This window comes from Parasteatoda tepidariorum, chromosome 7 (genome assembly GCF_043381705.1).
Source record: "Parasteatoda tepidariorum isolate YZ-2023 chromosome 7, CAS_Ptep_4.0, whole genome shotgun sequence".
In the NCBI taxonomy this organism is placed as follows: domain Eukaryota; kingdom Metazoa; phylum Arthropoda; class Arachnida; order Araneae; family Theridiidae; genus Parasteatoda; species Parasteatoda tepidariorum.
In genome coordinates, this window is record NC_092210.1 from 38,866,042 (window position 1) to 39,010,220 (window position 144,179).

Here is a 144,179-nt window from a genome sequence, read left to right on the forward strand (position 1 = left end):
GTTCACGGGCCACAAAAAAAAAAAGGCTTTCGCGGGCCGGATGCGGCCTCCGCTCCGCCAATTGGAAACCCCTGTTATAGAACAAGAGGCGACACCAGCCTTCCTGTTATCCCTGAAAAAATGGCGAAACATTGCTGCTGAAAAGAGCCGAAGTAATTTTAAACAAAAAACTATTAAGGAGTTTTTTAAAGTTAAATCTCCTCAATTCTCGTAAAGTATGCTTTTAAAGTGTTTTTAAGTAAGCTTTTTAATTTGAATTGTATGTGGTGTACTCGTATAAATTTTATATTTGTCAAATATATTACATTTATACCTACTCTTTATCTTTCCTTTTTAATTCTCTTCGCTTTAAACGAGTTTTTCGATTATCGAAGTTAGTCGTGGTCGACATTAACTCGGATAATCGGAGAACATTTAAAAAGACCCCACAAAATGTTTAACTAAGAATTGCACAAATTCTAGAAATGATGTAGGAGTAAAATGGATTAAATTGCAAAAACTACAAAATGCATTCTTTGGTTCAGAATCCTGTACTTTATTTACAAAATTTTCACTTATATTCTGACTTTAGATACACAGCACTTTTTAAACTTAAGTTTTCAAAAGGAATAATAGGTATAATACAGAGATTTAGATAGGAGTACAATTTAAATAACAAAATTTTACAGAAATGTCTATCATTGATACAAAGTAAAATTAGTCAATAAATTATTATAATTTTAAGCAATGTTTGAATGCATATAGAAATTAAGAAGAAAATACTTTTCATTATAGATATAAAAAAAAAAATCCAGTCAATAGATATTTATTATTACATCAATGGTATATTACAAAGTGATTGACAACTTTTAGAGTTATATAAAAAGTAGAATACAATATTTAATTATTTATTATAAAAAAATTCTACAATAATGGATTCCTTTTTTTGTGTATTTAGAATCAATAAAAAAAATAATAAAACTTAAAAGATAAATTGCAAATAAAATTTTGACTTTGTACATAACTAACTTAAAATTTTGATTACAAATATCAAAGCACTAATTATTAAAAAAAAAATTATACAGTCGACTAACTAAATTTAATAGAAATACTGTTTATGATAAATAAAATTAAAGTGAAATAAAATAACAGGTGAAATGCATTTAAAAAAAAAAAAGAACTTTTCTAAATATTTGTGCTACAAATAATTTATGATTCGTTATATAGTTAACAAATATAAAGTGGGTAGGAGTACTATAAAAATTTCCAAATCAACACAAAATGCTCGAATGCTAACACTTAAAAGGATGTTTCTAAAATATATTAAAAATTTTTTTTGTGAATTTTTAAATGTAATAGTTTTTTCTTATATCATGCTTTGTTTCACAATAAATTCAAATATAATCCCTCTTTTTTACAATTAAATACAATTGCTTTAAGTGGATTGAAGTTTTGCATGACAAAAATAATAAAACAACTTTCAATTCATTTGTTCTCCGAAATGAGTGATTTGTGTACTTTTTCCAAAGATTCATACACAACTGAAATAATAACAAAAATAAATTGCTTGTTATTTTTATAAACTAAGTTGTTCTAATAAAATTGATCTTACTTGTTTCTTCATTCAGCATTTTTAAAGCCCCACAAAAATAAATAAAACAGATTAAAAAAATCTACAGCTTGCTGCCATACTACAAGTGTTTCCAATACCAGAAATAAAACAAGAGGGCTTCATCAATCAGTCAATCACATTTTTATACATTCCACAGCATACGAAGATTCTGTTTTAAAACTAAAACAATATGTGATTATATGTATTATGTAATTTCCTTTACTAAAAATTACACTGAAATTTTAGAACGCCAATATATTTAATACTCAAAAGTTGCTATTTTAAAAAATACTTTGATAAATTATTTAAAACATGCCAAAAATGAAATGACTTTTAAATTAAGTGGATTTTAAATCAATAAATTTTAAATTAAATTATTATTTCAGAGTTAGAGTAAACTTTACTAAAAAACTAGGAAAATTTTCAATTAATTTATCATAAAAGTAATTCTATAACACAGAGAACATCAATAAAAAATGATAAAAGTGATTGATACCTAATATAAATGGCGCATTCCAATTTTTATCAAGTTAACATTTATTGATTAAGATTATTTAAGAATATTGGAACTATGTAATTTTCTTAACATACTTGGGAGAAAAAGAATTTGACTTTTTCATTAATTACCACATAGTTTTTTTTATTAATTTACAAGATACAAAAACCTTTAATTATAAATCAGCCCAAATTTAAACACCCAGCAGCAACATGATTGATATATTTTCATATAATGGGTGAGTTCTGCAATACAGAGCTTTTGAAGTTTACTCCAAATTCCTTCAACTTTTTAAAAGTGAAAAATCATTCGACGGGCGACTTACGAACTATCCAGTTTGTAGTTTATGACATTATTCTTTATTTAATAATTCTTTTGTCCATATTTTAAATAATTCTACCAAAAAAAAACCCTAAGAAAAGTTAAAATATTACAAAATAATGAAATATAAGTCAATATTTTTAAAAATTTAGGGAACATTCTTCCAGAATCTGGTTTGATAGTTTTGCTTAAAATGCACCAATCAATTTCTCAAAGCATATTTCATTTAAATTTTTATTTTGATGAAAACGTTACAATAAGAAATAAAGTCAGTACAGCATTGGAAAATATTTTGTATTAAAATAAAAAGTTTATTTTCTAAACATTTATTTTAACTGAAGACAATCTATAACAAATAGAGAAGGATGGAATATCGCCACTCTTCTTTTAAGATTAAACTTCTTGGCGTGTTTTCGAACAGCAGTGTCAAATCTTGGGCTGAGCTCCAAATGAGAGAACTTACCCCAAAAATGCACCCGAATCATACATTAACATAACATGGTGTGCATTTGAACTTAACCCTTTCGCGCCCAACGGGACACATACGTCCCAAGGAAATTTCAAAATAATCTTTTGGGACAGAAGCATTTCTCTGTCTAATGGGAGACTTTCCCACCAGTCCTGCCAATATCTTTGAAGGTATTTTCATTCACAGAACATAGATGGCACTACCGTACATAATTCTGCCCTACTTATAGTTTATGCTATCAAAATTGTTCTGCTGTAAAAAAAAAAACTCGTCGCGATAGGGTTAAAATTAAGTTGCGCACACTAATGAGTACAAGAACTAATTTGTTTTCAGTTATGATTTCAGATAACTAATAGATATTATTGGATTTACATTTAAACTAAAATAGACTTAAAATTTCTTATGGTGTTCGAGGACGATAAAAGTTTCCAAAAAATCACTTTATGATTTATGGAATTGGTTTTGACTATACTCAGTTGTAAGTTAAGAAAAAAACCATTATCACTATGGAGAGAGCCTGTTTGCATCTAAGTGCACACCACATGGATGTTAAGCTCTGCATAAACATGAACTTATGTCAATGCAAGATGCATGAGCTTATATCAACAGCGTCAACTCTTTTGCACAGCTTTGTTTTTTAAATAATGAGGAAAACAAAACTTATTGAATAAACACTATTTTTTTTCTACACGATAACAAACTAGTAAGTTATTAACAATAATAATCAATTAACAAGCAAAAAGAATTACTAAAAGTGATATCTAAAACTCATAACAAATATAAGTCCTTCTCTTCCCATTTAAAGAAGCCGATGGAAGAATAATAATTATTTATTGCAGATGAATTTTCTTCTACAGCGAAATAAAAGTAAAAAATTATTTATCTCGCATTTGATTTTTTAGGGCATGTCAGTGTAAAATGCACCAATTTTAACGATCCAACCAAATCTAATACTCTTACAACATCATTTTTTTTTCCCTCCAAGGACAAATGTTCTCCCTATTTATTGAAATATGTCACCAAGCCTAAGATTCCAGTAAGACAACAAAACTATAACCTTTTCTTAATAATTCTATGTATATCATAAGATTTATCTCAAATTAAATCTTTGTCTAAAGAGTTTAACTTTTAAAAACGTTCATAATGTTTAGTAAGCATTATGTATAATTTGATAACAAAAATAAAACGGAACTATATGCAGTCAAGGATAATTACTTAAATCCCATAGAGCAATGGTTTTTTCTTAACTAGCAACGGAGTATAAAAGGAAAGTTAGAATCTCATATTACATGGAAAATCCTAATTAGATTTCTAGCATTAAGTAAGATTTCAAACCAAGTAAATTACACACAATAAGAATTTTTATTTTAAAATTTAAAACCTTATTTGAAATGACATATAAAATTTTTAAAATATCAATTAATCATAACTGAGCCAATTATGAAACTTATTAAAATCAACTTAGTTGTTGAACAGTTAAAAAATTTTTTCAGTATATTAACCACCAATTTTTTAAGAACACAGACATACATAAACCCCGCTGTTCTAAATCAAATCTTACTACATTAAAGGGACATGACATTTCAGATTGTAAAAAAATAGCAATACTTCCTAATTTCTAAGTTTTTTTTTAAAAAAAAGAAACAAAAAAAGAAAAAATTAAAAATGTATTTTGGGTACACATTTTAGTTAAAAACTAATACCTTATTACTAATAGAAACTTCAAGGTTTTGAGTTTTTGTGTAAAAACTTTAAATTAATTATAATATTTAAAATTTTTCACTTATCAGTTCAGTCTCCCAATAAAATAGACAACTCTAGGCTAATGAATGCAATTCTTCCTCTTCAAAATAGACTTTTCTAGAATAAAATGTCAAAAGAATTTGAAAGAAAAGAAAATGTCAAAGAAAAAGAGAAAACCATAATATATATATTTCTAAATAGTAGTAAAAAAAAAAGTTTATTTTTGTTAGAAGCAGAATGCAATTTCTGGTTATTATATAGGTGGTTCACAAAGGGTGGAGCTTTTTAACTGTATAAATATTAACCATAAATTTAGGCCTTTTATGTTTAAGTTATGTTCTTATAGAAGGAAAAAAGATTAAGTTTCAGAATAGCCTTTTTTATTCATTTTTTTTTTTTAAATAATTTCGTTTTTGCTCTTATTTAGTGGTTTTAGAAATTGTTTAAAGAGTTGAAAAAAATTAATTAGAGTAGATGCAAACAACAAAATTTCACAACTCTTGTTAGTTTAGGAAGAAAAAAGAAATATTCTATACAAATAGCTCCAGAAACTCTCAAAAACCGTAATTTTTATTATTAAATCGCAAGACGAATCTAGACTTGGAAATCATTATAATTATAAATAAATTGTAATAGTTGAAGATCAGGCAAAATCTAAAGATTAAATAAATTAAAAATATTTTTTAGAGATTTATAGTGCAGTGGTTTCCAAATGGTGTTCTGCAGAACACCACCCAGGAAGGGACACAGGAGTTAGGACTCTTTTTAAAAAAAATACAGTTATGACTTTTGAGACCTGTAATTATTTTGGTATCGAATTTATAATATTTAATTAATATTTTTGTTATTTTTATGAAATTAAATATTCTTAATGCTTGTAAAGAAAGAAAATATAAAACTGTTTTTTATTATAACAATATAATGAATGAATTATAAAAAGGATATGTATTTATGAAAAATTACCTGAGTATTTTGCATTTAATAAAAATAATCAAATTCCTGATAACCAATCTTGACGTTCATTTTCGTTTTTATTTTAACGAAAGTCATACCAAGGCTAATTCAGTTTTAGTTTATCCACATAGTAAAGTCAAATTAAGAACTATAGTAGATGCTGCTCTAGACCTGTGAATTAAAGTCTAGACATTAACAAAACCCAATTTTAAAACTCATCTAAAAATGATATATGATGAAAACATTTCATTCTCCATCAATTCACTATTTTGTAACCAAAATAATAAATAAAAATTTAAATCATTACATATTTTCAAAAGATTTAATATTCTTTTGTTAATTATTATGTCACAACCGCTAATGAAATTTATTCATAAAGTCTCTGGGTTCCATCAAAAGAAGGTTGATCATGAATGGTTTCGCAGCCTAAAACAATTGGGAGCCGCTGCTATAGTGGATCAGAGAATAAATTAAAAAATTATAAAGAGTGATGTTTGAGTAACAACGTACATAACACAGATCTGAGCACTATTTAATGTCAAAAATGCACTAATATAAATGTGAGATTCATAATCCACATAAATTGCAGTAAAGCATATCACGAAAAGTATGGCTCACATGTGTCTTTACACCTTTGTTTATCACCTTAATTAAATTTGCAATATAATAGACTTTGATCACTGATTAACACAATTTGCTATCAGTTGCATAATGATATAGCATTGGAGAAAAGTAATCAAATGCACTGTTACTGCACATCGAAATGTCAATGCATCACAATATAACACAGTTGAAAGCCACAGTCAGGATTGTAGCGAATAAAATTTGCATACATGAAGGATAATCAGAACTTCGAACATTCGATTTTTTGTAATCTTTAAGCAATGGTCCAAATTAAATTCATTCAGATTAACAAAGCCCTACAGTATTTATATTGGTTAACCTCTTAAATTCAAAACTTGGTTCAGAATAAGCTCCGATTGTTATTTTTTTTAAAATAAGAAAAAAAATTAGTAGAGAAACATATATTGCAAAAGATTTTGTCTCAATAGTTTAATCCAGTGGCACATCTGCATGTAGAAAGTTGCACTTTTCTTTATCTTCCCAAATGACAGTGCAGGTAATAAAACCACACTCCATTTTTTGCCTACAAATGGTGCTTTACGTAGAAAGTGCCCTCAGATTTTCTTTTTTTTGCACCAAAACACCCAACTATCTAGAATTTGATAGGGGACTAGATGGGGGGGATGCTCTTTCATAGCAATGTTTTTAATTGGAGAAGAGGAGAATTAGCCTGAACCATAGTTGTATAAAGAAAAAAGAGCTTGAACAATTGGAAGCAGTAAAAATGAAAATATCAAAGTCACCAGTCAGCTAAAGATTTAAAAATAAATTCAATTAAGTATAATTTTAATTTTTTTAAAAGTAACTATAAAAGATTTATAAATTAGTGAAACACTTTTTTTTAACTTGTTACCACAAAATCTAAACAATATACCACTAAAATTTTATCAACCAGTTACCACTAAAATTTTATCAACCAGAAATTTTCTGTGAAAAATTATTGATAAGCTTCCACTAAAATAAAGACTTCCAACTTTAAATTTTTGTTGTTCCTTTACATTACTGATTGCACTTCAAATTATTAGCAAAATGTACATTAATGTTGTAGAATGTTTTCTTTCTTTAAAAAAAAAAAAAAAAACACTTATACATGAATCTAAAAAACCAATTTAAAGGTGTACATGCAAAACATATTTTGAAGTTGTTGTTTTTTTTCCCACAAGAAAATTAACACTTCACATAAGTAGAAAATATTAATATGTAATATAACCTAAAAAGATACCCAAAATGAAATGTAAACAATGGTATTTATACATTCATATACAGCATGTGAAGTCAATGTTGATGAATACAGATGCACTTTTCAGAAATACATAAATGAAATGAGTTTTGAGAATGTTCAATAAATAGCACAATTCATTTACTTTTAATTAAAAAGTTTCAAATTTTATAGTCTTTCACATAAAAATTACAAGAATTGCAATTTTTGTTTACACATCTAGTGTTTATATGGAAAGAGTTCTCATTGAATTTTCTCCAAAATAATTTCTTCAAAATCATATAACACTGTTAAAACAAAAATTCAATCCATGCTTTATCTAAGCCAAGACCTACACGAGACACAAAATACACAAACATGGTCATTTTGCTACACAACGTTAGTAGCAAATCTGTAGATTTAGTAGTGTACAGTCATAAAAAGCATAACATGATTTGCACATGTAATGGAGATGTTGAATGCTAGTTTACATGTATGACTCATTCTACAAGTCACTGATGACATGTAATACTGAATTCATACAATGGAATGATGTGCTTTTTCTATCTACATAACTACGGCAAGTTGAACCCTATTTCTCATACATTTTTATTGGCACCTATTAAGATGATCAGGAGATCGCTTCTGAAAAAGAGTGTGAAAACATTAATAACCATCATTCTCAAGAAGATAATTTACATTTAAAACTGCTCGAATAACTTCAAAATAATACAATACATACTAAACTTTAAAATGTTCAGCCTGTCAAAAAAAAAAAAAAAAAACTGAAAAAAAAATTCTACATACTTTTCTAACAGACTTTTAGTGAAACAAGCTAACAATAGTAAAAAAATGTAGTAAAACATGCCTATCGTGGAGCCTACCTACTTTTCTCATTGACTGAAACTATCGTTAAAAATTTAAAAATAAACAACTTTTTTTCACAACCAACATATTTCTTTTATGGCACTATTACTGACAGTGGGTCTTAACTCCAAATTTGTATTTGAAGAAAATGAACATGTAGACATACAAAAATCAGAAATATAAAGACAACTATGAACTCTGAAATCTTCATATTAAAAATATGTATGTTGCATTACTCAATATTAGGTGAAAAGTTAAGAATTTTTTATACCTGGTGTTTAGGGCATAGCAATGAGAAGTTTTCAATATCCATCTGACAACCTATATTTGAATAAAATGCAACAGTTAATGTCTGATTAAAAAGAAAATGTCTAAAAATAAAACTTATAGCAGGGGTTCTCCAACTTATGCAATTTGCAGCATTCCCCAGTAATATAATATTCGATTGCCGCAATATATTTATATAATGTTTGTTTCGTACATAACGAAAAACATGGATGATGAGAATGCAAATAGATTGAATTAAATGAAGAATTTGTTAATTTGCTTAGTGCATTTGACTGAACTTGTGGCTCCTTAAAAACTTTTCAAATTGTAGAATTAACATATTTTAGCTACTTGGGACATTTAAAAAAAAAAATTTACTTTCAGGTGATATTTATTCTTATAACAGCAATAGCTAAAAACCAGCTTTACACAGATATGAGGTATGAAGTAGCAAAGCAAATGAAAAAAAGGATCAAAAGGATCTCCAATGTAATTAAACTAAAATATGCCTTACATATTCAAAAGAGACAATTTTATATCAAATCCTACTTACTGAATGCATAAGATGGTTGTGGGCACACTTTTACAGTTACTTAGAGTTTAATTTAATTAGACTGCAAGATTTGACTGCCAAAGATAAATTTGAAATGTATTGACATTTAGCTTTGACATTTGAAGTAGCATTAAAATGTTTTCTTTAACAAAATGTCAATGCATTAAGTAATTTTGCAAATCAGCGTGCTTGTGAAGTTTAACTTTGAAATCCTTTTTTGCCCCAAGTAAAGACATGCCAGTTTATAAACTCAAATGTACTCAAAATTAATGTGACTTTAAAACAAGCACTTCTTTTTATTATCCCTATAAGAAAGGTTTTTTCCCCTTTTTGAAGGAATCAAATCAGGGTATCTGCTACATTTCAGATTTTCAAATTCATAATTTTCCATGACTAATTCCAAGAATTTTTCATGACTTAACAAAGTTACTATTTTCTCCACAAAAACACAACAATAAATTTAAAAAAGCATTATAACAACACTAATTGAAATGATAGGAATAACCAAAACTGATATACTATGCATCTTCATATTTATAGAATTTAAATTTAAAAAACAGAGTAAAGAAACAATGAAATAGCTGAAAAAATACGAAAGCAAATAAACATTTCTTCTTTTTTTCTGCAGAATTTTATTCTAAAGATACTTTTCTTGTTCATCGGAAAGGAAAGAAATACTCCTGATTTTTCTGTTTTCATTTCGGAATTTTAAAAAAATGACTGGTTTGCTTTAGCTAGAATTTTAAATTAATAAAATAATAAAAATTCTTAAATCACAGAAGTTTAAAAGATAATTTGCTCTAGAAGTGATGTTTATTCTTTCATTTTTTGAAAGAATGCCATAATTTTTAAAGAACATGATAAAAACATTTTATATTCTAATAAAATATGACTGTGAGTAATGACTTTGTTATGAATTCAGATATTCGGAACAAGATGAAAGGTTGGGGGATTCCATTTTAAAAATTAAATTTTTCGACAATCTAAATCCATGACTTTCCATGATTTTTTTTAAAAAATAGTTAAAATCATGACAAATTTTGTTCAATACCGAAATTTATGGCTTTCCAGGTGCTTGGATACCTGTCAAATTTATGATGTAAACAGGGAGACATGAATATTTTTTAAGAAATTGAGAAATGGCATAGCTATTCCATACTAAATAAGTGTTAAAATAAGAAAACATATTTTGAACAAATATAAAATTTAATAATATTAATGATTAAGATTATGGTGTTTACCCATTTCTTTGGCACAACTATAGTGAAATAGTTCTTTACATCCTTTCCCCCAGCAACCCAGAGTTGCTCCATTTAGAGAACATTTACAGCATGTCTGAAAACAAATTAAAAGTGGTTTATAATACAGCAAACACAATTAAATAAAATTATTATCACACTCTCAAAGGTCTTTTCTGTTATTTATTTTTTAACATTACAGTTATTCATATTAGAAGGTAAGTTAATTTTTAAGTTCTAGTTTTTTTTTCTTAATTAAAGGACGAAACATATTTAGTTTCCTTTAAAAAATTAAGTCAGAATTGTTATTTTTAAAATAATATAAATGGCTTTAGCTCTAAATATTAAAATTACAAAATTTAAATTAAAACTTTCTATATTGTTAGCTTAAAAGTAAGTTTCAAATTTGGCACAATTTAAAAACTCTTATAACAATATAATAGCAAAATTTTAATAATAGCACAATTTCTGGTATGATATTGCTCGTGTTTAAAACATAAGTGACAAAAACTTATTTAAAACTCAAATTGTGTTCATTTTTTCATTATGTACAGTCCGCAAAAAAAAAGAAGATATCATCCTGAATAACTTTTGTTCTAATGATCGGATTTTCACGAACTAAGTGTCAATCTTAATGGTTCCTGGGGGTGACCTCAAATATGCTAATTAATTAGTGCTAACTATTAATTAAGTTACGAAATCAGACACAAAAACGTACTTTCTCTGAATAAACATATATTTGTTTTTACATATTTGGATTCTTAACCTTCAAAATATAGGGGGTACCCGCAATCTTGGAAATATGGTCCCCATAGTTTGGTCAGGAGAGCGATCCAAAGTTCGTACCCCTTAATGTTAATTTCACTTTTTNATGGTCTTTTCTGTTATTTATTTTTTAACATTACAGTTATTCATATTAGAAGGTAAGTTAATTTTTAAGTTCTAGTTTTTTTTTCTTAATTAAAGGACGAAACATATTTAGTTTCCTTTAAAAAATTAAGTCAGAATTGTTATTTTTAAAATATTATAAATGGCTTTAGCTCTAAATATTAAAATTACAAAATTTAAATTAAAACTTTCTATATTGTTAGCTTAAAAGTAAGTTTCAAATTTGGCACAATTTAAAAACTCTTAATAACAATATAATAGCAAAATTTTAATAATAGCACAATTTCTGGTATGATATTGCTTGTGTTTAAAACATAAGTGACAAAAACTTATTTAAAACTCAAATTGTGTTCATTTTTTCATTGTGTACATGAATAACTATATTCATTATGTACAAAAACATTTAAAAATAAATTTATAATGCATGGTGAAAGTTTTCAAGTAGAGGCACAGTAAGATTATTTGTAACCCAGGGTTGAGATTCTAACGAAGTCTATTAAATGCCTATCTCACATCATACCATCAACTATTTCAAAGTTTGCAGAAAGGGAGGGTAAGTCTATTAAGCAGAAAGTTAGGGTGAGGGTAAGTCTATTAAGCAGAAAGTTAGGGTAAGTCCATTCAGCAGAAAAGGAAGGTAAGCCTCTTCTGCACAACAAGCAAAGATGAAGCTTCTTCGAACAATGTTATCTTCGAATGCTATATAAGATTTTGCAATAAAAAAAAGCACCTCAGATTTACTAATAATTTAAAGTTATTTTATTATTTAAAGGTGAGTATCCAGCCATAATAAATAGGGTGTATATAGAATTTCAGGTTCAGCACTAAAGATCCATACCAAAATGTTGATATTACACAACAATAAAAAAAAAAATTCATAAGTTGAGATACACAGGTATTCAAGATAAACATATATTAGGACAGAAACATGCATCATAATAATAAAAACTGCAAACAATAAAATAATGTCATTAAAAGCAATTAAAAAAAAGCTTAGAATTTTTACATTTTCATATGCTTCAGTTACAGCTTCTTCTAAACCTTGGATTTCTTCCCCAAATAAGGAAATGCTCTGACACCAAATAGCACAATCTTCGTGAATCCAGGTTTCTTTCAAATGTGCATCTGGATCTGAAGTGTCCTTTTCCAAATTCCTACTGACTGGGGTTGTTTCTGCAGCAGAATGACCAGCAGCCTGAAATTATAAATCATTATTCATTTTAAGATATAAACCATGATAATAAATATAAACACAGGGTTGATTGTGAGCCCAAGTCAAAATTCCGGAAAATTTCTTGAGTTAAAAAAAAGAAGTTTAAATTGAAAAAAATTTAAACAAGGTTTTTTTTCCTTTTTCTTAATATTTCTTAGTTTATTTAAAATATATCTAAAATTTTACACATACCTATACCATTTACACATACCTATAATGACCTGGAGAAGTAATTAAAATTTACAAATATGTCTTTCTTTCTTGAGTTTATGATTATAAGAACTATTTACTGATAAAAAATGAATATTAATCATGAATATAAGCTTATAAAGTATCTCTCTGGCTCTCTCTTACAAACAAATAAAATAAACTGTGTTTTTGAGTACCACCTTTGAAAGTTTGATTTCCAAAAACTTCTGTGATCAATGATTTTTCGAAACGTCTGGACCTTCGATCTCCGGAAACTTCCGGATCACTGTTAGCGAAAGTTCCAGAAATCCGGATTTTTTACGGAGCACAATCAGCCCTGATTAACATCAGAGCTGGACAAAAAAACAAGGGATAAATATGGAAGCATATTATAAGGATTTTCGAGGCATTCCTGCAATTTTGGTTTCACAGCACAGGGGTGAAAATTTTCTTGCAAATCACTTCCGTGCTAGGGAGAAGACAATAAGTTCAGCATACGACGTAGATGCAAAATCTTTCAATTGACTTATGCCAGGTTATTTATAGTTTCAGCGCCTCAGTTGTTTAAATTCAAAACAAATATTACACAACCAATTTATATCTAACAGCTTAATTAGTAATCGGTACAATAAATTTTAGAAATTAGCAAAATATTTAGTAACAAAAATAAAATTTAATCATATTTTAAACCAAACGTAGGTACATAATTGCAGTAAACTATTGAAGGAGAATGAAAGAGAAAGGAAGCAGAATGGAAATTCATATAAGTGGAAACAGAAAATGTTTCCCACATTTCCTGTTCACTCTTTAACTTCTAGAATTGTTTAACAGTCTTTTACATGAAACAGAAATTTTCTTCAACAATAAAATAATTTTTTTCCATGATAAACACAAAAATCCTTGAGGACTAACAAATTTTGGTCATCACAGAGCCAAAAAAATCGACACTGAAACCCAATGTTTTAATAAAATTTAACTCATTTTTCTTAAATAATGATTACAAACTGAATATTCCTGGGTTTAAAAAAAGTTTTCTAAACATTATTTACTTCATTGTTGTATTTCTTAGCTTGTATAATTGTTTATGCATTATTTATGCATTAAAGTTGTAAACTATACTTCTAGTCACTAGCTTTAGACAAATTAAAACGAATAATTGTCTTGATGTAATTTCATGAGAGCAAAAAATCGTTTTGCTTCTTTAAATCATAACTTAGTGGCTCCTAAAATTTAAGTCTTCGCTCTTTAATTGCTATCTTCAGATTATTAAGATGCATAGTTTCAACAATCTACATCATTAATTAAAATGAAACTTCTTATTTGATAAGTCATTTATTTATATTTAGTTTAATCATCATCTGTCAAATAAAATAATGGACAGCCCATTCTAGATGTATATATGAAGAAAGAGCATTCGCCTTTTAATAATAGTAATTTTGAATGCCGTTCAGGAAATAAATTAACTATCGAGTTCTCGGTAGTAGTAGTACTTTATTTACGTCACGCAGAGTAGCATAATGGACAACGGCCTTGAAAATATTCTGGAGGATGATCCAAAGACATGCCAGCTCAACGGCCTGCAAGTTAGTTTAGTTTCCTGGCTAACAACATGTTTCCTTCAATGATTTTTTTTTTAATTGGATAACATTGATTTAATTGGATTACAATTTCTGTTTTAAAATTTCTTTCATTTGACTTTAATTTAATGTGTCTTCAAATATATTTCATGCCAAAATAATCTTGTACGTTTTTTAACTGTAGGTTTTATGAATAAGTTTGTTGTATTGTTCAAAGTTCTAACATAATTCAAAGAATTTATCATTAACATATTGTCTCATAAAACGGTAATGTACATTAATATGTTTTGCTTCAAGGGTTTTGAATTTCAAACAGAAAAATCAATAACACTGTTATCACGAAATAATTCATAACTAGGTATTTTCAATTTGAGTTTATCGGTTAGCATATTTTTTAACCATACTAACTGCTTGGCTAACTCATATAAAGAGAGATATTCAACCTCCATGGTAGAAATTCAAAACATTTTTTGTTTTAAGACTCCACACAATAGGAATATTACCAACATATACAATAATTCATCCTATTCGTGTAGCACTTTATTGACAAATCAGAGATTTTTGACAAGTTTAGCTTTTTTTCCCTTTGTATATTGCAGATATCCAAATATTTTCAGTAGAGCTTGCCAATGCTTGATGCCAGGATTTTTCTGATACTATGTTAAAATGTTGACTGCAAAAGATATTTCAGGTCTTGTTCTTCTAGCTACAAAAGACACATATCTAAGAACACTATGGTATGGAATATTTTCCATTTCAACTCTATGTCTGTGAGCAATCTTACAAATACAAACTTAATCTTTTTGCTATTGGCAATGATACTACGGTATTTTGTACCACTTGTTAATATATTTCAAGGCATGCTCTATACATTCTTCCTGGTGGATTACCAAATGACCATTAATCTTTTCAAATTCTATCTGAAAGTTTCCTTGTTTCTCCCAAAATCTTTTATCAAAAAATTTTATTCAACTCTTTTAAAATCATATCTATGTTTTCTTGACTTTTTCTTAATATCACAATATCATACATTATCATCTATGTATAACAATAGAAAAACATCTGTGAATACTCCATTGCACATATCTCATTTTTCAAGCTCTAATTCGTGTGATACGCTAGTTACTCCAGTGTACCATTAAAGTCCTGATTGACGTAATCCTTATATAGCCCTTTTCAATTTATACACTTTTGATGGATCTTTGACAAAACCTTCAGGTTGTGATATATAAATTTCTTCTACAAAGTCCGCATATAAATATGCACTTTTCACGTCAACTTGGCAATAAACCCAGTTCATTAAGCCTACAAAAATAATCTTAAGAGAAAAATTTACTACAGGACTGTACACTTCACAATAGTCAATTCCCTGTTGTTGCTTACGTCCTTGAGTGACGAGTCAGGCTTTATATTTCACATTTTATTTGACTAATTCATTTTTAGATTGTACACCCATCTACTACCAATTATTTTAGCACTTTCTCGCTTCCCTGCTAAGGACCATACTTCTCTTTTTCTTATTCATTTCAATTTCCTCTTTCCTATTCTTCACAATTTCTTGATTAAACAGCTTCCTTCTAGCTTTTTGGAATATAATATTGAAATAAACTTTTTTTTGTACCTTCTTGTACTATGTCAACTTTATTTCTGGTTACTTTACAAGAATATCCAATCTTACCACTAAAATCAAATATATCTTTTTCAAATGCACACAATATTTTTCAATGTCATTTGATGACCTAAATCAGTTTTTAGACCCTTCTATAAAAAATGAATGTCATTTCTTGATTAATCTGATCGATTACTTGCTTTTCTTAACCACTTTAAATTTGATACCTTCTTGATACTCTCAAAACTACACCTTGAGTTAAATTCTTGCCTATGAATATTATCTTCATCATCTGAATCTTTTTTTTATTCCATTTTAATCTTCTTGATGGTTCTCTACGTGGGACCACGATGATTTTCGCTGCAAATGAATTTTTATTGGATTTAAAAATTTTTGTTTTCATAACTTTACTATCTTCTGGTAAGTAGATAGCATAACTATTGGTAGAAAAAACATCATCCCTTTTTGTGGTTTGCATTTGGAGTTTAATTTCTCTTTTGTTTAGGTATACCAACATAAATCTTACATCCAAATACTTTAAAATACATTACAGGTGGTTTTACCGATGTAGTATCTAACAAGAGTTTTCTTTCTCCTCTTCCTTGAAACTATCTTTCATGTACAAACAAAGCATACTGCTTAATCCAACGATTCTTCATTTATGTTACTATCTTTCAACATAGATTTAGCGACATCCAGAGCAATTCTATTAAATCTTTCACAGGCACCATTTTCTTCTGTTGTGTAATAACTGATCTGCTCAGCATGAATCCTTGCTCTTCTAAGTGTAGTTCAACTTGATTGTCGCAGAACTCATCACCATTATCATGCCTAACACGCTTAAATTTCAACCAGTCAAAAACTCCATCTTTGCATGACGATTCTTGAATTTCATATACCCATTTTCCTTTTAAGTAGCTAAAACTTATAACTCTTCTTCTTCTCCTTCTGTAAATACCCAGCAGCCTTTATTCAATAACAAAACTTGAGTGCCTGTCTTCCACCTATCTTAATTGTTATGTCTTAATAAGTTAAGGCTTTCTGTAGCATTGATTATTATGCATACCAGCATATAATTCTTGTAGTAGTTCTTTGAATATATATAACAAGTTATTGACTCACTTTGTTTTACCTTATAATTGACTTTCTTTATATATCCAAAATCTAAGTTGCACAAAAAAAATTACATTGCTAGCATTTGATACGAATCACTTTGCAATTCTTTTAAGTTTAAATAATCTTGCTTTTTTGCAGTACTCATTTTGCTATACAAAAAATATTGACTGTGGTGTAGAATTGGGTAGAATATTGACAGTGTAAAAGAAATTTCTTCCTCATGAGAAATACTGAAAAGTTTTCAGTGATTATGACAAATTTTTTGCAAACTGTGTTCGTGCCTTTTATGCATATCTTTATCTTAAGTAGACATGAAAATAACCACTAACCCTCAGGGTTTGTACATTTAAATCAGCTTGATTTAAATCAAATGATTTTTGTAAAAAAATCATTGATTTAAATCAAATTTTTTTTTAATATACATATTGATTTTAAAAGTTAAAAAACAGTGTTTTAAATTATTGATACTTTTATTATTTTCTTCTCTTAGTTTTAAAATTTTAAATAAATTACTGCATTCATTAATTTTAGCTAACGGAATTTCTTTCATTCTTGGTGTGTGTTAAATTTCAACACATTTGAAATAACATTTTTAAAAATCTTTTGATTCTTGAGATTGAAAGTACAGATTAAAGTAAACATTTAATGCTGTGTTCATACAGACTTGCATAGCTGTAGAAAGTAATTAATAAACATAATTTTTTTTCAAAAAATAATGCAAATGTTAATTAAAATTCACATTATATTTTTCTGGTGGAAAATGTATATTTCTGAAGCTTGAGGTTATATTAAAAAGAAATTACCCTATAAGCCAAAAATAGAAAGAAAAAAGAGAAAAAAAAAGGCTGATGAATTCAGATATTTTTTCCTGATATAGTGTCATTCTTCCCTTTCAAAATCTATTTGAAGGAGTAGGGTTACTAACTGGTATTTATTTTTTCTCATAACATGTTTACAGTATCTTTGACATTATCTGATTTTCTATGAAGAAATTTTGTGGAAAAAAATTCCATTGAGTACATAGATTTAAAAAAAAAAAAATTTTTTTTTTTAGCGTAACTTATCTATTTTGATTTAGAATTAAAAATGAATATTTTAATATAAAAATATGTAGATTAAATATTTATTTTTTGATGAATGACTACATTTATATACACAATCTGTTACATTTATTTTGTCATTTTAAAAATCAAGAGAAAAAAAAAAGAAATTACAATTTTAAATTAAAATCATGGTTTGCTAATTGAAACTTTCTTACAATAGTTATAGTAGTATTCTTTAAATTCTCTATTTCACCTAGTCTTTAAATTTCAATCATGCATTTGTTTCAAAATGGTTGCTATGCATTCAAAGATATGTATTATAATGAAAAATTATTTTAGTAAGTTAGAGCTTCTAAAATATTGTTATAATATAGTTTTAATATTAATTTAATTTTGATTAAACATTTATAAAGTTTTTTTAATCATAAATTAAAGTTCTTAGAGTGTATTTGAATAAAAAAAAAAAAAATCTGATTTAAATAAAAAAAAAATCTGATTTGTGAAATTTCTTTTTTAAAAAATCATGAACCCTGCTAGCCATATGGTGAGTCAACAAAAAATAATAAAATAAAAAAACGGAGACTTAAATAAGCAATAGAACACCTTTTACTATATTTTTTTGAAAATCTTTTCACAATAAAAATAGATAAAAGCAAAAAGAATCTGAAAAACAGAATTTTTATTAAAATGTTCAATATCTCCATTCAACATTTTGAATCCTCACAAATTGATAATACACATATTTCCAAGTTGAAATGAATACATTAAATGTATTTTACCTCTCTAAACATTTTTAAATAAAGTTCTTTAAAATCCAGTATGTTTAACTAAATTTTGTCACTTATTTATATTAAGTCTTAAATTATTTCGAAAATGAACTTTAAAAAAAAATATAATTTAATATCAGCAAAAAACATTAATAAAACATAGCTAAAAATTAAAAGAACCTATCGTTATTTGACAGACTAATCAGGTTTGGAAAAAAAAGTGGCTACAAAGTTATTAGAGTCTACTGACAACAAACTAAAAATTTACATTTTCAGATCTACATATCTGCCCATCCCTCTGAAGCCGAGTGAGATTCAAGCTGCCCCCTGCCTGGAATAGAATCCCAGACTTTCACAATGAAAGCTGTTTTTTCCCCCTTCCTCCAAAAAAAAAAGAAAGAAAAAAAAAATCACTATCAAAAATTAAATTTATAAATGTAAATAAAATTTTACAACTTTTTCAAAATCTAAAGTGGCAGATTGAGGTTCATACTTAGAAAAAAAAATTCTGTATTAATCTAGTCTAGAACAATAATTGTAAAAAATATGCACAGTAACGCAATATATATACATTGAAAAATATCAAATAGGTATTGGTTGCACCAATAAAATCTTAAAAGCATGAAAAGTAAAAAGTCATAAGTACAGATATCAATATAAATTTTTATTGTCAGACTTACATACTACCTCGTTGCATTATTCGTACAAAAATAATGCCAATATATTAATACTAGAGATGGGCCTGTATCAGTGTATCTGATACCAGCGATCTGCCCAGACATTTTGTTAAAGGTCCGTTTTCGTAAAATTGTGAAAAAATTACTCGTAATTTGTGAATATAAAATAAACATTAAGGCGCATTCTTTCAACCAGGGTTCTGCTTTTATGAATTTGTGCAAATAGGGTCCTGTTATTGCAAAAAACCTTTCCAAGGTATTTTTAAGTTGTAAATAGATACAAGATTATGCTCAACACTGTAAAACTATAATTGAAAAAAATTAAATTTTCAAAAATTAACAGCAATTGCTGCTTTTAAATTAGAGATGCAACATAGAAATATTTGGTATTTAGCCTATACTGCTGAAAGCAGAATATTCATTTTGGACGAATATAGGAAGAAGCGTCTGCCGAAGACAAAACTTAATTCGTTTACATCCATCTTTCCCCTTGGGAAGGATTTATTCGATTAACAAAACAATAACAGAGATAAGCAAATTTGTGAAGGGTTCGTTTTTATGAAATGATATTTTGTGAAGGGTCCGTTAATGGACCCAAATTTCTTCTAAACAGAACCCTGGATACAGGCCATATGTGACTTTAAATAAATGCATCATGGAAGTAGTGAGTATATTTTGTATTAATTCATTTCTTAAATATGAAGTTGATGAAAATAACTTTTGAATCTTATTTAAGCCTCTAGATGGAGGAAATATTTAAAAACTTGTATTCAGTTTGCATTAATACCCAAAAATCTATTTAATAAGCATTCCAATTGTATCAGTAAGAAAACTAACAATTCACAGAAGAGTCGATAACTTTTCAAACTAGTCTACAGACTCGGGATCAACTTGTATTTATTTGTGAACTCAGAACAATATGTCAATTCATATCAATTTGAGAATTAGTCAAAAATTAGTTACTACTTTTTAATACAAGGAAGAAGTTATTTGAAGAGTAATGCAGATTCATAATTCACGATAAGCTTGTACATTATTATATTTTCATGTTGTTCAACTCAAATCATATTTAAACTGTTTTTTAACTTGCATAATTATAAATATGAAATCCACTTAAATTATCTCAGATATGTAAAAAGTATTCTTGCAACTGACAGTTGTGGGCCAGGGGGGTCATGGGGGTTAAGGCTCCATAATTACGTGACCAACGGCATGATTGTAGCAATGTGGTCAGCACTGCACACTGGCTGCCTTTACTTCTCAAACCAGCTGGCACCAATAGATATGAAGCTGATGATCTCAGATATGAATAACCAAAAAATGTTTGCTAAAGCATTTCATTTTATTATTTAGCCATAATAAATATATGGGTAGTTTTCTCATTACTTTATTAACTTTTGCCTCAAAAAAATCAAGAAAAATTTCTCATAATTAAATTAAGGTTAATCATTTTTAACACTGAGATCATACATTTAAGTGTACAAATCAGCAATAAAATGACTATAAAAATAAAAACTTAGGAACAGTTTTAAGTTGTAATTGCATGGAAAATGTAGGGTGGTTAGATGCCACATAAAGAAAACAATTTATTTTTTCTATGAATCAATAAATTAGTCCATAAAGAATAACATTTGAAATAATATTTAGTGAAAAATTTAATTAATAATTTTTGAGAAAATAGATTATGGTACCTAGAATTAAAGAAACATTAAGAAATTTTACTCTTTCCTTGCAGAAGTATCTTTGTATCACTTATAGTCCCATATTACCTTGAGTAAAAGCACATTTTGTAAGCAAACACATTCAGAACTCTTATTTAAAATAAATAAATTTTTGTGAATGGGAACAGTAGTTACAAAAATATTATCTAGGTCATATAATTCATAAACATGCATGCATTTAGGTTAAAAATAAAATACACAACTAGAATAATATTTTTAAAAAATGACAAAACAATAAATTTACTCACCTGCCGACTCTTTTTGGAAGCTCTATCATCATGATCAGACTTGCGCTTTTTTGAACGACCAGAACTAGCCCCTGAAGAGGTTGGAGTGGATGAAGATTTTGTACTACCGTAGTTTTTATCTTTAATGTAATAAGGTCCATATAAATCTCCAAGTCCACCATGATGGCTGCCTTTATGACAAAATATACACAACCATGTTTTGTCTCTATTGAAGGCATCATAGGTAGGAGACAATGTACTTAAATGTCCAACAGGTTTTTTCTTGATTCTATTGGCTGTGCAAGCAAAATTTCGTTTGGTGGAGATTTTACTGATTTTTTCTTCTTCTTTTTGAGCAACATTTACAACAGAGATAGAAGAAGGATTATCTTTGCTACCTGTTATGTGAACATAAGGACCATTAAACACTTTTCCCTTCTTAACTTTTGGAAGAACCTCTCCAGGTTTTTTATTTGAGCTTTCAAATTTCTTTTTCCCTTTTTTGGTTCTCTTTTTTTTAACAGATCCACTAGTTTTTATTTTATTTTTTGAACCTGCTGGTCTTCCACGCTTTTTGTCAGGATTACGGGAAGTACTACAGTTAGGGGAATTATTCTCACTTTTAATAATTACACAGTCAGAATCTGTACTTGGAGTCCTTTTTAAAACTACCTCCATTTTAACATCATTCTCACCTTCTTCTTTCACTGTAACAACTGAAATGTCATCAACTGTGTCACCAGTTTTTGCTTCTGATGTGGCAGGAGATAGGACAACAATCTGGGGACTTTTTGGGTTTTTAGATTTAGATTTTTTCTCTTTAGCCGTTTCAACTACACTAACAGAATTTTCATTCTTATTGTTAGAAGGAACATGCCATGAATCATTCGTATCATCTTTTCTAATTCGGTGTATTACTACTTTGACTGGGTTTTGTGTAATTTCAGCAAAAGAGTTACCAAACTTTTCAACATCATCTTGCAATGTAACAGAATCATTTGAATTACCAGCTGCTTTTGGACTCTGTTTTTCTTCAGGAGGTAGTTTCTTAAGATTTTCATCTTTAGAAACTTCCTCTTTAATTGAGGTTTCAATGCTTTTTTGCATTGTAAGTGATTGCTCAGGGTCATTGCTATCATCTAAAGTTTCATTTTTTATTGTAACATTAGAATTATTAATTGAATCATTATTTTGATTTGATTCATTTAATGTAAGAACTTCTTTAGCAGATTCAACAATGGAGATTTTCTCATCTTTTGAGATATGAACATTTGAAGGGTTACTATCAAGATTTTTATTATTTTGAGCAGAATCACCGAGTTCATTAATAGAAGAATCACTGTTAGCTTTTTCACTAGGTGATTCATTATGCTTTAAGTCCAACTGCATATCATCAGAATTAGCAATATCAGAAACTTCAGCTGATTCATTTTGTGTACTAGCAATCTCATTTTCATTTTTACATAAATTTTCTTTTGATCCTGAAGATTCAAGCTTTTCAACACTAGGGCTAGGAGTATCAGGTGGTTTGATTTCTTTAGAATCTGCTATTGAAGCTATATCTGGCTTTGACTCTAATGCCTGTTCAGAGTTAGTTGAAACAGCTGCTTTTGTTTGATCTGTAAACACTGGTGCTGACTCAGCATGAGGTGGACATTCTGATAGAGGAACAATGCTATCACTCTGAACCACATTCTGATTAGCTTGGGAATGAGCAATGGCAGGGAGAAAATTTTTATCTTGAGGTGCTAATAAACTTTGATCTGGTTGTAAGCAATCTGGAAGATTGGCTGAATTATTTGGTAAAATTTGATTATTTTGTACTTCTTCTGAATTGGCATGATGAGTTGGTAATGGAAAATTGCAATTTGGTGCTTGCTGTACTGTAGAATAAGGATTATTATTTGAACCACCAGGTTTTGACTCAAAACGATTTTCATCCATATTATAATAAGTGGAAAACATAGAATCTTTTGATTCAGGATTTAAATTGTCCTCTGGCACATAGTTATGAGGACCGCAATGATTTGCATACTGCTCACTACCATCCCCCATCATAGGTATCAGAGTCTTAGATTCTTGATCTAGCATGACCATTTTTTGTAAAGAATGTAAAGGATTGGAAGGATTTGGGGTATCACTACTTCCAACTGAGTTAATAGGTTGAGGTATTTGCCCATTTTCAGGTGGTTGTGGATGAGGCTGCATATTCATGGCATGGGCAGTTGGTGGTGAAAAAGGTTGATTATGTCCAGGGGAGCGAACATGGGTAGGTAAGGGTGAAGGAGTAGTCCTTGAAGAATGCATAACTCCTGGACTAGGAATTTGAGCCTGAGACCATGAATGAGGAGAGTGAGCAGGAGACTGCATTTGACGATAATGTTGTTGACCTTGGGGCGGAGCTGGATTCATATTAGAAGTAGCATGAGGTGGTGATCGCATTGTGGAAACAGGCATCTGAGGAGGAGGATTATTCATCATTTGAGAATGGGAATGTTGCCCATAAGGTGACATCATTTCATTGGTAGAATTATTATCAGTCCAAGGTTTATTTGCCATATTTCTGTTATTTCCACCTGGGTAGCCAGAGTGATTTCGGTACATATCCTGGCTCATATTTGAGCCATATTGATTTTGGTTAGGGGCATAAGCTCCTCCATGATGTCTATAGGGCATATTTTGTTGCATTTGATGGTTTCCATAATGGTGTGGTCTTGGGGAAGGCAAAGGATGATAGGGTTGATTTGGGTAGGGCTGGTACCCAGTTGGCTGGCAATGAACTCCCTAAAATATTAGAAAAGAATATATAGATATCCACAAAAAAAATGTTTTAAGGTGATACATATACTGATAAGGTGGTATTAGCAATATTCACTAAAAATATGACTAAACAATGTAGACTTAAATTTTTTATGGTAGTTTGTCTCATGTGAGCATAACCTCTCTTGTTGCTTACGATTATCTGGACTTAACATAGTTCTAATTGGTAATGGAATGTATCCAACGGATATTACTGTAATATAATAAAAGAAATACAGGATTTATTCAGAAAAATTTACTTTGACTTTTCTTTCCCTGGATCGAGGGAAATATATATTTTTCTTTTCAGTAGAAAAAATCATTCACCAATACTTTCCCCAAAACACCATTTTTTTTTTTTTGCAGAATTTAGGATTTATAGCAGATGGCGCCATAGGTAAAGCATTCAGAAATTTTTAAAATACATAAACGGATATATGTTGTATATATCTAACATTTCAAAATGAATATTATACATTTAGACAAAGAATGTGGAAATACATTTTTCAGTTAAAAAAAAAATTGTCTGTAAAGAGTATTTTAAAAGAAGACGCTAAAACATCCCCATTTTATTTAAGGATTTCTATAACAAACTGTACCTGTTTCCATTTATAGTACCTTATGCAAAAAAAAAATCAAAATATTTAAAAATACAGTTTAGAATATTGAACCCATTATTCTGCAATAAACCTATAATTTAGAATACCGGTTGAAAGCCAAAATGTCTCATTTCATTACTCAGTTGTTCACTGCTTTTCTTATGACAGATGGACTAGAAGAAATATTCTCTGATTTTAGATAAGATTAGTTCAGTTCAAATCGTGAACTGAACTTAAAGACTGAAAAGGAGATATAGTTTTTGTTATATTTAAATAAATAGAAATAAAGAGAAACTTTGATATTTTAAATTTTTAGTTTAATTAAATTGTCATGACAATTGAGATTAAGTTAACATTTTACCCTTTAACAAGAACCAAAAATGTGTTTTATTTAATACTTGCTTATTATTAGATAAAAAGTTTGCTTTAAAGAGAGTTTTAATGATACAGAATGCGAACGCATATTGCATGCCAATATCAGTTGCTTATGTTCACGGATGTTACAACAATATTTGTAGCCTGAATTAACACGAGAGTGCTCCTGCTATCACAGGAAATTACTCCCAAGCCCATAACACCAGGTGTAGGTCAAGTGTATCTAGACCAGAGACAGGTCGGTACCAGATGCTCACCTGGCTTCCTTCTAACCAATATACAGCTATCACTGGCAAAAAGGCAGAACAGACTTTCATTAGAAAACACAACAGATTTCCACTCTGTCCTCTAGTGAGCTCAACTCGACACCACTCACGTCGTAAACGGTAGTGGTTTAGAGCGAATGGAATGCAAGATACAGGATGTCTCGCTTGGAGCTGCACTTGAAGTAGTCTATTTGTAACTGTTTTTTGTGTCACTGCACTGCAGCTCAAATTTCTGATGCAGACACAGTATGGTACACCACAGCCAGGGTTGGGTTTTTGACGTCAAAAAGTGGTTTTTGACATGACAAGGGTATAATACTGGTTTAAACAGTCAAAAATGTCAAAAACTGAAGTTTGCCAAGAAAATATATAAACTTCAAAACTACCAATAGTTGCCATGCATTATATTGAAATTTAATTATACTATAGGTAATCAGCAGGTTTTAAAATATTTTTTAATTNAAACCATGGTTTAAACTGTCAAAAACTGTCACATGTCAAAAACCTGCCAACCCTGACCACAGCCATACGCCACTCTTCCTTCTGAGTAATGTTGTGTAGTCGCCCAGAGCACAATCATCTTGAATACCTTCCCTTGACCAATGATGCCAAAAATCATGCACAGTGTATACATTTTTCTCCAGTCTTTCACTTTCTGCAATATTGCGGAAAGAAAATCCACCTTCTTGCAGCCTTATAACATGACCACATTCAAAGTCAGTGAGCTGTTGATAATGGCTTCTTCATCTTCTTAAAGACAATCTTGACTAACAGCAACTCAGTATGTTAAAATTTAGCCAAAAACAATGCTTACGAACTGTAGAACACTTATTTAAAGTAACCCTGATTTGCATGTTCAAAGTGGCGCTACTAGCGCCAAGCGCAAAATTTGAATACACATCATGTTTTAGCTGTATAAACAAGCAAACCAAATTAGGTTATCTAGCACAACTCCTTCTTAGTGTTTGGATTTTTTTTTTCTGTCAGAGTATAATATATGTAATTAAACAAGATATTTTAAGAAATATATTGCATTTGCTTTATTAATGACTGAAAAAACTGAATTTTTCTTTTAGTATTTAAAAATGGAGTTATAAGAGCATGTTTGCTCTTTAATGATTTTTTTTTTATTTTTTTTAGTTTTATTAAAACAAAGCCGCTAAAATATTTTTTTAAAAATTGGATTTCTTTTTATCAATTGCTATGTTGTATCATTATAATAAATAAAAAATCATTTTAAATAATTTAATATTTTTTAAAGATTATAACATTTGAGATTATTGAATTTTGTCTCGCCTAAAACACTTCAAAATTCAGTTGAATTTTCCTTGAATTCTTCTTTTTCTAGTTCCCAAATCATGTTCACAGCTATATTATTTACTAAACTGCCTTCAAAACTTGCTGTAGCTTCAGAACAACAAGCTTTAACATCAGCTCCAATTTTAGAAGAAATCTAGTGGATAACGGCACTGTTTCATAACTATTGGTGGCTTGGCCAAATAATTTCAACAAGCAAGACAGACATGACACTAACACCACTCCAGGCCCATAGCTGAAAACACATATAAATATTTGGAAAAACCATCTTCATAATTGACTAGTATCCTTAACTATTTTTAAGTATTCATGCAGAAGTCAATCACAGTTTTGATTACTACAGAAAAGTTGCAACTTTCATGGGTGTTCTGCGCGAATCACGTTCTAACAGACTCAATGTGCGACAGTGTTGATGCGTCATAGGTTAGCTTTCAATTTAAGCAGTTTGTAAAAATTGCCAGCACTTACATGGAAGAAATAGTGTGTGCATGTGCCTGGCCAGTATTTGTAGAGGGATTTCATTTCTCCCCTTCCTGTTCTACATATTGGAAAAATAGATATTTGAATAAGAACTTTAGTTAATGAATAATCGAAATATGATTATCGCAAGTGAAAATTCTCTACAAATCAATGACAGTTTAAAAAAAGTAATTATAAATAATGATAATAAATAATAGGTTAATTAACTATTCAATTGAGTTATCTTGTTTGTAATTACATATTCTTTTTATATTTTTGTTCTTTGATGCCGTTTGCAACATTTTTATTTTTGAACAACCAATTTGTTTATATCTCCGAATAGTGGACATCTCTTAAAGGTGGTCACATAGGCACAGTTTCAAAGGAACCATTGTTTGGAGATTTTACTGTGTAAAAATAACTTGCATACAAAGATTTAGAGAAAATAAGTCACTCCTGGATTTGTATCTTATTAATTATTCATTCACGGACGCAGCACAAGAAATATTATAATTTAAATCTCTATATAAGCATAAAATTTTGAATCATTTACAAAAATTCTCTTAATATTATTATTCAAATTGAATGTATGCAAAACTGTAATCGATAATTTCAAATAGAAAGTTCAAAAAATTAAGAAAACATGGGCTAGCGCTAATTAATAATAAAAATTTCAACAAAATTGCTAGCAAGAGTGAAAAAAAAATTTAATTATGGCCTCCTATTGTCACTGTTATTTATGTCAATCAGATTGATATAAACTAAATTGAAGAGGAGAGGGTAAGAGGAGGGAAAACGGAAATAGAATTATTTTTTAAAAAGAAGTTTAATAATGAGTTAAATAAAATATAGTGAAAACTAGGTCAATTGTTACTCTTGACTACGGAGATACTTAATTTGGAATATTAGATATCTAATTATTTTACTTTTAAATAATATTTTTTAATTCCTTAAAAATTAAATTTTGAAACCCAAGATTTTGTAATTAGATATTTAGAGTTACTGAAATTGAATGTTGAAAAAATGTGAACATTATAAAATGTATCTTTCTTAATTATGCTGCCACTTTTTCAGTTTCTTATGAACCTTAGAATCTTACGAAACCTGCTTAAAATGAGACTATCTTGATACAATATTGAGAATTGTAAAATAAGTTTGTCAATAAAGAGATTAGATCAACTACATTTTTAGCAACATTAAATGGAAAATCTGTTGCAGAATGAATAGAAAAATCTCGATTTTGGATGCAATTTGCAATCTTTATCCAAAGAAAAACACCAAAATTAAATATTAGACACTATGAAGAGATTTTTTTTTAACAATATATAACACAATGTTTTTAATAATGTTTTTTAGCTTTTTCTTTAGATTAGTTTTTGTTTGAAATTTGAGTTCCTTATATCCCGTTACGGGTTTTTCTTGTTGTTTTATGGTCTTTTCACTATCGCATTACGGGTAATTCATATTTGTTACTGTTTGTATTGTTTGTTAATAAAAGTTTTTATAAAAAAAAAATTGAACAGTTCTTTAATACAGCTTGATACGCTACAACACCATGAATTGGGGGGGGGGTAAATTCTATTTTAAAAATTAGATATTTCGACGACCTAAATCCATGACTTTTTTTAAAAAATAGTTAAAATCATGACATTTCATGACAAATTTTCTTCAATATCGAAATTCATGACTTTCCAGGTGCATGGATACCCTGTTGTTAGCATTAATTAGTAGTTTATGTCACTCCTTGGAACCATTATGATTGACACTTAGTAACTGAATACCCGATCACTAAAATAAAAGTTATTCAAGGTAATATCTTCTTTTTTTTTTGCGTACTCAACACACATTACCACAATGACAACTGGAAGGATGATGGGGTCATCACACAACCAGCTTCTGCACCATACTCCCCAACTATGCATGGACTTTTCTAGTTCTAAATCCCCTAAAAACATTCTATTAGAGTGGATTCTGAACCATTTAGACATGAATGGATCTTAAAAAAGGACTAAATCGAAATAAATCGATACATAAATATTTATTCAAAAAAAGTAACACTAAATGCATAAAATTAATATAAAACTAAGTACAAAACAAATATTATGAAAAATCAAATATAATAAAATTTCTAATATATATATTATGTATATATTTAACTTAGAATAAGGAATTCAGCGAAAATAAGAAATGTCCTAAATAAAGTGAAAATTAATTTTTAAGTAATTATAAACACAACTTACAACGTGATTATCATACGAGTGCTCAGAAAAATTCACACCAGGGGCTCCAGCTCCTGAAACATTAAATAATAATTAAATTAAAATTATTAAAAAATAATTAAATTACAAGAAAATTACATAAAAATAATTCGAAATATTAAAACATTTTCACTAACTTTAATAAAAATTATTTTTGTGCTTGATTCTTACATCCTAAACAATTTTTATTTTATATATAATATTATGTAACATGGGTAATTTTATCATACAGTGAAATACCCTACAATTTGACATGCAAAAAATCAATATCAAGATAACAATTTATACACAATACGTGGCGCATATTTAACATATTTTTATGAGCTAACATTTATAATTAAATTACCTACTAATGAAGAATATGACATCTTTACAGTAACTAATTCAAGGGAAAACTTACTTCTTACATGAATATTAATATTCCCTTTTAAAATCACTTGAATATGAACCGCGACATTGGATTTTAAAATCGCACAAATATGAATCGAAATATTGGACTTCAAAAGCACGAAAATACAAATTGCGATTTTGAGTTTTTAAAACCCATAAATACAAATTTTTTGATCGCGTGAATACGAATCACACACAATGTTTAGTTTTTAAACTAAATATAAATACAAAAAATTGATGTTTGTTATTACAAGCGAGTGAATACGAATTGCAATATTGGATTTTAGAAATGCATGAATACAAATCGCAACATTGGATTTTAAACTTGCATGAATACGAATCGTGATACTGTGTTTTAATAATGCGTAAGTACAAATCTCATCAATAGAAATTACGATTTACAATTTTTAAATGAGGTAAATACAAAAATGGGGGTTCATATGAAAATCCTGAGTAAGAATGATTATATTACTAGATTTGATGATATCAGCAAGTTTCAAAATGTTGTCAGATTATAAGTTTTTGTTTCGCGGAAGTTGGGTCTTGAGATGTGATACTTGCCCTGGTTCTAATTTTTAAACCCAGAAGAATGATATAAAAACCAGGAATTCCGGAGTACATCCGGGATACAATCACCCCTGATGTACTAATATTGATATTATTCCATCATATTATACTAGAATCTTTATTTGCTTTGTCTTTTTATCTTTCAATAATCTAGTAAAATTTCATACCTTTTTACTTTGCATTGTACAATTTGATAGATCTAAATGCATTATCACATTTTGCACCATAGCATCCAAAATTTTATTACAAGCCTTTCATGGATTTTCACATAATCAAGAAGCACAACCTTTTTTAAGAGCAACGATGATACAGCAAAATTAGAAAATGTCTCAGCAGAAATGGCATTTCGTCTCCGGTAAAATCGTTTATTTGTTTCACTTTAGTCAGTAAAAATGCAGCTTTTTCTCAATGAATATAAAAGGGACAGGTATAATTTATCCCATTACATATAGCTTCATAAATGGTAAAATGGTTTTATAAATGGCTGATATTACATATTAGTAATTAAATAAATTTTCAGATATATAATACATGACAGAATGTATTATTTATTAGCAAATAAGTTTAGAATCAAAGATTGAGATTAGGGATCAAACGAATATTTGGCTACAATTCTTTTGCCGAATATGCAGAAAAGTATTATCTGGAAAATTATTCTTGCAAATAATTTTTGGAAAATAATGAAAAAATTTGTTTGTTTTTTTTTAAAGTTTTGTTTGTTTTTCTGTTTTAAAATAAGCAAAACATGTTAAGGGAACATTTCTAATAAAATGTATTATTTTATTGTCATTTTTTTCTTGTATAGTAACACAGATAATTAGTAACATAGAGTACTGTGATTCTTAGCATTAAAGTTATATTTCAGAACTAAGAACAATAATTTTTCTTTTTCTCTTTTGATTTTTTTATTAACTTTTTTTTATAATCGCTTTTTTTTAAGTGTGTTTCCAATAAAAGTTATTCTTTTATGGTTATTTTTAGCGTTAAATTTATCCTTTATAAATTAAAAATGATTTTTTTTTCTGTGTTTCTATCTAGCTTTTTTTTTCTTCAAAAAACTTACGTTTTCATAGATGTTTTCATGAAATTATGATGGTCTCTATTAGACTTTAATCTTTACTTTTTTATTGAAAATACAGTAATAGGAAAACAGAAATGCTTTGTTTTTAAATTTTCTTTCAAAAATTAGATCAATTTTTATTAATATTTGTTTTTATAATAACACTGCATTTTTAAAATTGTACCTGATTCACATTATCCCTTTTAATATTTTATGGATACATTTTTTTTCTCTCCAGAAAACATTAATTTTTGCATTAAAATTTGGTTCAAGAATTATGAGGATTTTTTCTATTTCTTTTTTTTTCCCCAATAGCTGCTAGCCAGTTTTTTTTCTTTTCTTTAATCTTAAATAGTAGGTCTTAATATCTGATTATCTTCATTATCCTAAACATTTACATAAAAGTTTTTTTTAAAAATCTTATTTTATGAAATTTTGATACAGTACAGAACCCATTATCCGGAAATCAGAAAACCGGAAAACCAAAAAACCGGAACGAAATTCGATAAATTTTCCCGCCATTTTTCTAAAAAATGTTTTTTTCCTCATAAGAGTTTAGAATTTTTCTTTCTTTTTTTAAAGATGTTTACCTCACCATCATTTTGGAAATAATCATTAGTTTATTACTTCATCGTTTTTTCTTCTTTTTAAGATTATTTCCCAATATATATATATATTTTTAGTTGGGTTTAACGATAAAAAAACGGCTTTTGTAGCGATTCAGAAAACCGGAAAAATCAGTTATCCGGAATAGCGATGGTCCCGATCGCTCCGGATAATCGGTTCCCTACTGTACTTACATTTTATAATCTAAATGAACAAAATGCATGAAAATTATGAGCCTTAATATTTTGAAGAATTAAAATACCTACATTTTGTTACAATATTAATAGAGATTACAATTCTTAACACTACCTTTGAATAATAATAAAAAGTAAAAATAATTTTTAAAAAATGATAATTTTTTTAGAATTAGAATTTTTTATTTACTTATGTGAACATTAAAAACAAATGTTACTAATATGGTTTGAAATGCAAGTAGGTTGGACATAAAACTTTTTTTTCTTTCTATTTTAACTATGGATTAGTATTCTCCACTCTTAAAAATAAATCACGTCAAAACGAATAACATAATGCAAATTTTAAATCACTTTAAATAGAAACGCCATGTTTCATTTTATAACATGATCAGTAACACATGATCAAGTTACTTGATTTTAAAAATACTCTAATATGATGCGAAATTTTAAAATTGTGTGAGTACAAATCGAGATGTTTGTCTTAATGTACATCATCTTTCGAAATCAATAAAATTTTTAGGAAAATTATCAGAATTCAAAATCTATCTAGGAATCTAAGAATTCATTTATCCTGTAATAATTTTAAGTTATTAGTATATTTGTTAATCGAAGTGACAAAATTGAGGATTTAATAAGATAAAAATTCAAATGTTAACATGGTACTTATCTATTTTGCAGGCACAGGTGATAGAGTCACTTATGAAAAAAAAAGTAAATAAAATAAATTTTTTTTTTATAATTTTTTTTATTTAAAAAAATAAAATAGCTGAATTTATTAGGGCTGACAGAATTGATAAGTACTCTTGTTAATTTACTGTACACAGTAATATTAAAATTGAACAAGGGTGTTTCTATTCTTGGATGAGCAAATTAAACAAATCTGCTTAAAAACAAGTTATTGTATTTTAGAAATATTGATTATCATAAATATAAAAACATTATCATCTTCTTAATAGATTTGAAACAAATTTGAATAAAAGGATGTTTAGAAGAAATTCCAGTACAAATGATCTATTGATGGTTTTATGTCTTTCATAAATGTTTCATTTGAATAAAATTACATTGCTGACATTATACTGTGTTTGTTGCAGTTTAAGATAGTTATTGTCAAATCTTCTCTACATAGTTTAAAAGTAGTTTTGTGATATATTTTTAAATAAATCATATTATTGATGATTCGGTCATCATATTTTACAGATTGATAAAATTTTGTTGCACAAATTCTTCGATGCATGTACAAGGATAATAATGCTTTATTCAAAGTTTATGACTATGACGATCTAGTTGTATTAATGCTAAGTGCAATCAATGTATAATTTAATTGATTTATGGAACCGAAAATCGTTAATAAAATAAAATATTGGTCTACAAATAGTATACAAATTTTATAATGCAAATAACTTTGCTTAAAAGCTTCATAAATGCAAAAACTAAAAAAGCAGAAATAACCGAAAATACTTTGTAATACGGTATTATTTTTAACCCTCAAAATATGTAATTTTATAAGAATAATGTTCGTTTAAAAGCAAATGGGGCAATACAATGACTAACCTGAATAAATAAAATGTAAGTATTTGAAGGTGTCTATATTATTGATCGATTAAAAATAAATAAATAAAAAGGGATAAGAAAATAGAAGTATTTAAACGGCTTAAATGTGGTTCATTTATACAGTATTGGAAAAAGAACGTGATATCATGAGTAACCATAACAAAATAGTTAAAATGACTATTTTATTCAGCAGAGAAAATAAAAATTATTTCTACTTATAATGACAAACATACTGAACAAAACAAAGAAATGCCCCCAGAACTAGGCGCTTTCATTTTAATAGTATAGTAAGGCTTAAAATAGCAGAAGTCGCCAAATTTTATGGTGACATAATCATCCTAAATGATCAAAAAAAGCTATATCTTTGCAAACATAAGTTTTTCAATGGCTTACCTCGAAATGTTTGTGATGTATTTTGCATGTCGCAATAAAAGACCAAAGTATTTTATTGCTTTAATGCTATATAAATAATACAATACAAATAAGCATCTGGGTTCTAGAATATAAAATTAGACGCGCGAAGACAAAAGTTCTCATAACCGTTGTTTATCCCGTGGATTTTTTTTCTCTTTCACCATGGGATGGATTGATCGAGGTGAGGCTTGGACGACATGAAGTGAAGGGGAGGAGGAACGAAATTATGAAAATGTCCAAATTTATTGATTATTTTGCGCTAATTTCATATTTTCGTTGAAGGATGCACATAATAGGTTCTGACAATTATAATGGAGCCTTTGATTGTGCAATATTTGTTAAATAAGCTATTTTTTTTAATATTTAAAATTATATATTTTAACTTTCATTGATGATGTAAAATAAGAAAAAATGCTCAATAATTAAAATTATTCTGTGAAGATTATAGTATTGTTTAAATGTTTTGGGGGAATGTAAATTGTTAATTTTTTTGCAACTAAAATAACAAAAATAATTTTTTTGTATTTCAAAGAAAAAATATAAATATAGTTTTAGCCTGTTTTTTATAATTGTTTATGGTAAAAAAATTGAAATCTTTCAAACTGAAGTTTTTAATGAAAGTAATCCATGATAAGCATAATAATAAAATTAGTAACGATCTCTGTTTATTTCATATTTCGTTTTGGCAACACTATGAGGAAATCGCAAACGAGGTCCTTTGAGTTCGATCCTGATTTTGGTCAAAGTTCCACTGTTTGCAAAATGGTAAATGGTAGTAGTTTAGAAGTTTTCCATAAATTGATAAATTAGGAGAGGGGTTGGAGTGGCTTAATTTTAAATCCTCGTTGTGGGGACTTTATAAGACTCTCTGTTCCACACTTGTTGGGAAGGGGATAAGGGTAACAAACGTATCAGACTCTGAGCAGGTTTAAAACTCATTAACGCTATCTCTTTTAATCTAAAACTTTCGACAAGAAAAAAAAAGGAACAGTTAAAGAAATAAGTGCCACATCGCAGAGGAAGTTAATGGGGAAAAATATGCTGAATAAAATAAACATATTTTTGCACGAGGTTTTGATAATCACCAAAGTGGCCAGTTAAAAGTCGCATTCTTCTTTTATACATCCCTTTCCTATCATTGTGGCGTTCACTTTAGTCTGCATATGTTACTCTCATGAAGGGGAATTTCTGCCACACATTTGACAACTGAACTTGTTTATTTTCATTAAATTTTAATTAATTAATTTATTTTTTACTTAGAGAAAGGGTGCCTAATACTCGAAACTCTATCGTAGCCGATGGAGGAACAAAAACAATCTAAAGTGTAAGTAAAGGTTATATGAAGATGACAGGACAGTAAGAAAATCGGAGCTTTCTATTCGCTTAGTGCGATGGATAATACATGAAAAATGTCCTCTTCTGAGTTTTTTGAGTTCGTCAGTAAAGTGCATTATTCTTAGTTAAATGCAAGGGAATAATTTGTTACGTTCGTTTTATATTTTTCTCTCTTTATAAATTATTTTTTGTCATAAAATTATCTATAAACATGTTACTTGCCGCTATTCTTTATTAGGGCACCTTTTATAGATTTTGCAGATTTGTTTACAATTTTAATTTTTGAGATAATAGTTGAATTTTATTGATTTGGCTGATCTCTAATCGGCCTATCACTTATGTTTAAAATTCCTATTGTAAGAAATAACATTAAATTGGATGATGCCTTAAACCCTAGTAGTCAAAATTAAGCAGTGTCTTAGAGAGCATCAGTTAGCAAATTAAGTAGCAATGTCTACATCGTTGTAATGACAGTTAAAAATAATAAAAAAAAAAATTTAGAGGAGAAAAAATAAATGTTTTTCTACTTATTTTATTTTTAATTGGATTCCGTCAAGAAGAATAAAAAATAACCTTGAAAAATTAGTTTCATCGAAAAAAAATTCATAAACAAAAAGGCCACATTAAATTTCCTTCGACTCCTTCTTCCAGGCACTACAACCCAAAACAGACCAGGAGCCGTCCCAACGAATTTTTTTTTTCATGCGCATGTTATTTCCAATTATATATATCCTAAGAATGAAAAAAAAAGAGAAAATTTCTAAGAGAAGAAAAGATCTAAAAATATTGATAATGTAAATAATGTGAAGTGCACCAAAAGAAAAAAAAAAAAAATCCTGTAATCTCTTAAGTGAATCAAATAATTTTTGTACATAAACTTCATTTTTCTTATCCCACGAGAATTTCAATCATATTTTTTTTGGCGATTATTAAATTTTTTTTATTTAATAATGATGGATTTCTTTTAAATAATTTTTAATTTTTCATAATAATAAACATTGTGTTTTAGTAACTATATAAGCAATTCTATGTAAGCAAATGAAGATTAGACAGTTAAAGGAAAAAACGATTTATGTCCATTTTTCAGAAAAATTATGACAGAATCATCATCTTGGCGTTTTGAGGTTTACCAAGTTTTGACAAATCTATAACGTGGAAAATCGGTTCTCTCTGAGAGTTATCTCACAGTGAAGATGGGCAGTGACGGAGAAAAACAGTTTCTGTCTTCGCGTAGAGAAGAACAAAGAAAAATATAATGAAACAGTTGACGGGAATATAGTGACGAAGCATTGATTGGGGACGAAATTGAAAGAAAAAATGCTTCTTGTCCATCCCGATTTTCAAATTTTATTTTTTCTCAACATCAAAAATGCAAATTTTGTTTTGAAATATTTAGAATATGAAAATAAAATCTTGTAAACTTAGTGTATATTTTTATTTTCAAGATTTCAATCGAATGCTTGCTCCAGAAAATTCTCAAACCGTGAAATTCGTTTTTCAGTATTGAAATTTAAAGGAATCACGGGAATAGATGATGAGGAATGAATATTCAAAAATACGGCTTTAATAAAATAATTACAAATAATTATGGAAATTATTTTCTTGAGTGGATTTATATTTTTATTCAAAAAAAGTAATAATTCACCAACTCAATTACTTGAAAATTGATTCACGTAAAAACTTCCAATTATTTGGTGTTAACTATTGGAACCATATTTTGCAGATTGTGGCTAGGCCACCTTCCATTATTCTGAGAGTTAGACCATATTTTGAAAGTTTATCCGTTGAAAAAAAAAAAAAAAAGAAAAAGAAAAACGTATGTTCATTCAGTAAAAGTTCGTTCGTGTATATAATTTCGTAACTTAAAATATCGACTGTATAAATTAGTTCGGATAATTAAGGCTTGTCCCTTGAATCATTCAGATTGCATCTTACTACGTGAAAATTTTATAATTGGACAACAACATGACGAAAAGTTAAGTTACAGGCGTAGTTCAGCTTAGGTTTGGAATACTTTGATAAATTTTATTTTTTGATACTATCATGTAACGGGTGTGAGAGGTAAACATCTGCTACACATTATTTATAATTGGATACCTGTAAGTGACGTCACGCGTGGTTAAATTGTAACATTTGCTTATGCCTCGATTCAATAGCCAATCAAGTTCGACGATACGCGTGACGTCGCTTGCAAGTATCAAGTTAAATCTGATCCGAAAATTGATTCAGCATGGTAATAAACCAAACCTAATAGCTGTGACATGAATACTGAACAGGTCGTACACAACCACGTGATTAGGCACTATTATGCGTTTTTATCGGAATTCTCCTCGAGTTGCAAGTACCCAATTTAGATAAGCTTTCTTTATCTAATTTATGTACTTTTTTCGTTTTTTAAAGAAAACGAAGATGTTTATAGTCTGATAAATATAAGATGAGCTCTCAGTCTGGTTGCTTTTAGTGAGGTCGAGACTTGACCGCGTGATTGCCAGAGAATATGTTCTTTTAACCATAAAACAGAAATATAGTTTTTTTTTATTATTATTGGCATTTTTAAGATTCTAACAATTGGGTACTTGCACTTAAGGAAGAAGATCACGAATACCCACACGTGTAACCTATGACATCAGCTCCGGCTGATCGCTTATTAGCAAAATGCATGTTAAAGTTGAGCTAAGTTTCTCCATATAAGTTAGAATGTTAATTAATGTTACAGCGTTACAGAAAGTTAATCAAAGACAGCGGCGAATCTCACATCAAATTTGTTGAAATATAATTCTTTCTCGCCTACGTCTTTTACTTAACTTAAATGTATTATTTTTCGAGTATTTTATTATAGCTGTGATTTATTCTTTGTTTTGCGTACCTGGCAACTTCGAATTCATAATTAGTTTGTTCATGTTCTGCATGACTTCTGCCCTGTCTTTGTGTTGAGTAAGAAATATGTAGTGAAAGAATTTAAATCTTTGTGAAAGAATATAGAACGTGTCACTCAAGAGAATTGATACTTGAAGGGCTTGGATTACTCGAAATAGACTAAAGAGAATAGTTTGCTAACGAAAACAAATGCCACGTTTCAACAATCAATCAGGATCAAGATATCCACACTACGTCACTTGCAGGTATCTCATTGTAAGAAGCGATATTTACGTCGACTTAAACTTTGAGGAAGAAGTTCTCGCACTTGTATTTGGACAAAAAATGTTAAAACTCAGCTTGTCTTTTGAAATTTCTGAACCTCATTTCCCTTAGAAGCAAATGTATTTCTGCAAAATTATTTAATGACTTCTAATTTAATTTATATTTTTGAAGAAAAAAAATTAGTATGAGATCAGTTCCGAAAAATGGAAGGAGGTATACTGCTTGCTTGGAACATTTCAATAATATAAGGATTTACGGAACATCATGTGTATGCTTCTAACTTAAACTGCCTGAGAAAGTATGTCTATTCTGCATCTGATAAAAAATGTTTTAAGTTGATTGGTTTTAGAAAATTTGCAAATCGTGTACCCTTTTATGAGAAATAAAACAATGGAACTGTAAAGAGTGAATTTATTTAATGACTTCCAAATCCAATTTAGGTTATTGACAAGAGAAATAAAATTGTGAGATCAAGTCCGACAAATTGGAATAAGTGCACTGTTTAAGTGGAGCATTTCAATAACATACGGTTTTACAGGACACCAACTGTTTGGTCCAACGTAAACTTTAGAGGTCGCTATACCAAGGAAGAAACTTTTCATGGCAAATTCTGTTTCATTTTTATTGTTACTTAAAATTTAAAGCAAAGAAAAAAGTCAATTCAGGTAAACCTAGAGTAAGCAATAAAGTCTCAAATGCTAAAAAAAAGTTTTTCTTTTCATAATGAAAGCAAATTATGGCAGGATTATTCTGGATTAAGCTACCGAAAAGTAAATCTTTCATAATTTATTTTCATTTTAATATTTTGAAAAAAAAATCAGAATTTGAATCTTAATGGTTTCTCTGGGTTTACTTGCATGAACTCCCTTTTTTCTTCTAAATGACAATGGAAGCGAAACACAATTAGGCATGAAAAGCTTTTCCCATGGTATAGCGTCCGCATTTTTTAATACGTGTTTCACAAAAAATGTACATGTTAACTGGTTTTTATAAAATTTTCAAATCGTATACTCATTAATGAAAAGAAAAAAGTTGCAAAACACACTACTGTAAACAGATAATTTATTAATGATTTCCTAATCCAATTTAGATTTTTTGAAATTTTTTTTATTTAAAGATCAATCCCATAAAACGTTCGAGCAGACTTGCTTGAAACATTTCAATAATCTTCGATTCTTTTATCTAGTAGAGTTCTTTAACTGGCTTTAAAGACACAAGAGCAACTTGGTTTCCTAAAAACGGATTAACAGTTCTAGGAAAAGTTTGACTGTAGATCGCGTCATTGAAAGGTACCGGCAGAGGTGTTCCACCACAATTTGCTTGTCTTACAAGAGCATCGTTGTCACCAACATGATAGGCCATGAAAGAAGAACCAGAAGTGGACATGGTTTCGATATCTGCACCATCCGAACGTCTGCGATGGGTGTGGATGTAGCACCAGAGACTAAAGCCAATCACTACAACAATGACAATTATCAAAACGATAATCACAATCAGCAAACTCAACATCTGAGATTCTGAAAATATAATTAAAATTACAATAAGTAATTGTAGAAATGCACGTATCAATTAATAAAATGAAATCTGAATGGAATCTGTGAGTGCAATTAATTCGTGGTATCGAGTTTAAAATATATTTTTCCAAGTGTTTTTTTAAAAAAGGAATGGCAGCGCTAAAGGGTAAAAATCAATCATTCTACTGATTATCTAGCTAATGTGTACATATTAAATAGGGTGATCAATTAAAGTGCCTAAAAATTGTTTCATTTCTCAAATTACCAACTATATTTGTATAATCAGCATATTGCCTACTACACACTCGTTATAATGAAAATAAGATCCTAGCTAATGTGTACATATTATCTAGGGCGATCAATTAAAGTGCCTAAAAATTGTTTCATTTCTCAAATTACCAACTAAATTTGTATAATCTGCATATTGTCTACTACACACTCGTTAAAATCATAATAAGATCCTTGGTTGAACAATAGCAACGTTTCTGTAAATATAAATTAACATATTATTTATTTTTCGCTGATAAAAAATCAAGGAGTCACAATCGAACAATCAATGCATTAATTGATTGAATCAATTATCAATAACTAAACTATAATTCAAAGACTCAAATGGTTAAAATCACTATTACAATAATTTGTTATTATACAATGTCATTCATTATTTTTTCAATACCTTAAGAATCAAGACAATAAATACAATCAAACAATCAACAACTTAGCTGATAGAATGCGAAAACAAAATTTCTAGGTAAAAATCTAGGTAAATAGCGGAAACTTGATTTCTAGGTAAAATTCTAGGTAAATTGCGGAAACTTGATTTCTAGGTAAAAATCTAGGTTAATTGCGGAAACTATATTTCTTGGTAAAAATCTAGGTAAATTGCGGAAACTTGATTCCTCACTTTGGCGGATTACTTCAATAAATCTGAAAATTAGCTAGAATGTGTAAATTAAAAGCGACTTTCGAGTTTTAGAAATAACGAATATAGTATATTTTTCGAGTAAAAAGATTTAAATTGGTCTTTGATAACCTACATAAAATACATTTTTTCAATAATAATGATTACGTGAGCAATAGTTAGTCTAATATTAAAAGTTAATTTAAGATTTCATAGATAATACATTCTTAAATAAATTAATTATTGTAAAAAAAAACTTTTATTTTACTTATTACTCAATCAAAATATAATTCGACCAGTTATAGCAAGATAATGATTTTTATTTCTAAGGTTGGAATTTCTTTTCGATTATTATTCATATATTTATTATTATTTACTTCTCTTCCCGTTTTCTTACATGTAAACTAACTCAATTTTTTATTGGAATATTGTTTTCCTTCTTTTTTGTTGTTGTTGAATTAATGAAAACTATTACTAATCAACAAAATTAATGAATAAAAATAGAGACTTACTTTTTCTACTTCTTATGCTGTAACACACTTCTAAACGACAATTATTCAAATAAAAAATATGGTTTGTTTATTTGCAAGAGAGCATGAAGAACACAAGAACAAAAGGTCATTCAAAGGAAATTAGCGTTGTCTTATTATAGTTATAAAAATCTACTGTCTACTAAAAAAAATATATGTAGAATCCACGAAAACAACACAGCTAGAATTTTCAGGCATTTTGTGCCGTAATATTGTTCGAATTTTCTGAAAACTTAGCATGGGATTAAGTGGAACGATATTATAGTACTACCTAAAACTTAATTTCACGATGCTAGAGTTTAATTTAAAACAACACATGGTTCAATATTTAATTTTGTTAAGGTTGCAACATTTTTTTTTCTCCAGTTTACGTGAGAAAGAGTTAATAGTTATTCCGTTGAGTTGAGTATAAAACAAGGAATGAAATCAACTGTTTATCAGAAATATACAGAGAAATTTTAATGAAGCAATGCAGCAAGCAGATAAAATTGCACCAAGAGAAATTTTTTTTATACCATATCCAGGTAGACTTCCTTGTAAGACTGATTGAGCCTGTTCAGATGACATTCGAGAATCTTTAACATTGTTCTGTTTATAATGATCGTAAGTGTAAACATCATTCGATTCCAAATTTCTTAGAACGTCTTCTACTTGTTTGTAGTTCATATTCTTTTTTTCAATCTCATTATCTTGAGGCACATTGAATCTGAAATTAAAGGGGGGAAATAGACAATACTTTATATAGGGTGTTCTGTTAAAATCACCCTTAATATATATATTTTCAGAATTTTTATCAGGAACGTAGTAAAAAACGAAAATATTAGTGTCGTATTTTATTGATAAAGGGAAAGAATAGCAGAAACACTATCGAAATTTAACAAATCACTACTGAGTAAGGCAGAACTAAAAACAAAAAAATTCACTTTATTGGCGGATTAAACACAGAGCAATTGAAAGTCTATTGCTATAAGCACTTCCCAGTTTTTCTTGGCGATCGAACAGGTTTCGATAGTTTCAATACTGATTTCCTCGGTAGTGTTTCTTAAGATTTCAATGGGATTTTTCGTTTTTTCTCTACTTTACTATTAATTTGTGAACCCTAAGGTGCGTACTTTTTTATTTAATTTTTGACAAAGATTCTAAAAATATATATTAAGAGCTTTTCAAATCTTAAGCAAGCACTCTAAAAGGACGCTATATCAGGGGATAAACTTTTAGATCAAATTATGTTTCACACACATAACTAATTTAAAAATGATGACTATTTTATTACAATAATGGTTCCTAAATTTGTTTGCATTTTGATAGCTAGCAAATTTTTTTATCCTGCAATTGTAACTTCATGGATATCTCTAGGTTTGCCTGAACTCACTTTTTCTAGACTTTAAATTTTAAATTGTTTATAAAGAAAGAGAATTTACTATGAAGGAATTCTCTCGTGGTATAGCATCCTCTTAAGAGGAAGCCATATCAAGAAAAAATATTTCGGCGCAACTTTAATGTTAACTTTTTTTTTAAATATGCAGAAAGTGAAATTATCCTTAAGATGGCTCAAACTGTCGACAGTATTTGTTACTCGTTGAATTCTTCTCAAATATCCGGAAGATTTTAATTTTTAAATAGGTATTTGTTGAATTGTAATAAAAAAAAACTATTATAACAATATATATATATGCATGAAAAGCTTTTCCCATGGTATAGCGTCCGCATTTTTTAATACGTGTTTCACAAAAAATGTACATGTTAACTGGTTTTTATAAAATTTTCAAATCGTATACTCATTAATGAAAAGAAAAAAGTTGCAAAACACACTACTGTAAACAGATAATTTATTAATGATTTCCTAATCCAATTTAGATTTTTTGAAATTTTTTTTATTTAAAGATCAATCCCATAAAACGTTCGAGCAGACTTGCTTGAAACATTTCAATAATCTTCGATTCTTTTATCTAGTAGAGTTCTTTAACTGGCTTTAAAGACACAAGAGCAACTTGGTTTCCTAAAAACGGATTAACAGTTCTAGGAAAAGTTTGACTGTAGATCGCGTCATTGAAAGGTACCGGCAGAGGTGTTCCACCACAATTTGCTTGTCTTACAAGAGCATCGTTGTCACCAACATGATAGGCCATGAAAGANAGAGAGAGAGAGAGAGAGAGAGAGATAACTTTGACTTGATCAAGGGGGGCAAGTCACAACACATAGGTTATTTAAGTTGCACACTTACGCTGCTTTAATTGTGAATGTTTCAGGTAGAAAAGAACATTGAACCAGGAATCTTCTGGAGTTATGAGTTACCACAGAACTGCTCTCATGAACCACTACAACAGTATCTATTCTGGAATCATTCTAAAAATGTATAAGAAAAATAGGTAAGTATTTTCAATAACAAAATTAAAGGAAAATGTGTAAATTAGTTTATCCCCCCAATGTTTTGTCAATAACACCTAATTATTCAGAATTTATCCAGATTTTTAAACAAAGATTTAAGTGTGTATTTCAATATTTTTCCATTTTATTTCGCTTGTAATGGGTGAAAAGTTAAACTTATTAAATTTTATATTTTTAAGTGTTACTCTTCTTTTTCACAATTTCCAAAAAGGAAATTCATAAATTAAAAAAATATTGAGTAAAAAAAGTAGAGTCTTAACCCTTTATAAAGGCATGGGAAGCTATTTTGCTACATATGATTTCCAGTAGCAGAAACCTATTTTGCTACCTCCAGCATGTCATCGGTTGTTGTAGATTATTTTTTCTCCACTTTTACTTTCAAAAAGCAGCAAAAAAAATGGTATTAAATTGCTAAGACCCCTTTTTAAAACCATTCTAAACTTGTTTCTAATAAAAATTAAAAAGCAGAATGGAGAACACCAGAAAAAATAAAGTTTTTTTTAAATGCCAAGTGATTGTATAAAATTCAAATTAAATTCAAAAACATGAAGTTCTTATGTATAATTTTTACGGATCTTGCTACATGTATGTTATATTAAGCTGATTTTTTACAGTAATAATCTCTGTCCGACTGCATTGAAGGCGCAGAGAAATTTTTGATTTATGTAGATAGTGCTGCTGATCCACCCCGTAAATTTTGCTACCTCGCTTATGATGTGTGTGGTCATCTGCTGATAACTTAAGAAACAAATTATCAAAGATGGGTTTTGTTTACATAAATGTGGGTAAGAGTAAAGGTGGGCGTGGTGTCGAGAAGAGAGGCCAACAACGGATAGCTATTTTCTTTTGTGTGTTAAGTGTGCGCTCATTTGATCGTTTCTCATCGAGTTGATTTATAGCTACAAGTACAGAATTTATGAATTCAGTTATTTGTAAGCACAGAAGTTCAAGTTTATGGTAAATTTTTTACTGGCAAAATGATGTAAATACCATCCACCTTCTCCCATAAAAAATGATCTTAAAAATCAAAAAAATTTTGGGTAAGAAGTTAACTAAATTTCTTTTTTAATTTTTTAGAAATAGAATTAAATCTCAAAAATATTTTAACGTAACACAACGAGAAGCAAATGGCCCTATAAAGGGTACTATACTTCAAAATCATCAAGATATTTTCTCCGACATTAAAGATAAAAGATAAAAATGAGTATGCTCACAATCGTTTTACTTCCGCAGAGTTGATGGTTTATTTTCAATGTATAAATGTCTTGGTTACTACTCCTGTTTCCATAGATACAGCATCTCTCATCAGCGGAGCCTTCCACCGTTATTTTACCACCAAAGTATGGCCCCGTGTGGACAACAATGTCTGAAGAATTCGATAGGCAATTGGTTGCATAGGCGGAAACTGAAAAAAACCATGAAAGATGAACCACAAATTAATTAATACAGCATACATCGTTATGAACGGAGTACGTCCAGTTACATAGTCTAGTGCAAATGCGCCAAGTCAGGGGATTTCTCTACCTGTAAACTAGACAGAAAGCGTTTAGAACGGAGTATGTCTGGTCATAGCTTATAAAGAATGATAGATGATGCTGAAAAATTATTTTCTTTGAAAGAGGAAATACATTTGGTTTGTTTTTTAAAAGAAGGTGCAACACTGAATCGGCAAAATATAATGGAGAGATTTTGCATAGAGTTTGTCATGCAAAATCATACAATATTTTCTACCTTTACAGCAATTCGGTTATTTATTGGAAAATTTTCGTTTATGCGCTGCTTAGTTTAAATAGCTTTAATGTTACAGTCAACAGCAGTGCATTCTCTATACGCTCAACTCGATGTAGATGTAAGTTCTTCGAAATTTACAAAGAAATATTTCTTAACTTTTTATTAAAATGTCATTTTACTTCATCTTGAAACTTCCTCCTAGAAAAAAATTTAGATAAAATAGATACAAAAATGCATTAAAAAAATGGATATGAATGTTAAACAAAAGCGTTTCAAAATTGTTTCTTTCACCCAATATCTATATCGAAATCGAAATAGATGACTTAATCAACCTTTGTTGACACACGAATTAAAGTTGTTTGTGGTTATACGGTATTTATCTTATCATTCTGGTGGTAGTATAATTGAATACCGATATAAACATTAATTCATACAAGATAGATCAAATAAGATGTCTATTACAGAGGCTGAACTATACCACTTTGAGTAGATTAAATCAATCAATTACCGAAACTTTGTGGTTGTGAATGGCAAACAGTTGTTTGCGCAATTACCATTGGATAATTCCTATTCCCATTCCAATAACAGCATGTTCCTATTAATTGCTATTTGATTAACCAATAGGAACCTGCCGTACATTAACTAAATGATATTATCGTATTTTCTAAGAGTTACACAATGAAATAAAAGCTGATTTTAACAACCTATTTTCATCCTAAAACTAACATTTATTTCATTTCAAATTTCAATTAATATTTTGTCATTCTGGTGGTAGAATAATTGAATACCGAAATAAACGTTGATTCATAAAATATTGATTAAATGAGATGTCTATGCTAGAGGCTGAACTATATCACTTTGAGTAGAACAAATCAATGAATTACCGTAATTTTGTGGTTGTGAATGGCAACCTGCTGCTTACGCCATTCCTATTAGATAATTCATATTCCCCTTCCAATAAAAACATATTCCTGTTAATTGCTATTTGATTATCCAATAGGAACATGCCGTACATAACTAAATAATATTATCGTTACAAACATGTTAAGTGTATAACTTAAACCAGAGAAAGAAGAATATCACTCAATTTTTAAAATATTCTTCAAAGTTATAGTTTTAAAGAAAAGAAGATCTGACCATAGTATCTTCTCTCAATTACTACTAAACATAGATCAATAACAACTTACATCCTTGTGTCCTAACTAATATTTTATCCGCTTGTTGCAGTTTGGCTCGTCTTCCATTTGCTGTTAATGGAACAACTTTGTTTTGGTTATCCATTGGTTGAACAGATAAAGTATAGTTAGCCAGCATTCGAAGTCCATAGATGGTTCCTTGAAACTGGCCATTACCATCTGACGTTACCGAATCGTAGCCATTCAGAGCATTTCTTTTACCGAGCAAGAGATGGCGCTCGAAACATTCTCTTTCAGAATTTGACCATAGTGTAATTTCGCAGAGAGTTACAATGAAGCCAATTGGTTCTGATTGAGACAAATATCGCCATTTTAATTTTACTGACCTAAACTGTGTTTCTGATTCTAGGTCTTCTACACCTAAAATTAAAACACAAGGTTTGTTAACAAGATAAAAATATTAAATAAATTAAAATTGACTTTGTTTTAACATTTGTCACTTTGTGATTTTGTTACTATTTTTACATTTTAAAAACAAAGTAACTTTTTTTTCTTTGAGTAGACATTGCTTAAAGTTAAACATATAATCTAAGTTAGATTTCTTCTGGATTCCAAAGTTTGATTTTTTTCTAATTATATTTTATTCATAAAATTTATTAAGTTTTTTTCCTTTATAAAAAAATATCTGGATTAGTCTGCGTAGGGACCGAGGATGTGCGGTATTGGTCCTCGTTAAACTGTTCTACCGTAAAGTGCTCGACTTCACGAGCAGGTCAATGGGCTACAGAAGAGGGGGTGCCATCCTCTCTGCATAGGATCAAAATTGTGATGGCATGTCTTCGGATCATCCTCAGGGATGTTTCCCAGACCGTCGCCAATAGCCTATTGTGCAGCTCTAGTGCGACGTAAATTAACTACAACAACAGTAAGAAATATCTTTTTTCGTACTTATCTTAACGAATTTTTTTCCGTGAGTGAACGCTGCTTAAATAATAGTATGAGTTAGATTTTTTTCTGGATTCTAAATTAGGAATTCTTTTTTAACAGGTCAAGATTTTTGAAATCTACTCTTTATTTCTTATTTATTTTAATTGACATTAAGTTTTTAACTTTGTTAGAAATGTCTGCTTTGGAATTTCTTAACAAAATAATTCCTTTAATGAGTGAATGCCATTTAACCCCTCGTCGCAGAATTTTTAGTAAAAATATTTTTCATTTTTTCATTATTTTGTGTTAGTTTAAGTAAAAAAAAGTTAAAAATAATCAGCATTTTAATAATTTATGGTTATGAAATAGAGCATAAAACACCGGTGTCTTTTTTCTGCGTTAAAGGTAAAATCTTCCGAAGAATAATTTTTCAAATTTTCACTTCTTTGCAGTTATTTATAGATTTAAGAGAAACATTAATTCATCATTCAAAGTTCCTTAACTTACAAAATCAAATATTAATAAATTTTTGAAAATGAATGAAAAACAATTACAATCTACTTTTTTTGGATTTTATATTTTCTTACATATGTAATTCCGATAATCTAACAGATTTTTCAGTACCTATTAGCAGTTATTCATAATTGAAAAATACCAAAAAATATATTTGCTTATTATTAGAGCGTTGGAAAAATATATAAAAAGGATACTATTGTCCCTTTCATATATTTTTTTCTGTAATTAAAATGAACATGAAACTAAAATGAAAATTAATTAATGAAATTAAAATTAATACTGCAACAGTTGTTAAAAATTCAATCTATTTTTTTTCTTATTACATTATTTAAGTTGGATTTCGGAAATAAAAAAAATTATTATACTAACCATTTTTTTTAAAAAACAGACATAGCTCTAAAATAATTAAAAATTTACTGTTTTCATAAGAAATAAGTATTTAGGCTCATCAATACAAAAGCCTGCAGAAACTTACCATTATAAAACGTGTCTGTGCTTCGCTGACTATTACAATAAGTTACTAAAATTAAACAAATAAAGAGCTTGCACAGCCCAGCAATTTCCATGGATGACCTGGAAAAAATAAAATGATAGTGTAAATTTTTTGCAATAATATACAACTTAGTCATAATTTGAATATAAAGGGTGTTCTGTAATGCTCGCCTATAATATATATCTTTATAATCTTTGGAAAAAAAATGAATTCAAAAAAGTATACACTTCAGGAGATAAATATTTAAGCAAAGAAAAGACAAAAGTCTATCAAAATCTAACGATCACTAAGGAAGTAAGGGAAACTGAAAACAATAAACTGGCTTGACTTCTACAGAAAACAAAAAGAAGTTAAAAGGTGATTATTAAAAAAAATTGAGAATAATTAGAATAATATGCACATTAATTGCCGCATATTAATATTTAAGCAAAGAAAAAACAAAAACACAATCAAAATCCGTGGAAAATCCATGGAATGCATAATATAATAATCAATTAAATCTGCGAATTACTATTGAGGTAATTAGGATGAAAAACATCAAGCCTGTTTTATTCCCGGAGGAAACAGATAATAGTTGAGAAACAATTATTACAAACGCCTTCAAATGTTTTTAGACAATTGTTTTATATTCAATTAATAAAAATAATTTATTTTATATTCAATTTAAATTAGTTTGAAGCTATAAAGATGAATGCCTCTTTTTAAACATAAATGCATATCACGTCCTAAATTTTACAAGTCAATTAAAGTGAAAGCTTATAACAAAGTGTTAAAATTACTGCACAATATGTACAATATCAAACTTATATTTAATCATTTAACTCCTATTTAGCCATGCTTCATTCGCTCGTTAGATACTTCTGTATTTCAGACTAGCTTTGTATATATGCTGATACTTTTTTTCTCTTTCTAAATGAAGTTTTAAAAGTACACAGCAGGCATACTCGGTGAAACCTTTGATCATAAACTCATAATATATTCATGCTAACAAAACTCGGAAAATGAATAAAAACCAAAGGAAAACATAAGAAAATGAAAGAACAAAAAAACACGTATCGGGTCAATGTTTATTGACAAAACGGATACCACTAACCACGTTAATTATGAAGCATCATTAAAACTAAAATATGACTCTAAATCATTATCAAACCTGAGCCGGATAAGTATAATTAAAACATAAATATAAAACAGTTCATTTGCTAATATGAACTATTCGCTGTTAAACTTTTTTTCCTCCCAACTTATAGTTCAGTTAGATCAGTTTTTCATTGTCCAAGCGCGAAATGATATCTCACTCAGAAACTTATAAACAAGAAAGTTCCTTCATTTATATTTAAGACTGCTCACTCGCTTGATATTTCAGTTCTTTATTGGCAACGTGAAAAGGAAATAATGACTTTTTTCGTCGATGTGTAGGAGTTATATATGTATTGATAGTATCGTAAAAAGCTGAATCATTATAAGCTCTTTTCTTATATGAATATATTAGTATGTTTTTATTTTAAAAATAACCACTATATTTAAATTTTAATAAATTTTTTACTTCCTCATTAATGTATAAAATTTGGAAATGATGCGTAAGTGAGGGATAAATGAATGATGCCAGATCAATAATTATTCGAATAAATGTCTCAACTGCTTAAAATATATTTTGTTTTTTAACCCAGTGTTAACAATTGGTAGTTATATTTTTCTCTTGCTATTGTTTTAGATTGCATGAACCTGAAATAACTTTTTTTTGATAAAAATGACACAATAAAAAAAAACCCAAAACATGTTTTTAACATCAATATATTTTTGCGTATCTGTCCTATGTTTATTTAAAACTATTTTAAAGCCACTTTCCAACCAAGGTGGTTTTGCTTAAATGAAATTATTACTATTCAAAACCCTTCTTTAAAATTTGTAATAAGCTTAACGATTTTAATTTACAGCTTTGTCAGTTGTTTTTAATGCCCTTCAATAGAGATCAATTTCGCTTTCACTGTGGAATGGACATTCACTTCTTTTTATGATGATGTCCAACTTTATTCCGGAGAAAGGCTATGGACCTTGCATTCCATTTTTCGAAAAGACAGCAACTAACAGACCAGAACTGATGATCCCATCCTTGCGATGATCCATTCGACAGTATCCGGTCAGGTATACAATAGCTTCCGCTATATTTTCAAAATTGAGAATGAACTTCGAATTTTGTGATTTAAATTACTTAAACTATGGTAAAAGTAAAATAGTTTATTTTACAATTTAGTCAGAGCATTTACAATTCGATATTTGTCTATCACTTATTATAAATGGTTGTATCAATTATTTGTAGTTAACTGTGTGATAATATTAGTATTATTTATCAAATTTATCACTATAATGACCGTATGAAATAATTCTAAAATAAAATAAATTAACACTGTTGTGAGAATATTTACATTTTGATCATCTTCTCATGAATTACTAAAATGGTTTGTTTGTTAACATTTTCAGAGAGAGTGAGATCATATTAATCTAATTTATCAAATTAATCACTAAACAAATAAAGGGAAAATAAATTAATTTTACATAGTGGCGTTAGAGTCATAAAAAAAAAACGCTAATTTAAGCAATAACAAAGTGCAGTACAAAGAAAAATTGCAATTTGAAAAAGCAGACGACATTTTTGGAACTCTTCATTAGTTATTTAAAAAAACTAAAGGAAGGAATTAAGTGTAGATATCCTGTTACAGAAGGGTTTTCAAATTGATGAGGTTGATATTAAGCTAAGAGAGAATTCAGAGCTTTTGATAGAAAGACATTTTAGCACACATAAACAAAAAGAGTTCCCCGCTTGCAAATATTTGTTTTAATTAATATCGTTTGATATGCTGAAAGGGATTCTTATTTTTTTTATTTAATATAATTTATTCTATAAATTTTTATTAATTTACTTTAAGTGGAGTTTTGATTCGTCTACTACACAGTGGTAAGAAAATTTGCTTGTTTTTCACACTCTTCTCATCACTAAAATGATTCTTTCTAGCAATTGTGCTAAATATTTTCAAAGACACTGGAATCATATTAGGCCTACTAATCATATTTTTACAGATTTTAAGGAATAAAAATTGAAATCCGTCAGAAATGGCATGTTTGTTCTGAAAAAGTAATTTTTTGTTTTTCATTTTGTAACTTAAAATATCGTATATTTAAATTAATTAGCATATTTAAGATAAAGTCTCTTGAATCATTAAGATTGCACCTTAGTACGTGGGGATCCAGTCATTAGATCAAAAGTTATTAAGGTATTTTTTTTTTAATTTTGCCGGTTTATAAGCATATAAAATAGTTGAAGTTAAAATAAATTAGTTTTAGATCGTGGAGACAGCATTTATAGTCTATTATACATAGTTTTCTCACTCACTGAAAAGGATTCTCCCAAGTATTTGCGGTTAACTTTTTCAAAGGGAGAGAGACTTTAATAGATCCAATTTATACATTAATACCACTAAAATGTAAGTACAAAATAAACTAACAGTAAAATAAATTAATTTTATATTTGGTGATTATATATTTTTTCGTATTTCAATACCATCACACTAAAATTATTGATTAATATTTCAGAGACAGAGGGACCAAATCCATAAAACTGCTTATTTCGAAGTATTCAAATTCCATTATCAATCCTCTTTTTTAAATAACTTAGAGTTGAAGTGTATTTCGATTTATAATACATTTATGGTAGTTCAAATTACTAAGGCATTTCTTGAATAAAATATCCTGTCCATCAAATTATTAAATGGTTAAGTATATTAAAATATGTTGTCAAAATTTAAATCTATACACAAATTTATATATTTGTAAAAAATTTCTTGTATATTGTTGATAAATTTTTTTTCTTTTAATTATCAGCATGTGCATGGTATCTATTTGTTTTGAGCACATGATTGCTATTTTAAATGCATATTTTGAAAAGCTAAAGATTGTTATGCTGTGAAATATTTTGTAGCGCTATCGGACATAGCATATAACTAAGTTATGTATAGCAAGGAAAATTTCCAACAGAGTTTTACAGTCTCTTATTAGAAAAATTTCCTATGTTAAAATTAAATAATATTTTTTTTTCTTACTCAGTACATTCAACAGGGTATTAAAGAGGGGAAACATATCTAAAACAATAAAATATAGGGTATCATTTTCGAAAGACGTGATGGTAATTTTCGATGGTAATAAAAACTTATTACGTATATTCGCAAGTAATGCACTCTACGTTTTTTGTTCAAGGTGTGACAAAAAGGGAATTAATTTATTCTTTTTAGCCCATTTGAAAAATGCAACTTTCATTTCATTATTCGCTTCTTTCTAGTTTTGTGTCTGTTAGTTTGTTTGTATCAGGAAGAAGTTGAATTTTAGACTGGCAATATAATGGAAATAAATTTTGTTTGCAGCATTTTGAAAAAAAATATTTCTTAAACTTAAGCATTCTATCTAGTTGTTCAAGTCTAGTTGTTTACAGTCGATAAATAATAGGCAATAATATCGCGATAAGTTTTTATTGTAGTGATCAGTAAACGATTGAACCTTACATTGTCATCAACAGCATAGCTGCTTAAATATCTCTTAGAACTTTGATTACAAGATTCCTCTCTACTGACACGAAAGCGAATCAATTCAAATGTTGTAAAAATAGGATTTTCAGCAAGTCAGAAATCCAAACTGATAAACCTTGTATTCTATACTTAGTACTAGTAAGGGGAAAAAACTTTTTTATTTACAACAAAATGTTTCTTCCATAAACAATATGAATTTTATTATTATTTTAATTTTTTATAATTCTTGGTTAGTTAAAAATACATAGAACTACAGGGACAAAGATATCTCAATCTCTCTCAAGGGAAATATGAATTCTATTATATTCATAATTTTTCTTCTTCTTATAATTGGTTAGTTAAAAATGTATAGAACTTCTAGCAAAGAGAAATCTTAATCTCCCTCAAGAGAACTTCTGCATTTTATTATATTCATTTTTTAAAAATTCTTGGTTAGTTAAAAATACATAGAACTATTAGCAAAAAGAAATCTCAATGTCTCTCAAAAGAAATGTGAATTTTATTATATTCATTAGTATATAGTTCTCGGTCAGTTAAAAATACATTGAGCTACAGTCAAACCCCCATAGTGAACCTTCAAGGGACCGAAATTTCTGTTCACTATATCCGTTAAGCAAGCAATTTAACTAATGGTTCCCAAACTACTTCCTTTTATTACACATTATTCAAATAAATGACTGAAAAATATTATGTACTAGTAAAAAATGCGTTATTTTTCATTACTTTTCGTCTTGCGTACAATCCTCAACATCAGATATGGAAAAACTTCCCGACTCTCAGATAATTTTTCTTGAATTTCTGTTATTCCGCTTTTTAAACCTGTCTAACCTGCTATTCGAGCACATAAAAGTAGTCTCATAAAATCGCTTAGCAAATTCATCGACATTTGTCCAGATACTTCGATCGGTGAACAACTTCAGTAATGGTTCTTCAATATCCTTGTGATCTGCTTTTCTCAACTTTTTTCTGCCATCTAAATTTTTTTCATGAGCAGAAATTATTAATTGCCTATTTTTCCATATGTTACAAACTGCAGATTTGGATAGTTTATATTCCCTGCAAATATCAGCTTGATTGCATCCATTTTCAATTTTTCTGATTATGCCTATTTTATCATCATTGGAGAACGTTTTACGTTTACTGCTCGCCATAGTTAAATTTGAGACACTTGTTTGCAGGATTTTTTAAACTGAACTGAGAGCAAAATGGAGTTGAAATGAGGACATTATCAACGCATATTAGTGTCCAATCCTTTGACCAATAATGAATAATTGCTCATTCCCTCTGGCTGAAAATGCATATTGATCCGACTGACACCTTACAGGGGCGTCTGCCTGGGTTGGAAGCATCTGCTTTGTTTGTTTAGGGATGGGAAAGTGAGATAAAAGAAGCAAACAAGAAAAAAATGCTTATCGTTACATTCCCCTCTACTGATGGTTTTGAAAATCGGTATCTGTATTATTTTTTGAAGTAGAAATTTCAAAATTATTACAAAAAAAAAAAAAAAGAAAAAAATNAATAAAATCAGTCGAAGACAGAAAAAAGTTCATTATATCCAACATCCTCACTTTTTTGGTTCACTATATCCACACAAAAAAAAACATTATACGTGAATAGCAAGGCACGGGACCGAACATTTCGTTCACTATATCCGGGATAGTTCACTATAAACCGTGCTCACTATAGCGGGGTTTGATTGTAGTAGCAATCACGAAATCTCGCCATTGTTATTAGCTATACTTCAACTATTTTTTAGGAAAAATAAGAAGAAAAGCAGGAACACTAAATAGTAAAAAAAAATAATAAAGTGAAATATGTATGATAATCTCTGGTCACTAAAATTTTTCTAACATATAATATTTTCTTCAAAATTGTCGCAGCTAAGCGTCGATATAATCCGAAGTTTCAATATTTTGATGAGTCATTCACATAGATGGTATTGGTTGGTGAATTCGATTGAAATTAATATTCATGCATTCCCCCTTTCGTTTGACAGCTGCCCATAGAATGAGAAAGGATCTCAAATCCAAAAAATAACGGGGAGAAAAAATGATATTGCAATGAAGCTCTGAAAAATTTTAAGTTGAATTTATTTCGAAGGAACTAGTTTAAATGTGGAACAAAAAATGATATTTAAGGAACAATTCGAACGTTCTCTTACTTTTACATCCATTAATAAATGTTTATTTTGACAGTATTTTCTAATCTTTCCCTTTAAGTCCAATAAATTATTTGTTCCTGGGATCCTTGTAAAGACTGTTGTTTTTATATGGTCGTTAGCATCGAGACTCAATGACTAACCATCTGAATTAATAAAGAATTAATTTTTTCTTAAATGTTTATATAAAAAATTAATTCTCTATAAATTATATAATTTTTTCGACTTATTAAGCTTAAAAATGTTTTCTTTGAAGAACTAAAAGTATTTTTTGCGTTTATTGATTGACATAATCATGATTGATTACGATTTGAGCATAGAAGTTATATTTTTTCCACGGGTGTAGTACTAAAATATTCAGGGTTTAAATTCTTATAACGGTGATTAACTAAAGTATTTGAAATATTTCTGACAAAGTTCGTGCAATAAGAAAAAAAAACGTGTTTTAAAGAATTTCAATTGCAATAAGCTAAAATCCATTTGGAATCAAACTTGTTATCACACCACAAGTCAAAAATATTTTTTTCCTATAAGTTGTTAGAAATATATAAAAACAATATTACGTAAAATTAACATTTTATGTAAATTGCATCTTACTAAAGGGTCGGAAATTGTTCACCGAGTAAAAATGGATGCTAGCACATTTTAATGTTCATATTGTTCTTCCTACAAAATTTAATTTTTTTGGTGTCACTTTTATAAGAAAGGTACGATTCAGTTGCTTTGTTGAAAATATTGTTTATAAGTATTTAACCTTGCTTTATATTATAATAAAAGGGAAAAGGATTAGTTCCTGATTAGTGCATTAATTTGAATATTTACGAATTGGCCCTCGAGCCGTTGAGATGGAGTGCTCATGAAAAATTGATGATCAGATCAAAAGTTATGAAATGTACTTTCTTTTTCTTGCGCTCTGTACATAAACATAATGTACGTGAAGTAAAAATATATGAGGCAGACTAGATAAAGTAAATGTACACGAAGTAAAAATAGCAGATCTTTTTGGAGGTAAATAATTAAACTTTTATTAATAAAATTAACTAAGTGGTCAATAAAGTCACGATTATGTCTCATAGATTGTTTCAATTAGTCTTTTGTAATGGAAATTGTAACACTTGGACTAAAAAATCCTTGTAAGATCAATTATGGCATAAAAAAGATAGTTACGGTGATCTTATAAAATACTGTATTTGGAACATGTAACTGTATTTGTATTTAAAAAACTGCATGTAAAGAATATAGCTTAAGGATTTCCTACATTATACCCTCTCTTTACTATATGAACCAAAAATTGATGGCTCATATAGTAAAGAGAGGATATTTTTTATTTTATAACCGCCGTTGAACAACCGACCCAATTTTATGGGTTTACGACTACTAATGTTCAACTCCGTAGCCTTGTAATTCTTAACCCAATCCAGAAGACAAGGGAACTCCTGGGTCAAGTATTAGGAGAAATTCGCCTTCGTGGATGACTTTTTTGATGGAGCTAACCCGCATTTGCGTTACATGGAGAGGAAGACCACGAGATCCTCCCACGGTTAGCCTGNCAACTCCGTAGTCTTGTAATTTTGAACCCAATCCATAAGACAAGGGAACTCCTGGATCGAGTATTAAAAGAAATTTGCCTTCGTGGATGACTTTTTGGTGGTGCTAACCCACATTTGCGTTACATGGAGAGGAAGACCACGAGACCCTCCCACAGTTAGCCTGACGGCAAGGAGATTCTAACCCATGATCCGTCTACCACAGAGAATATTTCACGCCAGCACTGTGGTCGGTGCAAGCCGAATTCGTATCGACTGGGATTCGAACCCGGTTCGCCTCATTGGCTTGCCTATCCCCTGAGCCATCGCGGCTCGTAAAGAGAGAGCATTAAACTTAGCTTTTTTTTTTAAGGAAATTTTTTTAGGATCTTTTTTATTTTAAATTATGTTTCTCGCACGCAAGAAGTAATTTTTGCAGAAAACAGGTTTAAAATTAAAAATCCTGATTTTTCTTTTTTTGTTGATTCATACTGCAAAAATTATTCAGTATTTTCGTATTTTTTAGATTCATATTATAGTATGAAGTTGCGTATGGAATAGCATTTAGATAAATGTTTCCCTCACAGTTTTGATACTACATTTACGCTCTTTCATAGAAATTCTCAATCACCGCTTAGCATAAATGAGGTTGAATTTCGTTAAAATAATGCTTGATCTACTTCTTCAAGACATAGGGGTTGTAGGCTCTTATGCATTAAGTTAATATTTTTTTTTTTTTTAAAAAAAGAGTTTCTACTACGGTATATCGCAAAATCACATGATTATTCGTACGACTGATTCTGATCATCGTTGAAACGGGAAATTACAGAACCAGGAAATTGTTATTGCTCAACAATAAGATGCGTTATACTTTCATGCAGCCCACATTTTAATAATTGTGAACCGTCAGCTGCCTTTCCTTTTCTCGTTGTTAATATTTGATTGCAAAAATGGAACAAAATTCAAAACTGATGTGAATTTAGGGACAATCCTTATAATTAATTTAATATTTAACTTCAAATTTTCAAAAACATAAAATTTTTTTCTGATTAGATTCGAAATATTTATTTTATTATATTAAAAAAAAAGTATAATTCTTGTTATGAATCCTTGATTCTTCTTTAAATAACTTTTCATTTTTCATATGTAAGAAAACATTTGAATCAAAAGTCAAGTAATGAAAAGTGCTTTCTGGTTAAATATTACATTAAAATGTACAAAGTGTTGTAGTTGTGCAAAATTAAAAACAGAACACCCTAAAAACTTTTGATCTGGCGAACGCATTTTTACTTACTAAGATGTGATCTTAATGGTGCAAAAGTTTACTTCTAACTATGCTACTAAAGTTCTGCAGACAATATTTTAAGCTACACACACAACATCAGATACAAAAACTAAACTAATCCTAATAAACATATTTTTCTTGACAGATTCAAAATCAACCTTTAAAATACAAGAAAAGCTTCAATATGAAAAATGCGAATCGAAGAGGACGCCATACCTCTGAAGAAACTTTTCATCACAAATTCTATTCCATCTCCATAACTCATTTAAAATTCAAAGTATAGAAAAAGTGAGTTCTGGCAATCTTAGAGTTGACCATAAAGTTTCAGTTGCTGAAAAAGTATTCAAAATATCAAACAAATTATTGGATTACGCTATTCCCCATTGCTTAATCCAAAATTATCCAATCATAATTTGTTTAATTTTCAAATTTTTTTTCAGTATTTTAAACTTAATGGTTTGCCTTAACTCACATTTTCTACAGTAGCAGTTCCCAAATGGTGCTCTGCGGAACCTTGGGGGTCCGTGGAAGGTTCCCACGGGTTCGGAGAGTTTACATTTTTTAAATCAGTAATAATTTTTGTAACTTGTAATTATATTTATATCAAAACACTAAACCATATAATTTCGTTGATAGTTTGGTTATTTTTATGAAATTATTTAAGTGAAATGCCAGTAGAAAAAAAAAGAAGTGTTAACATTTATGAAAAATTGAATTTCAATTCAGACGACCGGCCTGTGTAGGGGGCAGGAAACTGTCCTTGCATCAGAAAGGTTCTGGTTTCGAATTCCGGGCAAGGCATGGATGATCTTTCCTTCTCTATACTATCTGTCCTCACTGTGGGAGCGACGTTGGCCCACCTAATATGGTGCCCCTGAAAGAGAAGCCAACAAAAATCGCCCTGTATATACCTGAATTGAGGGATGTTAACACAGGTGGGCATTGGAAAAAAAAAACTTTTCAATTCAAAATAAAATAACCGAATTCAAGAGTTACGAATTGTTTCTCTGGTACTATTCTCAACGTCTCTAAAGATTCTTCTTCGAAAACCACAATTAATTTTATTTTATTCATCTTCAGCTAATGTATGCACCAAAAACATATTCAGAACTTAGACTAGATACCACAACAATTCAACTATTTTTTTAAAAAAAAAACCTATTCTTTTTAAGAGTTTTATTCATAAGACGATTAATGAAAAAAATATCGTTCCCCTCATTAAATATTATCAAAATAATTGGTAGTCCTTCCTTGGTCAATAATTTTACTGCTGCCAATAAATTTTATTTATATGTTTAGGGTTTCGTAACAGTAAAAAATTGGGAATCGCTGTTCTATACTCTAAATTACGTATTTCATCGAAGGATAATTTGCAATGAAAAGTTTCTCCCTTGATATAGCGTCCTTTTAATGTTAATTTTGTGTGTGCATATTTTATTATATTTCTGACAATATTTAGCGAATTAGAAATATTCTGTATGCAGTTATAAAGCTGATAGCCATGATAGCTCAGTGGTACTGATACTAAGGTTCACATCAAGATACTAAGGTTCACATCAAGATACTAAGGTTCACATATTATTATGAGGGAGTGAGGTTCGAGGTGCCATTCTTAAGAGTAATGAACTTTTATTTCAATGTTTAACTACAGTTTACTAATTGTAATCAATAGAAATCAGATAATAAAGAAAATTTGAAAGGACAAAATATGAGTATGGAAGTTAAGTATGAAATACTTTAGTTAACAATAAATTTAAATTTTTTGTTTAGGGTTCCATAACCGTGAAAAATTGGGAACCGCTGTTCTATACTTTAAATTACGTATGGCGTTGAAAAAGAATTTGCGATATAAGTTTCTCCCATGGTATCGAGTCATTTGAATATTAATTGCTTTTTTTGTTGCATATTTTATTATATTACTGATACTGAGCAGTGATGACTCAGAGGACGTTCGCCTTCCAATGAGGTGAGCCGGGTTCGAATTCAGCGATAGCTAGTAGATACGAATCCGCATCCGGCTTGCACCGACCACAGTGCTGACGTGAAATATCCTCAGTGGTAGACACATCATGAGTTAGAGTCCCTTCACCCTCAGATTGACCGTGGGAGGTTCTCGTGGTCTTCCTCTCCATGTAACGCAAAGGCGGGTTAGTTCTATCAAAAAGTCCTCCTCGAAGTCAAAATTTATCCCAATACTTGATCCAGGAGTTCCCTTGTCTTCTGGATTGGGCTCAAAATTACAAGGCTACGGAGTTGAACATAAGTAGTCGTAAACCCAAAATTCGGTCGGCTGTTCAACGACGGATAAAATAAAATAAAATATTACTGATACTATTGAGGCGCATTAGAAATATTTTGTATGCAGTTATAAAGTTGACACCCGTGATGGCTTAGTAGTTAAGACACTAAGGTTCACATATTATTATGAAGGAGTGAAATTCGAGACATCATTCTTAAAAGTAATGAACTTTTATTTTAACTACTTTACACTAATTGAAAACCAATAGAAGTTGTACATAATTATGAAAAGTTGAATTGACGAAAATATGAGTATGGAAGTTAAGTATGAAATACTTTTGTTTTATCTTCTTTTTCAATTTTATTGTTTTAAATTAAGAATGCATTTGCTATAAGTTGCACATTTTTTAAATGAACAAAGAACAGAATGTCTAAAATTATCTTTATCACGTTCAGAAAAAGTCTAATAACAAAATATTTCCTTGACCACGTTTTGCTTTCTCTAGTGTTTGGTCAAATACAACTGACTATATTTTTGCATAAATGGAAATATATTTAAGTGAATACACGGGAAATTGATGTGATACTTTAAAGTGATGTTTTTTGGAAAATTTTGCAAAAAAATTGTCACAATTATATTATGAAATTTTAAGACACATACACTAAATCATAGTATATATTTTTTAATTTTACGACTTCTTTTTACTTTTTACGAATAGGAGTTTTACCTACATTTTTATAAATTTCCATATGTTTTCCAGATGATTACATTATGATCGATAATTTAATAATTCATATTATGAGGTAATGGAAAAAAGTAGCTTAGTATGAAAGTTATAGTAGATTATGCTTAAATTAAATGAATATTTTCTTCTCTTAGTCATCACTCTTCTAACGTAATTTCTGATACTGATTATTCTTAACTCTTTTTTTTTAATCATTAATACATTTAGATTAACACGAATGCTTTGCTTCGATATAAATTTTAAAGCAAAATAATTGTTGCATCCCTTTTTACTTTTGTTGAAAATAACCTACCTGGTTCAAATGACGCTAAAAACTTATTATCATACACAAGAATTTAAATTAAAAAAAAAAAGCTATTATAACATTCACAAACTTACCTCAATGCACCTAAACCAAAATGCCTACAGAACATTAACTAATTTCACACTCATGTTGCCAAAATATCTCTCGGAGACCTTCCGCGAAATCTAACTTGTTCTTAGTGCAATGACAGAGGACTGCAATATTACAAGCGTATCAACCTTTGTTCACTTTTACAGCCACAGAATTTGATAGAGAAAAAAAAATACTGCATGAAAAGAAAACTAAATAAAATGCGGAATAAAGAGATGAGGGACCCAACGATTTCCGGAGCAACTATTAGGTCAGAGTTGTCCCGAACAAAATGGCTGTAGGCGTCATTTCCCGGGGATGTGCTGCTACTATCCGGTCAAGCATCAGAGATTCTGGTATTGCATGAAACATGGCACCCGCTGTTTATTTACCTGGTCATATTTTTCCAGTATTTTACCTTTTTCTCAATTCAATGGAGAAACTGGCTAGCGTGCGAATGAATCACTTATGCTTCCTGCCAATTATCAGTATATTACGTATCACACGATTCACTAGTAGCTAAATTTTAATCATCCATTATTGGTTGATTATTTATTTATAAGCAAACACAGAATTATTCTCTAGGTCATCAGGTTATGCTTACACAGGGATTCTAGAAATGTCATATTCAGACAATGATAGAAAGGGGGATTTTTATAATCATGATCATTACCTTTGAATGTAAAGAAGACTTGGTAGGAGATGACATCAATTTAAAAATAATGATCATCACCTCTGTGGTACGTGAAGAAGACTGGTCGAACACAACATCAATTTAAGAATAATGATTACATATGAGATATATCACTAATTTCTAAATTTTAATTATTCATTATTGGTTGATTATTTATAAGCAAATACAGAGTTATTTCTTGGTAATTTATTTCATACATTAATTTTTGAAATGTCATATTCGTGAATAATGACAAGGGGATTGTTTTTCATCATGATCTTCACATCAGTTGAATGTAAAGAAGACTTGGTAGGAGACGACAACAATTTAAAAATAATGATCTTCACCTCTGTATAGTATGTCAAGAAGACTGGTAGAACACAACATCAATTTAAGAATAATGATTTTATATTAGATATATCACTAATTTCTAAATTTTAACTATCGATCATTGGTTGATTATTTATAAGCAAATACAGAGATATTTCTGGGTCATTTATTTCATACAGTAATTTTAGAAATGTCATATACGTGAACAATGAAAAGGGGATTGTTTTTTATCATGATCTTCACCTCTGTTGAATGTAAAGAAGACTTGGTAGGAGACGACATCAATTTAAAAATAATGATCTTCACCTCTGTGGTATGCGAAGAAGACTGGTAGAACACAACATCAATTTAAGAATAATGATTACACATTAGATATATCACTAATTTCTAAATTTTAATTATTCATTATTGGTTGATTATTTATAAGCAAACACAGAGATATTTCTAGGTCATTTATTTCATACAGTAATTTTAGAAATGTCATATTCGTGAATAATGAAAAGGGGATTGTTTTTGATCATGATCTTCACCTCTGTTGAATGTAAAGAAGACTTGGTAGGAGATGACATCAATTTAAAAATAATGATCTTCACCTCTGTGGTACGTGAAGAAGACTGGTAGAACACAACATCAATTTAAGAATAATGATTTTATATTAGATATATCACTAATTTCTAAATTTTAATTATCCATTATTGGTTGATTATTTATAAGCAAATACAGAGATATTTCTAGGTCATTTATTTCATACAGTAATTTTAGAAATGTCATATTCGTGAATAATGAAAAGGGAATTGTTTTTGATCATGATCTTCACCTCTGTTGAATGTAAAGAAGACTGGTTGGAGACGATATCAATTTAAGAATAATGATTTCCCCCTCTGCTGAATTTGAAGAAGACTAGTAGGAAATGACACCAGTTTAAGAATAATGATTACATATTAGACATATTACTAATTGCTAAATATAAATCATTCACTATTGGTCGATAATTTACAAGGAAATACAGAGTAATCTGTAAGTCACTTATTTGATACAATACATAAATTTTAGAATTGTCATATTTATGAAAAATAGAAGGGGAAAATGCTTATAATCGTGTCTTTCGCCTCTGTTGTGTGTAAAGAGCTCTAGTTGGAGACATCAGTATAAAAATAATGATTTTCCCCTCTGTTGTATGTGAAGAAGATTGATAAGAGACATCAATTTAAAAATAATGATCTTCACCTCCGTTAAATGTAAAGCAGACTGATAGGAGACATCAATTTAACAATAATAATTATATAATAGACATAGTATCACTAATTCCTAAATTTTAATCATCCATTATTGGTCGATTATTTAAAACAAATATAGAGTTGTCATTAGGTCGCTTTCCGGAGATTTTAGAAATGACATAGTTATGAACAATAGAAGGAAGGAATGTTTATAATCGTGCTCTGCTGCATGTAAGGAGCGCTGGTTGGAGGCGACATAAATATAAGAATAATGATAAACTTTTTTTTAATTTTAAATTTATGCATTAAAATTTATTGCAATCGAATATACAACCGAAGGTTAATAAATATCGAGTTTAAAATCTGTGTAGTTATGCTTTTTAAAAGCAGTGGAATTACAAAGGTATAATGAAATACAATTGGTACTCTTTTAAATTTTAACAGAATCGATATCTAATGAAACCCATGCTCAACTTCTATTACGTATTAAATTGTGATAATCAGCATCATATAGACGCTCTCAGATACAGTGTTAGTTAGCAAATTAAGCTAAAAATCCCTCAAAATAGAAAAACTAAGAAATTAAATTTTATATACCAACTCTGGCTTTTTATTAATAGACAATTTAGCTTTTGGAATTCGAAAATTTTGTACGTGACTGAAATAAATTCATCTATCAGAGTTCTGCAAAGAAAGTATGCGATTTTTTTTTATTTTAATAAAAATCAGGAAAATTTATTTTAAATAACGCATTAAATTTTTAAAAAGTAATTAAAACCCATCTGAATTAAATAATAATTTATTTTTAAGAGTGTTGAGTAAGGTGCAAATTTATTGTGATCTAAATCAGCGGAACCTAATATTTTTAGGATAAGGAACCCTAAATTATCATGCTTTTTTTGGAGGAACCCCGCATTATAAAAAAAAACTTCATTAGCATCTTTGAATTTACTAAAAAAAAAAAAAAAAAAAAAANAAAAAAAAAAAGAACGAAAAAAAGAGTATTAATTATTTTGAAAATATTTGATGTTTCCAAAATATTCTGAACTGTGAATTTGATATTGATGTATGCATATGCTGCAAATTATATAAATCAGCTATATTAAGGTTTTCAATAAAGAACTGTTATAAACATTGAGAATCGAAACGTTATTCTTGTTTCATGATTTTAGTTTTTTTTGCATTAAAAAGCTCGATGAGAAATATTTAATATATACTATATATATGCATATTTTTTTTAAAAACAAATTTACGTACTGTATGTTATTAAATACATTTAATGACATGCAATAGTGTATGTAAGTTGTATTGTTATTAATTTTTTATTCATTGGCTTTACATAAATAATTTCATTTAAACCGAAATAATAAATAAATTACAAATTTATTGATTGAATAAAAATATAACTATTGCTAATTAAGAAAATCATAACTTTCGGAACCCCTGATCCTTATCATTTGGGAACCGCTGATCTGAGGAATGCTAAGGTTCCGCAGAATAGTTAAAGGTGTTCTAAGAGCCAGGCCATTTGTTTTACCAGCAATCTTCAATTATAGTTAGATCTAATCAATTTCATATTCCTTATGAAATTATTTAAAGTAAAATGCCATTGAAAAAGAAATAGATAATTTTTTTAATAAATAAAATATTTTTACCAATACATTGTATAAATTATGGAAGAATTAAGCATTTATAAGAATTTCATTATTTTCCCATCTCGCTTTTCAAACGAAAATAAAATAACCATATTTGTTAATGAAGAAATATGTTTTCCAAATAAGAATCTTCGTTTATAGTAATTCGTTTTAGTTTTTTATTTCAAATAAAAGAGAAAAAAATCATCTACTTAAAATGCATGCAAATGTGTGAAAAAAAATTTTAATATCTGAAAAAATTTATAAGGCTAGATCTACTATCTTCCGCCAGGTGTTTGAATAAAAGGTTATGACTTAAAAAAGAAAAAAAAATGGTTGGAAAACGATTTTTCTTTTTACGTTGGAGGTCACATTAGGAGAGGCATTGTTTATTTTATTCTCGTTTTCCTGTCAACCTGTTGTAAATTTCAACAAATGGATATTTAACGAAAAGTGACACATTCCTTCCTCCAGGTTAATAGATTTTAATCTATTCAGATATTTATTGGATTTAATAGAGCATATGTATTAAATTTAATAGATTAACATATATTATGATACGGTATAATCTATCAAATTATCGCATTGTGTTACGGTATCGAATCTATTAAAGTATTTTTATTTCGTATAACATTAACTATTTGATAACAATAATTTGACAATTCCTTCTTTCGGGTTAATAGATTATACTTTGTTTATATATTTATAAAATTTAAAAGTATATATTTATTAAATTTAACATAGTATGATATGGCATAATATTTTATTACATGATATGGGGTATCGAATCTATTATGGTATGTATTTGGTTAAACATCAGCAATAAATATTTAGTGAAAAAATGACTAATTCCTACATTTGGGAAAATAGATTTACTTAGTTCACAAATTTATTACATTTAATATAAGATATTAATTAAATTTAATAGAGTAAAGTTTTTTTTAGGTGTAGTATATTCTATAAAATTATAGTATTGTAATGCATGGTATGGCATCGCATATTTAAAAATCTATTTCCCAGAAACAATTTGACTGATTTTGTTCAAATTTTGTATTTTGACGTATAAAATTATGTCTGTTAAAATGATAAAAAAATTTGTATGCTTAAAAAATCAAACATTTTATGACTATTATGAAACAAAATAATAAAAAAATAATTATTAAAAATTATTTTTTGCATGAAATTATCTTAGAATGAACGAATTTTATAATTCTTCGCAAGAATTTTCTTGAATCACTTTAAAAAATTCACGAGATATGGTGAAATAAGTAAAAATCCAAAACTTATGGGTGGGGTCCGAACCTTGGAAATAGGGCCATATTTTCCAGATTTCGGCTACCTCTTATATTATGAAGGTCAGCAATCCATTCATCCATCAAAAAAAAAAAAAATATTTATAGGAAAGCTTATTTTTGTGTCTTATTACGTAATTTAAAATATCGTCTGTACTAACTAATTATCTAACTATCGTCTGTACTAACATATTTGAGGTCACTCTTTCGAACCACTTAGACTGAGTCCAAATAAGGGAAGATCTGATCACTTGGTCAAATGTTATACAAAGTGATTAATCTGCCCCCCACTTTTTTTTAACACTGTACTTTAAAAAAACGACAAATTTGTATAGATTTTATATTGTACAAACATTTATAAGATTCTGTAATGAACAGTTTGATTTTGTTATAAAATTACACGTATTCCCAAAACATGCGAGATAAGAAAAGAAATAAAAAAGAGAGATTTCATCTATTTAAATACTATAAATATGTCCGTTTAAATACTTCTATCATTCTCTTTATCCCTTTGATGCAGATAGGACACCAGTGCCACTTTTATAAAAAAAAAATTTTCTCTTTGATGCTCGAATTGCAGGAATAAATTATATTTGGATATTTTTTAATAATAAAAAACAGTAATAGTTACTAAAAAAATCTGTTAGATATAAAATCCCCCTCCCCCCAAAGTGGTTTGGAATTTTTTCCCAACTTATATTAAAAATATAAATTAGAGAAATTTCAATGGGGAATAATTGATCCTCTTAGATCTAAATAAATGCAAATAAGAGCAAGTTTGAAAATTTGTTTTGGAAAAGAGCCGTGTTTGGAAGATTTTTTTTATTTAACGCATATAAAGACAGCTGTGTTTCGTGTTGTATTTCATAACAATAAATTATTAAAATGCTAAATAAATATTTTTGACGTATTTTGACCTAAATTAATACAAAATTTATGAAAAATATGTTTAATAAAACATTTGCGTCTATGGAATAAGTGCTAAAATGTTTTGTTAATGACAGATATTTTTATCAGTTTTTTTTCTTCCCTCTTAGGAGTACAAACAGGTCTGAATATTTTCAAAAGGTAATTTTTTTCTTTACAAACTATGTAATAGTGATGATAATCAATATTCCATTGGTTTTGATCAAACAATATCATTTTTGCAATCTCGTACAATATGAATAAAAGTATGACGTTTTTACATACATTGATGTTTTGGAACAATGTTATATTCGATGTCGTAATAGGCGATTTTATAAAAAATCGGTCGATACTATGAATATTTGGATAATAGTGTTTCGGAGAGAAAAAATAAGTTGATAGCTAGTTTATGTAAAAAATAAAATTTTATTTTTTTTAAAAAGAAGAAGTGATGATTTGTTAGAATTTATCTTACAAATTGAGGAGCAAGAATTTCCGAAGTTTTTCTCTTTTTTTTTTTTTTACTGCTGTTCATATTTTAGAACTTTTCACCTCTCTAGCGCTTTATAAGAAGTAAACTGGTAAAATTATTCCTTTCTTCCAACCTTCAAATCTAATTTAGGGTTATAAATTATTGAAAAGTGATAAATATAAGGGTGTGGGGGCATTTCTAGGAAACGGGGAGATTGATGGGGGAAACGAGGGTCACATTTTGATTCAGAGGGTCATGAACATAAGAATCAGTAAGAATAGTGTCAGGGCTCAATTTTTTTGCACCTCAGTATTACATAAAGAATTTTAATTCAAAATTTTCCAATTAGCTGGAAGTCCATTTTTTTAACAAAAAGAATATTTTACACACCTTTTTCATTATATACTTTTATTAATGTAGATTATTATTACTCTTTTTCACGTTCAGAGCATTAAATAAATGTATAGTAAAAAAAAAAAAATTCAATTAAAAATTTTTTTTAAAGCGTTATTTTAGTATAGTAATGATTCTTAAATATACTGTTTTCTTTTTGAAATTTAATTTAAAATATTGTATTGATGGACATGTACAGCAGCTGGGAAACATTCTATGAAGTTCCATGATTAAGCTACTTCACCATCAGACTAACTAATCTTTTATACATTTCTGAATTATAGAAACATCATGGTGGGTAAAATAAACTACCTTCGAAACTCAAGAAAACATTAAAGAAAGTACAATGTTTGTAATAAATACATTAATGTTGCAACCAAAAAAAATTTTTTTTCCTTCTTAATGACCAAACAAAATTGTAGTTTATGCATTTTTATCGAGAAAGTAAAACTTATTTACACAATATAGATACATAAATAAACATTTAAAGGAGCACATCATCAATGATGTCTAACAGTGTCAGCCGGTTTGCATTATTACTGGCAATTGGAATCAGTTGTATATTGAAATGAAATTTCGAAAAATAGAATCATATATGACAAGATTAAAATTTCTTTGGATATCTGTCCCGCGACCACGGGACATAAGAAATAAAATTACCTGGTCACGTATCATAATTTACTAAATGTGAGGTACAGTCTGAGTTTCAAATGTCCAAGGCAATATTTAACATCATTTTTCTAAGATATACTCAGTTTTTAGGTTCCGAATTAACCTTAGGTTTGTTTCCCCATTCACTTCAATGACTCATTATTTTTCATCACTTCTCTAGGGAGATGCGGTTCTTGATATTTATCAGAATGCGGAAGGGTCATATACATGTGGAGAATGGGGTATTTCATTTCAACAAAAATAAGTGCTTAATTTGTTGAGCGCTCTGGTAAAGAACAAAGTCTCTCTTTTCATCAACCAATGGAGAGAATTTACTTGAATTTGCGTATCTCTAACCTTTTTTTTAAATTTAAATTTATTACACAACTCCTCATGCTCCACAGCGTATAACACGAGGCTTAGACATGCAAGTGGGCAACGTACAATTACAAATTAAAAGGAAACAAAACAAAATTAAAAGTTCAAGTTGTAAACATAATTGAGTAAATTATTTAAGTTTTCAGTGCATTTAACAAACAAGGGCAAAACAGGTGGCCAAGAAATACCCGAGTGTCTCACTTCCTTTTTTATGCTTTCTCTTTAAACTTGAATATAAATTACAATAAAATATAATGTGTTCTACAAAGTCAACATCCTGACTACAAGAACAAAAACTACAATTCACTAAATTGAGCTGCGGTGGCTCTGGGGATAGAGCGTTCATCTCTCAATGAGGTGAACCGGGTTCGAATCCCTGCGACTGATCATCGATATGAATTCTGCACCCGGCCTGCACCGACCACAGTGCTGACGTAAAAATATCCTCAATGCTAGACGGATCCTGGGTTAGAGTCCTCTTGCTGTCAGACTAACCGTGGGAGATTTTTTTCTTCATGTAATGCACGTGTCTTATTTCCATCAAAAAGTCCACCACGAAGACAAAACTTTCTCTTAATACTTGATCCTGGAGTTCCCTTGTGTTCTGGATTGGGTTCAAAATTACAAGACTACGGAGCTTTTCATTGGTGGTCGTAAACTTAAAATTGGATCGGCTGTTCAATTACCATTATAAAATAAAATTCACAAAAATTAAACCTAAAAAAGTAGCTGCTAAAAGTTCGCTGTTCTGTACGAATCTGAGTTAATTTAAAGTGAGTGAAACATTTCCTACACCTCAACTACTAAAAATTAGTAGGAAAAACTCTTTTAGTTTACACAGCTCTTGGTGAAACCAAGAATTCTGTGTTCCAGTCAAAAACATTTCTTTCCCAAGATTTCCAGTGTGACAACAAGACAGATAACGAAAGATTAATATCAAAGCAAGTCGCGTTTTTGGCCATTCTCTTTCATTGCCAAGATCACCGCTATGGCCCCCAACTAAGAAAAATGAATTACAGCAATACCATTGAGAGGGCGTACACAATGGAAAGAATTTCCACTATAAGTCTTTCAAAAGAAACTGTATTATGCAACAGATGAAGTGAGGAAAGTGAAATTGCACAGATAAGATACCTAAGATTCTTATTTTGCTGAAAAGAGTCTTTAATCCATTTTAAGGCAAGATTTATGTACCAAGTTCAGCTTGAAAAATAGAGCATTCGTCTCATAATCGATGCTGGAAAGAAAGTTTATCAATTCTGTCTTCATAAATAACATAAGCAAGTCCAACTTTTCCATCCAATTTATTTCCAGATTTTATATTCAAGACAGACTTCGCTATAGCTAGCATAAGAATAAAGCGTGATAAGTTTCTCACATGAAGAGTGAGGCAAGCATGTGAACAAGGGTGCCAAGGTGAGTACTTAAATAATTGTCTTCTATAACTAATACTCCTGTACCCTTTAATGACATGAAGCAGAAATCTCCGTTGCGTTTTTCTAAGAAGTCTACAATTTATTTTCTTTCTTAAGGTATGGCTTCAAGAACTCGATACACAAGATATGAGAGGAACGGTACCGTTTATAAATTAACCGAAGAACATCAGATTTCACCCCCAAAAGGTATTTGAAATTCTTAGCAATCCAAGAACTCTTTCACTTTTACTGGAAACAAAAAATATGCTCCTATTGCAGTTTATGATCAATCATGCTCAAATAACATAATTTGCTACACTTCTTCAATCGGCACACCTCCAACATTTAAGTTAATTCTTTGATCAATTGTCGATAAATATTTATGACTCAAAAAGTCCTTCAAGAAGGCAAATTTAAAAAATACTTGATCCAGGAGTTTCCTGTCTTCTAGATGGGATTAAAAATTACAAGGCTAGAGAGTTGAACACCAGCAGTCGTAAACCCAAAAAATTAGGTCGGCTGTTCAACAACGGTTGTAAAATAAAATCTTCATGACTCTTGTTTTAAGTGGATTAAACTCTGGTTAATATAATTTTGACCAATCAAAATTATAGTCAAGAATATTCTGTGACAAAATATAGGCTCTAACCATATTAAAACATTAAATTAAAATAGTCAATTAAATTAAGATTTATAATTCAAACTTGAAGCGGTCGATGTCAAAAGGGGTATGTAACATATTTTCGTATTTGCTGGGGTATAAAATACGCCAACGAAAAATAAATAGATGCAGTTCAACAGTTTTCTAGCAGTAACCAACATATCAATGCCACTGAAACAATTAGACTGACGGAAACATGACTTTTCAGACAGCTACTGTGATTTTTCATACAGGCATGACCCTAACAACCATTTTTCATACCTGGAAAAATGGTTTCTAGGCAGTACTTCAACAATTCGGTATCCCACACATTCTCTTCGGCGGCATCTAAAAAGGATCCTCAGCTCCTAACTCTAAAGCTTATCCATTTGGACGTGTACCCATTAATAGCAAAAAATTGGATGACCTGAGAATCCCTTCGAACTATGTTGTTGGTAATGATTTCTATACAATGTTGTAGAGATGATCAAAGACTCAAACAGAAGCTAACTCTATTTCCCAAAATCTCAATGAAGACACTTGTAGATATACAATATTGTGCAGATGCTCAGACTCAAACAGAAGCTAACTCTATTTCCCAAAATCTCAATGAAGACACTTGTAGATATACAATATTGTGCAGATGATCAAAGACTCAAACAGAAGCTAACTCTATTTCCCAAAATCTCAATGAAGACATTTGTAGATATACAATATTGTGCAGATGATCAAAGACTCAAACAGAAGTTAACTCTATTTCACAAAATCTCAATGAAGACATGGAATGACCTTATGATTTGTCATCAACTTTTACAATGTGTCAAAATATTTGTTTGGGGAATAAAATTATTGCTTTGAACATAAAAGGATAACTCTAACTTAATTACTTTTTCCTTTCTTTCTTTTTTTTGCTGTTGTTGTCAATGTTAAATCGGCATATGTGCTAAATTTCAAAAATGTATAGTTCCAACAGCTATACCCGTTTCTTGATATCAACTACCCAGTAATTTTCTAGACAGTCTAAAGAAGAGAATTTAACATTTTGGAAGAAATTAAAACAATATTTCCACAACTGATAGTTTTTTTGTGTGGTTTTTCTCGAAAGGGCAGATTTGTAACATAACCCCTTTTAACATTGACTGGTTCAATTAAACTTTACAAATTTACTTAAATGAATCTAATTGTATATTTATACAAATAATTCAGTGAAAAAGTGAGAAAATACTTTCTTATTTCTAATGTTGATATTTGATTCGTAGAGTCAGCGGTTTACTGGAATAAAATTTTTTGGGCACTGTATTCTGATTCTTTCCATTGGTCACTTAAATATTTTTAACAAATTCAATTAGCTCTGATTCAATTAGTTTGAATGATTTATTAATTGCAAAATCATAAGTAATTCAGGGTAATAGGAAACAACTAAAAACACATATAAAATACTAATTTTAATGCTTGAGATACGACAACTAAACACTTCATAACTAAATCTTTGCTCTGTTCATGTTTACAAATGAAATGTTTCATATTTAAATAAAAATAAGAGTAAAAAATTCAAACAAATGCTCTTGGAGATTATAGATTTCCTTCAGTATGATATATTTCAAAACATGGTACAATACATAACCCCACATTGCAGTCACGACACTCATATCTCGATTCCCGGCGCATCTTTTTACCATCATTTCTAATTAGTCTGGAACACACATAGCACCTCCTGGTTGGGTTGATTTTTCTTTTCGTTTGTAAAATGTACCTGGGAAAATGTCTCCCTGTAAGGCGATCAGAATTAGATGGAGTAAGAGTAAGCACTGTCCCTTGTGAAAGAAAAGTATTGATATCTAGGGGAAAGAGATAAGAGATAAATTACATTTATTGCAATAGAGAGATTAATATCTTTGTTGCAATATTTCAAATTATAGTAATAAAAAATGCTAACAAAAAGTATTTGAAATAACAAAGAATGTAACTATGATGTAACAAAGAATATGTCAATACTCTTTGTAAATAAAATAGGTGTCTCAAGGTTGCACAATTTTCCTACTCTCTACACTTTTCTTCTGATTGTTACCACGGAAACAATCTTGTTCTGTTTCAGTAAGAAGAGGGAACATACAGGTGAGAGAACTGATTGAAGAGTGGTAATCGAGCAAATAAAAGTGTAGAGAGTGGAAAGTTGCATAACCTTAAGATGTATATTCTAATTACAAAGAGTATAGTAGGTTCAGAATGACCTGCCATTTTAGACCTTTGTAGTAGTAGTTATTGAAGCCACCAGTTAGGATTCTGCCTTGTTATGCCACTTGGCCTGTATTATGAAAACATTTAGTTACAAGAGATAATAACAGTAATAAAGACTTAAATAATTAAATTTACAAAAGTAAAACTATCAATCATGTTTGATTTATTTTATTTTAATACATAAATTCATTTCTGTAGTCACTGACATGGATCTAGAGATATCCAAAAGAGCCTCGTTCATTTTTTTTTGTTAGCTTGCTTCTAGTTATAATTTTGTAATGTAATGAATTAATAAATGTGTTCCATAAGCTGAAGAAAAAAAAAACTTGATAATGGGAAATTATATAATAGTCAGATATAGTCATTTTTCCATAAAACTGTGAGGATATTATTATACATCAGCAGTTTGAAGTTAATAGCATTATTTTAATGTTATTAAGTGAAAATGCAATAATTATAGATATTTAAATCTAAACTATTAATACCCTTAAAAATGACACAGATATTAACTGAAGTTAGATAAAAAAACTGTTTTAATAACTCATTTTATGATTTTTTTTAAAGCTAAAATTGTCTTTTTTGTTTACTGTGTTGCCAACATTATTACAACATGTCTACTTAATGACATATTTAAATAAATAAAATTTTTTTCCATTGAAACATAAATTCTCAGCTGTCTGGAACATCAAATATATTGATTTATAAAAAAAGAGTTAACAATGAATATTTCTATGCTTTAAAGCTAAAACAAGAAATTAAAATAATTCAAAATATTGAGAACCAAACATTTAACTTTCATAAAAAACAGCAATAGACATTTTTGAACTAATGACATATTAATTTGATAAAAGCAATTTTTTGTCTAGTTCTTGAAAGTCAGACAATTCTCATAGATAAAAGTTAAGGCCATTCTTCACAGAGTTGATAATATTTTTGATAAATATTTATCTATGACGTTATCGCATTAAACCACTTAAATGACCACTATATTTAGATATGAAGCTTATCTGGCACAGAGGCAGCAAATTTATTTTAAAGTGAGGAAAAATTAAAAACACTACCAACATGTAAAGAATCCAAATAATGGAAGATGAGATTGAAAGAAAAAATCAAAACCTGTTTGATTGCCAGATAAAATTTGGAGATGTTTCTAGGTTGCCTTTCAACTCCAATCAATATTTTCAATCACTCAAACTAGTTGTTAACTTTTATCCTGCTTTACAGATTTTGATAGCCTTTTGGTTTATTTATTTTTTTACCTAAATATTAATTTGTGGATAGTTTTTTTTGTTGACAAATATTCTAAAAATATGTATTAAGGGCAGTACATTTTTAAAAATAAAATTTAATGATACATAAAACCTTTTATAATAAAATCTTAATTTCATAATAGTCAAATATTTTAAGAGAAAAAATATCACACTTATCCACTAAGTAGAAATACATGCATTTTTATTCTTAAATTATATTATTTTATATGTGATAACAGAAATAAAATAAAATCTTTAAAATACATGTAGTAGTACAGAATTGCTAATGTAAGTGTAATCTAGTTAGATATTCAGATAGGTAGGTTGTAATTATTTTTTATGCTTTAAAAAAGATTGAAATTGAGACATATCAACTAATTTCGATTCTCAATACAGGATTAACTCTTCAAATGCACAATATAGTGTTTCTTTAGATTTTCCTTTAGGGCAAACTTTTGACCACATATTTCGCAAGAATGAGGTCGTTCTCCAGTGTGGATGAGTTGGTGTCTCTTTAAAGATGAATTATAAGGTGTTACATATGAGCAGAGGGAACATGAATGTATAACAATGCCATACTTCTTTTTTCGAGCATTATTCATTGCAGCTTTCAGTCCTGAAGAAGAATGCACATAAAGAGATTAAAACAAGTCTTCAGACCATTAAGAGTATATAATAAAATAAATATAAAACACTAGTACAATTTCAAAAAATTTTTTTGTTGCAAGAAATCAATAATTCCAGGTCTTGCTCAAAACTTACTAACATATTTCATTAACAAAATCTGATTGTTAAAACTATTTTTAAAAAATTTAATTCTTACAATTTTAAAAACACAAAAGAAAGAACCATAAAAAAGTAGATGGCTAGAATTGTTTTCAAAACATTGGAATGCATTATTTATTGTAATTACATAAAAAAAGACATTCAGGTAATAAATAAGCGTATAATATACAATATAAAAGAAAAAATAATAAAAAAAAAATCCTTAATAAAAATATACTATATTATACTACTATAAATGTGAGTTCAACTTGAGCAAAACATATTTTATACATTATTATGTGTAATGACTAATAACCTGCATTGTCGATATTACTCATTATTTTAGACCAGTGCTTGTATATCTAAAAATTTTTTTTCGAAAGACAAAAAAAAAATGTACTATCAAGTTTTTTTATAAAATAAAATTAACAATGTAACTAAAATGTAAGAATATTTTTCTTATTTATCTGATACAGTGCTGGAAAAAGAATTTAAGCAAAAAATTGGTAAAAACGTCTATTTATTCAGCTAAATATTCCTGGTATTTTTGGTGTAAGTACCAATTAGAATCATTATAAAACTTCTTCAAAATAGTATCATTCTTTAAAAATTATTTTATTTACTAATGTTGATTATTATTTACTCCAGGTAGTTGTAGTACAATGATTTTATAAGCTGTTGCTGGATTTTTTGAAAAAAATATTTGATTAGAATAGAATATTGAAGCTAATAAATTAATTAACGATACTTAAAGGGAACTAATCAGAACTTCTAATAAAAGATTAATAATTTATCAAAAAGGTATTTCAAATAAACTCATAATATTACTTTGAATTTGATTTTTGTGCAAATATGCAAAGGAAATATTGACAGTCGTTAGTTATTTTACCAGTATGAGCAAATTCAAGCACTTTCCAGTAAGTTACATGAAACTATGAGCAAAAGTAAAAGCGAGTGAATTTTTGATAATTATGATTTGTAACAATAGTGGCATTTTCGAAAAACATACTAATATTTCAACAGAATAATGAATTTTTAATTAAATTTTTATTGATAGTAGAAAAAAGTACAAAAAGAAGAAAGGAGAGTATAAAAACAAGAGAAAATTAAATTAAAAGAATATGTATAATTATTATATAAATTTTTGCTATCAATGTACAGACACAAAGCTATTAATAACGAAAATCAGAATGATGAATTAAGTTTTTAAAAAGACATACTGTATATTAACATTTGATATGTGTTAAGTAATGTTTTTTGAGATTTTCTTTTAAAGCAAATGTTTTGCCACATATTTCACAACTATGAGGCTTTTCTCCAGTATGGGTAAGTTGATGCCTTTTTAAGTGGCCTTTATTTGCTGTTGTATAGGAACAAAGATAACATTTGTGGATGCTAGTTGATGTGCTTGCTTTTATTTCCTGGCAAAACTTTTCAATCAGGAGAGAATCAGGGACAAAACCTAAAAAAAAAAGTGTACAAATAGTATTTGAGTGAAAAATACATAATTAACCATTAAGAATTTCTTTTTTTTCAATCAAGCAAATGAAACATAAAAACAGCCATGACTTCTTATTTTGAAAAGTTTTTATCACTTACAAGAAATAAATAATTATTTTAGCTTAGCTATGATTGAAATCGTGAGGAAATTATGAAGAGTATAGTTACGAAATATATAAGTGTGAGACTAAGAAAGCATCTCTTGCAAGAGCTAGTTTGTCGACCAAATTGGTCATGGAAATTAGGGCTCTACAATTTTGAGTTCAACAGCATTAAGGGGATGTAGTGAGATTAGCAAAAGTATATTGGCTGTCTTTACTTCCTTGACAAACTAATATCTATGAATTTGAAGCTGGGTAGGTTTCAAGCTGCTGACATGAACAGAACTATGGTCCTTCACAACACCACTAATTCCATAACTATTGCATCGTCATGGCTCAACAGATAAATGTAAATTTCCAAATTAATAAAATTATTGCACAAATTAGTCATTATTAAACTTTGGTTACCCATAATTGCAAGACCTTGAAATAAAAATATTAAAAGCAAACAATAAGTTACAAAAAATATAATATACATACATAAAGGAAGAAACTGGGTATGAAAAGATTGCCAAAAGAGTATTATGAATGACAAAAAGCAATAAAAAGAATCAATTTATGACTTTATTTTACTAATCTTCATTAGATGGCTACAATGCCAGATGAGCTATTTAAAAGATCACAAAACAACAAGCTATCCCCCTATAAGAGTATATTGCTTCAATTCTTTTGCATCATATTCCCTAAACTTTTTTTTAAAGGCACAAGGATATTGCACAGTTTAAACTTGCTCAATAATCTTGAGAACATTATTTTAAGTAAACTATCTTACTATTCACACGCCTGCACTGATCCCAATACTGACTTTTTTTTTTAATTTTCAGGCCCATTGCTTGGTACTCTTCACACTTATTCTTTATCTACTCTGTATTGTGGAAAAGTCATAACTTTCTCCAGACTAAAAAAAAAAAAAAATCCTACTTTTACATAAAAATTAATATAACAATGGTGTAACAAACTTAAAGCTTTAAAATACTTTCAAACACATTCTATTATTTAAAAAATAGGTTTTATTATCATATTGTAAAGTCTGAAATTGAACATAAATGCTACCTGCTGAATTTGTTATAGGAAACCGTATTTTTCCCAGCATGCAAAAGATATGAAACAATCCACTCATTTTGGGAGGGAGTTTGAAATTGAAGGGCTAGTGCTAAACAGCTGTACCTACAACCTACTTGCCATGAGATAACTAGGCCATCCAAAATTGTACACATAGAACTGAACCAAATGAATGTTGAAAAGTATACATTTGCAAAAGGTTGATAAAATTATTTTTTATACTTGTATTTATCTAACATGTACCCCGTAAGGCTCTAATTAGCAATTAATCTAAGCAAATCTAAGCAATTAATTTAAGCAATATCTAAGCAAATTAATGAAAATTAAGCTTGTAAAGACAATTTTTTAAAATTCTTTTTAAATGATTTATAGCATCTTCTCTCCTTCTTAAAAAAATTAATTTGGTCTCAAGTGTGGATTTACTCTCAGTGGCGATAAAATTAGGATTTCAAAAGCTACAATTTCAGTTTTGCTTGCAAAAAATAATTTTTATATAACAAAAAGATCAAAACTGGGAAATTATCAAGGATACATACTTTTTTATTTAGAAAAGTAAAGTAATAATGGAATTAAAAAGATTTTNGAAAGTACACGATTTTTAATTGCTCTTAATTAAAAAAGTAGCATTTTTTGGGAGGTAAAAAGATGTTTTTCAGGACTTTTCCATCATTCTGAATTCATTAAAAACATAAAAAAAATTGACTGCAATTGTCCATTATAAAAAAAGATATCATTTCTAAAACTTGGCATATTTCCTTAAATTTAATTTTTATGTAAATCTGCAAAATAAATTTTTACAGTCATAAGTAATTTCACAAGTATTCATTCACAGAAATTCCAGTTATTTATATCAACTCAAGAATAAGAGCAAAAATCAACATGAGTGGTGTCATTAATATGATTCATGATAATAAAAAGAGATGCTAAAAAATAAAACTACTTCAACACTAGAATTATAATATTTAATTGATATTGTTAAAAAATGTAAGAAAAAAAGGAAAATAAACACATTTAACAAAGTAAAATTTACTGAAAATAAAGCTAAATAAATAAAAAATCAATTATCCAAATTTAACTTTGTCATATTGAGAATACATATGTTCAAATTACAGACTAAAAGCATTTACAACAAAAACCAAAATTATGATTTAAGATTCTTAATAAAATAAAGTGCATATCAACATTTAGTATGTATAATATAATGTTTCTTAAGATTTTCTTTTAAAGAGAAGGCTTTGCCACATATTTCACAATGGTGAGGACGTTCTCCAGTATGAGTGAGTTGATGCCTTTTTAAATTAGATTTTAAGTAAGATGAATAAGTACACATAGAGCAGGAATGCATCTTTAGAGTAGTACAGTCAGCACTTGACATTGAACTAGGCTGTTCTTTAGGGGACATAACATAACCTGTATGTAGTTAAAGAAATACTTTTAATTAACAGTAGGAGTAGGTAGAAACAACTTTTTACATAAAAGTACTTTTTAAATTAAATAAATTAAAAGAAAAATAATATTTAAAAAGTATTGAACAAAATTAAAGTTTTTTTTATTGTCAAACTTTGCATGCTGTTTCATTTATTTAAAAAATAAAAAGAATTAAAATTTAGAAAGCAGTGAATTGTCAACTCAATTCAGAGATGTAAAAAGGAACTTCACTATTATTTATAAAGAATAAAGTTATTAAGAAAATAAATATAGTGAAACATTAATTAAAAATATACAATGGAACCTGTTAAAATGGTCACTTACTTAAGCTGATGTTAATAATCAAGTATCNAAAACCTTCAGCGCGGCGGACAGCTGGCCGCCTTAGGCGGCTAGTAAAGAATAAAGTTATTAAGAAAATAAATATAGTGAAACATTAATTAAAAATATACAATGGAACCTGTTAAAATGGTCACTTACTTAAGCTGATGTTAATAATCAAGTATCAATCAGGCAAAATAATTATAAATCCTCTTAATAAGTTGCTTACCTCAATAAGTGGACCATCTAATATTTGTCATAGATGGTCAACTAATAAAGGTTTCACTGTACAAATCAAAAATGTTTAAAACAAACTGAAATTTCTATATGCAACTTTTTTAAAAAAGTTACATTTAGTCAATTAAATAAAAAAATCTAATAAAAATTATATTTATTAATTCACTACTCAATACACAACAAACACTGTCCAATATTACACAAACCAACAATATATTTTTTTTTAAAAAATCATTTTTAAATATTTAATCAATGCAAAAATATTATCTAATTTTAAAGCGACAATTAGTTTTGTTTTATCTGCAAAGTAAAATAGCAAATTAAGTACATACGTATACAGAAAAATACTTGTAACAAAGTTTCTTCATAGTTTTCCTTCCAAAGCAAAGGTTGTTCTTAAATGGAAGACAAGAACATAATTACGAAAATGCATGTGAAATCATCCCTCTTTATTTTTTATGTTTGTTTTTAACATCAAACTATAATTTTTTTTTGTTTGTTTCGAAAACATTATATAGTTTGAAGGCACTTTTTGCAGTAAATATACTTTATGACTATATTAATAAGCAAATTTTGGAAGTTAGTTCAAATATATTTCATATTAAAATTGCCTGAATAAAAAAATATACAACATTTAACAACCTTCTATTTAAGAGTGCTTTCTGAAAGGTAATAATTTGTATCATATTTCAAGTAGAAGTTAATGCTTTATAAAACTTTAAATTATATATAATATTTACTTAAAAAAAAAAAGAAAGTTTTTACTCTAAAACAAATATACAGTAAAGAGCACTTTTCATAAAGAAAAGTACTTCACAATTATAATTTGTACACTGTGTAAAATTTGAAAGCTTATATTAATATATCTCATTCCGAAATTATCTGAACAAAAAATATACTTCAATTTAAGCAACTTTTTATTTAACTGCGCTAGATGTTTTTTGAAATTTAGTAGTTGGTAATATATTTGTAATAGAAGTTGTATCTTTAAAAAACTTTATAACTGTTTTAAATTAGACAAAATCTTTTTTTACATATTATCTAATTTGTTTAGAATACTAGTTACACTTCAGGTATCTTTCTTGCAAACCTATTGTATTTAGTACAAATAATTATTATAAATGTAATAATTAGGTATTAATAGTAAAATTTAAAATTGTTAGAACACTTGAATAATTTAATTAAAATAATTTTTTTAGTTCTTTTGCATCCCAAACTTTTTTGTTTTTTCCATATTAGCAGGCAGATAAATTTTTTTGAATGCTTAAGAAAATTCAAAATTATTAGATAAAAGTATTCAGAGAAAAGTACATAGATTAGAAAAAGCCGTTTTGCAGAATTAAAATGAAAAAGAATTGAAACTGATATATAAGAGTGGAAAATCCCTAAGAATTCAATATTGCAAACTATTTCATAAATTTACAATCATGACAATAATATAAGTCTTCCGAGGCATTTTCAAAAAAACTGAGGAAATTGGTATCCAAAATTTAAGTAATAAAAGAATGGACAAAGAAGCAAAGTGACGTTTGAAAAACGTAGATTTTTATAACCATACATTTAAATTATATAAAAAAGAAATTTGATGTAAGTCACTATATCAAGTAAACAATATTTTTCATTCTATTACAAAATTAAATATTTGGGATTTAAAAAAAAATATTTAATGCTTAATAAATAAAAAAATTAAGAATATGAGATGTTAGAAAGCATTTTATAAAACTCTTGTTCAAAGTAAGTACTTATTTTTCACATTTAAAAAATGATGTGCAAGTACATATAAAGAAATAATTAATATAAAATGTGACGTGATTTTCCTTGAGTAATAATTATAAACAGACATTATAAAGAAATGATTTAATCAAAGTTAGTGCTACCTATAACAATGAATGGAAATTTTTATGTTGATTTTGAATGCACAAGTAAATGCTTTTTCAGATTTTCTTTCTGAGAAAAATGACGAAAACATATAAGGCAAGCATATGGTTTTTCTCCAGTATGTATGTACTCATGTTTTTTTAAGTTATATTTTTTTGAAGAAGCATATGAACAAAACCGACATAGGTGAAGCACAGGAGTTCCATTTGATTTCCTTGTCAAAGAAGAATGCATACCTATAAAATACATAGCATTTTTGACTTTTAAATGAAAATCTTTTAATCTTTACATAAAATGACAAGTTTCATAAAAGATTTAAACTTTGTTTAAAAACTATAAATTAAGATCTATCCATATTTAATAAAACAGAAAGCATTCAATCGGCATCTTTTAAAAAATAAACAAACCAATATTAAATATCAATTACGAGCTTGAACACGTAAAATATTATTTAGCTTGGTTCCTTTGAAAACATTTTAATTTAAGAGCACATTTGAGTTTCAAAAATAAAGCATTGTGCTTTTACTTCCCACACAAGCTGAAACCTATAGCTCTTAAGCTAAGTTAGTTTCAAGCCGCTACTCAGGATCGGACCCTAGATCTTCATACCGATAGCTAAATTTTTAACAATAAGTCATCGAGAGTTTTCAATAGGGAGAAATTACTGATTTTAAAATTAGCTGATGGAAATTTTACTAGAAGACTATTATCTGATTCCTGATTTATCATAAGGCTTGCATTTCTAATATTTTGAAAATATTTAATTTTCCCCTTAAAAATTGTTTCAAATATTTAACAATCAATAAATTAAATACATGCTTAAATTCAGAAATCTCTTAGGTTTAATACGTCATCATAATTCTCAAAAGTTATCAATCAATCAGAAGTATTTTTTACAGAAATAAGGTAATGTATGTTAGGTTCAAGGTCAAAAACAATGTGTACCCAACAGTCTTTTGCATAGAACATCTAGATTTATAAATAGAACCCGGTGCTTACTTGTTGTAATAGTTGAACAAATAAAGTACTTTAGTTTCAAAATAAAACTTATGATAAAACAGAACATATCTAGTCCACATACATGGAATTAGTTAAAATTATTTGTCCTTGCTGGAAATTCAGAAAAAAATTCAAATTCCTTTGCAATTTTTTTTATTATAAAACTTAAAAAAGAAGTTAAATGAAGTTTTAAATGGAAACTAGATTTAAAATTAAAAATAAACTAAGCATTCAGCATCAGTAACATTTAAAAAAAATAGGTGAATCTATTTTAAGTGCAATTATGAAAGAGTAAAAACATTGCTTTTTCAACACAAAACATTAAAATACAACACAAATCAAATTATTATGGAAAAAGGAACTTAAAGACATATGTTAATAATTACACAATAAAATTGATAAATTGAAGCTAGCTTTCAACAAATAAAAAAGAATAATTTATTTAAATAATTAATAAAATACATTTAAAGACATAACAAAGGTCTTATTTAGCAACATGAACATATGAATTATTAGAAAATTAAATAAAATTTATGAAACAGAAAAATTTAATCAACTATAAAGATGCTCAGGCCAACTTAATAACAAGTTCAAAAATAATGTTAAAGTTCAACATAGGTTTAAGTGGCATATGACATAAATATTGCAATGTGAAAAAGATAAAATATAATGAAATAGGGTTTTTCTTAAATTCATTAACTGGTAACTTTTTTTTAAAAAGTTTTTTTTTACACATTTTATCTTTCATTATAGTAAAATTAAAGCCCTCTTACAATGTCTTCCGCAACAGCCAGGTCATGGTAGTTAAATCTCCACAATTTTGAGACTAACCGCATTATGGTAGCTTCGCAATTGACAATGTGCAACAACAGTCTTTATTTCAAACTGGTACCTATCAATTGGGAGGGGGGGGGCCTCGAGCCCCTACCGTTCAGTGCATTAACTACTGAATCATCAGTTTTTTTCATAGCAGAACCTGGATTATCCTCACTTATCGGACAAGGTTGCGCTTACACGGATACATTTTCTAGGGGTAAAAATATTCAGAGTAAAATTAATTCAAATAGATAACTAATACAATGAAGTGAATTACAAAGTTCATTAACTTTTCTCTTCATTTTATAATTATAAAGAACCTTAAAAAGAAGCATGTTATCATCTAATAATAAAAACGAGTGCTTTTAAGTATTAACTTTTCAGGCATTCTAGTACTAAGTGGATTCTTATAATGGATAGAAACTAAAAATAATTAGTTACCTGTACTTAAATGAACATTTCACTAATCCCTACTCACTTTTACTGGTTTAATAGCATGCTCTTGTTTAATCTCTAAAAAGTAATTTAAAAATGCAAATGAAGCCTTATACAAATTGAAAATTTTTGAAAATGATTGAGCCATTTTGTGTTCCTACAAAAAAAATGTAACAACTGAACAACATTTTTGTAAATAACTTCTGTTTTACTTTAATAATAAAAGTATTTTGACAATTATTTTAAAAATACATATATCCGGGGGTGATTGTAAGCCCAAGTCCAAATTCCGGAAAATTTCTTGAGTTACAAAAAAAAAAGAAGTTTAAATTGAAAAAAATTTAAACAAGGTTTCTTTCCTTTTCTCAATATTTCTTAGTTTACTTAAAATATATTTAAAATTTTACACATACCTATAGCATTTACACATACCTATGATGACTTGGAGAAGTAATTAAAATTTACAAAAATGCCTTTCTTTCTTGAGTTTATGATTATAACAATTATTTACTGATAGAAAATGAATATTAATTATGAATATAAGCTTATAAAGTATCTCTCTGGCTCTCCCTTACAAACAAATTAAATAAACTGTGTTTTAAGTTCCACCTTTGAAAATTCGATTTCCGGAAACTTCTGTGATCAATGATTTTTTTAAACGTCTGGACCTTCGATCTCCGGAAACTTCCGGATCACAGTTAGCGAAAAATCCGGAGCACAATCAGCCCTGTATATCAAAAGTTACTTTAAAGCAACTTTGAATGAACACGAAGGTGCTTCTTTAGATTTTCTTTTTGAGAAAATCGACGAGTGCAATAATGACATCCAAATGGTCTTTCCCCAGTATGTATATATTCGTGTTTTTTTAAGTTAGTTTTAATAAAAGTTGAATAAGAACAAAAGTGGCAAGAGTGTAGAAGAGGCTTAGCTGGACATTTCCTTGAAAAGTATGATTGGAAACCTGAAAAATATACAATTTCTTTAATTTAAAATTGTAAAGTAATTCTAAGCAGAAATGTTTTCAACTCTTAATATTAAATAAATTCTATTTTCTTGAAATGATTTATCATGTCACAAAACCAATTAAAACAAGATTAAGAAAACAATTTCAATTTGAGTAAGATGTTAAATAAAAATAATTTTCTCACTTCATATAATACCATGATAAAAACGAAAAATATTCAGAAAAAAAAAGCTTGTTAGAGTTTCAGAAAAGTATCCCTTCTCTTCTACGTAGAATCTAAGACCAAGTCCACTTCAAAAGAGCTCATTATATTTATTACTAAAATTTTGACATTTAAAGGACTCCACCAGAAAGGAAAATGATTCTATTTCCTCCATGTTGAATACAAAAAAGTACTTGAATGCAATTTCCTTATTAAGATAACTAATTAATATTATGGGACATTTCTGTTTCATTTCATTCAATGAAATTTGCTCAAATGAGTCTTGATACCAAATTTAATGGTTGTTAAGCAAAAAAAATTTTTTTAAAAACTTTTTCAAATAAAATACTTTACAAAACGAAAAATATTTTATAACATTGATTAATAACTTAACAAATAAGGAAAATGCATTCATATAATTCCTTCTTCGTCTGTTTTGTTAAACAGTTATTCACAGAAAAGCTCCAACATGAATGCATACAGGATGTCCCCTGATAGAGTCCTGTCTTGCGCTCATGTTTATCGAGTTCTATTTCAATCAAATTACAATTCTATATTCATTTTATAAATGTAATTGCATTCATATAATTCTTCATTGCTCAACACTGGATAAGTAGAATCCCTCTGAAGATGTCTCTTAAATGGAACGAATAAAAAAAAGAAAAAAAAAGAAGATAAAATTTTTAATGTGCCCGGAAGAAACTTTGTTCTAGTAATATTTATAAGAAACTAAATTTCATCTAATACATTTTTGTTCCTCTCTTTTTGGTTGCGACTTAGCAGTTTTTATGTTTCTGTTTTAAGAAATTGCTGGCCAAGCTATTAAAAGTCTGATTGGTTTAAATTTACTGAGGTATAAATCATTTTTATAATGACCATTGCTGTAAATCACTTATCGTGACCTATTCAAGCTTTTTATACAAATATTTCATCCATGAGATCTTGTTAAAATGCAATATTGCCAAATTTTTCCTTTTGAAAATATTTTACATAGCATGCTTTAAGTTGAATTTTGACGATCAAATAATATAACTTAAGCTAGGGCACTTATAAAATTAGAAGAAATTTATGGGTCATGATATCTTTTTACACAGTTAAACTTCTTTTGCAGTAAAAGGATATTCATAAGTTAGTTAGTTAAAAATAAATGCATTTAACTTAGGAAAAGAGACATTCATAGGAAACTTGGTTAATACTATAAAAAATAGAATATCAAAGATAAGTAAACATATATACAAACATGAATGATTTATGTATAAGTTTGATATACATTATTAAATATATACACATCCATTTATAATAAACATGGAAAAAATTATAAAAGGTAGATACTTTTAATTTAAACTTAAAGGGAGAATGAAAAGTTTACATTATTAAAAATTTGAAATGAGAAAAATACCCATTAATAAAGAAATAAAAAGATTAAAATTAGGCTGCATGAAATTCGTGTATTTAAAAATAAAATAAAACATATGTTGTTATCTGCAATCTTTCAATTCTTTATTAATTATTTTTTCTACTTAAAAGTAGTTCAATTTCTTCATCGACTCAATAGCCCTCTGTTCACGGTTCTATAAAATCATCTTTTATTATGTTATTCTTCTTGACAGGTATTCTTTACTTACTCTAATTGCTTTTTTATTCTGATGATTTTCACCTTTTCTAGCATAAGTATTCCATGACTTTCCTTTGACTATTTTACAAACTTTGCCTTCTTTTAAGACTTTTAAAAAAAATTAAACTCTTTAAGACATTTCAGATTTCTTTTGTATTAAGTTGCATAGATATAATTAGTGATCCTAGTATTTATAGTAAAATAACATTTAAATGAAGCTTACTAAGTCTAAAAAGAAAGTAATTTTAATAAGAAGTAAATTTAGATTAAACACATTATAATTTAATCGAAACAAGAAAGGATGAATAAAATAATTTTAGATAACTAAAAAAAAAAAAAACGGAAATTATTATCAATGAAACAATTGCTTCATATCACAAGATTCTTAGATTACTCACGATTAACTATTCACTAACAAGATTAACTTAGAAAATTATATGTTGCCCATTAAAAGCAAAAATAAAACATATATTTTTATGTGATAAATAAGTACTATCATCTATCTTTGTAAGCACCTGTTGCACTTCGTAAGCTTCTGATGCTTTTTGCAGTTTTAGTAATCTCACAGAAGATAGCGTGTGTTCATAGATGTCAATTTTTCACATATGTATTTTATTTGGGGAAACAGTGATCTTGTTAAGCACCATTACAAATAAAAGAAACAAGTATCATCACCAGCGGAAAACAATGAATTAATTTATTTATTGTTCATATTTGTTCAAATTAAAAGTAAGAGCTCAGATGCATGTGCTTACTTTATATTTAAAATCTTACATTGCTTTATATGATGCAGAAAAATAGTTACACTGCTTCAAAACCGAACAAATTTTTGTTCACGATCACATTTAACATACTTTTTAAATTAACCTATTTTATTTAAATAAATGATAATACGTAATTATATTTTTCTTATTATGACAAATTTTGAAGGCTAAACACAATTGTTGAAAACTTTTAAAGCAATAAAAGTTTTTAAACGAAGGTTGAGAGATGTTTACAGGTCACAGACAGGGAACAAACCAAGGTTCTTTAAAATTACAGTTAGATGCTCTAACCATCATGAAAAAAAGTTTTATACCTTGACCAAGATGATATAGGAAACTTTAAGTAATAGCCGCGACAAACTCAGTATTTTTCTCAAAAATATTACAGCTTACTCGGTTGTTTATTTTACATATTTTCACTCAATACATAACAAACATCATACTTTTCACATAATCTTAAAATGCACCAAATAGTGCTTTTTAAGATTTTCTTTCAGAGCAAATCTTTGATTACACATATGGCAAGCATGTGGACGTTCTCCAGTATGCGTCAGTAAGTGTCTTTTGAGGTACCATCTGTAAGGTGACTTATAAGAACATAGTTGACAATCAAATGACTTGGTCTTTGCACGTTGAGAAATTTTATTAACTCCTAGAAAAATAAACTAGGCTTAGGAACAAAAAAGAAGTGTTCCATATACTATAGAACTAATATTAGATTGGAGTAGAATGAAAGATAAAAAAATCACAAGTTATAATCAATTCCATTCATTTAAATCATAGCGTGTTAATTTTCTTCTTTAGTTTTTTAGATACTCATAAAAAAGTATATAGAGTGACCTTATTGATTTAACAATACTTTGCAACAGAATAAAACTTAATTTATAAGCATATAATTTTTTTTCACAAATAAACCAATGGTACTAAGATATGGTATAAAAGAGTTTATCCTTATTTCTTTAAGAGCAAAATTAAATTTTCTTTAAAAATGTTTGAAATAAGTTTTAATTCAAAACATTCTAAAAATAAGAATATATGTAAGAAGTGAACAGCAAAGTAATTTTTTAAATTTAATGTAGTATAACTCTGATTTAACATCACTAGTAAAATATGATTGCCTCTTTTAACTCTTCTTTGCTCGACTTCGCGTGGAGGTCGTCGGGCTACCAAAGTGGGGGTGCCATCCCCTCTGCAGGGGGTAAAAATTGTGATGGCATGTCTTCGGATCATCCTCAGGGATGTTTCCTAGACCGTCGCCAATAGCCCATTGTGCAGCTCTAGTGCGACGTAAGTTAACTACAACAAGCCTCTTTTAACAATTTTCAGCTTGGTCTCTTTTTATTTTCTAAATATATAATGCAAAAAATTTCCAGTATTTAGAGTGTCTTCTAATAATATTTTCCTAAATGAATATCCTGAGTCATCTTTCACAAACTGTTAGCTCAAAATATTCACATAATGTCAAATAGCCACACACATAAAAGACTGCATCATTAATGGTTTCAAAAATGGTAGTTTTACATCAATTCAAACCCAAGAGAATATTGTCATCATTTCAGAACAAAATGCAGAGCCTGATACAGACTTTATGGCAATCTGATAGCGATCCGATGAGTTGTGAATCAGTGGCAATTTCTATAGCTGAAATTATTGAATCAAGTCCTTATGAGGACTGTGAATCTTCAGCCACTATCATTTAATGAAGCAGCAGATATTGAAGATTTTATTCCAAGGATTAGATTTCTCCAATAAAAAAAGTGAAAAAGAGGGCTATTTCTAGTTAAAAATAGGGACTTTGGAGTTACATTTATAGGTAACCCTTAACAGATCAAGAAGGCCATATAACACCATGGCACTTTTACTCACTACTTCCAATGTCAGACATATGACAGCAAAAGTCAATAGTTTATTACTGTCATATTTACAATTAATTTAATTATAATTACATTTTGTGAGAACTTTAAATATTTCCAGATTGTTAAGGGCTAACACTTTTTAATTTCACAATAAATGATTTAGTTAATGTTCTTAACATAAACACTGAAAAAAATCACTTGAATAGAATTCACTTAGGTGGTCAATAAGTTTCTTAACTTAGTAATTTATTTTCAAACAACACTAATTTTAGAAAATGTTCTAGATTGGCATTTAATCAAAACAAGTTTGAAATTTTACAAAAATTAAAAGATTTACAAAATAAAGATTAAATGAATCTGATTCTTGCATCAAATTTCTCAAAATATATTTAATACTGTATACATTTAAGATTTGCCACAAAAATTGTGAAATAAATATTGAAAAAAAGTTAGAATTTTTTTTAAAGAATAGCTACATTTTTTTATGCTAAGAATTCCCATTTTTTACTGACTTCACCACATTTGTTCTAATTTTGCCTCTAAAGTACCCATTATTAAGAGCTTTCTTCACTCTTTTAGATTATACACATTTAAAAAGTTCTAATTTCAATTACAGCTAAATATTTAAGTTGAAATAAACAGATCATTTTGTGAAAGACCTCACTATTTTAAACTTCTTCTAATTAATGAATTGTTAATACGCTTAAAATCATTTTAAGTGTACAATTTAAAAGAATAAATTCAAATTTTGAAACAACTATTCTTAATCAGACAAGATTTGTTTTCTCTTCAAAAATAGTTAAGCACATGATCCTTTATAAAATTTCAATGTAGGAAATTTTAATGAATAATTTTAGATAGATAAACAGATCATTTGATTCAAGTCAAGTCATCAAAATGCAGAAACAACAAACAGGGTAAAATATATAAGACACAGCAATCATTTTTGTACATTTAGCGGATAGTTCCCTAAGTCCAACCTACAAAATATTTGCAATTTTTAATTAAACTTTATGAGGGAAATCAGGTAAAAAAAAATAAATTCTGCAGAACCACAGAAAAACGGTATAACGACTGACCAGTTATTAAATATGAAGATCTGATTCTTCTTAACTCAAATGAAAAATCTTAGTGACATTTTGTTTTTCACGATGTTTTCCTCCAATCCAACGAGCGCCGTTCTACTGTGCTTTTAGCAATTACACTAAAAGTTTACTAGCTTTGTACTTTTAGAAAAACCACAAAAATTTTGAGTTTAAGTAAAAAACTTTTTTAACCCTTTCCTTCTTGCTCTCGTGAAAATGACGGGGTGAGTTTTTGCCCGCTATTTCTCGCTCCTGTGATATTGACGGGCTGGAGGTTTCAGTAGTAACTCGCCAATAAGAATAAAACTAATTCATTTCTTTTGCCCGGAAAACATTTTATTTCTCATTTTACACACCTGATGGCAGTACCTGAATATTTTTTAAGGTAATTGTAGATAGTTAGTCAATTTTAAACTAGTTGCAGCACTGAGCAAATATGTAATGCAAATACAAAAGAAAAAAAATAGGCACTTTTATGACCGTTTTCTTGAAAATTAACCGATCGTTAAGAGGTTAGAGAATGAAAATTAAAAACATTAAATATTTCAAACAAATGTTAATAAATTAGAATGATTGGTCTATCAAAGACAGCACAGTACGACACATATTATCAAGTAACATAATCGGTTTGATTTCAAAGATTAAAATGAAAGAAATGACAAGCAGGATACAGACAAAAGTTTAATGAAACAAAGAGTTTGAGGAATACAAATATCAAGTATTCAGTAACAAAATATTTTAATACTAAATCAGAAGAAAAAAGTGCCATAGAAATAAAATTATGTGAGTAAAAGAAAAAGTTCGTTTCAGCAAATTTTTGAAATAATAATTTGTGCATAATAAATATATTTTGTATGGTATTTAGGAAAATTTATTCCACATTCAAAAAACTCAGATAATAAAACATTACTTTTTTTAAAATTTAAATTATCACATATCTTTATGATTCTTACGATGAATATAATGAGAATACCAATGTGAGAATTTCAATGGGCATAAATCACATTCAAATGATTGATTGCCAGTGTGATAAATCATGTGAGTTTTTAAAGTTTCTTTATTGCTAAAAGACTTTCCACAAGAACTGCAAATTAATTGATTGTGGATTGCAATATGTTTCCTTATTTCAATGTAATGCTCAGATGAATAAGGACAAAGCAAGCATTCAAACTGTATCTTACTAAAATTCCCTAATGCTATATTGTCAATGTACTTCCGGTTTTCAATTTCTTTTTCTGTGTTTACTGAGCCTGTGGAGAAAAATATATAAAAATAGTAAAAATCAATGAACAGTAGAGATTGTTTTAAAAAAAATTACTCAGTAGGAAATAAAATAGCCTCTTCTAAAGAACTTATGAAGGTTGTAGTGTAAATAAACTATATTAAAATTATAATTTATAAAAAGCTAAAATTTTATGTTAAAAAAATTTGAATTAAAGAAAGAATTTTTGAAAGAAGGAGTATTTTAAGAGGAAAATACAGATAAAAAAGAGAACAAAATTCATGCATATTATCACATGCAATCGAAATATTAAAAACACATTAAATGCATATTTTTAAAATTTTTAAAAATGTCAACTCTGAACTTAGTTCATGGTAAGAAAATCAGTTTTACCTCAAATTATACAGTGAGGAAATTATTGTCCTTGACAGGGATAGTTTTTGTATATTATACGTAAAACTTTCATGTAGTAGTGAATTAGTGATGCGTTTTAAAAATATTCATTTCTTTTTTATCTAAAAGAAATAATATAATAAAAATATTTAAAGACAATTGAAATAAAACTGCAAGAGATAGAGAGCCTTTGGAAACTCATCTTATTGGGCTTGATAACCAAAAACTAGTATAAAAATTGTTTCTTAAAACAATTTTTCAGGACAATGCGCTCAATTCCTTAAAAGCTGGTGTAATGATCCTTCTACTAGATGGAATATTTCAAAAACTTATGCACCAATCTTATTAAAATTTTTAACATTGTTTTTAGATGAAATTGATTAGTGCAAATTAGGCCTTGGAACATTGAAAAATGTTGAGCATATGCTTAAAGTTTGATTAAAATTTTTTTTCTATGTTAAAAAAAAGAAAATATGCTTTTTTTCCTTACTTTCAAAACCCATGTTAATCATTAAAGGGTTAAAATTAAATAGCTATATCCATAAGAATAATTTTAACTTCTGTATATATAGGAAATTGTTTAATTATAGCCATGAGTGCAAGTTGGAAAAAAGGCCAAGACTGAAAATTGTTTGACTGAAATACCCAATATACACAATACCTCCTCAATATATGCAAACTATCTAAGAAAGCTTTACCATAATACATCAAGTTTAAATACTGTACAAAAAATATTTATGCATCTGTCTTTTGAAAAAATAACAACAGAACATAAGAAAGTAGACCAATAACGTAGACCTAAAAAATATTTTTTAGGACAGAAAAAAAAAATTCCGATTTCGAGTCAGTCTAGTTTCTGTCTTACTTCCGTCCGCGGACATCTTCGAAAGACGGAAATCCGTCCTGGGGACGGAAGACTTGCACCCATGATTATAGCAAATGTTTATAATTAATTTACAGTATTAAAAACATAGAAAAACACTAGTGACCAAAAAGAATAGATGATTTTAAATTACGTTTTTAATACTTTTAATATATTTACCTATATTGCATAATTTGACCTATAATTTTTTCTTAAAAATAGAAGATTTTGCATTTTATCTTTGTTCAATTTCCCATTAATTGATTTTTCTTTGTAAATTTAATAATTTCAGAAGTAATACTTTGATAAATATTGGAAACATTATAACATTATAAAGTAAGCATTGTTAAAAAGAGCTTCTAAATCTAAGATCACTACATTTTGATGCTAGCAGATTTTTATAGCAAATGTGAATAAGCACAAAATTTTTTTTAAATTTTAGTTATAAACTATGAAATTAAAATAATATAAAATAAAGTAATAAGAAAATTAGCAGTTATTTGAAATAATAGGCAGCTTAAAAAAGGGAAGAACACAAAAAGATAAATTCATACATTAAGATATACATTTCAAAATTACCCAATAGCTTAAGTGCCATAAGTGTTCAAGATGAGGGAGACAAAACTAAAATACACAGTTACATTAGTTCTCAAAATTCAAGACATGAAAAAAATCTTCCATTTACTAAGTATCAGCAAAATGATTTCTTGTTCAAGTTTTACATGTTTTTAACTTAGCTAAATTTAAATTGATGATGACTCACAAAATTCTTGTTTTTTATTTGTTGTAAAGATTAGGGGAGACTTTTTCTAATTATTGAAGAGTACAATTACTTCAGTCTCCAAGGCTAATAAGGTTCATGTGCAGTAGCTTAATATTATCTACCACTTTAAGCACATAATGTATATAAATTTAAACACAAATATGAACAACAGCCATAATTTCTAGATCCAGTTAAATCTAAAAGAACATTTTCGTAATTAGTTCAGTATTTGTTTAGAGTAGTGAGTTTTGATCTAGTTAAAATTATTGAAACATAACACTTTTGTTGAGAGTAATGGATAACATAAGAATTAGTGGGTTATATGTTTCTTGAATTTGAAGTATTACCTGTGTGTGAAAGAATAAGCAAAAAGATCTATTTATGCTTTGTTATCTTTTGCGTTTATTAGCAAGTCTGTTTGCATGTTGTGCACTTTTGTCATCACGTAAATTAAATGTGTTCATCCATTATTTGCAGCCAAATTTTTTTAGAGTGAAAAATGGAAAAGTCTATTACAAAAAAAGTCATAGTTGTAAATTAGAAGATGTTATTATCACTTAGAAGATGTTATTATGTTATTATCACTTAATTCTTTAATAAGTAAAAGGGTATTTTTGTAATGATTTTCTTATTTATTTATGACAGGAAAGAGAGTTGATTTAGGTAAAATTCGTGAAGTGCAGAATTAACTATTTTAAAAAACTTTCAAGTCCAGTTTTCCTTTAAATAGAGTAAAAAGTGTATAAATATAATTTTAAAAATAATGAATTCTTTCAGAAAAACTAAAATATTTCAATAAAACAATACCTTTTACTTTATAAGAATATAAATAAAATGTACTGAATATTAGCATAGTTAATAACAGCAAAAACTAATTCTTTTAAACTTTCTCCTATAGGTTTCATACTATAAAAAGATTAAAAAAAATAATCATGTTCAATAAATTTCATTACATATTAAATCAATATTTCTTTTTTTAAATGAAATAGTTCAATAATGATTTTTAAAATTAATTGTCTGAATTTTAAATTTACTGATCATAATGCGTCATTTGGTGCTTCATGCGAGAACACCTGTGTGCAAATTTCATTGGACAATAACGGCAACTATATGGCTTTTCTCCAGAATGAAGAACCATATGCTGCTTTAAGCCATCTTTACGTTTGAAGCAACGATTACAAATAGCACACGAGAACGGACGATCCACAGTATGCAAAGAAAGATGTTTTTGGTACTTTTTATAGAATGGTGTACTGAAAGTACAATTCATTTCTGAACAAAAATACTCTTGTGTATACATCACTGTTGCTCCTAGATCTTTAACAGAAGCAGATTTTTCATGACCAATAGCTATGACTGTTACATCATCTACATCTATGTATTCTGGATCAGAAACCCCTATAAGAAATACAAATTTCATGAGGTTATGACATTATTTCTAATTGGCAGTTTGAATTAATTAATAAAAAAGACAATTAAAAAAATCAAATTGAGAAATATATATATATATATTTTTTTTCATATTTGAGAAGAACTTAATAGTTGCAAAAATGCTAACATTTATTTAAGAATATTTTGAGATAAATGAGAAATACAATTAGCTTCAATTTTTAATTTTCACATAGCGATTATGTTTTTAAGTTAAAAATTATCCAAGTGAGGTTTATCAATCCTCCAATGTGCCCCAATAAAAAACTGGTAAATCACAACAAAGAGCAAATATATGAAACGAAAATATGACGAATAAAAAGAGAGACTGTTGTAATAAATATAGTCAGACAGTTCTGAAAACTATCCTGACTAATATTTTATTTCAAGAACAAACACAAATGTATGTTTCTAACATTAAGCTTATAAACTGTTCATATCTTTTGATGGTTCTAATCAGTTCAATTTAGTTTTAGAACAAATTTTAAACAAAACAGTCCATTATCAACGCATTCAATTACAATAGTGAACATAAAATATCAATTTGAAATAATATTAGGAATCAACCTTTCACACAATTGCTAAATTATCTTTTTGCGAATTAACATTTATTTGTTTTATTTTGTAAACCAAATTTGTAGTTGAAGTTGTAATGAATAAACAAGAAAAATTTATTAAGTTGGAATTTTATACTAATTGAATAAAAAACTATATCTATGCTAATACAAAAATTTTTTTTAGCTCTTTTATTTATTTAAACGACAAATTACAATGTAAAATTATATGTTTATTGCTAAAAAAAAAGAAAAGAGTACTGATCACATGGGTTTGTCAACAAAGTGATCATGATGGGGCCTTAGTTAACCATATCAAACAAAAGTTAATAGAATTTTTGCTTTATAGTAATTACAGTAAAAAAATATATTCATTTTAGAATGCAAATAAGCATCTTTAGTATAATAAAAACATCTCAGTTTTATAATAAGATTTTGTCAAAATAAAAGCAAATAATTAAAAAGATATACTAAATGAATATAAAATACTTAAAATTGATGATGTTTAAAAAAGCTTTTTTTTTAAAGCCAAGTTTGAATTTTGTAGCATCTTTTAAAAGATGATAGAAGTTTCATCATATAAAATTTCTATAAACGGATTACAATAAGAAATCCATAACAAAATCTTGAACCTTCTGGACCTTATTGCTTTAAGTAAAAGCTTCAACAAACTCATTTATTTCAAATTATTTAAGAAATTTTGCAAAAATTTTTTTAATAACATGTATCAAACTTAAAAAAAATAAAATAAATGTGTATATTATATACAATTTGAAATATATACATAAAATACAAATAATACTAAAAAAATTAAACAAAAACAGTTAATATAAATTATCTCTCCAATGTGTAACAATATGTCTTTTCAAATTCCCTTTAATAGAAAACCGTTGACCACAAATAGAGCAAACATGAGGTCTTTCCCCAGTGTGAATTAAGAGATGTTTCTTTAAGTCTGCATTTGATAGAGCTGCATAAGAACAATCTAAACATTGGAATTTACGATCGGAATATTTCGATAGCCATTTGTCACAGTTTTTCTTCGTTTGAATATAAATCCCTAAAATGCAACAGAAATAATTAATGCGAGGCATAAATTTTTAGAAAAACACAATGCAAAATAATAACTATAAACAATAAAATAGATAGAAAAATATTAGACAAAAATTATCAAACAATCAAAGTGGTACATATTTTGAAAATGAAATATCAAAACTGAAATCAGAAGTATTTTTAAAAAATTATGTTTTTATTTTGCTTGCTTTCTTCTTTCTAAGATTTAAGTAGGGGTAAAAACACATATCTTTTAAAAGGAAATTTATATAAAAATTAACTATATCTTTCCATTTATAGCAATAAAAAAATCCTCTGGATATTTTATTCTGCCAAATTAGTATTTTTTTTAAATTAAGTAAAAAGAATCAGTATAATTACATAAGAAGCAAAATTTAGGGTAAATGGAAAATCCTTAAAATTCCACAAGATCATTTTAGATGAAATTTGGCCAATGCAACTAAATTTCTATTTTGTTGCCTTCCTATTTTGAGGCATTTAACTTGAATTATGATAAAATAAAGTTCTTATTATTTTATAACATGAGGTTGCAGAATTTAAAGAATCTTAGAAGAATAAAAAAAATGAAAATAAATATATATACTTTCCAGTTTTATTTTGACAAACTTCGATTAAACAATTGATAAATCTCTAAATATTTCTATATCACATTTTAATTTGTAAAACTAATTTTATGTAATATTTTTTAGGACAGTTTATTATCATTTCTTTTTACTTCTCTTTTTTTTATTATATATCTGGGTGAAAAAAGAAAACATATATATATATATATTATGTATCATTTCCTTCCCTTAAAAAATATTAATCATAATAATAATAATAAAAAAAAAAAAAAAATACATGGCTGAATTTTTATCACTTTGAGTAGAAGCACAACTGTTAGCTTTAAACTAACTTCAGGGACACTCAGTGTAACATTTTTAGGCTCATGAAGTTTGCATTCAATTTTTCATATTTCTCCAGTGTCTCATTTAGAGTCATAACAAAAACTCTTCATAATAAAAGTAAACAAATACTTGCATTCTATAGTTTAAATAACAAGAAAGCAATTTAACAAATGTAATAAATTTGATTTAAATAAAATGGCATAGGCTTTATAATAACAATAGAAAAAAAGTTTTTTGAACAGAAATTCCCTAATGTCATAAAGAATATCTGGTGAAAAATTCTCTAATTTGAAATATTTAAACTGAACAAAAGAAACAACTCATAGAAAAGTATTGATTAGATATTATACTTGTGGAGCTCATGTAGAAATAGTGGGATTGAAAAAGCCAAGTCTAATTGAAAACTTTGCATCTTCAATATTGCTGAATTCTTTCACACATCGAATATATGCTACAAGCTACGAAAAAGACATTTTAGAAAAATAATATATTTCAGCTTGACTACCCAAGTCAAAATTCCAGAAAATTTATTGAGTAAAAAAAAGAAATGAAGTTTAAATCTAAAAATTAGAAAAAGATTTAAACAAGGTTTTTTCCTTTTTCTCCATATTTCTTAGTTTGCTTAAAATATATTTAAAATTTTACACATACCTATGATGACCTGGAGAAGTAATTGAAATTTACAAATATGTCTTTCTTGAATTTATGATTATAATAACTATTTACTGAATATTAATCTTGAATATAAGCGGCTTATAAAGAGGCTCCCTTATAAACAAATAAAATAAACTGTGTTTTTAAGTTCCACCTTTGAAAATTTGATTTCCGGAAACTTTTGCGATCAATGATTTTTTGAAACATCTGAACCTTTGATCTCCGGAAACTCGGATCACGGTTAGCGAAAAATCCGGATTTTTTTCGGAGCACAATCAGCCCTCCTACTGAAACAATTATTTATCAAACTCTACAATATCAATTCATTATCCTTGAGCTACAAACATTTTATGCATAAATAGATAAGTAAAAATTTAATTCATCACAATAAGGTGAAAAAGGTGATCAAAATAGTCATATAAGTGTACTTTTATTTAACATAATTAATAAAAAAAAACCTTGTCTACCTCTAATTACAAATTTTTTGAAACATCAACTCCTAGTTTGTTTACACCAATTAAAATTTTAAACAAGGCTTTAGGAAGAAAATACATAACTTTCTTTGAATTATAGTAATTAGGTGGAAAATATTCTTAAAAAAAAAACTATAAGCATTTTTTAGATTATAAATACATTGCATGTGAATTACTTTTGTTATAAAATCCATCAAAAATTAAGACAGAAATTTGAGTTATAACAATATTATTGTAACTAAATAAAAGTAAACTTCCCAAAAATTATTTATATCTTATTTAATAATATTTCATGAAAACAACAAATTCCGTTATCTTTAAAAACATTGATGAATCTGAAACAGAAAGCATCAGTATTCCCCCCCCCCTATTGATTTGAATCATTATAACTAGACTTACATTTTTTTTTAAAATACCAGGATGTGTTGCAAGTATTTATAAAATATTTATTAATAAATTTGAAGATTCTATTGATAAGTGAATTATTATTAATTTAGACAAATAACTAATGCCACAAAAAGTAATGAATATACAATGGATGATTAATTATAATATGGCCAATGGTAATATTTTATTTATTGGTAGAAAGCTAACCAAGAACTTTGCCCACAAAGGTAGGCTGTCCCAGAATTTGAAAAAACTGTTTTTATTTTTATTTAAAAAGGTCCAGCCCATTTGGGGTTTTTAAATTGTTACTTCTGAATCCCTAATGAAATTCAGGATTTGCTTCAACATGAAAGTTAAATATTTGGTAACTAAGTATTTAAAACTTGTTTTGTTGCAGTGTAACCAACCAGAGTCCTTTCAATTAATATAAAGCAAATGGTGTTAAAATTATGTTCTTGAAGGTATGTTAAAATGTTGACTTTAAAACAGTATTATCTATTTAAAAAATCGCAACTGTTGTATTTATGGATTCATGCATTAATTAAATGCATAGAAAATAAGTAGATTAAAAAAAAGAATTACGCAACTAAATTTTAAAAAATGTATAGATATTAAATGAATACTTGTTAAATTTCTTTGGAAACATAGAGAAAGAGGTTTTATTATACAAGTGTAATTTGAAATTTCTCTTCACGTTTCTAAGTACAGAATATTTCCTGCTTTGATTATACTTAGCTTATTTTTTACAGTATAACAAAAAATTAAATTGCGATTAGAATTCATGAATAAAAAATTAACTTTACTACTATCCTAGCAAACAGAAATCTTACAAATTAAAAATATCAATCGAAGATAAACTGTTGTTGTTACCAACGTTTAAGGGTGCCTATTTCTTTATAATTTAGTTCTTGCTGAATCCAAAAAGGATATTTTCCCCTTGAAAGCCATATTTTTAAGGGAAGTAAGGCATATTTGATGATGCATTAATTTAAATTCAAGAATTTTCTCCCAAAGTTTTAAATTCATTTGCTTTCATGATTTTAAATCGTTTACTTGGGTTCAAGCACCATGATCAGTTCTCTCGGCAATTCTGGTAACATGCATTTAGTCGCTGTTGGCTGTAACTGCAAATTAGAAATCGACAAAAAAGTATACAAAACAAATATGGTGGTGATTCTATAATTTTTTTTGTTTTGTGTAATAATTTTTTTATTTATGTTTGTTTTATGCTTTTTAAATATCGTTTTATATTTTTTTAACGTATGATTATTTAGTTGACATTTATTATTATTATTTTGATAAAGGTGTCGAGTTTTCATTAATGAAGCTGATATCTGACTTATTGCTTGACTATGCATTATTTTTGGACATTTAAATGCAAGCGATTATAATTATTTTGTTCCATATCTTCGCTTGTAGGAAATGGAATACACTAAACTTAAAGGTGAGATCTTATAAGTGATTCAATATCCTGATGATGGACAAAATCATAGATGCCGATAGACGGCAGCGCTTGCTGCATCTTGAAAATTGCATCAGGGATGTTAGGTCCGAAATCAATGTTGATGGCCTGTTAGATACTGTTCAGGCTTTATATTTTGATTGTGATCATCCAGCTTTGAGACGAATGAAAAATATTGAAAATTTTCTCAACCGCTATGAAGGACCTGCAAATGCTATATTATCATCCCGTATGAAACCTGATGATTTTTCGGTCATCAAAACTATAGGCAGAGGAGCGTTTGGAGAGGTACAATTAGTTCGACATAAATCTACAAAAAATGTATTTGCAATGAAGCGTCTTAGTAAATTTGAGATGATAAAGCGATCTGATAGTGCCTTTTATTATGAAGAAAGATATATTTTAGCTCATGCGAATACTGATTTTATAGTGAAGCTCCATTTTGCATTTCAAGATGATAAATTTCTATACATGGTCATGGATTATATGCCCGGAGGAGACCTGGTGAATTTGATGAGTAATTACGATTGTTCCGAGAGTTGGGCCAAGTTTTATTGTGCAGAAGTTGTGATGGCAGTTGATGCAATTCATTCTATGGGGTTTGTTCATCGAGATGTGAAACCTGATAATATGCTTTTAGATAGAAATGGTCATTTAAAGCTTGCTGATTTTGGAACCTGCATGCGAATGGGTCCAGACGGACTAGTCCGATCAGATACTGCTGTTGGTACCCCTGATTATATTTCACCAGAAGTGTTGAAATCTCAAGGTGGGGAGGGGTGTTATGGAAGAGAATGTGATTGGTGGTCTGTTGGAATTTTCCTTTATGAGATGTTGCTGGGAGACACACCTTTTTATGCAGATTCTCTTGTAGGAACTTACGGAAAGATTATGGATCATAAAAATTCGCTGTCTTTTCCAGATGATGCAGAAATTTCTCGTGAAGCAAAACATCTAATATGTTCTTTTTTGACTGATAGATCACAGCGGTTAGGTCGGAACGGAGTTGATGAAATCAAGCAGCATCCCTTCTTCCGGAATGATAATTGGACTTTTGATAATATTAGGGAATGTGTTCCTCCAGTAGTTCCAGAACTATCATCAGATGAGGATACTAGTAATTTTGATGAAATCGAAAATGAAGGTGGTGAAGAAAATTTCGTTCCATCTAAAGCTTTTGCTGGCAACCATCTTCCATTTATCGGATTTAGTTATTCTGGTGATTATCAGTTATTGTCTTATGGTAATGAAGTAAATGGAAACGTAGATCGTGTAGATATGTGTGTTGATGCTATGAAGAAAGTAGAAGACCTTGAAGGAGAACTACAAAGGGTAGTAAATCTAAATATGGAGTTAGAAAGAAAATATTTGTTTTCATTAAATCAGATTGAAACTTTTGCTTCGCAGCAAAAAGATGTTGCTGTACTGCAAAACGAAAATAGAAAAATGGAAAAAAATGTAGCCGTTTTTAAGCACGATCTGAAAGAGGCTCAACGCAAACTTGATCATGAAGTAGAAAATAGAAAGAAGGCAGAATCCAAAGCAGAAGAATATTGGAACTGGATTGAGCATGAAAAAAATTTACGCTCTCAACTTTCTACATCAAATCATCAAATGAATGAAAAAGCTTCTAATTTAGAAAAGGATTTGCGAGAATTGAATGATAAATTAAAATTGGAAGCTGATAACAATATGAAGTTGAAAAAATCCAATGCTGAATTAAAACTTAGCAATGCCACAAAAGAACAAACAGTCCAAGAATTAAATGAAAAAGTTATGTCACTCCAAAACTCAAATAAAGCACAATCTCAAAAACTAGCTATGCTTCAGTCACAGCTTGAACAGGCAACAACTACATGGAACAAGGTTTCTGACCATTCACAAGATTTAGAAAACCATAAGCAAGTGCTCCAAATGGAGCTTGAACGAATGCATGATAGGGAAAGAATTTTACTGTCAGAAAATCGTGATATTAACAGTAAATTTGTTGAGCTTGAGAAAAATAATGCGATGTTGGAGCTAGAGTTAAGAAATCTCCAGAAAAAGTATGATCAAGAAGCTACAGCTCACCGAGAAGATATAAATGCCCTTACAGCTGATAAAAAACGTTTATTATCTTCTACTGAAGAAGCTAATTTGGAGGCTATGAAAGCTTTACAAACAAAATTAAATGAAGAGAAAATCTTGAGGCATAAGTCTGAAAGTGTCAGCCAGGAAAAAGAAAGAGAAATATCGATATTGTCTTTTGATTTTAGACAGTTACAACAACAATTGCAAAAACTTCAAAGTGAATATGTGAAAGAAAAAGATAAAGTTAAAAGCTTATCTGTACAAATTGAAGAAGAAAATCAAAAACGCAATACCATACAAATGGAGTTAACTAATAGATCTTCAGAAGTCACTAAGCTGAAAACCAAAGAAAAGGAGCTAATCAAAGAAGCAAATGAACTTAAAGAAGTTAAACGTAGCATAGAAGATGAACTTTACAAACTTAGAACTTTGAAATCTTTAGATGATTTGCAAACTAAAGAGCTAAAAGATCAATTTGAAACTGAAAATTATTTTGCAACTTTATATAAAACTCAAGTTAAAGAATTGAATCAAGAATTGGAAGAAAAACAGCAAATATTAATGGATTTTGAAAATGAAAGAAATAATTTATCGCATCAACTGCAACTAGCAATGGCACGTGCAGATTCTGAATCTCTTGCCCGTTCAATTGCTGAAGAAACAATTGCAGATTTGGAAAAAGAAAGAGCTATCAAGGAAATAGAATTAAAAGAATTGATGTCCAGACATTGGTCAGATTTATCGAATAAAGATTCATTATTATCAAGTTATAAAGAAAAGGAGAATGAATACAAGAAAACAATCGAAATTCTAACTCGTGAGAAGGAAGATCGAGGATTCCAGTTGTTGTCATTGCAAGAAGATATGAACAACTTAAAGAACCAGACTTCTAATACAGAAGAGCAAATTCAGCAACTAAACAAACAAGTACAACAGGAACGTGTCTTGAAATTGCAGGCTGTTAATAAATTAGCTGAAATAATGAATCGTAAAGACTGGACGGGAAAGAAAAACAAATCAAGTGCTACTGATTATAGAAAGAAAGAAAAAGAATGTCGTAAATTGCAGCAAGAATTAAAAGTGGAGAAAGAAAAATATAATCAAACAGTTGCACGATTACAGAAAGAAATGTCTGAATTGCAGTCTTTCCTGTATGATGAGAGTCAAACGAAATTGAAGCTTCAAATGGAGTTAGATTCTAAAGATTCAGAAATTGAACAGTTGCAGCAAAAATTGGTATTTCTAAATAGTGAGACTGATAGTGTAAACAGTGGACCTGATACTGATTTAGATGATTTTGTTGAAACTCGCCTGGAAGGCTGGTTATCTATTCCCAACAAGCAAAATATTAAAAGGCACGGTTGGAAAAAGCAATATGTTGTAGTAAGTTCAAGAAAGATAATCTTTTATAACAGTGAGGCTGATAAAGCAAATGCGGATCCTATTATTATTTTAAATTTAAGTACATTGTTTCATGTGAGGTCAGTCACTCAAGGAGATGTAATTAGAGCTGATGCCAAAGATATACCACGAATTTTCCAAATATTATATGCTGGGGAGGGAGAAAGTAGGAAACCTGACAATAGTCATTTAGAATTACAGATGCCAAAAGATTTAATGCAGTCAGGTGTTATAGAATATAAAGGTCATGACTTTGTTTCAATTCATTTTCATATGCCTACAACTTGTGAAGTTTGCCCACGACCAATGTGGCATATGTTCAGACCTCCTGCAGCTTTAGAATGTCGGCGATGCCGAGTAAAAGTTCATAAGGATCACCTGGACAAAAAAGAGGAATTGATAGCTCCTTGTAAAGTAAATTATGATCCTAACACTGCCAGAGAACTGTTACTTCTTGCAAATTCTGTTGAAGAGCAGCAAATGTGGGTCTCACGCTTACGAAAAAAATTGGAAAAGTCTGGCTATGCTGCACAGAGAGAGGCTCGAGGTGGCTCGCCTCGAGCTTCTATGCGATCAACAACTAGGTACCATCATCAAAAGTCTGCTACACTCATTAATTCTACCTTGCCATCTAATGTTCTTACTGGTACAATGTAAAAAAGGGATTGATTGTAGTATACTTTATATTTTTTAGGATCTAAAATGCAGTTCTGTGTAATATGCATTGAAGAAGTACTTTTGTAAAAATCTAAAAGATTGTTAATCAGTTCCTGACAGTTGGTAACTAAAATCTAACAATGTATTTATTGTATGTTTAATAGAATATTTATATGAGAAAAGATCTTTTAAATAATATTTTAAATAATGCTATAAAGTAATTATTAATTATAAAGGGACCATATGTTTATTAATTTATCTATAACAATTACAATGTTTTTGACAAATGTTTCACTTGTTTTTTTTAAATATTTTTTTGGATTTCTTTAGTTTTAGAATGTCTTAAATATATTTGATTCTTAAAGAAAGATTATCTATCTATAGGTATTGTTTTCTCTTTCAATTGTAATAGATGTCCAGGGACATTAAATCAAAGGTGCAATAAAAGTTTGAGTTTTGCTACTCTGTTTTTGGAACATTTATTTATTAGTATTTTTTTTAATTTTTTTTTTCCCTACTAAGTATTTTATTATTTATTTTAAAATTTAAGTAAAATTCTTTATTATTTGTACTTAAATCTGTATCCTGTATTTTAAATATTTTTATTATATATTTTACTCACTAATTTTAAATTGGTCTTAAGTGTCATTATGTTTTCAAAATCTATTTATATCAGGATTTGTAAGGCAATTTTTTTTAAAAATTTATTTACCATCATTTGAATTTTTTGAAGAAACTAACTCGTATTATCAGATATTTACAGTTATTAAACTAAATTAATGTTAAAAGTGTGTAATCAGTTAATCGGTTATCATTTACATAATATTTATATTTCAGTTATTAATAAAATTAATATTTTAGTCATTTTGTACCTGTCTTTTGTAATGAGGTATAAATTAATTTAGAAAGGAAGTTAAAGAATATTTGGAGTAAAAATTTTTATTTAATGTTTATTAATATTTAGTCTCATATAAAATATGTTTAAAATTTTAGCATAAAATTAATTAGGTAATCTAAAATATTTGAATAACTCTTTCATTTTCATTCCCTCATTTAAAAGATCATTAATTTCTTTCTTTTTTTTTAATGACATTTGTCTTAAGATAAATTATGACATAAATTTGATTAATGTTATCTTTAAAAAATTTATATTGTTTACTTTTTATTATGTTGTCATATTTGTGCCTATTATTTTATACTCTTTCTCTCATTATATTATGTGAAATATTTCAATTATAGTTATTCTGATTTTTGCATTAATTCTTATAGCTTTGATTTTGATTTGACAAATAGTGCTGAAATTGAAAATTAAGCAAAGGCCTTATTAGTAAGACATTGCATGTCATATACTTTTTTTAATCATATTATAAAGCATGTTTGTGTAAAGATTGAACTATGAAAAACAATATAATGGAAATCTATATGCTAACTTCTGGTAGAAGTAGTTACAAATTTTGATTGCTCAGCTTTTGTTTCTTTCATAAAATTGCTAATTCTGATTTCTTCATATTTTTAAGCCTACCATCTTTCTGATTTCCCTATATGCCCTATTTAGATCCCATGCTTAATATCTGTTCAAAAGGATTTTCATATCTTTCTCCTTTTGTTTGTCAAAAATATTTAGGTATTCAAATTCTGTTGAATTATTCATGTCTTAGGCTAAGACAGGTACTAGATGAGCAGTGATTCCGCTAGACTAAAAACCTAAGGATTCTTAGGAACAAAACTTCCCTATTCTTTTTGTACCTACTAAAAGGGGGACCTTGTTATTTAAAATACTACCAAATCTCAACTTTAAAGATGTTCTTAAAAAACAAATATTTTATGATTAGGAAGAAAATATGATTAGTAATAAAAACTCATAAAAGTATTAAAATAAAAATTTCTGTATCATTTCCAAAAAATTATTTTAATTTTCATTCTATGCAGATTAATACAGAAAATTTCTTTCTTTAAAAAAATTCTATTTTAATTTTGTTTCAGGAATGCATTTTAACTTTTATTCATCCCCCTATGATTTTCGACATATTTCACATGCTAAAGCGTATAAGTTGAATCGCTAAATGAATCAAATAATGTTATATAGCCAATTAAAAATGAAAATGATTCACCTTCGTATGTGAAATAGCCTCATAAATCGACTCGGGGTTATCTCAATAGTGTTTTTCCATTAAGATGGTCACTTTTTACCACCTTCTTGTTTAAATTCCTGCTGAAATTGGGAGATGACACTTTCCTCAAGGCATGTTTGTACTGAGACATTTTAACTAATTACTCTAAGATAAGCTGGGGGTGGCTGTTCATGCCCTTAAGTAACTCATTGTCTTCCTGACTGTGGGATTATTTTAACTTTGTTAAACTTTTTAACCTAATTTTTGAAGTTAATGTGCCCTAATTATAAAATTCCTACAGAAAAATTGAATAAGACTGCTGAGGCATCTATTAAACTATTTTCATGTAGTTTAGTCAGGGGTCTGTCCAGGGCAAATTTACTACCGTCTAGCGGTTCCTTCACAAATTCACCGTTCGATCAAACGATACTTTCACAAATTCAACTTGAAGAAAAACGGTAATTTCGCAAAATACTTTTTTTAAAAAAGCACATTTTCCTCCATGCCTTTTAAAACTTTGTGGTACAATTGTCTTTTTTTATGAGTTAGCAATAGTAAATGATTGCATGCTGTAAATTTATGTTTGAACATATTTTTCTTTTTTTTTATTGCTAAAAATCTTCATCTTTATTTAGACTTATAAATATTTAATTTTTACAACTACTCAGTATTAACCGAGTACAACGTCAAAACTTGTCTGAGTATGTTTATATTAAAAATCTGTTATTTTAACTCAATATACTGTTATCTCAATATGCTAAGTGTGCTGAGTACTTAGTAAAATACTAATTAAAATGATATTCCGTACATGTTGTGTTGATATTTTAATTTTCACAAATTATTTCTAAATTTTCACAAAATAGGTACCTCATAAAAAAACTTAGACAGACCCCTGTGAGTGTTCTAAATTTATCGTAATATTTTTTGCTGTGTCATTTCTGTGTGATTATCAATGTGCTTTGAGTCTTTTTAAATGTAATTTTGGATTACATTCATTTAGGGTTATCAGCATCTAATGATGAATAAAAAACTGGTGGTTCAGTTTCTAAAAAGATATTTTAAGTTTTCACTGTTTTATCTTTCCTATTTTAATTCCTCTTAATAGATAATATTGTCTAACAGAAGCATTTTTTTATTTGTATTTTTTTTTACATTGGAAAAAGAAAGTTGTGAATTTTAGGATAACCTATTAACCAGTTTTTTAATTTCCTCCGGAAGATGGTAAGCCTATATTTATTGAAATGTTTATATTTATTGCCATTCACAATTCATGTTCCATAATTTATGAAAATTAGTTACTTTGGTTAGTTGAAGTAATTATTTAATTGAATTTATGATTTTTTTTTAAATTTTTTTTTTACTGCAGTCAACACTTTTTAGTATGACCACCTATTAATTTATCCATCAGAGCAATGTCCTGTTTATTATTCATCACAATGCTATTTTATTGCTCATTGGAAAGTCTAGACTTGCCCTTCTTTCCAGTATAGCGACTAAAATTTAGTTTAATTTTCTTTTTTTGTCATTTTTTAAAAAATCAATGCCAAGGCATTTATTATTGTGTAAGGCAGGCCTGCTTTGATTGACAATTAGTAATTTGTTTGAAAAAAATTGCAAAAAAATTATTTAAGACATTATTCTTTTGACATTACCTCACATTAAAAATAAGACATATTGAACACGTTATGAATGGAAGAAAAGTGACGAAACCCCCTAAATTCTTATTCTCGGTTGTTGTTCTCTAATGTCTAAAAGGTAAAGGTACAATGCTTAAATTATTGATAAGCAATAGCTAATTTTGAATAGGTGTGTAAAAATCAGAATGATGTCTAGTATGTGTTCATTTCTTCCACTCTTCATAAACTTTATTTCCAAGTATTCAATAAATTTCTGAAATGAGTAAATATTTGCATAATTTTTGTACACGCACGATAAGAACAACTTATTGATATAATGTTTATTTTTGATTAGACACCAGGGTTGATATATTGAGTGTCGACTGTAGTTACTGAGTATTATTTGTCATTAAAATTGTTATCATTATCACTATCATATTTTTAGACAAAAGTTTATTTTTTTTATGAAAAAAACTAATTCTAGATCAGAGAACTCTGCTGGCAGCACAACTTTTAGTGCTTGCTATTTTTATAGCTAATTAGCTGTATAATTGCTTAGACTTGAAAAAATTAATTTGTAACAAATTAGTTTCTATTTGCTATATTCTAGCCTTAATAGATATTATATATATTACAAATTTAAAATTCTTTTTTTTTTTTAATGATAAATGTGTCTGTATTGCCAAACAGGCCTTTAATCAAATGAGTCTCTTGCAAAACTCGCGAATCAAATTCACACATGTTTTTACGACTTCCAAGATATTTCCTTTTTGTACTTAATTTAGGATCTCCATGTTTTATATAAGTATTTTCTTTTTTATTAAAAGGTAAGCAAATTCTTAATTTCTTTGCAAGTAATTGGAATAGAAAGAATTTTTTAAATATATATTCTGTATGATCTGACTATTTTTGTATTCTTTTTTTATATTTCATTTATAGACGTTAGTTAACTATTTTCCTGTTTCAAGTTACTTAATTCATCTTGATTTCAGAATAATGAGCTTCAATGTATCTTGAAAACTTATTTGATTTTCAAGTTATCAATTTTCTAATAAAATATTTTGTATACTTAGGTGAATTACAATATTAATAAGTTGAATTTAAAATGATGCCCAATTTCTTAAAGTTTTTAATTTATAGGAAGTACATGATCTGCATTACATACCTTAATATTTTCTAAACCTTTTGTGTATATAATTTTAAATTGAATCTCACTGATAGATTTAGCACCAAATAATTTATATACAATTTGCTGTAATGCGTGTATAGATGTTTTCAAATTTTTTTATGTAGACAAAAATGCTTTTTTACCAATTATGGTATTCTGTAGAAACCTGTAAGTAAAAAACTATTCACAAGTTCCACATTTATATATATATATTTTTTGCATCCACCCTTTTTTTTAACTGCTGAGATCTTCAATTTTTCTTTCACTTCAGTTTATTCTTATTGGTCTCCTTTTTCTTTGTAATTCAATAATTCTTTAAAATAAAATTCAAGTTTTTATTCATTACTAATATCAATTTTGTACTTACTTGTTTCATCCCTAATAATATAGTGTCGTTTTATTTATTTTTACATCAGTCCAAAGCTTACAGTATGAGATTTTTCTTTCAATTATTAAAATCAAATGTATTAATTTCATTGGATTTTTTTTCGAAAATTAAAATTTTTATTTATTCCTTTCTTCATTGATGGGCGATATTTTACTTAGGGGAACGAAAACTAAGTAACATTTTGTAATCTCCAGGTGTTCCAAATTAAATTTTTTTGACTTTTTTCTGTTGAAACTTATTCTCTTATTTTGATTTTCTAAGATATAAAATTAAAAATAGATTTTTTTCATTTTTAATAAAACATTTACTATCTAAGTAAAGTTTGTTTAATAGAATGTTAAAGAGTATTATTTTAACAATCAACTGTGTAAAACTTATACATTTATTGAAATCTAATATCTCTTAAAATGTTTGTAAACATTACATATTTAAGTTTTACATGTATGTTCTGTGTACATTGAATTAAATATTTTCTCGCTTTTTCTTTTAGTTCAATTGAAAATTGTTTTATGTTTGTAAGTAAATGTTTCAATATTGAACATAATAAAATTTTCTACTCTTATAATTGTGACTATAGGATATTTCATACTTTATGCTTTATTATGACAAGATGTTAATTTCTGAATTTTTGTATTTAAAAATATTTAATTTCTTATTAATTTGACTGTTATATAATTTTTATATTTATCCAATGCTTATTATTTAAATGTTTTTGTTAATTGATGTTAACATATTATCTTTGTTTCGTAATAATACACAATTGGACTTTTTTCTTAAAAGTTGAAAATATTTGATTGATTAGTTTTAAAACTTGTCCACTTTTAATTCTTGCCAAGTGTTTGCATCAATATCTAAAAAATAAGATCATTCTATATAAATATACATATGTATATAGTTAGAGCCTGTATTATGGAGAAAAATTATTCTTGAAAATCATTGATATCTTTGTATAAGATTTGTGTGTTAATTATAATTGTAACTAGAAGTTAATATGTTTTGTTTTATGTATATGATTTCTCGTACATTATTATAGGTACATTAATTTTGCTTTAAATTATGTTTGTTAATTTCTTAAGTTTATATCCTGTCCCATTATGTATAGTTTTTTTATTGCTTTATTTTGAAAAATAAATGCATTAAGTTATGTTTGGTTTTGCTTTTTTATTTTTTTTATCTTTCTTTTGTTACAACCACATTAATAACAAAATATCTTATTTTCAATAAATCATATAAATTTTATTTTGAATTTTTTCGAAGTATCTTCATAATATTAGCTTATTTAGAGCACATTGAATTTTTTAGTTCGCATGTGATAATAATCATAAATCTAAATTTGTAGAACTCAGTTAAAAAAAAATTAATGTTTATTTTTTAATTTCTTTAAGAGCCAGCTAAAAATCTATAATTAATGTTAAATATCTGTTATTTGATTTTTCCCATCTATTTGAACCATATGTTTTTTCTCTTTATTTTCTTAACTAGGTTTAAAATTTTAAATGGAGTTGTTTGTGTATTATTTTCCGATTGTGACCGATTGTGTATCTTTTGAAATTTTTTTATTCCTTTGAAAAAGACTTATCTTCCTTTCCACAAAGTATGGTTGTATTATAATAATAATAAAAAAGAAAAGAAATTATATTTAACCAGTATTTAGTCCAATTCCAAAGCAATGGAGACTCTGAATAAAATTTTGATACTTCTGTGATAATTTTATGTTTAATTGTTTTAATATGTAACTTTTAAGGAGTACTATAGTTTTGTATGTTAATATACTGTAAAATTATGAGTTCAAAATCTATTGGGTTGAAAAGAAAAGTAATTATAGTTTTTTTAGTGTGAAACAAAACTAATTATTTCTATACCGAAAAGGAACTTAAATCAGTCTAATATCTTCCATTCTGTATGATGACTTTTTGCCATCTTTCTCTTGGCCACTCATGATCCAGCTATCATAGAACTTCTGGTTCTTATCAGCAAAAAACTCAACAAAGTGCGATTTGAGGTTACTTATTACTGAAACTTTTCCCCTATTTAGTTTTTTAAACTTTCAAATAAATAATAATCCATTGTAGCAAAGTCGGGGCTATATGGGGTATGTGACATCACTTCCTTACCGATCCCCAATAATTTCATGCCTGATGCCATGTGAGGCCATGAATTGTCATAAAGGAACACGATTCTTTGCAATCTTTCATTTGTTCTCCACCTTACATCTTCAGATTATCATTTATTTCAAAGTTTACAAAACTTTTTATATGGTAAAAATTTCAGTGATAACAATGATCTCATATTGTTTTTGGTTGAGTTTTTTTGCTGATAAGGACTGGAAGTTTTTTAAGCACATGATCATAAGGTTACCATAAAGTAGTCAAAAGATCAAAGAAAAGTATGAACGATATTTGGCTGATTAAAGTTCAGCTTTTATATAGAAAAAATTCACTTTTATTTTACTCTAAAAAAACTCAAATTACTTTCTTGCCAACCCAATATTAATAGCAATGATTAGATAAAAAATATATTTTGTTGTTTATTAAAATCCACAGGTATTTCGTATGGTTTTCAAGATATTCTAAATTTCGAATACAATTGTTATGACACTTTTTCTTTAAACAGAGTAGTATGTTTCACTCATTTAAAAATGTATCTAAATAATACTGTACCCCCTCTCTAAGACTAGATAATTCTTTCATTTAACTGAGTGAAATTTGGGAGGAAAACAGCATGAAGATAACATTGAATCTGTTGTTGATTTTTTGTATGATGTTGATTTATAAGGATAAATTGTTTGTAAAGTCAATTAATTTTTTCCTCTTTGAATTTCCAGAACATTCTCAGATTTCAGTGATACCAAAGCTTGCTTGATGCTTCTGACAAGCAACCTATATTGAATTTAATTGTGTTATATTTCATCCTTATTTGTGTTTTGGGTTATAATCAGTTATCACATTATGTGTGAGCATTTTTTCTTAATATTCTTCTTTTCAAAAGAATTTGAGTTTATTACTCATTTCAATTATTCATTCAAATTTTTCTTCGGTTCTTGACATTATCTATGTACTACTTTCCATTACAATTCATTTCTTATTCATTTCAATTATTGTTTATTCTATAACTTCTCAGATTAAATGTGTGTCGTTTTTCTTCTGTTTGATTTTGATGAGAGCATGGACTTCACATTTATTTCAGTTTTAAATATGTGGATTTTTCTTTTCTTTTGGTATTGAGAAAGAATTTGTTTTAATTAATTTGAATTATTGAGGAAGAATTATTTTAATTATTGAGGAAGAATTTGTTTCATTTTTTTTGAAGCAAACCTATTATTTATATTTTCCAATTTAATTATTTATCAATTTAATTATCATTACTTATCTTTTTAGTTTAAAAAAAAACAAAACAACTTGTTTGTTTGAAAATGTGGTAGACAAACAAAAAATTATACAATTTGCATGCCTACAAGTAAACATATAGTTTGTTTTTTAGAGTCAACTGAACTATAAAAAATAGATTATTTGAATTTTGGCCTAAGAACCTATATAGAATTTGTTTTTGTGTGTTTTATATATATATTTTAGTGAGTGGATTTAAATAAAAAAGGATTTAAATAAAAAATATACTTTATTTTAAATTTTAATATTAACACATAAAAATTTGTTTGCCACAATGAGCTTACACTTACCTTATTGTCATACATTGCAGAAAACTTGTGTGTGCACATAGTTTAATTTGCTGCTTAAAAAAATATTTAAAGCTTATTAATATACTATAGATTTAAATGACATTTAAGTTAGTTACATAAGATATAACTTAAATAAAAGTTGAAAGGAATATTTTCAAAGCTAACTTACTTTTTCAAATTCTGTTAAATATTTTAATTATACCATTTTTGTCAAATTTAAGTGTCAGGAACTGGATGTTATTTATTATTACTCAAAATAAACACATTACAGCATCTTTTTGTTTTTAACTTTTAGAAAACAAAGAACATGTGACTTGCATTAATGAAACCTAAACCCTTACATGCATGTGTGAATTTCACGTCGGAGTTGCCATGACCTCAAAAAAATCAAAAAGTTGTAGCTAAGTTTGTTCAAGATTTCTTAAAAATATTTAAATTTGTTTTCCATTTAAGTATTACTAAAGTACTCTGAAGAGTTTTATCATTTGTACATATTTTCTTAGATCGAAATTTTTTTAAAAATCAATACCGATAGCTTAAGACATTTATATATTTCTCAATTTTGTTACCACTTTAAAACAATTTTTAAATTGTAACAACATTGATCATGTTTATAATTTTGAATGTCCTGCGCATCAAAAGTCTCCTTATTACCTTCATTTTCGGCTTAGCTCAGTGGCGCAGCTAGGAGAAATCATTGGGTGGGGTTGCAAAATTAATAATTTTTTTGTCAGTAACTTATCAAAGAATTTATTTTCAATCTATGCTAATTTAAATTAAAATCCAATGAACCTTTTTTAACTATAATTATTGTATAACAACTGTAAATGGGTGTGTAGTGGAAGGGCTTGTGTGAATAATATTTATGAATTTGTTAAAAAAAATGTATTAAGCATCATTTTGAAGACATCTTGTATTTAAAATTTTTTTTATATATAGCTAACTCAACTCTTTTAATTTTTGGATTTTTTTAATATTCTCATATATTTATATGTTTCTCTTTAAATGTCTTTGTATTTTTCAGATAATTAAAAAATAGTAAGTTTTTTAAATCCCTCGTCATGCAGTTCCTAATTGGTGATTTGCTGCAGCCATATGATACACTAAGATTGAGCCATTAAATTCTGAAAACATTTGCAATTATTTTTTTAATTGCAAAGATTTTGCGTTTGTATTTTGTTTATTTTTGTGTTTCGTTATTTTATAATGTTTCTTAATTATTTTATAATGTTTCTTCCTTGGGGAAATCCTTGGTCAACAGGATTTACTTGAGCACACTGAGTTAAAGACACTGAAGAATGTGTGACACATATTTCCCCGACTTTCTTGTTCCAATGATATTCATCTAAATTAAATTCAATAAGTATTTTTTTTATTCATCTTGGAAACAAGGGTTTGGGCTAAATCTAATGAGACTTTGGTACACCAAAGCCTGAAAAAGTTCTTGTGCAAGACATGTAAGATAAAGCTTTGATAAGAGAGCTCCACCTCATAACAAAACGTTTTGTGATTAGCTCTCAGCTTTGCATTAAGTACGAAAATGGCCACTTTTAAAAGAAGTATGTTTCAGATAGCTATGTCTGTATGCTTAGTGCTCTGGTGTGCAGTCAGTTAACGTCATTCACACAGCTAGTTAGAGAGTTAGGGGTAGTGGGTTTGATCCTGACAGCGAGCCAAGCAACTGGCGTGTATAAGCGGCAAGGTGCATGATAAATCTATCTTGACTGAAAGTTCTCTTTTTGGTTGTGGTGTGGAAGTTGGGAAAGAGTGGTACAAGCTCAGATACTGAACTGGTTCAAAATTACACTGAATTCCTACCTGGCTGTTAATAGATAGAGCCCTGAAAATGTAGCTAGTTGCTTGGCCATGATTGGGTCATGTTTATTTAAAAGTTTGATTGTGGTATTTTTTATATGAATTAAACTTACAGTGCATTATGTGTTTAATTAATTTTTTATCATCCTTTTTTCAACTTCTAGGGAAACATAAGGCAGAAAGAAATATTAATGAATTCTGTGAAAAAAATCATCCTGACTATCTTCTGCCATCTTTAAATATAACATTCAAGAGAAATTATTTAGGGATAAGTATGTTCATCATCATTCTTTCCCAGGTCTCATACTCTTAACTGTAATGTAAGCTTTTATTTAAATAACTATTTTTTAATGTGTGTTATTAGTTTATCTACAAGTTTATGTCTGTATATTGTTTTGTTTTAAAGCTAACATATTTATTAACCTGTGAAATGACTTTACATTTTATAGTCAATAAGAAATATTAATTTATATAATTTAAATTATACTAATATTTTTACTAGTAAGATCACAATGTTATAGTTTTAATGTGATTTTCTTCTCTTTATTTGAAATAATAGTTTTTATCATAGTTGATCAGAACTAAATCTGATCCATCTTTAAATCCACTTTTATTAAGTGGATTTAAAAAATTTTTTTATGTGATTTAAGAAGAAAATGGTGTTATTCGAAAAATGTGTGAATAATTTTGGTAGCAATAATTATTTTAAATTAGATTTTGATCTTTTTACACTTATTATCTTAATAATTTGTATTAATTTTTTATCAGTAAACATAACCGCTGGGAAGAATTCTGAATTTTCTAGACTGTTATTCTGAATCTGAGTTTTATGAAGTGTATTTATTTTTTTGTTAATTTTTGAATATTTTATGTTTGATTTCCTTTAAAAATATTTTTTTAAGTATTACGTACAATGCATCTTAAATTTATCTAAATTAGAAAATAAATCAAACTAAATTTTAAAAGCATTATAATATTCAAAGTGAAACTTTAAAAATATTTTTAATTATTATTATTATTATTATTAATTTAAGTAATTTTTTGTGTGGCCTTTTTTAGGTTATACATAGATTGCAGGAGATTTAGCATCCCATGACTACTACTTTGAATTAAGAGCATAAAAGGAATATCATGGTATTTTATTAAGCAGAAAGGTAGATAAAAGCGTTATTTTGTTGGAATTTAAAGTAAAATGTCTAATGGCAAGGTAAAAGTATTTCATATTATTTCTTAGTACCAGACATTGACATTTTTTTCATATCTTTAATTTGGTCACATTGTTTTTTTTAAATTTTTTTTACAATAAAGATACTTTTCTATAGTTAGAAAAATAGGCAAATGATGAGAATTTAGTATTTTTATCTCTGTACTAGATTTTCTGAGCCTTTAATGTATTGATATTAATTTAACATATGTTGGTTAGAAGTTCCTTTTAATCCATTAGAATATTATCTGAAAATGGGACTGTAACGTCAGTGTTATAGGCTGGGACCATTTTGAAATCTTTAAAAATGTCTCAAACAATTTACTCGATTCTATTTCATATTTAAGAGTATTATTTTTATTAAATAGGATTAATTTACTTTAAAAATTCGAAGCACGTTTTTTAATGTTATTTTTATCTGGATATTTGCACTGCTAATTCTTCACATCAACTGAAAAATAAAAGAAGATAAAAACAAATTCTTATTTTTGAAAGTTCAACTTATCATCTGCTTATTCTTTTTTTTCTTATTTCAGTGTCATTTATTTTTTTATACTAACCATTATTTAGTTAAATAAATGCCTTTTAATCAGTAACAAAACGTTATTACATAAAAATAGATTATTATTAATTTATTATTTTCTATTGTATAACACATTTTAATCTTTGTTTACCTTAAAGTGTTATTGCTTGGAAAAATCGATTTTCTGGATTTGCTGAAGTCCTGATGATTCTGTGTGCTGGACTTTCCACTGTATAACTATTTCTTATGAAATTATTGCTGGAATAATTGTAGTCATGTTTTTTTTCAGTGCTTGTAGTTACTTTTTGATGAATTGTTTTTATTTTAAGATTTCATTATAAGAAAGTTAAAAGGTAAAGTAATTGATAGAATTGTTATTTAGTTGTCAATACTTAACTATGTTTGTGACTGATTTGTAACTTCCTTTTAAATGAAAATCACATTTGTTTAAATGTTCTATTCTTTTTTAAAATTGTTTTTGGTCTCAGAAAATATTTTTAGCTTGGTTTAAACTTGGAGATGTTCAGTGTTACTGATTTATATTATTAATTCATTGTTTCAACTCAACATATGCATTTTTATTAAAATATCTTACTCATTGGTGTATTTAATGAGTTCATGCTTATTATAGTTTAAAAAAATTTGAAATATAGAATTGCAAAATAATGATTTGAGTTTTGTTTTAATTAGCAATTTTGTCTTAGGCTGCGTTATTTATTTCAAATTATATTATAATTTATAACTTTTTCTACTTTAGATTTTATGTTCCTCATGTTTCACTTTTTTGAAAATTTATGTACTCTATTTTGTGGGATTTGCATATTTATTTTATATTAAGGTAACTTTGCTTGTAATGATTCTTTTTTTTAAAGCATTTTTATTTAAAAAAAATCATTGCTAAAATAAAGCACTAGTTGTTAAAAAAACTATGATCAACTATATTTAATTGAAATTGGTGTTATGACTAAATCATAGTTAATTGAAACTGGAGTTATTACTACATCATAGTTAATCGAGACTGGTGTTATGACTCTGTTTTAAAGTGTGAACCAAAATACGACTAGTTTTAAAATTTTTCTAAAAATTGAGAAGGGCAAAATGTCTCTTTTATTTGCTTCAAATTATTTTATAAATTATGACTCTTTCTACTTTAAGTTTTTCTCATGTTTCACTTTTTAGGAAAATTTCTGTTAACTACTTATGATTTACATATTTATTTTATATTAAGGTTACCTTAGTTGTAATGTTATTTTTAAATCTTGTTTTTGTTTGCTTTTTTTAAAAAATTCATTGCTAAAAGAAAGCACTAGTTGTTAAGAAAACTATGNCTGAACTTTCCACCGTATAACTATTTCTTATGAAATTATTGCTGGAATAATTGTAGTCATGTTTGTTTTCAGTGCTTGTAGTTACTTTTTGATGAATTGTTTCTTATGAAATTATTGCTGGAATAATTGTAGTCATGTTTGTTTTCAATGCTTGCAGTTACTTTTTGATGAATTGTTTTTATTTTAAAATTTCATTATAAGAAAGTTAAAAGGTAAAGTAATTGATAGAATTGTTATTTTATTGTCAATACTTAACTATGTTTGTGAACGATTTGTAACTTCCTTTTAAATGAAACTCACATTTGCTTAAATATTCTATGCATTTTTAAAATTGGTTTTGGTCTCAGAAAATATTTTTAACTTGGTTTAAACTTGGAGATGTTCAGTGTTACTGATTTATATTATTAATTCATTGTTTCAACTCAACATATGTATTTTTATTAAAATATCTTACTCATTGGTGTATTTAATGAGTTCATGTTTATTATAGTTTAAAAAATTGGAAATATAGAATTGCAAAATAATGTTTTGAGTTTTGTTTTAATTAATAATTTAGTTTTAAGCTGCGTTATTTATTTTAAATTCTATTATAATTTATAACTTTTTCTACTTGAGATTTTAAGTTCCTCGTGTTTCACTTTTTGTGAAAATTTCTGTACACTATTTTCTGGGATTTGCATATTTATTTTATATTAAGGTAACTTTGCTTGTAATGATTCTTTTTTTTAAAGCATTTTTATTTAAAAAAAATCATTGCTAAAATAAAGCACTAGTTGTTAAAAAAACTATGATCAACTATATTTAATTGAAATTGGTGTTATGACTAAATCATAGTTAATTGAAACTGGAGTTATTACTACATCATAGTTAATCGAGACTGGTGTTATGACTCTGTTTTAAAGTGTGAACCAAAATACGACTAGTTTTAAAATTTTTCTAAAAATTGAGAAGGGCAAAATGTCTCTTTTATTTGCTTCAAATTATTTTATAAATTATGACTCTTTCTACTTTAAGTTTTTCTCATGTTTCACTTTTTAGGAAAATTTCTGTTAACTACTTATGATTTACATATTTATTTTATATTAAGGTTACCTTAGTTGTAATGTTATTTTTAAATCTTGTTTTTGTTTGCTTTTTTTAAAAAATTCATTGCTAAAAGAAAGCACTAGTTGTTAAGAAAACTATGATCAATTATACTCAACTGAAACTAGACTATGACTAAATCATAGTTAATTGAAATCAAAGTTATGACTACACCATAGTTAATTGAGATTGAAGTTATGACTCTATTTTGAAGTGTGAGCCAATAAGATACTAGTTTGAAAATTATTCTAAACATTGAGAAAGGCAGTCTCTAGTCGTTTAAGTTTCATCAATTTATTTCTATAATATGGAGTTTTTGAAAATTTTTATGCTTTACCTTAATTTTCATTTTGAAGCAAATTATCACAGAGTTAGAAGCAAAACAACTGTGTTTAAAAATGAAGATTCAAGTAAAATAGATAGTTATCTCAATTTGTTTTGCAAATTGTGTTTAGTAAAATATATTTATATTGTACATCATAATGTTTATAATTCTTGGTATAGTTCTTAATTTGTTCTAACTATATTTTTTTACTAAAATATGGTATAGTATGGTAAAATGAAATTAATTTTCAATTGCAATAATCAAAGCACATTTTATGAGATAAGTGAATTTTTTTTAGATAATCATGCCGAAATATATGATTTGTCAGAATTTCATCTTTGAAATTGTGGTAACACTTTTTTAAAAGAAAAATATAGCTTTTATTTATTTATTAAGCTGCATAAATTCTGCATGAAGAAATCTGTTGTTTATCATTAATACTGAAAAATGAGCAGTTATGTATTTAGACTAGAAATGAAAAATTAAGGATATTGAAAAGTAGTAATTTTTAAATTGTTTAACAAATAAAGTGAAAGAAATGGGCAGCAGTTATCTTAATTCAAAGTATTAGGTGTAAAACAATACATTTTAAGTAATTAGATTCCTAATTATTTTAGCAATAATTACTTTGAATCAGTGTTATTGCAGGGATTATATTTCTGAGAAGTTCCACAAATTTTCCACAACAACTGGGGGAGGGTTTAAAAACTTTACGCATGAACAAGAAAAAGTAATACTATTAATGACATTATCTTTATTCAATTTAATGACATCATAAATTTTAATATAATTTTCATTTTATTGTGCATAGTTATATATTTTTAAAATTCTGTGATTTTACTCAGAGTGCATAGTACACAGACATTGTAAGAACCACTTTATTTTACTTGCACTTTTAAATATGAAGTGCACATTGTAGTTCTAAATTCACATATAAGTTTAATGAAATTATTGTCGTTCTTATAAATTGTGTTTATGAAATCTTTGGTGATTTAAATCTAATGTTTATCAAGCCTTCATTATAAAGTTTAACCAGTGTATCATAAAATTTACCTATGTAAATCATTAAGTATTTTTTTTTAATATGTTCATCGTTAAGCTTTGTTATAACATGCCCAATAATACAACAGTTTTAAGATACACGTTGTTTTAGTTTTCAATTTTCAAATGAAATATGTAGTTTCCATTTGTGCTAATTTCAGTCTTAATTATAATTTTTTTAATTTTTAAATATTTATTTATTCTGGAAAGAAATTTCTTCAATATTTTATTTTTGAAGTGTGCAATATGCATAAAAATGCTTTTTTTTTTATAAAAATTTAAATGGACTTACTGCATTATAAATGTAAAGAAAAAAAAACATTTTTTTTTCTTTTTAGACTAACTGTAATGATATTAACCTACTGGCGGTTATGCGAAATGGCAAAAAAGGGTGAATGTTTTTCCCCTATGCATTATTTCTCTATTGAAGTACATGGAAAAACATGCTTTGTTATGCAGAGAAGACTGCAGGTTATTTATTACTTTTATGTGCAGAATCGTCAGTGGGTTAATTAGAGATTGACTTAGAGACAAAATCGTAATGACTAAACTTTTTTTTTTTTAATTTTCAAATTATCAAATGAAATACTCCTGTGAAGTACAGGGATACTTTAAGGAAGTTCAATTGAATTTGGTTTGAAATCCTCTGCAAATCTCGTAAAGAATAAAATATTACTTAAAAAACTTTATATCTGATAAAATATTCTATTTTTATTTCTTTATAGGGGTATCTATATTTCTGACCAGAAGGTCATTTTCATATTTTACTTTCCTGTTGGTAACTTACCAATATAACTCTGCAAATTAAATTTGATTTAAGCTTGATTGATATTTGAGTAATTTAAAACCCATTCTAAAAACTGTAGCTTTACTGTTGACTTTTTTAAAAGGGGTTTTTTTTTATATAATGAACTGTCTTATAATCTAATTGTAGTTTATGTCTACATAGATTTAATTTTCAAATTCATTTAGTTGTTTGTTTCTAAAATATTGTAATATGGTAAAGGGAAGGTCTTAGCTTGGTGACAGTTACCTTGACTAAACTTTTTTTTCTTTTTTAGGGTATTTTTGAAAAATTGAGTCTCTATTTTGAGATTATTAAACTCCAAGCACTGGTTATAATATAAAACTATAAAACATAAATGCTATATGATATTAAAATTTGATATTTATTTTGTTGTATCTTTATGTGTGTTATTAATGTATCTTTATGTGTGTTATGTTTTTAATTACAATAAAAATTATCAAACTTATGATAAAATGAAATTAAACTTCTATGTCTATAAAATTTTTTTTCTGGAAGTATTGATTAAGTATTTTTTGATTATATAAGCTAAAATACTCAAAAATTGAAGTGAAAAATAAATGAAAAGAATACTTAATTATGAAATATTGTTTTTAAAAATATGTTTTTTAGTAAACGTTTTTTTTTTAATTTAAAGAAAATTACGATTTTATTATTTTTTTTTTGCTGTTGAAACTAACAAATTATTATTTTTTTTTGCTGTTGTTACTTACAAATTATTTTGCAACAGTGAAATGAGTAATTGCAAATTTACTTACTTCTTTTTCTCATATCTTAATTTGATGAATATCTTTTATACTTTATTTATAATATTTAACTATTTAAAAGATTGTATTTTAGCATTATTGTGTTGCATCTTAACATAGTAATTATTAATAACTATATTTAAAATTCCATAGACTAATCAGTTTATAGCCAATATCTGTAAGTTTGTAAAACTTAAACAAGGTAATTAGGTCTTTTTTAATGTAATATATACTTTATATATTTCTACTTTATATTATTATTACATATTTAAAATATATAGTTCAATAGTTGGCAACAATTTTACCAAAGTAGACACCTTCTTATATTATATACTGAAAATATTATTTAGAAAATGTTATGAAATTGCAATATTGTAACATAGTATTTTTTTGTTGCCTTTTTTCATAAAATTTATTGTTCAATAATCACAACTTCTTATGCAATTTTTTAAAAAATAAAATTAGTTTTGAAATGATTTACCACTCTCCTTCACTTCAAAAATGCCATGATTTTAGTATTCCTTTTTTTTAAAACATATTTTAGTTTCAAATTTTTATTAATAGATAGAATTTTGATAATTCAACACATTTTAGGTTAGAATTTTTATTAATACTTTATATTTTATTGCCTATTAAACCCAATATCTTGACTCAGCAGGCAAGAGTCTCTTTTTTAAGTTTTGCTCTGATAAATAGTTTATTCAGCCCCATTAGTCAAATGTCTTACTTGTTATTTTTCAGTTAACTTAAAATGAGTTAATATAATTGACTTAGTTTATATACTGTTAATTTATTTGGCTTTATATATCAGAGTTAGGCTTTATAAGTATTTTTGTTTTTGAAGAGGATTAAAAACACTTGATTTAAATGTTAGACCTCATACTGACCACATTTTATTCCTTCAGAGCTTTTTGGCAAAATATTGCTGATCATTTCATGGCAAATAATTTAACATAAAAGTGTTTTTTTTACTGGACTAAAGCAACTGAGTTATATTTATTTCTTAATTTTAGGTGATAAGATATTTTTTCCTGAGTCTTCTATGATGCTAACATTTAGAAATTTTGCAAAATCATTTGGAGTTAACAAAGAGCAAGGAGAACTGCATAAGTGCTCAATGTGTAATTATTCAACACAGGGAAAACAGCAATTCGATATACACTGTGCTCGTCATTTACGCCATCATAAATTCAGTTGTGATTTTTGTAAGAAAGGTTTTGTTACAAAAAATGAAGCAATAGTGCACATGCGAGTGCACACAGGGGAAAAGCCTTTCGTCTGCAAAATCTGCGGTAAAAGTTTTCGTCATAAGCATACTCTCAATGTGCATTTAAGAACTCACTCATGTAAGTTCTGCAATAAAACTTTTGATGATCGAACCGCCCTTAGAGAGCATGAGTTAAGTTGTTGTGAATTTAATCATTGAATGCATGAATTTATGAAATGAATAGTTAGCAATGTAATTTATTTCTGACTATGTAATTCATTTATAGGGATATATTTAACCTAACTATGCAAATATTTAGCAATGTTCATCAAAGTAAAGGTATCCATCATTGTTATGAAATAATTCATATCGAAATTGCCCATATTTTACTATAGTTTGTACATAGGTAAAAATTATCAAGGTTGTGAATTTATATTTTTCTGAAACTGTTGGTCTTTTTTTTTTTGCAGGGTTACTTTTTATGTAATTGATTGATGTTTTCAACAAGAAAAATGTCTGATAATTATTTATTATCTGGATTATTGAATAAGTACGTTGAAATTGTTGTTAAAAAAAAGAGGGTAAATGACAGGGATGCACAACATATGACCCACAGGACAACAGTGAGCCATGAAGTTTTTTGACTTGTCCTGTGAACTGGCTTAAAAATTGATAAAAATATTAATAAAAAATTAAATTTTTTTTTTTAGCCATTCCTTGCAACAGTAAGTTACTGATCTAGTTTAGCCTTTTTCAGAATGACTGTTTAATTTCATTTGTAAGTTTTGTTTATTACAATGGGTTCAGTGTTTGGAATGAAAGAATGTCTTACCAGTCACTTACAAATTTTCAAAATTTAAAACAAAAGAACATGAAGAAAAGAAACTATAGTTTCAAAATTCTAATTGCGGTAATATTGTTTTAATTATAGATTTTTTTAATAGAGGCAAAAGTTATTAACAATAGTAAATATCACTAGTTAATAATAACAGTAAATAGTTTGAGTTAAATAAAGTGATGCTATTTGTTTTTATACCTATCAATTTGTTGTGATAATATATTTTGCAATCTTGTAGCAGTATTTTATAAGATGTATTTACATTTAATTTCATTAAATCATTTTAATTTTCTTCATTTTCACTCGGATAAAAAAATCAGTTACACACGTATAAGTAATTCATATAGCTTTTAAATAATATTTAAAAACACCCTACATTTTTACAATGTTCATGTTGGCCCTCTAATTTTTGTGGGACTCTGCATAAAGGATAGTGCATTCCTAGTCAATAATTTATTGAAAAAACTTTTAAATTTCACTTGCTATTTATTAATATAACTTTTAAAAGTTTAAAGATGTACATTTTCATAACGTTTCTACCTCACTAATAAGAAATTTGTACAGCAAACATCATTTCAAAGGTGTGCTCTATTGTAGGCAGATGAGCAAGTACATGTGTGAAAGTCTTCCCAATTGTTGATATGATAATTAATAGTTCATTATTTCATTATTAATTAGTTTTTCATTTTTGCTAAGCTAATCTGTAGTCTTCCCAACCATTTTTTTACACATGCATCTTTTCAGGTACTCACTTAACAAAATTATAAATATTTTATTTAAACGTTGATACTTTTTGTTATGCGACGAAACATTTAATTTAAATCTTAGTTAGAGCTGCTATTTTTTACTCTAAAAAGTTTTGTTAATTAATTATTCTGAAAAGTTTATTAATGTAATTCTAAACAAAACTATTGAAAATTCTTTCCTAATAATTTTCCGAAATATTCTTTGTTAATTTAAGCTATTTAGGAAACTAAAAAAATTATTACTTTAAAATATATCCCAAATGCATTGTGGACAGAATGGCTAAACTCTGAAAGTTTATTAATATAGTAATTCTAAATTAATAGTTATAGGAAATTCTAACTTAATGAGTTTTTTTTTTCGAAAAGCGTTGTATTATTTAGCCAATTTTGTTTAGGAAACTATTCCAAAAAAGTATCAATGACTTTAGGCAAAATAATTGCCAAATATTTTTTTTTGTAAACAGTATTACTAAACTCCATAAATCTTTCAATATAATTATCACTTTTGATCACTTAATAAAATAAAAGGAAAACATTAAAAGCTAGTGAACAAAGTAAAATAGAATGATATTCATAGGTTATAAACATTTAAAAATAAATTTAGAATTAATGATAAAGCTTATTAAAATGCAATAATATGTACAATAACTGTAAATTTTATGCGTGAAATAGAATATTTTGTTATAATTATGCAAAAAATAAGTGCCAAATTCTGGATTGAAAGAATAAAATATTTGCATAAATTATATGAAATCTTTAAATTGCGGAAAGGATTGTTATAATGCTATAAACTTAAATTAAATGTTAGTAAATTTTGTGTTTACTCATTTGAAATTTTAAGTGATAATTATTTTGATGAGAATAGATTATTTTTTGATATGAAGAATATGTCTTGTACAGCAAGCATACTTTACACAGCAGTAAAAATCTTTACACTTGAAATGAATCCAAGATTGATTCGGAATATTAGAAAACAAAATCTAAATATAATTTAAAATATTTTTATTTTAGTGAAAAACAGATATTGATAATTTATTGCTTTTACTAATGATGGTTATGTAAAAAAGAAAAACTTCCAAAAACATGAATTAAGCAAAAGATTGATTTAGAGTTAAGAATCTTTAAGAATATTCCTCTTGAATTCTGAATGAATTCTGCTTGTATTTTTTTTTTTGTTGCATTGATATTTTCTATTTATTACAACTGTGATTATTGTTATTTTCAGTCATTTAATTAGTTTTTTTATGAATTGTTTTTTTTGTGATAAATACTTTATTTATATTTATACATTTTTTGTAGTTCCTGATATTTAAAGAATTGATTTATTTGGTTTATTGTATTTTGAGAGAGTTTAGATCAAATAGTACAAAGTCATTTTTTGAAAAGCCCATGTTTAAAGTTATACTTTTAGCAATTATATTTTCTATGTTTCTGTTTGTAATGACTTGTACACTTTTATTTATCATGTGATTCTTCTCCGTATATCACATCACATTTTCACATAGAAGATATATAATGGTTTCACATATAATGGTATTATTTGATGAGGAATTTATAGTTGAAAGAATTAAATGTTCAATTTAAAGTATACTAATTTGATTTGTGAAGAATCATGATTTGTTGTTTAAAGTTATACTTATAGCAATTATATTCTCCAAGTTTTCTCTTTGTAATGACTTGTACAATTTTATTTATACTTTTCTGTATATCATATCATATTTTCAAGTAGAAAACAATAGTAATGGTATTAGGAGGAATTTATTGTTAGGAGAATTGAATGTTCAATTAATTTGTACTAATACTATTTTGATTTCTGAGAAATTATGATTATTAGTTGTTTAATTTCATAATTAAGTTATTTTATCTGAGAATTTCATAAAAGAAAAGGAATAGGAGGCAACAATTTTTTTGGTTTGTTTTTGTTGTCTATCTCTGTCTGTTAGCCTATGTTGTGACTTAATCGATACATTTTGTTAGTTTGTAAGATATTTATGAAAAGTTTATATATTCTTGTTTTTAATATTTTAGTTACTATATTTTATTATTTTCATGTAACCCTTACAGTTTAAGCAATACTTTATCAACTTATTCTCATTTTTTCCTCTTTTCATTGAAAGAAATGTAGATCCCATATTTAGGTACTCTAATTTGAAACATTAATAGGAAAAGTATGATTTTTTTAAAATTAGTATAAAGATAATTGTTTCAATAATCATTGCTAACTTATTTAATACTTTTAATTGAGCCTTAACATACCATGCCTGCCTTTAAAAGTACAGTAATATAAATTATTTAACTAACTTTAAATTAGTTAAATTTTTTAAAGCATTTTAAATACACATTTTTTGAACAACTAAACACCTGGTAGTTCAAAGCTTTGTGATGACTATGTCGACTAAGAACAGTTCTTTTTACAACAGCAGTTAAAAAGTTAAAAATTTTTAAAAGCGTACCAAGTCAACCCAAAAGAATATAAAATAAAACCTTAACCTGTAAAAAAATTCATTTAAAATACCATAGTACATACATTCAATAACTATATACAGTACAAATATTCTCGAAAGAGCTAGACATGGTGATGACATCTTAAGTCATGAAGTGTCTTGCAAGACGCTACTAGACTAAAATAAATATGTGAAGTCAGCTTTAAAGTTATAACTACTTATGGCTGTGGAACTTTTTACATTATTTCTGTAGAACCAAGACAGCTATATTTTAATAGACATTATTAATTTATTAAAATTAGTATAGCAATCTTCTGTGCGGGGTGGAGCCGTCAAATGACTAAAGCTATTTTATTTTATAACCGTTGTTGAACAGCTGACCCATTTCTGAGTTTTTGACTGTCAATGTTCAATTCCATAGTCTGGTAATTCTTAACCCTATCCAGAAGACAAGGGAATTCCTGGATCAAGAACTGGGAACAAACTAGCCTTCGTAGAGGACTTTTGATGAGACTAGCTCGCATTAGCATTATATTTAGAGGAAAACCTCCCATGGTTAGATCGATGGCGAGGGGATTCTAAACCATTGCAAATTCAATATTGGTTGTCTGATCAACACTTGCAATACAGTTGCTTTGTCTAAATATGCAGTTTGTCTGTCCCTTCCCATATTTTTATGTGAAAAATTTTAATATCAAACAAAGAAATTTGTATCAGTAAAGTGAAATTATAGACTGGTTTGACTTATCAGATTATTTTTTTAAAAAAAGTGCTATCTTTTTACTTAGGGGATATTTAAAGTCTAGAGTCTAAATCTCATTAATTTATGAAATAGTGAGGTAAGTAAAAATAATGACTGATTTTTGGCTCTTATTAGATTTTTCTAGTTTGTTATTATTATCACTTATTTTTAGAATAAAAGAAAAAAAATTGCAGATTGTGCTCTTTTCTTTGAGGAAAAATTTTCATAATTATGGAATGTTAATAGTCCACTGATTTGTGTGGCTAATTACATTTAAAAATATGTTTCATGCGTCCCACTCTTGCATTAAATTGCATTTATTGTTATTATGTAATTACTATGCATCATTATTTTGAGAAAAAATTTGTGATATTGTAATTTTTTTTAAAAAATTTAGTGATATTTTATTTCATTTTTATCACCAAAGCATATTTTTAAGGTTAGTTGATAAAAAGTATTTATATGTAGAATTTGCCTTACATAATAAAACAAGCATCAGACATATAATGGTTAGCAATTTTAGAAATCTTAAGCTAATATAAACTTATTTTATTGCTGATTATCAAATATGAATATCTTTTTTTTCAGAACTGTTCAGTTGTTCATTAAAACTGATATTGATTATATTTGGTGTGCTGGTAACAAATGAAATGGAAAAAAAAAAATAAATGGACAAAAAATTAAATGTTAAAATAGTTTTTCTCTTATCTCGTTTTAGTAGCTCAGCATAGCTAACTTAAAAAAATACTTCATTATGCAAGTCATTCAAAAGTTGCTCTACCTACGGAAAAAAGTGATTTTTTGATGAATTTTTTGTGTGCAGTGATATTTAAAATCATCTCACCAATTATTGCCAAAATCAGTTTATAAAAATAACTCAATAAATAAAATAATTGTTTTCTTTATAAATGAAAAAAATAGGCGTTTTCAACTTAGACAAACGTGACTAAATTAAGTTCAGTTTCCATAGCTATTGTAGAGGGATTAGGCAAAAGAGAGATTCAGCTGATATGTACAGAACCTGAAAATAAGCAATCGTCACGTGGTGAGTCAACAAATAAAGTGGGGACTTAAACTATATAATAAGCAACCAGTTACTTTTTTTCCTCACTTTTTTTTTTAGAATTGTTTAATGATAAAAGTATGTTAAGGTAGAAAAACTGGAAAACAGAATTTTCATTAAATTGTCCAATTTCCATTCAAAATTTTGATCCATCAATTTGTGATTGAAAGATTCCTGTAGAAAGAGAGTTATTCAACAATTCACATATTTCAAATTTGTAATGCTTACATTAAATGTATTTTGTCCTCAAAATATTTTTAAATTTAGTTCTTTAAAATCAGTATGTTTTCTAACATATTTATATTATTTTTATTGATGAATTAACTTTTTATAGCCATATATTATTTCTAATATAATTTTTAATAAAATATAATTTAACCAAGCCAAAAAGAAAAAGTTTGCAAAAAGGGGCTATTAAATGAAAAAGACCTATTAATATCTATCGATCACAGACTCATTAGATGTAAGGAAAAAGTGGCGACTAAGTTATTAGAGTACCGGCCATTGGCTACTAACTGAAAATTTAAATTTTCAGGTCTGATACATAACATAGTGTCGCACAGAGATGTGTGCTAACTCTTGGGTTAGATGACACTAAAAAGGGTCTTGCGTTAGATGGTTAGATGACACTTTTTTATTTTATAACCGTCGTGGAACAGCCGACCCAATTTAGGCTTTCCAACTACCAATGTTTAACTCCATAGCCTTGTAATTTTGAACCCCATCCAGAAGACAAGTTAATTCCTGGATCCAAGTATTGGAAGAAATTTACCTTCGTGAAGGCCTTTTTGATGGAACTATCCCGCATTTGCTTTACATGGAGAGGAGAACGACCAAAAACTCCCACTGTTAGCCTGACGGCAAGGGAACTCTAACCCATGATCCGTCTACCACTGAAGATATTTTATGTCAGTACTGTGGTCAGTGCAATCCGTGTACGGAATTCGAATCGACCAGCCATTGCTGGCATTCGAACCCGATTCACTTTATTGGGAAGCGAGCGCTCTCTCCCCTAAGGCACCAAGACTCAAAAAAAAGGGGGGGGGAGTATAATCATAAATAAAGTATAATAAAAACTTCTCTCTTAAATATTTTTTAAAAATCGCATTTTATTTTTAACATAAAAATTTACCTTGGGCCAAATATTCATTTTAAAAATATTAACTTAGATATTAAAAATAATGGTAAAAGAGATGAAGCTTTTGTGTTTTTAGTAATCGATTTTATGCCCTTTTTTTTTCTTTAAATACCTGGGATTGTTGCCAACTAGGTCTTTCAACACACCACTAGTACTAGTTCAGAAAATTTTTTAAAAATATATTTTAATTATATATAACGTATTAAATATAAATAATAAATATATTTAAATCTTAGAAAAAGTCTGAAGCTTTATTTATTATTTAAATAAAAAAAAAAAATAGTTATTTCAATAATAATTTCCTCTCTCTTTAATGTACTGAATGATTCAAGAATTCCTTTCCAGAATATTTTCTATCCCATTTCTGTCTACATAGTTATATCTATGGAAATCGAAAATAATTTAGTAATGCCTAGTCATTTAGGTTCAAAATCATCCTTCCATTTTAGAAAAATGTACCGAATCTTACCTGGAAGATTTGAGGTAAAAATGTTTCATAATATCTGTAGATTTAATTTTGATGAATGTTTTTGATGCTACTGATTGTATCTTTCAAATACTATTTTAAAATGATGAAATTTAGATTGATCGTTGTGAAAATTAATCTAGATTTAATTTTCACAACGGATCGTTTTCACATATTGGTATCAATCATATCTTTGAAATACTATTTTAATAAGCTGAAATAACACAACTATTTCTGTATTACACACCTACTGTACCTGAAAAATGTTACTCAATATCTAGATTTAATTTTCATTGAGGATTTTTTTTAACCTATTGGTGTTAGTTATATCTTTGTATTACTATTTTTAAATGCTGCAATAACGAAAAAGGTACTTTATCAGCAATTTTTAATGCAAATGTAAACCTAGGACCACGAACAACTATGAAATTTAAAATATTTCCAATTTTTATATTCATTATTTATTTTTCGAACTTAACTGATTTTTTTTTTTTTAAAGTTTTCTCAGGGGGAAAAACATAAAGATCACAATGGAGGAGGGATTGGACAATCTACTTATCTTTTTGTAATTTTTTAATGCATTTAAATACCACACAAAGTAAGGTTTATTATTATCTAAATAACATCAGCATATCACTATCATTCATTATTTTAGAATGTCATATTTATTTAAGATCATTTCATTGAACATAACATTCGAGTGTGTAGATTTTTGTAGAAATTTTGTATTAGAATAGATTGCTTAAATCTAGTCTACTTATCGACTCATCTATGCAAAAAAACATTTCCGTAAGCAATGTACCTGACTTGTATACATTCAGTTAGCTTATGTCTGTGCGTGTATATTTCTTAGAAGTGCCATTTTTCAATAGTCTCTTATTGGAAGTAGAAAATGAAGTGTGCAGGTGTCAGTTTGTCATATAATACACTGATATTTTTAGTATTAGACTAGTTGTGTTGTATGTAATTTGAGAATACATGTTGTCTGTACTGTGATTGTCCTGGATGTGAAGTAGAGAAATCAAATAAAATTTGATTGAGAAGTTTTATGTGTAGTATTTATTATTCTGCTTCAGTTTTGCTTTTTGTTTTTATTAAAATTTTTCTTTTGGAACTTGGAAATAAAATTTAAAAAGAAAAATTCTTTTGAATCCTAAATAAATAAAATGATCGATGTTTTGAAAAATAATTCGAAGGAGATAGAAATGTACTGTTTGATGTTTTCTGCTTAGGAAATCAGTTTTTCCCTCTTTGTTGAATATCTGAATTAGTGAATAAGTTTGTCAACAAGTGGCGCTGCTGACTGGAAAAACTATTAAACAAGGTTTACTGCTGAATATAAGAACATTCCAAATAAATCATTTGCATAAACGTCTGTTAATTTTGTACTCAGACTGCACCACGTTGTTAATGCAAATTGTGGCAATTTTGAAAATATTTTTTTTTCTTTCAGTAAGCATCACCTGTCTGTTTTTTTTTTTTTTTCAGTTAGCTTCTTCTTTTGACAAAATTAGTAACTAACTCTTAAACTTTTAAAAGAAATCAAGCAGAACGTAGAGAATCTTCCAATTTTTTTTATCAGTAATTTTGTAATATAATTGTAGAGTTTTTCCTTGCTCGTAATTTTTATTATCTGAAGAATTAGCAGTTAACAAAGACTATTTATAATCACAGACACACTCTTTTTCTTTATACACTTTTCATAAGCACAGACACACACACACGCAGACATTTTTTATACACATGATGGTGTCGATTTTTGATGAATCAGATTAATCACAACTGAGGAAGTAAAAAAAAAAAAAAATCTGATCGAATACTGGAGGAAATTGCGAGGAAGTGAAAGTAGAATCTTAGATTATTTGCAGAATGCTTTTATCTGGAAAGATAGATATTTTTTTTTTATCTATCTTGTTATCTTAGATCCCTTTTATCTGATAACCAAATTGTTATAATGTTTTTAATACTACCTTTCTCAATATTGATTTGTTAAATTTTTTTATGGCTTAGATATATATGGGTTTTAATTTATATATTTTTTTGCCTTTCATTTGTGACGAGATTTGCAAAAATATATATTAAAGGCAGTGATTACGTAACACCCTGTATAAGTTCCTGGATGCAAATTTGAGGGAAAAAACTGTCATGAAATTCTTTTACTCATACTGAAATTATGAGATAAAACTGCTTTTTAAATCATAGACGAATACTTAATTTTTTGTTTAAAGTATTTTGCAATTGAAGTTTTTCCAAATTTCAAAGAACCATCGATTTAAAATATTTTTGAAAAAAAAAAGAGGTTTGGACAAAAAAAAAAAAAAAAAAAAAAAAAAAAAAAAAAGATATTCTCTGAGAATAAAGTGATAGTATCTATAAAAAACATTATAGGTTGTTAATTTTGCATGAGATGAATAGGAACAGCATAATTTCTATTTATTCTTCATTGTCTTGCGATTGACTAAGAAAATTTATTCAGATGATTTATATTTTTTTTGTGTATCCATAGAAGGTATACAGTTCAGTGACTTCAAAGATTTTTTAGAAGTGTAATAAATCATGTCATATAACACATTTATTACAAAATTTTAATGCAGAAAAAAGAATTCAATGTAGAGTTTAATGGTTCAAGAATCAGAAACAGCTATGATGTGCTAAACAATGACGATGGTACTTGTTCAAGGTAATGAAATCAAACAATGTCATAAATCATGTCTCCTATGGAAAATAGAGAAGGGAAAATAAGATGAAAGATCAATAAGGTATCTCCTGTTGTCATTAGGTCTTAACATGTTGAAGAAAAAAAAAGGCAAATATCCTTAGCGAAATTTCAATGTAAATACAGTTATTAGGTAATTATAGCTAAAAAGGGGCTATTTCTTCTAAGAAATAAATATCCAAGGTATTTTTGACGAAGAGCTTTGTTATGATATTATAAATGTTATCTGAAAATTCCTCTCCTTTGGACGCTTACACTCAGTTTTTTGAAAGAAATGAGGGGGATTTGAGGAAAATGGAATTTCTTTTAGACAAGCAAGTGAGGCATTGTTTCCTTGGTATTTTTTCACATTTTATTGAATGAAACCAATTCCGAGAAGATCGGACAAATCGTTTTGAAGTTGTAATGGTTTTATGTACAAAAATTAAAAATTTCTACTTTACCTATTTACGCATCTGATATTGCTATCTAAACAAGTGAGGCATTGTTTCCTATGTGTTCTTTTAGGTTAAATCGATTAGACTATACACCAGCGTTAGACTATACACCATGTTGCAAGCGTTTTTATGTATAAATGTATTACTACATACGTACACTTTTTATTTGGCTATCTAAAAGCTATTTGAATATGCAAGGTACATTTTCCGATGAATTTTTTTAGTCTGAATTTGATGAGAAAAAATTAGATTAGGTACGATTTATAGTTTAAAGAGTTTTCTTCTTAATAAGTGCAAATCATCATTTTTTATTCAAAACCTATTTCAAGTTTTAAAATATAAATCTTTCTGTTTCATGTTTGGTCCCATTAGATTAAGCAAAATATACATAGGAAACAATACCTCACTTGTTTGTATAACTATGAAAGGTGTGCTAAGTATAAGGCGTACTTAAGTGCAAGTGCGAAATTGTACTTTTTATACATAATCCCTTATAACTTAACTATTTATCTTATTGATTCCTGTTTTGTATCATTATTCAGCATGACAACCAAAGGTATTTTCTTGAGTATGTATAAACAAGCTAAATTCCCTTCCAAAAAAAAGTAAACATATCTTTTTTTCGATGTTTTCGGATTTCTTACCCCCAAAATGTAGGAGGTAGCCGCAATTTGGGAAATATGGTACCAATAGTTTGGTCAGCAGAGCGCTCCAAAGTTTGGACCTTTTAATGTTAATTTTACTTTTTCGCGTATTTCGCGATATCTCATCAATTTTTTAAGTAAATTGAAAAACTTTTGAACCCAATTATAGAATTCATTTGTCCAAAGAGAATTCAATGCAAAAAAATAACTTTTAGTAAATATTTATTATTTTTTATTATTTTATGTAATAATGTTTGAAAAATTTTGAAGTAAAAAGGTATAATTTTTTTTACATTATTTAAAGAATGTAATTTTAAATGGCAAAATACAAAATTTGAAAGAAATCGGTAGATTAGTTCTTGAAAAATTAAATTTCAAACAAGTCAGATATTTAAAATTCGATTTCTCAGAAACTGTTCGACCAATTTTTCTCAAATTTTGTATTTCACCATGTAAAATTATACTTTTTAAAATGATGCAAAAAATTTTATACCTTACAATTCAATTTTTTTGACGATTATTAAATAAAATAATAAATATTTACTAAAAGTTTGCATGGAATTATCTTTGGATAAACAAATTTTATAATTGCCTGTTAAAATTTTTTAATTCTCTTAAAAAACTCTTGAGATATATAGAAATACCCAAAAAGTAAAATTAACATTTTGGGGTCCAAAATTTGGAGTGCTCTCCTGACCAAACTATTGGGACCAAATTTCCCAGATGCGGCTACCCCTATATTTACAGTACAGTATAAAGGTTTCTTCATACCGACTGCAATAACTACAAATCGCATGTTGCAGAGGTTTAACGCATGCGCGCTTCTTCCTTTCTCCCGTTGTTGCAACAGCCAGCAATCGCCGTTGCACTGGTTTCAAGAATTGGATTAGAGCGTGTTGAAGTGTTTTTTATGCAGATAAATTTTTGATACTTTTAAACTATTTGTTCGATTGACAGACACAGTCTCATTAGATTCAGCCTAAAAAAATACTTAGAAAACAATAGTTCACATGTTTATATAGCAAGCAGTAACGTATAAATAGTACAAGTATTAACTTGCATTCTTTGTATGCAAAACGCCTATAACTTCTAAACTATAAGTCATATTGACACCAATGTTACTTAATTTTGGGAGTAGGTACTACGGCCATCATGTTAATTGTTGCAGTTTTAATAGGTACCTTATGTAGGTAGTACACAGTATTTTATGAGTAAATTTGATGCCGATTTTTGCTGCACTAACACTGTAAATTTTTATGATAGAATTTATACGACCTCTTGCACATAAGTACACGAGAAAGTAGCTTAATTGTGGTAAATTTTAAATTTCGTGAGTTGCCAGCATTATGTCAAATGATACTGAATACAGTTAATCTTTATTTTGATGAGATGAACTACTAAATACGTGCTTTTTACAACCTAATATCGTAAAGCTTAATCTACTAAATAAAGCACAAACAAACATTGAAATTACTTTAGTTTCATTATGTGTTGGTATATTTCTTAAATTTTATGCCGAATTTTGTAATGTTGTATTGATTTATTGATGTTTATTTTTTCACTGTTATTGTTAAACAAGTATTTCACTTCAATGCATTTTCTTGTATTATTGTTAAACAAAGTTTAACAACCCCGTATAAAGAACTGGTATTCAGCTAGCTTATTATAACATAACATAGCTTTCCAAAAAAAAAAAAAAAAAAAAAAAAATTCTTTGGCATTAATGTTTTCAAATTAAAAAGTTTAATTTTACTCGATTATAACTGGAGATAAATTAAATTTGTGATAACTGATAGCCTGAGGCAATATTAATAGACTTTATTTCAGTATTTAAAAACAATACGATAAGAAGTAATTTTATTTTATTTTATAACCGCCGTTGGACAGCCGATCCAATTTTTTGAGCTTACGACTACTAATGTTCAGATCCATAGCCTTGCAATTTTGAACCAATCCAGAAGATAAGGAAACTCCTGGATCAGTATCCCTAGAAGTATTGATTTGATATGAGAACATGGAGGATTTTGTGACTCGACATATTGAACGTGCTTCAGTCCCCATTTACTACACGGAGAGTCTTCGGCCAGCAGGGACCGAACCCACGACCACTTGGACATGGGCCCAGTGCCCTACCAACCAGGCTATCTCGGCTCAATACGAAGTAATTAGTTTTGTCCATAAAAGCCTAACAATTTTGAAGTGTAAAAAACTACTTGAATTTAAAAATTTGATTTCACTGTTGTTATTCCATGCCCTAAAAGTAAAGGCTGCGGCCGAGCGATTAAACTTGTTCCTTTTTTTTAATAGGTTTATAAATTTTTTTTATTTATTAGCGCTTCTCTTAATACCCTACAAAATTTCTTATCACTAGTTTTTCAACAACCTACTTTGCTCTAATCTTTGTTTACAAGTGAGCGTTGATTGATTGAAGAATTTTTTCAATTAATCCAGGCGACAAATTTCTTGCCTGTTTCATGACCGCTCATTGTTGCGTACGTATGGCTGTGATAGCATGCGTTTTTCTAAATACGTTGGACACCTTCAGAATTATTGCGTAATTTTTAGAAATTGTTTTTAACTCTTTTATTTCTTAAAAAAAATATCTGATACTTTTTTTTACAGAAATATTTGTTATTTTTCTTTGATTTTAACGTTCTAAAACCTTGGAAACTGAAAGAATATTTCAACAAATACGAATCACGTAACTTCAGAGTATGAAAGATTTTTTAATCATTTTCTCTAAAACTTGTTGATAAACACTACTGATTAGAAGGAAAAAAAATTAGCTGATTTTGAGAAGCCTACAGCATTTTAAAGTATCTGGTTTACTATGTTATTCAATTTTAGCTTCTATATACAATTTTATGTTGGCTTTCAATTCCTTCAATTTTAACACTTAAATATTGGGTTTCAGTTAGTAAAATTTAAATAAGACGTAATCTTTTGATTTGGACCAAAAAATTTGTATGATATGATCATCAATAGGCAAAGAGGTTGCTGAGAGGTTGATTCTTAAAAAAATATTTATCTGTTAAATATTTATTTATCCCTTATATGTTTTATCCCTAATATTATTTCTTGTTATTATTACGCTTACAATTTGATTATTATTCCAATTTAAAGGCTTTAAACTATAAGTGTTCCTTTATTAAATCTTAAATTAATCGCACGATATTACCATATTATGCAACTTTTATGACAAAATCATTTAGTTCTCTTTTTATGTTCAGTCAATAATTATTACAAATTAACTGTTAAAAATTTAAAAGTATTACTAAGAATAAAATATTTGCGCTAATATCAGCCATGAAAATAAATAATTTAAAAAATTAAATTTGTGGATGAAGTCGCAATGGTTACCTAGCAAAATTGTAAGGTTTAAATTTTATCTTAATTGCATCAGAAATTATATCTGGGGTACCAATTTTATGTTAATGGAATAAAAATTTTGCTGTTCTTTACTAAAATAATTTTTAGTTTTGATGTAAAAATCTGTTAATTTTCATGAAACAAAATTAATTGTGAAGTAATCGCAGGGAGGGGGTTAAGTAAACCCCTCTAGTAAGCTAAGCTGCATTTGTGTTACATAGGAAAAAAACGAAAACCTTCCATCGTTAGCCTGTCGCCAAGGGGACTCAAACCCATGATCCGTCTACCACTGAGGATATTTTCCGCCAGCACTGTGGTCGGTGCGAGCCTGGTGCGAAATTCGTGTCGTCTAGCTATCGCTGGGATATGAACTCTGTTCACCTCATTGGAAGACGAATGCTCTAGCCTCTGAGCCACCACGGCTTAATCGTTATTCATTGTATTTTTTTTTCTTTCCTTAAAAAAATCGAGCCAATTTTGGAAACATTTTTATTATTTCTTGCGTTAACAACTGTGATCATGGCCTAATTAAGCATAATGATTGCCCAGAATGTATTTAACGTGTATTTAAATAAGTTAATTAAAAACTCTAATACGTTGCTTAAATAATTATATTGATTTAAAGGTGCTTTGTAAAAATTTCAACAAAAACTAACTACAGACATTACGTGACAAAAACAAATAAGATATACTAATAGTTATTTCTTATCGGTAACTACGCAACATAAATCTTTCCACAAATCTATTTTTGAAGAACTTTTAAGTGACTTATTGAAAACTATTGTGGTAGGAATGATTGATGTTATATGTTTGATACTTTTATGCCATTTCATAATAATCAGTGATAAAGTCGTTTAAAGTTATGACTCTATTATTTTTTTTTTATCCCTGTTTATTTTGATTTAACTAAAATTTTTGCTTAAAGTATTGGTGTTTTTTCGAGCTGTGCATGTGTAAACTTATTAATTTTTTCAAATATTTTTCTTAGTAAGTTTTTAAGTGTTTGGGAGAAATAATCTTTTAAGTACAAGGATACATAATAGATTATTTCTCACAGTAATGTCTTTATATTTTCCTCTTTTAAATTTCTGCTCTTATCTCTTTTCGCGATTGAGTGTTTAGTAACAATAAGTTGAACTATAGAGGGTAATTTTTTAACGTAATTAACGTTAACGCTTAACGTTAATTTTAAACGTAATCTAAAAATGACGCTTTCGGAATTTTAATGAGTTTGATGATTTTTTCGTATTCCTTATAAATAAATCAAGATATTACTAAGTTGCCAAAGGTTTATGCTTAGTTTAGCGTTTAGAAAAGTAAGAAAAAAAAAGTACGAAGTACCTCGTTTAGCTTTAAACTTTGGATTGAACATTGAAAAAGCGCATTTTCTGCTGTGTCCATTTTCTTAAACACGCATTTCGAGTTATGTCAATTTTCTGAAACACGCATTTCGAACTATGTAATTTTTCTTAAACACGCATTTCGAGATGTGTCTATTTTCTTAAACATGCATTTCGAGCTATGTCCATTTTCTTAAACACGCATTTCGAACTGTGTCCATTTTCTTAAACACGCATTTCGAGCTGTATCCATTTTCTTAAACACGCATTTCGAACTATATAAATTTCCTTAAACACGCATTTCGAGCTGTGTCTATTGTCTTAAACACGTATTTCGAGCTGTGCCCATTTTCTTAAACACGCATTTCGAGATGTGTCCTTTTTCTTAAACATGCATTTCGAGCTGTGTCCATTTTCTTAGACATGCATTTCGAGCTGTATCCATTTTCCTAAACACGCATTTCGAACTATATAAATTCACCTAAACACGCTTTTCGAGCTGTGTCTATTGCCTTAAACACGCATTTCGAGCTATGTCCATTTCTTAAACAAGCATTTCGAGATGTGTCCATTTTCTTAAACACGCATTTCGAGCTGTGCCCATTTTCTTAAACACGCATTTCGAGATGTGTCCATTTTCTTAAACACGTATTTCGAGCTGTGTCCATTTTCTTAAACACGCATTTCGAGATGTGTCCATTTTCTTATACATGCATTTCGAGCTATGTCCATTTTCTTAAACATGCATTTCGAGCTGTATCCATTTTCTTAAACACGCATTTCGAGCTGTGCCCATTTTCTTAAACACGCATTTCGAACTATGTCAATTTTTTTTAAACACGCATTACAAGCTGTGTCCATTTTCTTAAATACGCATTTCAAGCTGTGTCCTGGATAAATAGCTCACAGCCGATCTACAATACTATCTACATATCTATATAACTAAATAATTGAGCAGTTAATAAGTTAAATCACTGCATTTAAATTAACCAATAATATTTAAATCATCAATAATATTTGAATCATTGAACAACTAATAGACAGTGTTCAGAGTACTGTTAATCTTACCATTATATTAAAGGCAGATAATTCCTAACTTCATAATTTTGTCTTTCATTTTACAACGTTTGAGATCACACTTTCCTACCTATTATTATATCCTAATTTAAGATCTCTTTCTTTATTCTTTTCATTTGTATCGCGAAAACAATTATATTCACAACAATGAAAAAATATAGTTAAGATAAAAAATATGTTCAATTAAAAGGAGAGAGAGCGAGAGGAAAAAAAAAACAAACAAACTAGAAAGCTAAATTTCACGTAGGTTTAACGAACCATAAATTTACCGAGCAATTTTTTTTGTTTGATTTTTGTCCCGTATCATCAAAGAAAGGTTAATTTCGAAAGCAATTTACAAATCTAGGTAAAGGTAAAATAGTTGGGAATTGGAAAATTTACGTTGAATTGTTAGCGATTGTTTTGTTTTGTGTAATGGTCATTGACTTCCAATATTCACAACGAATATGATTAAAAATAATACGATTAGCATTTTATAATTTAATTCCTTTTTGTACCGCCCGGGGTTTTTGAACTGTTAAACAATGTTTTCAATATTGTCAAAAAAGCATCCATAAATTCAAAGAAAGGTTTATTTCGAAAGCAAATTATGTATATAACTAAATAAAATAGTAGGGAATCGGGAAATTTACATTTAATTTTTGATTATTGTTTTCTGTATATTTATATAAAAATATTTGAATTTTTGAGTGCATTTTCTTGCTTAGTTTATCCATTATGGGGCCTCGGGGTACAGTCATTTTTGGTTTAACCACTGACTACAGAAGTGTTAGTACTACCAGTGTGTTAGCAGACAGTGTGTCCTCTGATGAAGTGCTGTTTTTGCTAACATACATTTCTTTAGAATTTCGTTTTTGCTAACATACATATATTTAGAATTTCATTTTTGCTTGTTTTTGGTTTCGAACTTCTTTTTAAAATTGTTTACATAAGACAATTTTGGTCTTAGCTGCTTTCAGAGCTTTACCATTTTGACTTATTATTTTGAAGGTTTTTCTTAATGTTTTTTTCTTAAAGTTTTTCCTTTAAAATTTGCTTAAATCAATTTTATACTTTGATTGGATAGCATTTTATAATTTAATTCCTTTTTACGACATACGGGTTAAACTGTTTTTTGAACTCCTAAACAATGTTTCTATTATTTTAAAACAAGCATTTATACCGAAATCATTATAAATGCTTTTAAAAAATGTTTTTGGATTTACTAAACATTTATTTATCAATAGTGAGACTTGCCCTACGCTAACCATAATGTTAAATCTAATTTTTGTAGGGGGAACCGTAATGCTTCACAAAATTTTTCTATTATCTAACAAAAGAACCAAAACTATGGCTTTATTACTAAAAGTAATATTTAAGTAAAAAATCTGAAGGTAAGAAAAGTCATAAACGAGATAGATATGAGTCCCTCAATTTTAGGTTTGCTGTTTTTATCTCCAGATTTTTGTTTAAAAATAATTAATTTAAAATCTAGACTTTATTACAAAGATTTATATTCAAAATGTTTGTATTGTTCTTAAAGAATGTTTTAGAGTTTACTGAAGATTTATTTACGCATTAATATGGAGATTTGACATAGAATTCGTTCTACTATTTATTAACAGTGACGCTAACATTAATTTCTACGTCAGTGCTATTTGTCAGGAAGTTACAGCGTTACGCTTTGTCAAATAGCGTTAACATTAGAGTTAAGAGGAATCGTAACACTTTACAAAATCTATTTTCTTTAAAATGCTAAAACCGTAGCTTTATTACTAAAAATAATATTTAATTAAATGATCTGAAGATGTTGATCTGAAAAGTCGTAAACCAAATAGGTGTGACAAAGAATTATCTCATACTTTTACGATTACTATTTTTATCTCTAGATTTTTGATTAAAAATGTTTAATGCTTAAATTTTTTACCTCTAACGGACAACTATTTATCATTATTGTCAAATGATCACATTAATGTCAATTTTAAACCATTTATAAAATAGATTAACCAGCAGTAGTTTGAATTGAATTTATTACATTAGATAACCTCTTCGTGTTATATATTATGCAAATAAGCTATGATTGCACTTTTGCCAACATTTGTAATTGTAAACATTTTTGTCATATTAACAGATCATGTTTGTCAGAAAGCAAACTAATTGCTCGGTTTTGAGTAATGGTTATTGACAGCCCAAATTCTTATCTTGTAAGATACAAAATAATGCTTCTTTTTAAACTGACCAGCGGGTGACCGAGCTCCGCTCGGAGAAAACAGGTATCGAAGCTATCTCGAAGATTTAAATTTTCAATTGTGATTTATCAAAACAATACATGCCATAAGAAAATTTGTGAAACCATTGGTGAAAAGATAACCGGTTAAAGTGCACCATTGTAAACTATCTAAACAGAGTTTGGAAAGGGACGTGACGTGTTTCAAAACGTGTCGCAGTATTTTTCTCAAAACAGCATCGATGGGCAGCAGGTTGTCGACTGGATCGCAGACTAATAGTTGACGTTCTCCATAGCTTGCTTCGTAAATTCATAGCATCCAGTGCTCGCCTCTATCCATTTGAGCTCTCTTGTGAATGGGAATGAGTAGCACGTCGAATCCTTGTTGAACGCCGTAT

The 144,179-nt window shown here is 27.9% G+C and overlaps 4 protein-coding genes and 2 long non-coding RNA genes across 11 annotated transcripts; 2 read left to right on the forward strand and 4 right to left on the reverse strand.

Moving 5' to 3' along the window:
* Positions 1 to 6,757: 6,757 nt before the first annotated feature.
* On the reverse strand, positions 6,758 to 34,533 carry LOC107444880 (uncharacterized protein CG5098). Of its 2 annotated transcripts, none has more exons than XM_016059127.3 (7): positions 34,183 to 34,533; positions 29,404 to 29,456; positions 21,370 to 24,132; positions 12,216 to 12,404; positions 10,325 to 10,418; positions 8,535 to 8,584; positions 6,758 to 8,041 (listed from the first exon to the last, which is right to left on the reverse strand). In XM_016059127.3, the coding sequence occupies exons 1-7, from the start codon at positions 34,208 to 34,210 to the stop codon at positions 8,006 to 8,008; spliced, it is 3,213 nt and encodes a 1,070-aa protein (XP_015914613.1). In that variant the 5' UTR covers positions 34,211 to 34,533; the 3' UTR covers positions 6,758 to 8,005. The 2 variants fall into 2 exon arrangements, with proteins under 2 accessions (XP_015914613.1, XP_015914614.1); XM_016059128.3 differs by having other exon boundaries at positions 34,023 to 34,194.
* A 5,191-nt stretch (positions 34,534 to 39,724) lies between these two features.
* LOC107444879 (uncharacterized) lies at positions 39,725 to 62,099 on the reverse strand. The gene is made up of 7 exons (XM_043055976.2): positions 61,721 to 62,099; positions 48,798 to 48,895; positions 46,931 to 47,299; positions 45,227 to 45,417; positions 43,849 to 43,970; positions 42,140 to 42,330; positions 39,725 to 40,196 (listed from the first exon to the last, which is right to left on the reverse strand). The coding sequence occupies exons 1-7, from the start codon at positions 61,753 to 61,755 to the stop codon at positions 39,862 to 39,864; spliced, it is 1,341 nt and encodes a 446-aa protein (XP_042911910.1). The 5' UTR covers positions 61,756 to 62,099; the 3' UTR covers positions 39,725 to 39,861.
* Positions 62,100 to 73,071: 10,972 nt separating this feature from the next.
* LOC122272380 (uncharacterized) lies at positions 73,072 to 78,044 on the reverse strand. Its single transcript, XR_006226971.2, has 2 exons — positions 77,190 to 78,044; positions 73,072 to 75,820 (listed from the first exon to the last, which is right to left on the reverse strand). It is a non-coding gene; the product is annotated as an uncharacterized lncRNA (long non-coding RNA).
* A 2,713-nt stretch (positions 78,045 to 80,757) lies between these two features.
* Positions 80,758 to 100,816, reverse strand: LOC122272432 (gastrula zinc finger protein XlCGF49.1). Of its 5 annotated transcripts, XM_043056194.2 has the most exons (5): positions 100,553 to 100,816; positions 94,289 to 97,514; positions 92,186 to 92,482; positions 88,735 to 88,943; positions 80,758 to 85,707 (listed from the first exon to the last, which is right to left on the reverse strand). In XM_043056194.2, exons 2-4 carry the CDS (start codon positions 94,305 to 94,307, stop codon positions 88,738 to 88,740), a joined length of 522 nt encoding a protein of 173 aa, XP_042912128.1. In that variant the 5' UTR covers positions 94,308 to 97,514; positions 100,553 to 100,816; the 3' UTR covers positions 80,758 to 85,707; positions 88,735 to 88,737. The 5 variants fall into 5 exon arrangements, with proteins under 5 accessions (XP_042912128.1, XP_042912087.1, XP_071039402.1 ...); XM_043056153.2 differs by having other exon boundaries at positions 80,758 to 88,943; positions 94,289 to 95,870; XM_071183301.1 differs by having other exon boundaries at positions 80,758 to 88,943.
* Positions 100,817 to 100,998: 182 nt separating this feature from the next.
* On the forward strand, positions 100,999 to 111,946 carry LOC107444881 (Rho kinase). The gene has a single exon (XM_016059129.3). It carries the CDS (start codon positions 101,404 to 101,406, stop codon positions 105,517 to 105,519), a length of 4,116 nt encoding a protein of 1,371 aa, XP_015914615.1. The 5' UTR covers positions 100,999 to 101,403; the 3' UTR covers positions 105,520 to 111,946.
* A 5,412-nt stretch (positions 111,947 to 117,358) lies between these two features.
* LOC139426009 (uncharacterized) lies at positions 117,359 to 133,039 on the forward strand. The gene is made up of 2 exons (XR_011637256.1): positions 117,359 to 117,500; positions 124,362 to 133,039. It is a non-coding gene; the product is annotated as an uncharacterized lncRNA (long non-coding RNA).
* Positions 133,040 to 144,179: the final 11,140 nt, after the last annotated feature.

Excerpts from the sequence above, each read along its gene's own strand:
- LOC107444881 (XM_016059129.3), top strand. The coding sequence starts at position 101,404 with ATGATGGACAAAATCATAGATGCCGATAGACGGCAGCGCTTGCTGCAT.
- LOC122272432 (XM_043056153.2), bottom strand. Across the intron at positions 88,944-92,185 it reads GTATTCTCATTATATTCATC|GAGTTAATAAAATTTCTCAA; the intron begins GTAAGAATCATA and ends TTATTTTTCTAG.
- LOC107444880 (XM_016059127.3), bottom strand. The coding sequence starts at position 34,210 with ATGCAAAATACATCACAAACATTTCGAG. Across the intron at positions 10,419-12,215 it reads TAACTGAAGCATATGAAAAT|ACATGCTGTAAATGTTCTCT; the intron begins GTAAAAATTCTA and ends ATTTGTTTTCAG. Across the intron at positions 8,042-8,534 it reads TGCTATGCCCTAAACACCAG|AAGCGATCTCCTGATCATCT; the intron begins GTATAAAAAATT and ends ACTCTTTTTCAG.
- LOC107444879 (XM_043055976.2), bottom strand. The coding sequence starts at position 61,755 with ATGTTCTGTAGGCATTTTGGTTTAGGTGCATTGAG. Across the intron at positions 48,896-61,720 it reads TTTGGTTTAGGTGCATTGAG|GTCATCCATGGAAATTGCTG; the intron begins GTAAGTTTGTGA and ends TATTTTTTCCAG. Across the intron at positions 45,418-46,930 it reads ATTAGTTAGGACACAAGGAT|TTTCCGCCTATGCAACCAAT; the intron begins GTAAGTTGTTAT and ends GGTTTTTTTCAG.